We start from the raw sequence: 144,179 nt of genomic DNA, 5'->3' as shown, positions 1-144,179 counted from the left end.
CTTTGTTCTTGCAGGCTATCAAATGGTGAAATATTTATGACCATGGTGGTTCACGAGATTGAAATTAATTAAAAATTAAGAGAAGTAAAATGGTTTCTGAAGAGTATACCTCCACTATATAAAGAAAGAAATAAATAAAAAGAAAAACTTAATATAAAAGAGAAAGAGATAATTGATAAATTTAATTATTATAAAAATAAACTATTGTTTTTTTTATAAGTGCCAGAAACTAATTAGAAACAATAAACAACCTTAAACTTGATTTGAATTCAATTAGTTGTTCTCACCATGTTTTCAAGCACTCTAGCGACCAATTAGATCCAAGCAAAGTTGGAAACTTGGCATTTGGAAGAAGTTTAGTAAGCATATATATGTTGGATTCTCATATTGTGAATCTTTTTCACTACAATTTTACCAATAATAATAATATCTTGGATAAAGTACATAAATTTATTCGCTCGTCTTTATTAAATGAATAACACTTTGATTATCACAAAACATAACAAAATTATCTTGTGTAAGACAAAGTTCATTTGTGAAGTCAAATAGTCTCTTTCACATATTTTGTTGTCATAATATATTTTGCTTTAGTCATAGATAATATAACAATAAACTGAAGTGTTGCTTCCAACTAATAGCACCATTACAGAGAGCAAAGATATAACCAAAGAAAGATCTTCTCTATTCAAGATCACCAACATAGTCTAAATCAACAAAACCTACAACATTATTGGTTGCAACCTGATAAGTGTCTAATTTCAGTAATATTTCATATTCAAATTTAGGCACTTATGAGTATTAATTACTAAAATACATATAAAATAATCCCTAATTTTTGAATTTATACTTTTTTACATATTTTATAATCTTTATTTGAATAAGAACATTTTATTTTCAAATTTGTTGTTAATTTCAGGTTTCTAGGGAAAAATGGAGATGATTGGGCTAAAAAGGAATAATATAGGCTACAAGGAGAAAGTTGGAAGGCCCAGGAATGTACAAAAAGCCCAACTCAGCAGCGGAGCAACTCGCTCAAGCGAGAATGCTCCAATGGCCGTAAAAAAAATTGACGCCTTTCTCACTTGAGCGAGCTACATCTCGCTTAAGCGAGAAAACGCTAGAAATATTGGGTCATTTTATGTTTTAATCAACAAGTCCATCAGCGCAACACAGGAAGTCACTTAACCCTAACAAATTAAGTTAAATAGGGGGCTTGAGGATCGACCCTAGTATGTCAGATTAAGAGAAAAACACCATTGAGAGACTTCTAATCCAATTGGGAGAATAGGAGGTGTAGGAAACGTTAGAGGTCGTCAAGGAGAAACACTCTAGATCTTCTTTTCATGTCATCCTTGCGTGTAATAGTCATCATGAGTGGCTAATTCTACCCTTTGAGATTTGGAGTAATCTGCTCAAACTCTTATGTATTGAGATGATATTTAAATATAGTATAATATTTTGTTCTTGATTGATTATTGGTATTGTTGTTTTGTTTCTAATTCTTGATCTAGAATCTTAAATATGACTGGAAAGTATTTTTATGGCTCTGACCTAAACAACAATACTTAACATATTTGAGTGCTAGGAATAGACTTGAAATGTTAATTGTTATCAACGTCTGAGTTTGATTCTAAGTTGTTTTTATAAATATGCGAGGAATCGATATTTAAGAAGCATTCTTAATAATTTTATATGCGAGAAATCGATATAAATGAAGTTTATACGGGCATCAATTTCAATCAAAGAACATAATGTTACCATGCTAATCAAAATACATAAGAGTGAGAAAGATGAAACCTAATCCCTATTTTTCCAACTTGAAGCAACCAATGCTTTGCCTGTTTTCTTATTAATCTTTGCCAACACAACCACTTTCAACACATTTTTTATTGTTTTTTTTTTATATTTAGCGAATATTTTACTTGATTATTCAATTGTTCCCTGTCGGATCGATATTCGTCCTTAGGAACACATTACTACTTCTGACAACGCGATGCACTTGTCGTAAAAAGTCATCACAACCTTACATCTGTCAAATACCAATCCAATATCATAAGTACCTTAGATACCAAAAAATCCATTTCACAACATTCCAATGATCTTTGCTAGGATTATGTATCTGTGATATTTTTTGTTGCTCCCAATGGAATACCACTTGAACCTTTAAGGGGTCAACCTCAATGCCACTTTACGATATGACATGTCCTAAAAATGAACCTTTTCTAACCAGAACTCACATTTTTACCATTTTCCATACAATTGTCTTTCTTTAAGGATTTGTAACTTGATCCTCAAATTTCTCTTACGCTTCTCATGATTTTTGGAATAAATTAAAAGGTCATCAATTTATACTACCATAAATTTATCCAAAAATTGATACAAAAAAATAAGGTTCATATAATCCATGAAAACTGATAGAAGCAGTGTTCACACCAAAAGCATTACCAAGTACTCATAATGATCGTATATTGTCCTAAATGTTGTCGTTTGAATATCTTCTTCTTTAACCAGAATTTGATAATAACCTAACTTTAGTTAATTTTGGAATATACCATAGCACAACTCATTTTTTATCCATCAAATCATCAATCCTTGGAAGAGGGTATTTATTTTTAAAGGTGATTTTGTTAAGTTGACGATAATACACACACAACCTAACAGTTTCATCATTTTTCTTAACTAAAAACATTGGAGCTTCTTAAGGAGAAACACTAGGTCTGTGAATTATTTCTCCAATAGTTCCACTATTTATTTTTTCAACTCTATTAACTCTAGAGGTGACATCCCATAGGGGATTATAAAAATAAGTCCTTATCCTAGTACCAAGTCTATGGTAAATTTTATCTCTCATTCTAAAAGTAATTTAGGAACATCTTTGGGAAAAAAAGTTGGTATACTCACAAACAATGGGAAACTTACAAATGTTTGCAATTTCCATGACTTTTAAAGAAGTTAAAATCATGTATACTAGATATTTCCTCGAAACTTCATTGTGGTTGGTACCAGATTCTTTTAATTCTTTTGAGTAAAAAAATTTAGCAATGTTTGATTCAAAAATTAAGGTCTTATCATGACAGTTTAGGAGAACATGGTTGGAAAATAATATGTTCGTTCCTAGAGCAATATCTAAATGAGATGAGGGTAGATATAAGATTTACAAAATATATATAGGTAATATATATAGGTAATATATATATATATATATTACCTATACAAATATGACAATGTGTGCATGCAAGTGAAGTGATGACCAATAAGAGTAGACATAGTTAAATCATATGGTAATAAAGAGGTAGGAAACTTTAAATGTTTTACCTAGTCCTATGATATGAAAGAGTGAGTCGCACCTAAGTCATATAGTACATTAATGAGGTGAACATTTATAATGCATTTACTTTGGATTAGGTCTTCAAATTAAACAACTTCAATACCATTCTTAATGAAGACTCTTCCAGTTGTCTTTGATCTTCCAGTCTGATTATTTCCTCCAATAATACTTACTACATTACCTTTATCCTTCTTTAGCCTTTTGCCTCCACTAACTTTGTATTGTCTTATATCATCCTCGTAAATCTTACAACGACTTATAAAAGTAGAGAATAAGTTGATCTCTAAATAACCAATTGCATGTTTACTATCAGGTCTTAATCCATTCTCGAACTTTGAACAATGGGAACACTCATCAACTCTCTCGTAAGGACAAAATTTTGATAACTCGTCAAAATTTATTGCATATTCTCCTATAGACATGGTTCCTTGACGAGATTAAGGAATTTGACTTCCTTCCTCCTTCAAAGATCCTCTACAAAATATTTCTCAAAAAATTACATTTTAAATAATTCCTCGGCTTCTTCGACTAGCATAACAACAACATATATGAGTATTTACATAGACACATGTCATTGCGATGAAAATTTTATTGATCTCTATTCATTATTGAGCACCATCAGGGTTGATACCTCCTTTAAGTTTGTGTGGATCGTTCTTACAAAAGGCTTCCGAATCCTTGATTTTCTATTAGTTCAATATTTTGTTTTTTTTTCATATTTTCCATGATTGTTGTCATTCTTTCCAACAATTAATGGGTAATGTTTGGTCTGTAATCCATCTTTTTATGAAAGAATGAACAAATTACCTTAATTTTTTCTTGATTTAAATTTTTAAGTTTCAATCATTGCTCAAAATTTCTCCTAAAGTAATTTGTCTCTAAGTTACAACTTATTTTTACTAGTCTACTTATTTAAGAGAAAATGTAAAAACAAACAACTTGTATTTCTATGTATCAGTAGAAATTGCAACAACATGGAAAAGACCATACCCCAGGTCTTAATTGGATGAACTCTTCTGATACCACTAATTGTGACTTCCCAAACGTATACACTTATATATTAACATTGTCTCAACTCATTGCAACAAAACTTAAGACTTTTTCCCAACTAGCATACATTTATTTTCAAAGATCACATAACGTGATGATTATTAAGATATGTCATATTTGTCTTAACCAATAATTGATACACACCATACAAACAGATAAAAAAAATATAAAATAATAATAAAATATTTACTTTTTTTTTATTTTTACTGTTACTTTTTATATATTTTTTCAAATTATAAAACGATGATGTTTGAAATAATATGAAGTAAAATAAAATAAGAACCAAAGTGAGAACTTTAAGTTAGTAATTAGATAGGGATCAATATATTGCAGGAAAAATAAGATAATAAAGATATAAAGTAATAAAGAAAACTAGTGCATAATTAAACATAAATTAAATAACATAATTATAATTTTAATAAAGAGATCAATGCATAAATAGAAATAAATTAAATAACATAATTATAAATTTAGTAAAAAAGATTAGTGGATAAAAATAAGTTAAATGATATAAATATAAATTTAATAGAGAGAATAATGCATGACTAGAGATAAATTTAATGATATAGTTATAAGTCTATAAATGTTTCATGCATAACTAAAAATAAATTAAATGATATGAATATAAATAAATAAAAAATATGAGTAACTTAAAATAAACTAAATAAAGTAAATATTAAAAATAATAAAGAGAATTAATGAATAATTAGAAATAAATTAGATAATAAAGATATAAATAAAAAATAAAGAACTGATGAATGTTACAATATATAATAGAAGTATTAAAAAAAAGATATGTGATTCAAAATAAATAAAAGATTAATAAATAAAAAGTCTTTTAAGATTAATATAAGAATGTTTAATCTCACTCTCCTTAGCTTATTGATTAGAGTGACACATAGAATTAGACTTAGAAGTATTTTTAGAATGCTTAAATATCTTATAATTCACTGCTCCAAATTCTCTTCTTCTTTCTCTTAGCCTACCTTTTCTTTTTCTCTCTCACCTTCTCTTTCACCCATGTATTCAAAGGTGGCCAAATTTTCTAAGTTATCATTATATAAATTAAATGTAATTTTATTTCTTCTTATATTATTATTTTCTTATTATTTCTCTTTTTGTATTGCTTACGTTTAAGATAAAATTACAAGGTTTCTTTATATAATTTTTTTATAATAATTAATTAACATTTTTTTATTTTTTTTCTTTCTATTATTATTTTCATTGACTTGGTCACCTTACTTCTTAAAAACTACTTACTTTGTCTTCCAATGTTTAAATTTTATCTAGACATAATACAAAATATTTTATAAATTCAATGTTAAAATATAAGATTTTTTAGCTCTTATATTTAAAGTAGAAATAAAATAAATAATGAAATTATTTAAAAATTAGGATTTTACAAACAACATATTCAATGTTATAGTATTTCAATTTTCTTCACATACACATAGAGTGACCATCCAAGTGTTCAATTTATATTTTCTACAACATTTTCTCTAAAAAAAATCAAAATTTCAAACTATTCACTTAAAAACAATTTCCTTTACTTCTAAATTTTGTTTTTCTCAATATAAATCTTCTAAAAAGAGGGAATAGTTAGAGAAATATTAACTTCCCTTCTAAAAAACAAAATTTAAAAATTGGGCATATTACAATCTTGAGTTAATATATACACAAACTTTACATGCATCTAAAAAGAAACATAGAAAACTCAATATTTAGAGACAAAAAAAACTTTACTTAAATCAAAGCTTTTTATAAGTAGATTTACTATATTCTTAACTATTCTCTAAATGGGAATTTTAAAATAAAAAGGATAAGACGGTTGTTTCATATCTTAGAGAAAAGTTAGAGAATCGAAACTTATAAATGTTCAATGTTTTGAAGAATCCAAATCCTTTGAAGGATGTTGAAGCCTCTGCTTTGCTTGATGTTGTTGTGCTGGTTTAAGCTTTGTTCTGGGGTAGTTTATATGTTGTAATCCACCCTTGTATTAAATCTCAAGCAATTAGCATCTCAATCTTTATGAAAGTAAAATTTTTTTCAAACTAAGTTGAAACAACCGATTGTTTTGTCGAAACAACCGATTGTTTATAATTAGGTGTTTTGAGAAAGATTGAAAATTGTTTTTGAATGGTTGAAACTGTTAAGTACCAAAACAACCGATTGATTCGAGGAAACAACCGATTGTTTGTTTTGGAACCATAACAGAAAAACTGTTTTGTGTTTGACTGAGCTTTAAATGCTTTAACTGAATACGCTCCAGTCATTAAATGCTTTGACCAATCTTTTAAAGCAATTTAAGAGTTTGTTAAGATTTGATAACTAACTACATCTTTGAATATATTAAGAAAAACAGATTTGAGAATTAAGAATCTTTTGACAAAGTTTTTCTAAAGAGTTTTTCAAAGTGCTGAGATTGCTTAAAAGTTTGTGATTGATCAAGGTGCTGGAATAGGATTCTACTTGTATTGATTTCAGATATTCATTTGTAACAAGTGTAATCTTTGTAATCTGTTGAACAATTCGTTTTTGTGTTTGCTGAGATTGGTTGTGTGTTCTTGAGGTGTTCAAGATCAGCAATCTTAGTGTTGGCCAAGGAGAGTGTGTTTCTTGAGGTGTTCAAGGTCATTCTCTTGGTTGTGTGTAAGTGATCAAGGTGTGGTTGCTTAGTGGATATCCTCAGGGTTTCTGAGAAGACTGGATGTAGCTCTGGTTTGGAGTGAACCAGTATAAACAACTGTGTACAATCTCTCTATCTCTAACTCTTTAAATTCAGTTTATTTGTTGTTTGTTGGTATAAACAACCGATTGTTTCTACGAAACAACCGATTGTTTTTCTGGTATTACAGCTTTTGCTTGCTGTTTTGGCTAACTGAATTGCTGAATCAATTGGTTTCTAAGATAAATTCATTCTAGCTTTGAAAAGTTTGCGAAAACTCTTTTAAACAATTCAACCCCCCCCCCCCTCTAGTTTAAAGTCATCTTTTCTAACAATTGGTATCAGAGCTTGGTTCTTGAAAGTTATTCAAGTTGATCCTAAAATCTTTTTAAAAATGGTTGATAGACTACCGTTTGGGGAAGGTGCCTCAATTAACAGACCACCCCTGTTTTGTGGTTTGAATTACCAGTTTTGGAAAGTTAGAATGAAAATATTTATGGAATCTCTTGACAAAGGAATTTGGGATGCCATTGAAAATGGTCCTTTTATCCCAAAGTTTGAAAAAGATGGTTCTGTCATTGAGAAGCCATGGTCTCAATGGACTAATGCAGAAAGCGAAAAGGCCAAATTCAATTGCATTGCCAAAAATATTATAACCTCTGCTTTAAATTCTGATGAGTTTTTCAAGGTGTCACAATGCAAATCATCAAAAGAAATGTGGGACACTTTGGAAGTCACTCATGAAGGAACAAATGAGGTAAAAAAGAGCTAGAAAGCATGCTCTCATCCAAGAGTATGAGATGTTTAGAATGCTTAAAGGAGAAACAATAGCTGAGGTGCAGAAAAGGTTTACACACATCATCAATCACCTTATGAGCCTAGACAAGACGTTTGACAAAGAAGAGTTGAACATCAAGATCTTGAAATGTCTTGATAGAGCATGGCAACCAAAGGTAACTACTATTTCCGAATCTAAAGATCTAACATCATTAAGTGTTGCTTCTTTGTTTGGAAAGCTTAGGAAACATGAGCTAGAAATGAATAGACTCAATGTTCAAGAGAGTAAAGATAAGCACACAAGGAGCATAGCCTTGAAAGCATCCAAGCATAAGGGAAAGCAAGATTCAAGTGATGATAGTGATGAGGAAAATCTTAGTTTGCTGTCAAGAAAGTTCAGCAAATTCCTAAAGAGAAACCGCAACAAAGACAACAACAAGGATAGGTATGGAAACAAGAAACCCAATGAATTTAATTCAAATAACTATACTTGTTTTAGTTGTGGTGAGCAAGGTCACATAAAGGCATATTGTCCTAACAAGAGCAAAGAGAAAAAGACAAGCTACAAGGAGAAGAAAGGCAAGACAAAAAGAGCCTACATAGCTTGGGATGAAACTGAGGTGTCATCATCAAGTTCTTCATCAAGTGAAGATGAAAAGGCAAACATATGTTTGGTAGCTGAGAATAATGATGATTCTTGCAGTTCAAGTGAGGTAAGTTCATGTGCTTCCTTAAATGAACAAAATTATAGTGAATTGCTTGAAGCTTTTCAAGAAACACATGATGAAGCTAATAGATTGGTTCTTTCAAACAACCGATTGAAAGATCTTAACAGTGGGCTTGAAAAGAAAGTTAAATCACTTGAAGAGGATCTGAGAAAAGCAAAAAGTGATTTTGAAAAATTGGAAAATCATTTCAAAAATGCCTCTTGCAAGTGTGATACTCTCATTTGCACAAATTGTGAAAATCTTCAGAAAAAGGTTCACTATCTTGTTGAAACTGTGGACAAACTTTCAAAGGGGAAATCAAACTTTGAGAATGTCTTGGCATCTCAAAGCTGTGTTTTTGGAAATGCTGGTTTAGGCTTCAACCCACAGAACAAGCAAGATAGGTTTTCAAAAAGTTTTTTAAGAAAATCTGAAAAACAACCGATTGTTAAGACAAAACAACCGTTTGTTACATGCTTTTACTGCATGAAGAAAGGCCACTCTGTTAGATTCTGTAAAATTAGAAAATATTATGTTCCTAAAGGTTTTATGAAATGGATTCCTAAGGGATGTGATGTTTCTAACCGCAAAGAAAAGTCAAACGGACCCAAACTTGTAAGGGGACCAAATCTTGCTACTTGAAATTGTTTATGCAGAAAAAATAAAGAGAAAAAGAAGAACTGAGCCATCTGATCAAGCTGTTGAAGAAAAAGGCAGTCATTGAAGCTGAATCAATGTTATGCAAAAGATCTAAACAGTAAAAAGGAGTTTTCTTGATCAACAAGCAATTGGCTCATTGAAGAATCAACATAAGGATAAGACTTTCCTTTATTTGTTCTCAATTTCTGTTTCAAAGTTCTTTCTTGTGATAAATTTTCTTTTAATCAATGTCATCTGTTTTAAACTGCTTCTGCTTATGGTTAAAATTTCAAAATCAAGTTTTTAACTGCTACAGAAAAACAACCGATTGTTTCTTCGAAACAACCGATTGGCAGCACTATGAAGAAATTGATTTAATTGCTTTTTTGAATTTCTATCCGTTGCAGATCAATTTAAAAGAGAGAATCTTGGTCAAAAGATCTGTGTTGAAAGTTGATCATGTTCAGAAAGAAGTTACAACAGTCAAAAAGGAATATATTCCAAAATCTTGGAAATTCAAGAGCCTTAATGACTAGTCAAAGATCACATGTGAAGACCATGTGATTTTCAGCTTTTTCTGACATTTTCTGTGCAGAACAGAGTCAAGTCCTCTCTCTCTGAAAATCAGGTAACCATTGAATGAAATTAAATTCAAATTGATTCTCTTACTGCTATAAAATCAGGTGCAGATCTCTTCCACAAGAACAACCAATTGCAACATCTCTTGCAATATCTCTCGCACCATCTCTTGCAAAAATCTGTGAAGTGTGCTCTCCTCTGTTTTCGTCTCTGCTGTCATGGAATCAACCCCTCCCACCTCCAAGAGAGTCAAAACCAGGGCTGTAAGGTCTGGAGGAAGGCTGGAAGGCTGGTTTTCTGGAGACAATGATCTCATTGAGAAGTATAGATATGAGACAAGTATCAAGAAGATAAACAACCCCAAGGTTGTATGCTTTGATTGGCTGAAAAGTCAAAAGCTTGATAATGTGAGAAGGCTGCTCAAGGATCAATCTCTCAGAAAGTTCCTAGAGATGAAGGGAAACATTTATCCAGATTTGGTGAGGGTATTCTACACAAACTTGAAGTTTGAGGGAAACAATCTAGTTTCTCATGTGAAAGGTGTGGAAATGGAGATAACTCATGAAGTATGGGTTGCTGTTGCTGGGCTTAAGTTCTCTGGTCTGAGAATCAACAAGGGAAACCTTGGTGTGGTGGAGGATTTTAACAAAATCCAGTTCTACAAAAGTTGCTTGAAGAATAATCAATCTCAAGTTAGTACATGCTCGGTTGGAGGTTTGAAGCTAGATGAGAGGTTGCTTGCTCTCATTGTAACTTGGATTCTAACTCCAAGGGGGAGTAACCACTCTGCGCTAACTGAAGAAGATCTGGTTTATATCTTCTGCATCACCAAGAAAATCAAGATCAATTGGATTCATATAATCAAAGAACACATGCAAAAAGCCATGAGGTTAGGTGATTATCATTATCCCTATGTTGTTTTAATATCTAAGTTTCTACTTTATTTTGAAGTTAATCTTGAAGATGAAACTTCTGAGCTGGTCAAGTCAACTCAAGAGTTGAACAATGGATCACTCAGCAAGATGGGCTTTACAAAAGTAGGTGGAAAATGGATAAGTAAGGATGGTGATCATGGTGCCTCATCTAGTGGTGCTGCAAATCTTGAACAAGATGAACCTGCTGATATGGATGTTCAACATGAAGATCCAACTGAAAATTTTCAAGATGCAGGACCTAGTGCTGTTGATGGACATCAAGGAGAAAGAATGCCAACCATGTCGTCTTTTGAAAGACTCATGATGAATAGGCTTGATAGCTTTGCTGAAAATCAAAGTAGCCTCCATGATCTCTGTGTTAGTAATTTCCAAAGAATTGACACCAGTTTTGACAACATGGATGCCAGGTTTATGACTCTGGATGAACAAATTGAAGCTGTCCAAAATCAAATCTTTGATCTTCAGTTTGCTGATGAAGAAGAATGAAGGAAAAACAATCAATTGGTCATTGAAACAATCGATTGTTTTTGGCTGTTCTTTTCTGGTTTTAAAATTTCTTTCCTTCTGTTGTTGCTGTTTTATTCTGATGTAATGAAAACAATATCTTGTTTTATCTATTATCTTTGTCTATTTGTGAAGACAAATAGGGGGAGATATATGCTGTGTTTCGAGTTTGTTTTAAGTTTCTGTTTTAAAGTTGATAAAATTGTTTGGCATATGTAATATGTTTCTGATATTAGATATGTTTTTAGATTTAAACTGTTTATCTGTATGCTAACAGAATATCAGAAGTTCAATGTATTGCTCAAAGTTTTATTGCAGGAACTGCTTCAGATTTAATCAGGTACAACACAAGCATTAGGGATTTGTCTTCATCAAATAGGGGGAGATTGTTGAACCTTGTGATGTTCAATGTTTTGAAGAATCCAAATCCTTTAAAGGATGTTGAAGCCTCTGCTTTGCTTGATGTTGTTGTGCTGGTTTAAGCTTTGTTCTGGGGTAGTTTATATGTTGTAATCCACCCTTGTATTAAATCTCAAGCAATTAGCATCTCAATCTTTATGAAAGTAAAATGTTTTTCAAACTAAGTTGAAACAACCGATTGTTTTGTCGAAACAACCGATTGTTTATACTTAGGTGTTTTGAGAAAGATTGAAAATTGTTTTTGAATGGTTGAAACTGTTAAGTACCAAAACAACCGATTGATTCGAGGAAACAACCGATTGTTTGTTTTGGAACCATAACAGAAAAACTGTTTTGTGTTTGACTGAGCTTTAAATGCTTTAACTGAATACGCTCCAATCATTAAATGCTTTGACCAATCTTTTAAAGCAATTTAAGAGTTTGTTAAGATTTGATAACTAACTACATCTTTGAATATATTAAGAAAAACAGATTTGAGAATTAAGAATATTTTGACAAAGTTTTTCTAAAGAGTTTTTCAAAGTGCTGAGATTGCTTAAGAGTTTGTGATTGATCAAGGTGCTGGAATAGGATTCTACTTGTATTGATTTCAGATATTCATCTGTAATAAGTGTAATCTTTGTAATCTGTTGAACAATTCGTTTCTGTGTTTGCTGAGATTGATTGTGTGTTCTTGAGGTGTTCAAGATCAGCAATCTTAGTGTTGGCCAAGGAGAGTGTGTTTCTTGAGGTGTTCAAGGTCATTCTCTTGGTTGTTGTGTAAGTGATCAAGGTGTGGTTGCTTAGTGGATATCCTCAGGGTTTCTGAGAAGACTGGATGTAGCTCTGGTTTGGAGTGAACCAGTATAAACAATTGTGTACAATCTCTCTATCTCTAACTCTTTAAATTCAGTTTATTTGTTGTTTGCTGGGATAAACAACCGATTGTTTCTACGAAACAACCGATTGTTTTTCTGGTATTACAACTTTTGCTTGCTGTTTTGGCTAACTGAATTGCTGAATCAATTGGTTTCTAAGATAAATTCATTCTAGCTTTGAAAAGTTTGCGAAAACTCTTTTAAACAATTCACCCCCTCTAGTTTAAAGTCATCTTTTCTAACACATATAAAAAGAAACATAAAAAAACTCAATATTTAGAGAAAAAAAAACTTTACTTCAATCAAAGCTTTTTATCAAGTAGATTTACTCCTTTCTCAACTATTCTCTAAATGGGAATTTTAAAATAAGACGGTTGTTTCATATCTTAGAGAAAAGTTAGAGAATCGAAACTTATAAGAAGACAAAATTTTCAGATAAATAAAAAGTAATTGTATTTTATAATACTTATTAACAAATACTCATTATTTATCTAATTTAAATCCTATTATCTATATTTATTAAAAAATTGGTCGTTATATTTTACTTTATCGTTATAAATAAATAAAAACATGTAATCTGTGTGGAGGTAAATTGAGAAAAGTTAATATTCTATTGAAAACTGAAAGTATAAGTCAATTTAATTTTCTAAAGATCACGAAAATAATATAAAATAGTAAATAAATAGAATTCGAAGTGAAATAACAATTGTATTAAATGATGAAAAATAAATACGGCATAGTGATTGGTTACTCGTTAATTATCTAATTTTATATGTTCTTTAGAAAATTCATTACTTATCTATTAGATTTTGAATAAATTATTAAACACTTTTTTAACATAATTTGGTAATCTTATTTTCTTCTAAATAAACTTCTTTTATTTATTTTAAATTATTATCGAACAATAATACTAATATCTTAAGTAGAAAAACGGAGATTAGAACCGATGTGAACTAGTAAAACCAACCAAAACAGGTAAATAATTGGTGTAGAAAAATCTCTTTGAACCGGTATTTTTTATTTTTGCATTTTAAAATTTAAACTTTTCTTTTTTAATTTATCATAAAAATATTTGTAACTAAATAAAATAACATATTTAATAAAATATTACGAATGGGTATAAATTATTTTGTTAATTATTATTATTTTTCTTTTAAATATCAATTTATTTGTTTATATCTTCATTTTTTACAATTTATAAATAGTATTTTTTATTTTTTATTTATTTTAGATATAAAGTTATTATTATTAATTAACATTGTTATAATTTATTAAAATTAGATATCATCTGGTACGGTATTAAGAAAAAAAAATTAATTTAACTCAGTCTTACAAAGTCTATTATTTATAAAGTTATAAATCTATATATTATTGTTTGGTTAAATTTATAGTGAAATCTTCCACGCATTCATTTATATCAAGATCTAAACATTGTCCAATAGAATTAGGAGGAACTCGATATATATAGTGACTAAGTGATAATTTCACAAAATCATTTTCATAAAATAAATTTTTTATTTAGTTATACACTATAATTAGACCATATCTCTAGTGTAAAATTTCTAACTATTATAATATGTTTTATTTAAATCTGGTACATTTCATAAATATTAAATTTTTTAAAATAATATATTATTATAAATTGAAAAATTATTATATTATATATTTAATATTATTTGTCTTATGAATTATTAATATTATTTTATAACACTTATCAAGTATTAAGCCTTAAATTTGTAACACCCCGAAAAATAACATCTAACTATTACAATACAGGTTCTACATATTTCTATACAAGCATAAAGTTTTTCAAAACATTCCTAATACATGATTAGAACATATAGAAATACAAATATTTACAATATAAGTTTCAAAATCAACACCTAAAGCTCTTCAGATCCTCAGACACAGACACTTGTAAGATCATCTACTCGTGTACGTAGTACAGTCATCGTAGTTCAAACACAACAAGAAAAGCAAGGGTAAGCTACTGAAAATATAATTTTATAATATACACAATTAAATCAAAAGAGAAAACCAAGTTACATGATCAATTTCTCAAATTATTCAATCTTCTTCAAATCTCAACAATAAAACAATCACATAAATCTCACATGGATCTACACATTCAGAATATTCTACAAACAGCGTCTTTCGGAAGACCCGTATTAAGTAAGTCCTACTAGAGACTAACACCTGATCCAAAGATTACCAGCGAATCCAACAGAAAGGATCAGGGTAAGTTCAATGCAACTCAAGTCATGCATCTCATATGTCACGGTGTGCATGAACTCCCCTATCAGCTTCTCACCACCTGATATCTTAGTCTATGTGACTTAGATCATCAGTGAAGCTCGGAAATCTCTGTTACCACATAGGCATCAATACTTAATACACAACAAACATCAGTTCATACATTATCCCAAATGTATGAATTCAATTTCATATCATTCCGTCATACAATATCATTCAAAAAGTGATCCACAATATTCAAAAGTCAATTTGACATAAAAAAAAATAACACTTTAATACTAAATCATCAAAACCTAATATTTCCACAAATTTAAATAATATATAAACAAACAATCCAATATATATAAACACACAACATCTCTGCAAGAGAAATTGAATATTGGGACCACGTCCCTTCCACATCTAGATCTTCTAGAATTTTATTCCCCACAGTCTGGATAAGCTTCAAGATTTACGGGCCTAATGCAAGTTATCCAAACATAACAAAAATTCAGTATATAGTAGAATAAGTTGAGAGGATTAAACTTTTCAACTGACCCCACCAAAATTAATGACTAATTCCTAAGGAAAAATAGAGCAAAAATGAACTTAATTTATTTAAAAATCTGATCGGGTAGAAATGTTCTTTAACTCCTCAGCACGAGGGGCTTTGTAGCTTTTTAGAAAACAATGTTACAAAATTAGTGGCTTAATCACTTGGATAACCAATCCATTTAAGAGTATTGCTTTACACATATTTTTATTTGAATTAATATTTAATTTGTTTATTTGACGATACATATAATTTTCAAATCATGGTTAGAAAAGCTTTACAAACTAAAGTAAATTTTGACATTTTTAAAATTTAAAACTTTTAAATACCTATATTTTATCATCATTAAAATAAATTATAAAGTTAAATTAATTTTACACAATATATTTATTTTGAAAATATATGCTTTCATTGAATAAATGGCTTCAAATAATTAATTCTTTTTAAGAAAAAAAGTTGCATAAAACATCTCTGCACTCTTATATTTCCATTTTATTTACATAACTCACAATATTAATTATATTTATCTAACCTAATTTGTTAAAGAACTTTATGGAAAGTTAAGATATTAGAATATTTTTATTTTAATTTCCCAATAAGACGACGGCGTTTGTGGTGGTCAACGAGAGATTGGTCAGTATCTTTTACCTAAATATTTTAGTCGTTAAACTCGTGCTATTTATTAAGCATTAATTTAGCATTGTGTCCACGTTTTTTTGTTGAACATGAACAGTAACATCACTATTTTATCCTTTTTTACTTTCTTTTGAATGCCATTTTTAAATTGAATTGGACAAGTTATCCATCTATCTGTCTAGTTTCCATTCACACCAAAAAATAAATATGGAGGTTATGACTTTCATTACTTTTATATATTTTTCTATTTTAGTTGTAAAAAAATGGATAAACTTAAACACAAACAAATTTCAATTATTTTATATTTGATTAATTGAGATTCTATTTTCATTTTTTACATTAGGATTTAGTGAATTATGTTTTAAAACAATTTTTATTTTTGAATATGATTAATAAAATTAACTAACTTTTTTTATTTATGAAAATTTTAGTTTATTATACTTATATTTGGGTGTGAAGAAACATATGAATTTTAGTGGTTCAACTTTTAAGTCTGTGTGTATAAAAAATAAAATCTTGTATTCTAAACCATTTTATTATTTCTTCGTTATATAAACTCTCCTAAAAAAAATCACCACGCCATATAATTAGTTGGAAAGTTTAACAATTATTCATGTTCATCACCTTAATCTAATTAAATGTGTTACAAACTTCTAATCAATTAATAAAATACATATATGTAACGTCTGAAAAAAAAAGAAAAAAAATAAAATATATATATATCAAATATAATATAATATAAAATAAATTCTCTTTAAGGAAAATAGACTAAAACTCTATCGATATTTAGATATGAAAGAAACAATAGGAAGCTCGCAAGGGGAGGAAAAACTCTACTTGATTAGATTTGTAAACAGATAAGTTTAAGTTTATTTTTTTTAAGAGTTTCTTTGAAAAGAGTTTCTATTTTTTAAGAATATTTTTAATTAGATTTTACTAATGGAGTAATGCGACCCAAGATTCTAAGATAAAGGAGAGCTAAAATTTTGGTTACCACATCCTTGTTTGGGAAAAGAAGTCAATGTAATCCACATTATATAAAGTGAACATTTAAAGATAATGACTAGAATGTATGGCATGCAATTGTTGTAGTGATTATAATGTGCTATGTTTGTTTGAAACATTGTTTTTTACTATATTGGATGTTTAAATAACGATGTAGCTATTGGATGATGATATGAAGGGGAAATACTTGCTTGTGGAGGTGAAAATGGAGGTTTCTTCCTTGGGATGATTTGCCTCAGGTCTATGTTCGTTCAAGCAAAAGTATGACGATATTGAAATGCCTTAAGTTGTTCAATTTTCGCTTAAGAGAAACCTTTTTCGAACAAGCAAAAGTATGGTGGTGATGGTGTGACTCAAGATGGTACAATTTTCGTTCAAGCTGCTTAAGTGAAAATTGTTATAAAATAAATTTAGCTCAAACAAAAAAAATTAGCTCAAAGGAAATGTCATCTTTGCTTAAGCAAAAAGTCTTAACTCAAGCAAACATAGCCCAGTAGAAAGAGAATTAATTTGGGTCAATTTTACTCAAGCAAAAAATCAATTATAATTGAATGTTTTTGGACTTCTATCAAGTTAAAATTTAAATATTATTGGATAATTATGTGTTACTACTTTGATGTACGTGATGTGTGTGGCAACAAATTCTATTACATAATAGAAAATTATATATATATATATATATAATATAAAATTATTCTCTCTTCTAGTCTATCTTTAAAAATCAGAAGCATCTCTCTCACTTGTCAACATATCTCCCGTGTGCAACATAATAAAATCGTAACAAATCAAATTGACAAGACAAAAGGTAAGCTAACTAATTCATAAATAATAACCCAAAAGGAATGTAATTATGTAACTACACATAATCACATCATTTCAATACATATTCATCACATCATATATAATAAATAATATGAATCAAATATTTTCTTGAATACACGATTGTTATGCCTATAACCCTTGTGAGTTACATTTTAGTGGACCACTTTCTCAATATCCTGATCAATCCAACTACCCTACCCACATAATAGTATCACGATCTAGTCTACTCGACCTTATACACAATTAGTATATTATGGACACTAATCCTTGATTAACATAATTTATATATATATATATATATATATATATATATATATATATATATTATGTACATTCTTATTAGTTAATGTAAAGTACTATTATACAATTGGTATAATAATGATATACCGATTATAGGTGGTTGCTTTTAAGAAGTGAATTTTAAGCCTAATTCAACCTTACAAAACTGACATGTACTCACTTATATACTATGAATTGGTTTTATCTCTAGTTGATGTAAAATTTTCAACACACACTCATCACACCGAGATTGTCAACTCGTGCGTGAGACTAGATATTTATAGATGGTCTGATAGAGAATAACACGATAGATCATATTTAACTTGTACACCCTCTTTGCTTCTAGGTGTGACAACAGAGGAGGAAGGGGGCGAGCGGGAAGAACTTTTTTTTGGATCGGGGTATGCGAGGGCGTGGGTGCAGACGAGCGAGCAGGTTCAGTAGTTTTTTCACTTCTCGCAAAATTGAGAAGATTTGCGCGATTGTAGAGGCACAACTAGGCATTTACATTGCTACTCTTCCATCAATTCTAATATTAAAACAATGTGGGCATCAGTGAGTTTTCAATTTCCTTCTTCTTTATTACAGTGCATGTGCAACAGTTTCTTCTTCATTCCGAATTTTGGAAGTGCAGAATCGATTTTCGTCTCATTGTAAATTAGTGCATAATCGATTTTCGATTTTTCCAAATGGTGCAGAATCGATTTTTCGATTTTTTTCAAATGGCGCAGAATCGATTTTTCGATTTTTTTCAAATGGCGCATAATCGATTTTTATTTTTCCAAATGGTGCAAAATTGATTTTGTGGCTTTTAAAAGTAGGAGAGAATCGATTTTGTGACTTTTAAAGGTAGGAGGAGAATTGATTATGTGGTTTTTAAAGGTAAAACAATATTCGATTATATGCATTTTAAAGGTAAAACGAGAATCGATTTTATGCCTTTTAAAGGTAGAAGGAAAATCAATTCTCCCGGTATGAGAAAAGTGTTGGAATTGATTTTTTATTTTTATTTTTGTTCAGATTGCATCTTGGAGCAGTGGTTCTTTGGTTGGTTTTGTTCATCACAAACTTTCTTCTTCTTGTTCTCTACAATGTTGTTCTTCTTCTTCTTCTCCAATGCCTTCATCCTTCACGTAAGTTTTTAATATTTTTTTTTATTTAGAATTTTTTTTATTAAGTGTGGTTACTATTTTTTTTAATGTTTACTGTTTTTTATTTTTAATAAATGTAACTATATTCTTTTATATATGTTTATTATGTTTATTGTTTACAGTTTTTATTTTTCTAAATGTGTTTACTTTTCTTCATTATTTCATTATTATGTGTTGGTTTTACAGTTTTTATTATCATGTTTACTGTTTTGTTTTCATTTTATAACTTTATTATTTTTATTTGTTTTTATTTTTACATTATTATGTGTTTAATGTTTTTACATTTTTTATTAATACGTTTTATGTATTTTTTTAATGTATTTATTATTTTTAATTTTAGTAATACTATTTTAAATTGTTATAAATACATTTAAATTTGTTGATGTGTTTATTGTTATTAATTTTTATAAATTTATTTATATTTTCTTATTATATTTATATTTTCTTATTATATTTTTTTTACTGTTTTTATATTTTTTATTATTTTATGTTTGTTGTTTAGTTTTTCATTCTATGTTTTATTGTTTTTAATTTGTATAAATATATATATATATATATATATATTATTATGTTTTTATTTTTTTTATATTTTTTTTCATTTAGAAGATACTGTTTAATTTTTTTTTATATGTTTACTTTTTTAATCTTAATCATTGTATTTACATTTGTTTTGTTATATTTGTACTCTGTTGTTAATTTTTTTTATGTATTTATTGTTTTTAATTTTTATAAATATATTTATATTTATACTTTTAATATTTATAAATTTATTTGAATTTAATACAAAATTATTTTTTATTACAAAATAAAAGTAATTACGAATATTATATATTAGAAAAAAATCTCAAACATAAAAAAAAATATACCATAATTCATTATTAAAATATTTTTTATTGGCAAGAATAAATTTGTAAATTTACATTTTACATTTTTAAAATAATTTTTAAATTATCTTCTAACTATCACATTAGTCACAAATTTCAATAAACAATCCTCACAAATTCACTCTAAGATTCTTGTATATCCCCTCTAATCCACTCTCTTCCCTCTCCCCACAAATTTCCACTCCAATCCAAATAGTGCACTAGTGTGAGATTTGTATCCAATAATGGAATTTATCTATAATTATTATCTTATTATCTTTAATTAGTATCTTCAAGTGTTACATTACATTTGAGTTATTTGTTATAAAGGGTGCATCTAATATAATTTATAAATTACAACCTGTTAGACGTTCTTGGCCTACTTTAATTTCTTATAGTCATAAGTGATAAGTGGTACAATATATTTGTTAACTCCGCCTATTTAAATTTTGGAATTGAAGACTAATTTTTTAAATAGTTATTGCTTATATTTTGAGTAAGTTAGAAAATCTTCAATATAATTTTTTATTGGAGTTTTTTAAAATATTATTTTTAAGATTTGTAGTAATTTTATGATCCTTACAGTGCTATATATTTAAAAAATACATATTCAGTTTGCTCTAATAATAAAAAATTCTAACTTATATTTTTTTTAATTATATTTCACATAAATTTTACTTATAAATTTGTTTAGGTGTATTTAATAATTTTTGTTTTACTTTGCAAATTTGAAAAAACTGAGTATATCATGTAAGATTTCTCAAATAATAAATTTATCAAAAAATGTATTTTTTTTCAAATAATAAATTTTGTTAAGAAATAACCATTCGATATTAACTTCTGGAAGAATAAATTTATTTTTTCTTGTAATGTTAGGAATGAGTTTCCTGTTGGTGTTGGTTGGTAATAGGTCTATATTATCATTGAGTGGTCCATAGAACAATGAAAAATCTGAATTCTGAACCATAAACCAAAAGATGAATAGAAGGATATGAACAAAACAATGAAGATCACAAAGTATGGAATGATGTATTCTATCTCATGATTGAATATAATTAAATATTTTTATTTCTTATTTTATTAATATTATATATTTACAAATATAATATTTATTTTATTATATATTTTATTATTTTTCTAATATATTTTTTTATTTACTTAAAGTAAATAATAAATTTTTAATATTTAAATTTTTATTTTAATTATTATATTTATAAAAAAATTATGAGATACTCAAATTTAAAATTATAAAATTATAAAAAAATTGTTAAATTTTATAGTTTTATGTGGCCAGCTTGTAAACCTGCAATTTTGTGAATAAGAAAAACATGATAGATAGCCCCATATTATCACAATGTGAGACACATAAAATTATTGACATTAATGTATAACAGAAAAATTCATAATTCATGCTATTATTTGACTTCTTCCTCAAACCTAAGTTCAAAATTAAAAACTATGGTAGTGAAAAAGGTGACAAGTTTATTCAATATTAGTTTTAGAGTTATTGGAATGGATTGGAACAATTTTTTTATTAGTAAAACTGATTATTTTAATTAGATTCTAAGATGATAATGTTTAGTTGATACTTTTTCTTTTCTATAATGATTTTATCTAGTAAAAGATATCTATGGTTTGTAAAAAAAAATATTTTAATATGATAATATATAAATCAAAATTAATTGGATCAACTTAAAGTGTTGACATTACATATTAAATTTTATATCAAGATATACAAGGTAATAATATTAATATGATTTTATATTATATAAAACTTATCTATTAAATCAAATTCTTTACAATTCGTTGAGATAATCTATTTGATATAAGATTGTGCACATATTATTTATGTGAAAGATCTTTTAACCTAATAGTGAGATTTGACTAAAAAAATAATTTATTTGAAAATTATTGAATGATATAATAATTCTACTATGCTTTAAACTCTTTATTTATTAATAATATTTGTCCAACATGTCATCAAGTTATAAACTAGTAATTAATTAATTATTCTTAATCTATGTTATTTTTATATTAGTAATTAATTAATTATTCTTAATCTATGTTATTTTTATATTATTCGATTTGAGAATTTATCTAAAAATTATTAGGAAATCCAAGAAAATTGTATTAATCTAAAATCTAAGCTTTGCTCTAAATTAATCCATCTATATATGTAGAAGTATAAAGTTATTACTACTTTTTAGGGTCTCCACTTTTGTGACAATTGAAATTTCTATTATTGATTTCTTTCTCACGATTCCATAAATTTTAAAATTGATTAAAATTATCCCATTTATAACAATTTTGGAACGAGTTAACACAATACACGAATATGCAAAACCCCTTAATCAATTTTAAGATTCGTGATCAAATATACAAATTTCAATGTTCTATGCAAAGGAGTTTTAAATTTTTATAATTTTTAAATATTATGACAATTAACAATCACTATTTGTATTATTACAAAGAAATCGGATTGAACCAAATTTAAGAATAAAATAATGGAATTTAAAAAAAAAAAAACAAGGCATTCAAATAAATCTATAAAAACGAAAAGAGTATAGAGGAGTGAAATTAAGCCATAATTTAATCAGAATTTAATATATCACTTCAATCTATATCATATAATCAATTTATACAGAGAATTAAGTATTGAAAAAGGATAAACTACATATAACCTAAACATTCTATGATGCAGTTACAATGAAATTATATTATGATCCATCCATCCCTTTATTAATGAAGGATTCAACTCTAAGTGACTGCAGTAACTTAAAGAGAAACTCAAGACAATGTTTACAGCAATAAGAATTTGCATAAAAGTCTCTCTTTTGTCTGCATAGAAAAGAATTTAAACTTCACTCTGATTTGGATGAGCCATTAATCTCAGAGTCAGTTTGATAGTACACAACATCTCCTGTGTCACTAACAAAATGGTCAGTCTTGAAGCTCCTTATTAACTCCCCAATAAGGTGAAAAGGGAGAGGAGTTGATTTCTTTGGCTCTCTGTAATATTCTCCAAACACTGGCTTAGCAGCCTCAGTCTGCAACAAGACAACAAAAAACAACATTCAAACTCAACATCTTAGGTAAATCACTATCCATTCTTTGAACAAAGGTAGACACTCACAGCCTCCACTAAGTGATAGTGTGGAATTTGAGGAAATAGGTGATGAATGACATGAGTTCCAATGTCATGGTGAATGTTATTGATCCATCCATAGTCACGATCAAGAGTAGTTAGACCACCCCTAAGGTAGCTCCATTCCTGTTCAACATGAAGGAGGATAAAGATGTAAACTAAATTGTATTATGGAAAACATTAGCAGAGTGAATAGTGTATGCATTGATAATTTCATTTGATCACAAAGAGGCAAGCATTATACGTTTATCAACTTGTGTAATAATTATCTTATAAGGCATATCAATGATAATTTGTGATTGATTTGAAAACATAACTTTTTTACACTGCAATATGTAAGAATTAAGCTCATAAGTATAACAAAAATATGCCAATACTCAAGTAGACCAGTCCTTTTTCATAGGAAAGAAAGACTCAGAAGAATAAAGGTACCTTTCCGCGATACCAAGGTAATTTGTCTTCATGGCCATGATGGTGCAAATAAGTCACCAAATCCAACCACATAACGAATAACTACAGATCCAAGAAAAGTCAAATGAGAACTTCATTCATTCTTGACTCAAAAATGAAATACCATGGAAATGATGGAAAGGGGGAGAAATTCACCATATAGGGAACACCATAAAGCTTAAGCAGTTGAATTGGACCAATTACAAACCCCAATCCAACAAGCAATCCCAACATAGCAGCCCAACAAGCTGTGGAAGTAATAACATCTTTTTTTTCATTTGGAAGAAACAAATCACTGCTAGGGTCAAAGTGAGAACCAGTCTTCCCAGGACTCCTACTCCACTGGATTCAAACATTAACAGCCACCATGTCAATTCTTCTATCTAGACTTAAAGAATAATTAATGTTCAAATTATGGTCAAACCATGTAGGCACAACAACTTACAAGGTACACAGGATATGCAAGAAGGGGAAAAGGGGCAGTGAATCTTAACAAACGTGTTACAGTATCCAAGCTCCTGAACACTCTTTCAGGCAACTGCAAGAATATCAACAAACCTCCTCTGTCAGAAATTTTGATCACTTAGGGAAAAATAACTTGGAGCCAAATGGTATCTCTAAAAACAAGAACAGTGAGAATATCATCTCACCGGATGCCAAGATTCATCATTTTCAACATGGCCATGATTTTGGTGATGAGTCCTATGACTTATTCTCCTGTATAAAATATCAGTTTCAAACATAAATTTAAAGCTATAAGTAAATAAAAAATAGTATAAATATGTTTATATCCCTCAAAATTCAGTTTTTTTTCTCTACCAAAATTTAATGTTTTTAGTCTGCCTGTATATTTATCAAAAGTAACGTGCTTTAGCCCCTGGTAGACTAAAAACATACTAAACTTTCACAAGAACTAAACCAAATTTACAGATATTTGAAAGATATAAACTATTTAACTCTAAAATTTAAAAGGGCTATTCCATCAGAAGCATCAGCATACCATCCGTGATATGGTACTAGAATTGAAGAATGTAGCAGATGCCCAACAACACTGTTCAATTTGGGGTTGTTTGAAAAGCTTCCATGACCACTGAAACACCCAAATCAAGAAGTAAACTCATCAAGTCAAAATTATAGAACCCAATTTAGCACCACCAAAATAAAGCTTCATCCAAATTAGAAAAAAATGAAGAAAAGAAAAATAGTTATTACCAATCATGACCAAGAACAAACAGAGCCCAGAACATTGTGCCTTGAGCAGCCCAATAGAGAGGCCAAACCAACCAATTATTGAGATAAGCAGCAGCAGCAGCCAATCCCAAGACAACAATGACATCCCTCGCCACATAGCTCATGGACTTCCAAGGGTCCTTCACCCAGCAATGCTTTGGAATAGCAGCCCTAATATCAGCCAAGTTGAATGGTGGTGGAGCACCAGGGTCAAATTGTGGGAGCTTCTCATGATCAACCCCATTAGTCCCATTCATTACATCAACAACATTAGTTTGCTCCTCTTCAGTGGAAGGGACCCTCAAAGGGGCACTCACTTTCAACCCCCAATTTCTCTCCCTAAGATTACATCTCAAAGGTTGAAACTTAATCTCAGCCACACTCTTATTTGTGTCCAAAAATCCAACCCTGGAGGAGCTGGACAAAACAGCCCCAGTTCTAGGTCTAGGAAACGCTGGAGCAAGAGGCTTCATGCCACATTCTGATAATACCCAAGTCGCCATAGGACTCAAGATTGAAGCTTCAAAAAAAGGTTTATAGGGTCAGGTTCCTGGTCTCTACAGGAACTAAAATAGAAAAATCCCCGGACAGATTAGAGACAAAGAAGAACACAAAAGATGAGAACCAGAAGGAGAAGAGAAAAATTGCCAGCAGAAGCAAAATTTCTACTCCTAAAATACTAAAATATTTGGTCATACAATACTCCAAAAAAGCAACTTGCTTGCGAAATTCAAATATTGTTAACAAACACTTAGGTGGTAACTTGTGTTTCAACCTCCAACAACAACCACACAGAATTTCAGCCCTTTGTTTCTCTCAGGTCCTGAAGCTTTTGCTCTGAGGCTTTGAAGAATAAAGGGCCAAAAGGGTGTTGAAAGGAGGCTAAAAGACCGTATCTTTATTGCTCGGTGATGAATCTGAGAATGGGGGGTGGAACTTAAATATAAGACGGTGAACCAGAAAAAAGGGGTTTGTGGATTTTGCAAGGGCAATTTGGTCATTCAGAATTTTTTTTATGTGTTTTATGTGTAGAGACCAACCCAATCCGTGTTTACTTTTACCATAATCATTCTCATAAATGAGTGTTTTTCATTCGTGCCGTGTATTTGACCTATTATGATGGAGGGTCAACAGGGGAAATATACACTTTTAAAAAATAAAAAACAATGAAAGTTAAAAATAAATAATAGTATACAAGTATATTTTATTAGAGGACAATAAAGATATAAGAAAAATAATATAAATTTTTTCATGCAATTGGATAGGATAAGTAAGAAAAAAAATAAAAAGTATTGCATTATATTTATATTTCCGAGTTTGTTGCACCGTTATCTTATTATTTATCTTGTTGGTGTAATCTTTTTTTTAACGATTGAGAAATAAGAAAAAAATAGAATATATATATATAGATATGAAAAAATATGTATTCTATTTTTATTCTGCATATTATATTATATCTTTAACATATAATAATTTCGACAAGTAAAATTAAACTCTATTATTGATTGAAATATAAAATTAGATATTTTTTATTAAATAAGTTTTAAATTAAATATTTTTAATGACTGTAATATAATTTTGAAAGTATCGTCAATCTTAGAAAATTAACTACATAAATAAAATATATTTTTTTATAGTTTAGTTAAATTATATTTTTTAATTGGTAAAAGGATTTAAAAATTAAGTTATAGTCTGTTATTTTTATAATTACATCCTATTATTATTATTTGATTTATTATCTGATATACACAATATGTTCGTAGCTTATGTTATATTATATTTTTAATCATAAAGAATATATTAATGTAATTTATTTATTATTTATCAAACTAAAAAACTATATAACTAAAGAAAATTTTGTGAAAAAATGCTAATATATGAGGCATGAGATTAAATTTTTTATGAATGGAAGAAATAAACCAAGTATTTAATTTGATTATTGTAAAAAAATACAAATGAAGGTGATTAGTAATAATTTGAGATGAAAAAAAAGTGTTTGTGTTTTTGTGATTTGATGGCACAAAGCGAAAAGGTGAGTGAATATGGAATGAGAAGCAGTTTTCCTTGCTTCGTGGGTCGGTGGTGTATTATCATATTCGTGTATCAATGTGAAACTTAATTTTCATGAGACAAAACACCCACGTGCCACACGTGACATTATTGTAATTGTTTACACTTTTATTATTTTCATTTCATAAACATTGGTCGGAAATTAAACATATCTGTGATTTGTTTACACTATTCTTATTTTCATTTCATTAATATTGGTCGGAACCAAAACTATGCCTCAAATAGTGTTTGTGCTCAACAACACTTTTCTTGTTGTGTACCAAAACTATGCCTCAAATAGGGTTTGTGCTCAACAACACTTTTGTTGTTCTGTTTGGATTGAGATAAACAGTGTTTCGGTATGAATAGTGTTAATTATGTGTATTTGTATATATTTTGGGATTTGGGATTTGGAATTTAGGATTTAGAATTTAAAGAAGATAAGTAAATGAAAATTAGTCATCTTCCAATATGTCTGATGATTTACGAAAAAAACTTATGTATATGCATCTATAATCACTTTTTTACCTTTCTATTTTCAAAAGCTGAGTGAAAATACTATGCATGACAATTGATTATTTTTAGGTAAAATCGATTGTGAACTGTTTTGAAGACGAGAATCGATGTTAGAGATAGGAAAATTATTAAACAAATTTTATAGGAAAAATTATTATCTTCACACACTCACCCATAATTATAACTGATTATGCGTTAATTTTTTTGTGAAAATCGATTATCAAATGGGCATAATCGATGTTGCATTATTGTGGTGTTCATTCATATGCACACTACAGGGGTTGCTTTGTTACCTTAAATTGTTTTTGAAAGTTCAGATTAAAATAATAATAATAATAAATATGAATTAATAATAATTAAATTATTATTATTTTATTTTGGTTTAATTACCTTTTTCGTCTCTATATTTATAGTCAATTTGGTACTGTGGTTTTTAAAAAATTCAATTTGGTCCCTAAGTTTTTTGGTCCCTAAGTTTTTTAAAATGTATTCAAAATGGTCATTTCTGTTAAATATCACCAAACGGCGTTAAGTGGTGCTTATGTGACAGACACGTGTAAGTTACGTGGATGGTGATGGTGCTTACATTACTTTAGTGAATAATGAATTAGGGTTTAGGTTATTCAAATTGGGGATTTCGAATTTCTGATTTAGGGTTTCTAATACGAGGATTGCTCCCCTGGTTGGATTATGTGGTGCGCTTCCCTGCTTTGATTCCATTCGGAGGTGTGCTCCCCTCATTCGATTCTGTGGTGCGATCGTGAGTTACGGTGGTGAGAATATCACTGCTTATCTTTTCTATAAATATCTTCTAAACAGTCAACGTATTTGATGTACCCTCACATCACTTTTGTGAAATCTTCAATCAGGTTTCATTTACATATAATAAACTTGAGTTTACAATGCAGCCTTGCCCCTGGGAAAATATAAGCAGTGATATTTTCACCATCGTAACTCACGATTGCACCACAAAATCGAATGAGGGTAGCACACCTTCGAATGGAATCGAAGCAGGGAAGCGCACCACAAAATCCAACCAGGGGAGCTCGTATCAGAAACCCTAAATCAGAAATTCGAAATCCCCAATTTGAATAACCTAAACCCTAATTCAGTATTCACCAAAGTAATGTGAGCACAATCCACGTAACTTACACGTGTCTGCCACATAAGCACCATTTAACGCCATTTGGTGATATTTAACAGAAAGGACCATTTTGAATACATTTTAAAAAACTTAGGGACCAAATTGAATTTTTTAAAATCCACTGTACTAAATTGACTATTGGTTATAAATATAGGGACGAAAAAGGTAATTAAACCTTTTATTTTATATTTATTTGTATAAAATATTTAATAATATTATTAATAAAAATAAGTAATAATAATTAATAAAAATAAAAATAGTTATTTATATAAAAAATTATATAAAATAAAATTATTATTAATTATAAAAATAAATATATAATTAATTTTATTATTATTTTTTATTTAAATATTTTTAAGACAAGGTAAATTTGTAAAATTACATTTTATACTTTTTAAAAAAAATAAAAAAATTTCCCACAATCAGGACATAACTTACGAACTTCAATAAATTTTCTTCTTAAATTACTTCAAATTCACTTCCTCAAATACCCTCCCTAATACAAAAACATCTATATTAACATATCATTGCAAATTTCTTATCTGAAATAAGACATTTATGATTTTTCTTTCTAGCTTGTTTAAATAATAATGTTAAGATTAATTAGCATATATGAAATATTCTCCATTTTTTGAAATTTAAAATTTTATTATAGCTTTATTTTTAGAAAACACTTTTTATTTATGGAACCTTATTCCAAAATCATCTAAAATTGTGAAAGGTAATTTTATTATTTCAAAGAATGTAGAAGTACAAGAAGAAACATATCTGGTACTAACTCGAATTTGGGTTGAATTTAGGTCTAAGTAAACATATCATAATTCTTACACTCATATTTTTCACTTGTACGTCCTATCTTTTAAAAATATTGATTTTACCCTTTCTGATTTATCACTCTTTCAATCTTCAAAAGCTGAATTGTTATGCTGCTCTTCATTGGTTCTCCCTATGAGTTATTCATTAGACATTGGTGTTGGAAGAAGTAATAGTATTAGTGGAGATTAAGGTTTTATAGAGGTTGACTTAAGGTTTTATAGAGGTTGAAGTTAGTTAACTCCTTTAAATATTTTTTTCAAGTATTTAAATAATAGTGGAAATGGTGTTGATTTTTAAGTTATTTTTAGATTGTAGAATTGGAAAGTGATTCGGATTATGCAATTCAAAATAATAATAAAAAATTGTATTTAATGTAGTTATTAATTTTTTGAAAAGTCAATTGTTGCATTTTAAAATTGTGTAATATGTAGTTAAAATTAATGAAGTTTCAAATTTTACAATCCAATTCACATAAATCCAAATTATACTCACATAAATCCAAAATATAATTTGTAACATATTTTTATATTGAACAATTTAAAAATATGTATTTAACTTTTGGATTATGTAATCGAGAAGTTGTTTTCTAATTTTTTTTTTAATTTTGTATTATAGAAAATAGTAAATTTTATTGCTTGAAAAAGATTTTATGTTTTGGAAAGTTGTGATGAAAATTATATTCGATAAAAATGGATAATCAAATTTTGAGTAAAATATTGAACAAAGTTGATATATTGACCGATATTAATGACTTTCTTAATATGATGAAATGTCATAATTTTTTTTTAAAAGAGATTGTAATGAATCACTCAAATAGAAGTAAATCTTTCATTATTTATACTCAAACTTTGACAAGTGACATATCTTAATATTATAATATTTTTGTTTGTACGCGTTTGATACATAGAATGACCTAGTTAAATGAGTCTTTAAGAGTCTTTAAAGTTAGTACTCAAGTTTGAAATTGTCATTGTCATATCAAGTTTAAATACAACAGATGACTAAAAAATAACGAAAACATAAATAATAAAGACATGTATTGTTTGGTTGTGAAAAATGTGACAAATACAAATATTATAAAAAGAATTACAACTAGCTATAATTATAATAAGAAAATATGATTATTTGTTTAGATTGTATTGTAAATCAGTTTAAATTATGTGGTAAATCAATAAGTAAAGATAAATGAATTATGAAGTTATTGTAAAAATTATAATGTAAGTTGAAAAATACATTAGTATCTCATTTATATGTTAACATATTAAAAACTAATGAATAATTCATGGATATAAGTCTCTTAGATTATGTGAGGATGTGTTTTTTATTATTATATTTTCTTTTATGTTTTATTGTTTTGAATTTGGTTTTAAAACAAGGTTTTGATTTTTTTTTCCATATTTTAGGGTTTAGGCTTTTAATAGTAATATTTTGTGTTGTTAATAGTAAAATTATTTGGGAAAATTATTTAAATAAAATACACATAAATCAAATTTCTTCCAGAGGTTAGATTAACTTTGCTGAAGAAAGTCAAATATAAAGAAAAATCATGTCTAGGGATTCATCACGGGAATAAAACGTTATTAAATTTTGTTATGAACTTTAAAAAATAAACTAAAACTAGAATTTCCTAAATCATCTTTTGTATATAAATAAAGAATTTGCATAAATATTTCTTTTTATGTTATTTTAAAGTTACCAACTAAATTATTACTAATCTCACTAAAAATTTCTACTTAATAACGAAATACAACCTTCAACAAAAATTACCATCTTTTTAGTTTTTAATTATTTTTTCAGTTACTCTCTCAAAGCACTCCTGATCATGTAATCATTCTAATTTGTCAAAAATTAAGATGAATAAGAGTATGATGCTGCAGTTAATGTTTGAATCAAAATCCAGTTATTTTAATTTCAATAATTTTCTAAATCAATTAATAATTTTTATGAATGGTTGTCACCAATGACACTAAAACGGTTAAAAAAATATTTGGTCAAACTTTTTTTTAGGAGAAAAATAAAATACTAATTATTTATAAACTAAAATTAATTTATATATAAATTAAAGATAACAAAATTAAGAAATTATATAAACAAACCTACGAATTAATTTAGGTATAAACTAATTTTAGCTTGTAAACAAATTTATTTATTATTTTTTTCAGAAATATTTATGAAATAAATTATTCGTATATGTTTTTGATAAAAAAAAGTTGGCATCAAGTCTTTCTTATGAAAAAGGACAGGGAATATAGTGTTATAAGTGTTGAGAATTATGTGTAAAATATTTTGAACAAAACTGTTTCAGAACTGAATCAACCTGATAAAAGAAAATCCAAAAACAATCAAACTGATTTAAAAACAATCTTAATCAAACAATTTTATGAACACAGTTCAATTGACTGAACAGATTTTATAAAATAGTTCATTCAATCTGGCTAAATTCTTTGAAAAAATTAAATCTAGTTAAATTTCTTGAAAAAACTAAATCTTAACAGACCATTTTTTATAAAATGATTCAGTTCAATTATTTGAAAGAAAAGAAACATTACTGATTCATTATGCAATATCACAAGTGCATTCTGAATAGACTTTCCATTTGGAAGAGATAATCATAACAAATTTGTTTTAGAACAAAAAGGAACATTACTCTTTTAATACTAACTAATCTTACACAACTTTTTTTCATAAGATTTGCTACATGTAACATCATGCTCTACCATATGATCCCAATCTTTGTTCAAAGTGTTTTCCGAAATCCATACTTCACTCATTTACATTTTCTAACAAAGATGACTAATTAAAAAATCTAAGCATAGCATTCACATATTTGAAAAAAACTGCAACTTTTTTCTCTCATTATATTCTTTATATCTATCACTATTACAATATGAAACTGATATGATTCAAATATCTCAAATTGTGAAAACAAATAATGGCACAATTGTAGTAGCTGTAAAGAATAACCACTAACTCTGCAGATGTTATGTGTTTTCCTTTTGCTAATTCTATTCCACAGATGAAACAAAAACAACGCTAACAGCCACAAATATATACAAGAAAATAAATACATACAATTTTTTTTTTCTATATTTGCCACCATTTCCTCCTTTCCATGGTCTTGACAAGCTCATTTGCTAATGATGCAAAGTCTTCAGCTCCACTTTGCAATTCGGCAGTGCGTTGGCTGATTCTCTGAATCAAATTGAACAGTAAAACTTCATTTTGGCAGCGTTTATGAATCATGATAAAGATGCTTCAAGCATAAGAAATTAGTGACCCCTTCGTACTAAAAGACTAGAGAGTGAAGAGATGTTTTATATTTAACAATAGAAAAATAGACAAACAGCAACTTCAATGTAAAAGATGAAAAAAAAAGGTTGGCTTAAATAAGTTTAGTCTTTGAAAATGACATTTTTTTGCATTGGTCTCTACAAGTATTAGTCTAAAAATTACGAAAGTTCTGTTGTTAATCCTACTAAGGGATTAAAACCATATAGTTTTCCCTACAAAAAAATCGTTTTTTGTTAAATATAGTGCTAAAAACGAATTTTTTTTACATAAGGACTAAACAAAAGGTGTTTCCCTGTTTATTTTAAAGAATTGCCCAGCAACAGAATTTGATTGTAAGTTATGTAAGTTGGCATGATGAGATGAGATAATTTTCTACCTCTAATTTTTCCTGCCTCTCCATAAGCTTGTTTCTTGCTTGTGCAGCAGCTGAAGAAGCATCCTGAAATCAGATGTTGATTAATAATTTAACTCATTGATACCAACAGTGTTAAAAGACAAAGAGGATGGACAGCTTAGCACTACCCCAGTTTTTCTATAAGCAGCCATAATTTCTTCAGGTGTTCTAAGCCTTGGCTTTACATCATCCTTATTGGTACCACCTTCAAACAATTTCTCCCTATCTCGTAACTTATCTGCAGGCAAAAGGAAGAAACTGTCACTAATCTTTGTAGTTAAAATATGATACATGTTTTGAGAAAGTGATTTACCTTTTTGCTTGTTTTTAACATCAGGAGATGAAGTAGAAGTCTTAGATATTGGCGGGTTGGGCTCATCTATTTCAATGTCATCTGTGCCCAAAAAAAGAATATTTTGAGGTTTTGTTTTTGACAATTCAAACTTCAAAGTGTGGAAGTGTTCTAGTTATGAAATCCAATAAACACCAAGTTTAAACAAAAATGTAAACCTATATCAAGCTCCACTTTATTATCTGCGACATCCACTGTTGGAAGGGGATCAGGCAACAGGGGCTTAAAGAAAATGTCTTCCAAATTACCAAAATCGGAGGCTGGACTTTTAGTCACATCTGTTTGAGAGGGTTTTCCTCCTTTAAGTCCTTTGACAATACCACCTAGAATCCCTGGTACCATGGTCTGCACCAAAATGGTTAAGCTAATTAAACAACTTTTTAATGGTGTGAACATTAGGATCCAAACTAAGGTAAATCAAAGAACCTCAAACCTGTTTTTTCTTCTGATTTGTAGAGAATCTAAAGGCAGCATCAGCTGCGGCTGCAAGAACTTTGTCATGAAGACAAGGCAAATGCTCCAGATTACTAAAGCAGGATAGCAATGTTAGTCATCTTTTTCTTCCTTATTACTACAGTTTAACCAAAAGTCCACAATGTTATTGCATCATTACAGGATAACAAAGATACCTGAATTCATTTTCGCCAGCCAGTAATGAGATTAATGCCAATTCAGAACCGTTTGCCTGTAAGTTATGAATATAAGAAGGGTGCTTTGAAGACCAAAAGTTGCAGACTTTGAATTTGACTTGAATGCTTTCACCTCAATACTCAAATATGTTTTACAGTATCCAGTAAAAAAACAGGGCGTAAAAACAGAGATGAAATTCTTGACAATTTGAAAGTTATAGAGAGAATTGTACCAGCACTATCTGTCCATAATCATCAGAACACATGGTTTTATCCATATTCACTTTATAATTCCATCTTAAAATTGACAATAAAGAGCTTTCTGCAACCAATTGCAAATCTGGCAAAGACCTGTCCAAGGACGAGCAAAATAATCCAATAATTTATCATTTCAAAGAAAATTTGATTTGCTAGAATCCACATTGTCTTATTCAAAATACTCCCCCAACCCAACCCTTTAGAAACAGAAGAAAGAACAAAAACACTAGCACTTTCACCTGATTTCAAAGGCTCCGGTCTGAAGCAATGATAGAAGCCCATAAACTTTATCATCTTTCTTAAGAATCGAAGTCCAATAAGAAGATTTAGAATGTTTCACTTTACGAATTGGTTTCTTATGTCCCTGTAAAGAATTATCATATAAGTCAAATTCATTCGCATACAGACTTAATGTAAATGTAAATGTGAAGTGATAATGAATTAATGAACCTCTATCAAAGATTTTGACGAGAACAAGCGCAATGAATTCTCGCAGCATAGCACAACAAGTGGATCCAACATTAAATCTCCAGAATGTGAGGCTTCTGAACAGGAAAGATCCGCCTCTGATGAATTTACCCTAGCTGATAAGGGTTCTTCCTGCTCATCAGCTCTAGCATCAGCAGTATTCTTCAAGAGTTCATCCTGCAGCTTGTCATTTGATGCTTCAGAGGTTGAGATGCTACCCTCTGAGGTACAAAAATCTGTCAGAATTTTCAATGATATTTCGAGAGCAAAAAAACTGAAAACATGCTTTGTGTTCTTCATGAAATTTGTACTTGCCTATAACATACATTGAAATTGAAGTTGATTCCTTCACATGTAATAGTCGACTAGAGATCATTTTACCACTATTACCATCAACTATGTTAAGTTTTGAATCTTGGGATAACACAAATAGTATTTCTTCAAGAGAGTTTCCTGAAACTGTATCTGATTGCTTTAAGTTCACATAACTTTGAAAACATGCTTCTTGTTTCCAAACCAATGAAGTAATGGGAGAGGTTGAGCAAGGTGCACCATCAATCAAGAACAAAACTGACAATGAAGTCATATTACAGACTGCAACCTGGAAAGAAGATATTTACCAAGATGTATCAATTGAGAGACCTCCCACTACCCCTTACGATCAAATAAAAAGGCAACGAGAATTAACAAGTAGTCAGATAATACCCACACGACCACTTGAAAATCCAATAGCAAGTTTGGTTCCAGAATTTGCAAATGATAATGCTTGTACTGAAGAATCCAGAAGAGAAAAGACAGCACTACAATGAGTTTTTTTTCCTTGTGGAACATCATGAACTGCAAAACACATTTCACAAATCACGATACAATGAGTCAAGGCATAACAATTTCATTTTTCAGCATAGATATCTTTGGAAACACAAGAAACATGAGAAAGGGGCCGGGTAAAAACTCAAACAAAGAAGATAGACTTCCATTATGGTGACAGAAATCTAAGAATCACCTTCACATTTTGATTGTGTGACAAAATGGAAATTTTTTCTATTGGAGGGGACTTTGAGGTCATAAATGCGAACCTATTAAAGTCATCACAGCAAAGGAAATAAGCACAGAAAAAATATTGTGTTATGTAAGATAGATTGATAGATTGACATATTAAGAAGATATCTGACAAGACCACATTCATTGCCCACGGCCAACAGTAAGGAAACAGAGCAGAAGTCCAATTTTGTCACTGGAGCATCTGAACCAGCCACTTTTGTACCATTCACCTACCAAAAAACGAGATAATTGTGTGACAAAAAACAAATTATATGTGGAAATGTAAGGACATTGTCTTTGAGTTGATTTGGGGACAAAGTAGTTGTAGAATGCTTACCTCTCCCTCTATGTAGCAAATATAAGATAAGACTGCATGTGTAGCATCACACACAAGGACAGATCCATTAGAATAACCCACAAAATAAACACTCTCAACCTCAGCACCTTTTGTTGCAGACAACTGACTGGGAACACCCCCAGTCAAGGGCCAATCTGAAGGGGCAGATCCAGGCCTCAAGCCAGTTCTCAAAGCTGAAGCAACCTAAGATAAATGAAATAAGTAGATGAAAAAAATATAACAAACAAAGATTAACTGAAAGTGTGACAAATTACACGCAGGCAAAAAAGTTACCTCAGTGAGAAGTTTTGATGAATTTGACTTACTGGGCAACCTGATAAGTTTTGCAACAGTCAAAGATGGATCAGTCATAGGTACTAGCACCGGAAATTCTACAGCAGGAACAGATGGCGTCCGTTTCTGCTGGGATGTCAATGTGGACAGGCTATCACTATTATACAAATGTAGTTGTCCAGGGTTTGTAAGTACAAAAACTTCATCTTTACTGTTCAGCCCGTTTGTTCCAGGACTAGGCAGTAAAGTCAAGTCTGCAAAAGAACCACTAAGTGTAAGGTCTGCACGATTAGTGCATCTTACAGACTCCGTTCCAGATGACCATTCAAGAGTTAAAACCTGTAATGAAAAGAGGCATTCTAAAGTTTAGGGGGACATAACATACATGCTTAGAAAACATTTTAATAAGAAAAAATACTGGCCATCAAGCAATGGTAACAAGTGACTAGAAATCCTACAACAACCTCAACATCATATTTGTTCAACCTTACCATTTAAACTAACAGAAGATATGGGAAGAAAATAATGAAAAAATATCAGGGGAAATCCTCAATTTAGTAATCAGATGATAAACCTACATTAAATATCTATATTTTTAAAGTTTATCCAACCAGGATGGTGCTCAATCAGGTTTACAACATCATAAGGAGTATTCCATTATTTTTTATATCCTGCAAAGTCCAAGTAAAATACTTCTTCAATACATTTCAGATTTTAGGAATGATGAAACATATAAGAATGTTTCAATCACAACCTTGAACCAATTTTGAATGTATTAGATGTTTTATAACCAGTATAGTTTATTATAATTCAGAAGCAATTGCCATAAAACCAATAGAAATCAATTTAAAATAAAATGATAAACAGACAAACAAATAACTTACTGTCAGAACTTCTTCAGATCCAATATCATCACCACCATAGACAAACAACTGTCCAGAATTATCACTTTGGGATTTATAGCTGTCGGACCATTTTAAGACAATGACGGGGAGTCTTCTTTCTGCAGTCGAAAGTTGCAGCTTAATAACATTTTTAGAAGTTTCTTGACCTTTAGAAGGTGCTGCTGATGACAAGTTCCATAGAAGGATATCTCCGTCTAAGTATCCCACCGCAAGAATAGACCCAGTAGAAGATGCCCAGGAAAGAGCAGTTATCTCTTTGTCTCCCAGATTTTGTTCAATAATATTAGCTGGAGGATTAGCCCCCGTTTCAGTAGAAGGGTTACCATCCTCATCCTTCAATTGGAGATCTTTTCCACCACCAAGGAACGCAATTCGAGCTTCAGAAACATCCCAAAGAATGAGCAACCCATCCTCAAATGCAATCAAGAGTCTACAAAATATAAAATAATTTATTCTTCATTGAATTGAAAATATAACTTCTTTTACACAACTATGGAATATTAGATTAAAAGTTAGCTATTAAAGGGGTAAATCAAATACTTAAATACTTCACCAAACATCCTATAGTACTTTATTGTGGGACTTAGACACTTCATAATACCCAATCATATAATTGCCCTAAGAGTTTATCACCTCACTGAACTTCTCTACTGGTTTAAAATCCTCCACACCTCAAAACTCTCAGTAGGAAGCTCCTTTCCAAGACATCAACAACTAGTTTGATACTAACTGATAAGAATCCAAACACTTGGAGAACCCACACTTAAACTATTAAGGAGGGAGAACCAAACACTTATATACTCCACTGAGCATCTCATACTATTAAATGTGGGACTTAGGCATCCCACAATATTTAAGTCCCTATGAAATAGTCAAGAATTCTTCACAAGCAAACAACCCCAATTCCTACAGATCAGAACATGAGTCACACAACTGTATCAAACTACTGATCGAAATATTTGCTGTCTGAAATATGGTCACCCATCATATCATTCAGGGGTTCAAAAATTTAGATACATATACGATATAGAATACATACTCATGAAATCAAGCAGTGTTGTCTCTGTCTCTGAGAATATATACTATGAAAAATTACACAAACTGTTTTGGAGGATGGCTCTGCATTTTTCATCAAATGTTTGTAGTACTTTTGAAAATCTGAGAAATTATATTGATAGTGAGAATTAAAAATATGAATGTTAAAATAAAAAGTTATACTCTAATTTTACAAAATCCTATTTTTCAATTGGCATTGTTAGTTAGGCTAAATCAATAAGTAGCTGTCAAGTAAAAATTCCAATTTATAAATTTGCCAGAAAGAGATGTAAGGCTAAAATGCTGTATACTATTTATTATCTTGCCTGTTCCCAGATGAAGAAGGTTGTAAAAGAATTCCAATGATTGGTTGTACACTGGGATCTGAAAAGCCTGCAGCTTCTGTCAAAGAGAATAAAACAATGATAACAAGCAGTTCTTAAATCAAAGAAAATAAATAAAAAAATTAAATACTGGAAGACAGAGCCATGAATCAACTCAAGATATTTGATTATAGTGGTTATGTAAGATTAATATTGCAATGCGACACAGCATTGTTTATCTTAGTGCTACCCTCATCCAATATGAGCCAAACATAATTTCTGTGTGGAAAATAAGATTGTTAGGCACTGAAACAAGTCTACACCAGGAGAAGGGGGATGACGGGGATCCATACTCCATAGTGAGAGAGGTGAAAGAAATGAAAGAATAATTACTTGTGAGCCAAACTGTAGATGGACTCTAAGCATAAAGGACCGACATCATATAGCATGAGATGAGAAGATCCTGGCATGATTAGAGGGAGAGATGAACATTTAAAAGGAAAGTGAGGGTCAAGAGGAGAAAAACAGAACTTTGAGAGAAGGTTGGTGCCTATTGGCCTGCGGTTAGATTATTTTGCAGCCTCTGGCTTTTTTCATCAATTTTGCTACTGTTTTCTGTGCTTTCATGAGGACTTTACACAGTTGTAAGGAGCTAAGCTAAGCTCCCTTTCTGTTGTATTATATAAATAATACCCAGTGATTTTAGCTTCTATTCTATGCAATATGACTTCAGAAAATGCAATGTATGCATTTGATTCATCCAATGATTAAAAGTGTGTGCGTAGGGAATTAATAAGGCAAGAGAGGGAACAAAATGAATTTGTAACTATGCACTAAAAATATAAAGGTAGTAGTCGTTTGACAGTTACAGAGTGAGAATTAAGTTAGGAAGGTTTGGGTGCTCTCAAACACACCCTGTTTACGGGAAATTCTTGAGGCTTGCATAGTCAACTTCTGAATAACAACAATCTTGGGTCAATGTTCATTTTCCTTCAATTCTTTCATCGTATTTCCATTTTTTATCAAATAAGTCTATCAGTATTATATATCAATCATCAAAACAAAAGACCAAAAAACTAAAAAAAAATACCCCTTAGAAATTTTGCTGACAAATTATATGATGCCTTCAAAAGTTGTCCTTTCTCAGCTTCAAACTTTATCACAGAAAATAAGCCATGCTGATCCCCAACATAACTGAACATTATAACAAGTAATGTTACTAATAAAGGGCCGCATAAATGTAATCACAACCATTCGCAGCTATCTACTACTAGGAACAAGAGCAAAAGTATAGAGATTTACTGCTTATAAATTTTCCATAAACATACATGAAATGTGAACCGCTGACCACAGAAAAAGCAGTAATATCGGATTCCCATTTTAAAGAACAAACAAGGCTCCGGCTCTCAAGATTCCAAACCTGCCAAAATCATAAGAAAAATACAAAAAGACATTCTAAGCCTTAACTTTTATAAGAAAGGAACTCTTAGTCAATCACTTTACTGATATAGACCATAACTTGACATGCTAAAATGCTGGATGATGAAAAATCACACACGTTACTTTCCATTCTACAATTAATGATGAATGGTAAGAAAAGAAACTAGAAAAGGAAAGCAACCACATAACTCAGAGATATCAATGATAAGTGTAAAGGACTGATGAAAACCACAATATTTAGCCTATTTAGGGGGAAAGCTGTTAGAAAAAAATGTATCAACACAAGCCGATAGTTAAATGTAGGAAAGAAATTACCTGGATATCATTGTCATTTAAGACCCCAACTAAATGCCCCTGGTTTTGCAGGAACTGCGAGTGCCAAAAGAATCAAAGGATCAATATGCTACTTACATGAGCTTAGATGGAAAAAAAATTGACAATTTTGCAGCATAGAAAATCCAACAAGATCTAACCGCATGTCAATTTGAGAAGTTCAATGACACTTACTTCCAAGTATTTGTAAGGCAATTGCTTAGGAGAAACCAAAAGTCCTTCTATATTATCACCACCTATCACCTTAAGTCTTCCATCCCTGCCATTGAACTACCCAATATAAGCAATCAAACACTCACCTCCTATAATGAAATCCATTTGCCAGCTATGATTAAATCATGCTATATGCCTGGTGTCAAGTCATCATAACATTTGAAGAATTATGCATTAACCATTATGATAAGAATCATGTCATCCCACATTTTCTGGCTAAACATGTACAAGAATTCAGTTAGACTTTCTCTTCACAGAATGACCGTTTCTTATTATTATCATTATGCACATTTTTAACTGAAAGACCCAAAAAAAGTGTCAATATAAACAGCGAACTAGGCATCACATCACCCTTCATCCCGTGGACCCTAACAATGAACTGAACTTCATTTCAAGGTTAGTAAGGATAACCCACCGAGATTTTTTCATCCTAAATTTCAGAATTCACTTTGACCAAATAAAATTTGTCTCATGCATGGAAGCAGTTCTAACTGCAATTACTAAACCACCGTATAATAATTGAAAAAGACAAAAGAGCAACTTCAAATTTCTTATCACGGATAATTAGAATAACCCGAGATCAAATTATACTGAAATGTTGAATCCAAAAACCCTTTTAACCCCACCCCCCATTACTAAACAACCAAGTACCATAAATATTAAATTGTTTTTTTATATAAACCACGTCGTATCCTCTATCAGAGATAATCCTACTATTTGAGCAAGGTAGGACCATTGTTAGACGATAAATAGAAAATTATTTAACATTACCGTAAGTCCAAGGTACAGTACCATACCCAATGAATAAAAACAATAACTATCAAAAACAAATTCAGAGAGATAGAGAACTGACAAAGTCCCAATAGCCAAAAGTCGTTGAATGGGATCAAAGGCGAGAACTGAAGCAGTGGATGGAATGCCGTAGTGAAACACAATTCTGGGATCCAACTCACTTCCCTGCAAACCACCATGCTGCAACTTATGCTGAACCAAAACCAACCCAACCCCAGAAAAAAAAAATCACAACATGAAAGAGTAAAGGAAACCCAGAAGAAGAAAAGAAAAGTTAGATGAGAAAGATAGGATTTTTATATTCGAGTTTTTAATTTACGTTGGAATGGTGCAGCAGAGCCTTGTCAAACAACCTCTTGGCAAACATGGTTGCCGATGATGTAGTTGTTGTTGTTGTTGCCGAGTCTTAGGTGTCTTCCTCAGTTTTTTGATGAACTGATGATCATTCCAATGCTTAGTATTTTTTCTTTGCTTCAAAAATCAAAACTTTCTTTTTAATAAAATGGAAAAGAAAAATTCTTCAGCTCATCTGCTGGTCATTGGTCAATGAAAGAGTTGTTTCACACCTTTTCTAAATTTTGTTAGTCATAATAGTTCAAACGATATTATAAATGATTAAAGTGTTGAATTTCAAATGGGGATGTAGCTCAGATGGTAGAGCGCTCGCTTAGCATATGAGAGGTACGGGGATCAATACCCCGCATCTCCAATTTTTGGGAAAGGCTGGCTGGATATTTCTAATTTTTTTATTAATTTTAAACTCTTGTAAAAAAATATTATCTTGGGCAATTGTTTTAATTATTAAGAATAAAGTAAAAATACTATAAATATATGATGTCACAATTTTATTATATATATATATATAATAAATTTCATTCAAATCAATTTTTATGGTGTAAAATGTTAGTAATTTGGTCTATACTATCATTATTACTAGTGTTATTATATTTTACTCAGGTTAATTAGATTCGTTCATCTAATATGTTTGAATATGTTATTTCATTCGTCGATTTAATCTAATCAGATTCGTTTATTTAATATGTTTGAATATTTTATTCAATTTGCTGATATTAAATTTGATATCATTCATATAATCTGTAGAGATATCTCACTCAATTATTTAAGTAATTGGACATTTAAAACATACAAGTTCAATTTAGTTTTAGTAGAACAGGTGAGTAGACAATTTTATGATTAAACAAGTTACTTATTTTATGTGATGATACAATTTAAAGATATGAAATGTTGTAACATTAAGAGAATAAATCTCCACACAAAAATGTTTTATACAAAATGATATAACTAAAGGATATTATTCATAGTTAAAATTACTTCAACTAAAAGGACAATATTATATAAATAATTTGAGTATATTTCAATTATGATAAATATTGGACACTGACGAGAGATTTATGAAGGTAAAAACTCATTAAAATAATGTAAATAAGAGAATATTTCAATATATTATTGTTGTTCATTTACTATGAAAAATTACTTTATGTACATCTCAATTGACTTTATCGTAAATAATGTCTTTCACATGTACATTTTCACGAACTAACTTATATTCTAATAAAGAGAACATCTTGATCTTAAAATAAATGAGACATCATGTTCATCTAAGGAGGGAACATCCTAAATTGGGAATAGATGTCATCCAAGTCTAGAAAGTAAGAATTTTGCAAGAACATTAGACACTCACATAAGACTTAAAGAATTACAATGTTTCATGATCACTTGTCTTCGTCCTTCATACATTTTTAATATGGAATACAAAAAATAAACTAATGAAAACAGTGTCTTAGTGAGATATAAGTATTTAATGGTATACGTATGTATTTCTTGGAAGCACCATTGTTATAAGATTTTACTTAAACACTTACATAACAAAACACAAACATATACATTATCTTTTGAATGTTTAATATTATTTTTTTATGATAAAGTATTAAATGAAAAGATTTCAAGGAGAGTCCTTTTTGTTTTTCTTCAATGACCTTGTACTTGTATCTCCTAGCCTGGCGTCTTTACCACTTCTATAGGAATAGGGAGTATAGGAATGGGGAGTGATGAAACCTTATCAATCATCCAAAAATTGTGTCTTTAGCCTTGCATGCATTTCTTTTTTTATTAAAAATGTTTGACCTTCCATTTACATAAAAAAAAGTGTTACTTAATTAAGTTGGATTGTTAATCTCGTTCTTGATTCTATTTATTTTTCCTTTTATATTTTCTTTTATTCTTGAAGAATATGTAAATGTCTAATGAGGAGGATATGACTCATGTGGACTCTAAATCCTATTGACTTTCATGTACTTAGACAAAAGAGCCTAAACCTAACTAAAAATCACAAGGAAAACCAAATGATATAGAATCGTCTAACACACTAAGAAAACAAAGTTTTTAATAATATAAAAAAAAACTCTAGAAGAAGATTGGTAGGAAACTCCAAATTGAGCTCTGACACCAAACTGTAAAACAAGAAAAACATAAGATAATTGAATTGTGTTTTTTTAAATATTTTCACAAGTACTATAAGATTTCTTATGACTTATTGGCAAGCGTACTAGTTTGTTTACAAGTATTAAATGAACAAAACTCCAAATATTAAATCCACACGGGTATGATAAATTTATCAATAAAAGGCTTAGTTGCTCATGGCTTAAAACCATATTGGTCATTAAAAGAAATTACTCTCTAAATCCAGTGTCTAGTGTGGAGTATTTATTGTTGCATATGGTATTAATTGTCCTGTGGTAGAGGACAAGTGCACCAAAACACAATTGAATCATGGGGCTTGGGATGTTAGGCTCTTAAGTAGAAAGAGTTGTGCCCTGACTATCAACTATAACTTTTGGTCCAATGGTAAATGTTAGTCCAACAATTGGTAAGGTGACGAGTTCAATTTCCAGTGGGGCAATTGTTTAGAGGGAGATTGTTGTAGGTAGCACAATTGTCATGTGTCATAGTTCAGGTGAACCAAGTCACAATCAAAGAGTTCAATTCATAGTGAGACAATTGCTAAGGGAGAGATTATTGCAGGTGGTATCAATTGTCTCATGGTAGAAGGCTAGATGGGCCACGTTACAATCAAATCGTGGCATTTGGGTTGTTACACTCTTCAATAGAAAGAGTTGTACCCTCACTATTAGCTATAACTTTTAGCCAATTGGTAAGTGCTCGATCCAACATCCACTAGTGTGTTTCATTTTTGATGTGGTTGCACCTCTAACCCTTTATTTATAACAATTTTATAATATATTATTTTTGGTATTGAAACCCACTTAGATTGTGTCTTTAGGTTAAGTGCGCAACAATTTTAGTGTCCACATCATAATTTTGACTTGTTATTTTAAAGACATATGACTCTTGAGCAAAAACTCTTCTTCATGAACTTGTTTATCGAAATAAAACTAAGAAAAAAGTAAAATTATAATAATTTTTTTTGTGTAAAGTTAAATCAAAAGTTACTAAAAGATAACATAAAAGAATGATAAGTTAAATAATTGTCACATTTAGGATCAAAATATAAATATATTTGGCCCTTATCAATCTCATTTGTTGGCTTTTTAAAATATAAAAATAAAATCAAATTCAAGGTTTGATATCTACAGATGATGGAAACAACAAATGATGGCCTTTTAAAATAGATATTTTCACAAACATAAAAACCACAATCCAATGTTAGTTTCTTAAGATCAAAATGGATAAGGAGAAGATAAATAAGAAAGATACTTTTTATATTAATTCATTTTATTGTGAGATTACTTTAAGTTCTTGACTAACTAGTTAAGTTTCACTAAACATGAGTATTAGTAATGTGACTCTTTATTTACATCACAAATATTTCTTTTGCTAATTTTGCCATGCTGACCACATAAGTATTGTCTGTAAAGTTATTCCATATTCTTACAACATAAGTATTTTTTTTTCAACAATAAGTCACTCCTGACTTACAACAATAAATTGTTTATAAAAGATGACATTGATTTTTCTTCATCTAAACTTAGATCTAATGCCACAGAGGATGAAAACAAATATTTGTTCACTTATTTTAGGTGCTCTCACTCTAGAATTAAAGAGTTATTTATTGAGAATAAAGATTGTTAAAGAAGATTATAGATTAAATTTACTCTCTTTTATATTATTGTTTTATGTTCACTTCCTTTTATATCTTGAGCCACTTTAAAGTAATCAGTATCTATGTGGTTTATTTTTTTATTTTACTAAATTTGTGAATGTTGGAGTATTTTGATGACATGCATCTATTGCTTTTCATGAGATTTGAAGAAAAGTATTTATTTATCACCTATTGGTCTCCTTTTTTTTTTATCGTCCATTTTACTTATCTTCTTTAAGTAACACACTTGCCTTATTTTTTTCAACAAATGTCCTTTCATTACATTCTATAAAAGAGGTAGTATAGAGTTACATGTTGTTCCATTACAAGGAAATAATAATTTAGTCACCGAAAATTAGTGATTGCAATTTGCAACCGAAATAGCCACCAAATATCCGTAGTGTCAGATTTGCAACCGAAATAGCGACCGACTGCATTATTTATCATGTTAGTTAGATTTGCGACCGAATCCGCGACCGAACATGAGAGTGACAAAACCATTGGTCGCTAAAGTGGTGGCTGTTTCGAATAAATTGGGAAAAATATATCTGCAACCGAATTAGCGACCGAATATGTTTATTTTTTAGCCACCGATTTTATTTCGGTCGCTAAATTTTATTGCTTTTTTCTGCCACCGAATTAGCCACCAATTATGTTTACTTTTTAGCCACCGATTTTCTTTTAGTCGCTAAATATAAATGTTTATTTTTTCCACCGAATCAGCTACCAAATTTATTTATGTTTTAGCCACCGATTTTGTTTCGATCGTTAGATATAATTGTTTATTTTTACCACTGAATCAGCCACCAAATACGTTTATTTTTTAGCCACCGAATTTCTTTTGGTTGCTAAATATAATTGTTTATTTTACTACTACTATTAATAATAATAATAATTCATTTTTATTTTAAAAAACTATACAAAGATCACACATACTTTTGAATATTATTGAGTACTCATCCGTTTAAAAACTAATTAGTTGTATTACTGGTTTCTTTTTCTATTTAAAAAATATATGTCAAATATATTTGTAATTTCTTAAATTTAAATAAAATTTATTAAATATTGTTTTTAAAATATCAGTTCAAATAAAAATTCTAAATAAAATTACATAACAAAATATTATTATTAATAAAATTAATCCTTTAAAAAAATTAAGTTATGCTATGTAATTAAATTTAAATAAAATGATCTCTTTAAAATAACTTTAATTTTATAAAAATAAATAAATTTTTAGAATTAAATTGTAAATAGTTTTTTAATTATTAATTTTTTTTGATTAATAACACTTTTTTTACTTGTTTCTATTTTTTTTAATTAAAAATTATTAACAGAGGTAAGTATATGCCAGTTAGAAATTATAAAATGTATTATTATGAAAAATAATTAATTGATTAAAATATCCATATTTACTATCATGGATATTTAAATACTTATTTAATATTTATTTTTTAATTTTACATGAATGCTATATTTTTTAATATTATTTATAATGAGGTGCCTTCAGTAAAAAAAAAACGTGACAATTAGATAAAATTTGGAATTTGTTTTTTTTAAGCTTCAGAGTTAAGTTGCAGGTGCTGTTAGGGCACCAAATACCCAAAATTGCTGATAGGAATGAAGAAAGGTGCGGAGGAAGCTGCAAGCGGTGGTCGGAAGAGGAGGAAGTTGTGGGTGGTGGTCGTGGTGCGAACGGAGGTGTGAGCGGAGCCGAGCGGAGGCGAACGGTGAGAACGGAGGTGCGAACAAAGGTGTGAACGAAGGTATTTGATTGCTTGCATCAATTTGTTGTTGGCTTTAGACATAGGAGTCTCATTTATAATTTGTTTTGTAGAACTTGACTCTGTAAAATTCATTGCAGGTCATTACCCAATTCTTGAAACTGGAGACTCTACTTGATGACAGTGTGAGAAGAATATTGAATTACAAATTGAAAGGGGTGGCACATCAAAGACGTTAACTTTGTTGGTGAGATTTTTCATTTTTGGATATTTACTCTTGTCTATAGACAATTTAGTTGAATATGACTTGACTTACGGTTTCAGAGGGTGGAGGTAGTGGTTGTTTGAATGAAGAAATATGTCTGGAATGTTTATCATGTTTCTTATATTTATGATGTTATATTTTTCCTTCATTCTATTGATCCATGTGTCTCTGTATGCCTGTCTACATTAAAACAACAACCAGTTTCGGAAAATATTTCTAAATTGATTAATAGTCTGTATATAGGAATTTCAAACATCTTGCCTTCACTTTCGGAAAAAACCTTATAAACACAAACAAAAAACAACAACGATCAAAACTATATACTATATGATTGATTGAAAATAGCTACCCCTAGAGTCGTATTCTTTTGGCTTTTTTCTTTTCTTAAAGCTTCATCGTCATTGTTGTTATTTCGTTTATTTATTAAGTATATATAACTTCTTTTCACCTTGCACAAAGACAAATGCACCAATCAATATTGGTTCCCCTGTTGCTCTAGAAAGGCTGACCAAATAATGAGCCCCAACACCAAGAGCACCAGCTGCCAATGTTGCAATGGTCCTATTCAAACCTTTTCCTAGAGTGGCTCCTAAAAACGTGCCATAAATTACAAATACAATGGTTAGTTTAACTGTGGAATAAATAAAAAGAAAACAAAACCAAAAACATGGTTTTGTGTATCATGATCATTGATTAAAATATGAACAAACTAGCTTACCGACTGTGTACTCAAAAACCACCACTACAGTCATCACAACCCACATTACTGATAGACCAAAGTTCTCATAGAGTGGTTGATAGTAATAGAAAAGAGAAACCAGTGAGATTGCAAGCCCCACTTTTAGTGAATGAATAACTTTTCTAGGATCATCTTAGGCTATCTCTTTGTGTGTGGATTGTGTTACATGTTGCCCACAAGCTTAGAATTGCAACAAAACTGATGGCGGAGACACTTGGCAACAATCATCTATTAATCCCTATATACAGGCTTGCAACCAGTTTGAAATCCCTAAAATATCTAACCTACCATGACATTTATATGAATTTAAATTAATAGACAGAAACAGAATATAAAAGATAAATCTGTCATAATAATAAAAGAAATATCTAAAACTACTCAAAATTTGAGTAAGTCAATTGGAGCAAGTGTAACAATCAAGATTGTTTCCTTAGTTGTATTTGTTCTTCTTGGTTTTCCTCTTACGGTGAGCATGAGTTGTTTGACTTTTACATTTAAACTATTTGTTGCACCACCAGATTTTGTTTCCTTATAGATCTTCTCAAGCAATCATTCTATTAGCTTTATTAAATACCTAAGGGAGTGCATAGCATAATAAATTTCCCATATCTGTGGCAGATTACCTATAGTGTTCCCTTTGCTGTCACAGCAGAGTTGATGGTTGATTCAGGAGGTGGCCAAGGTTGGTATTAGTTGTAGATAGTTTTGATATCCTGAATATTTGGTCTTTTAATGTTTCTGATCTCAAGATGCCTGTTGGTTATGCAGGATTGGCCATAGGAGTTCTAAATCTAGCAATTGTTGTTCCTCAGGTATTTTTCTTTTTCTCAAGTATTGTTGTGTTTTACTCCACCTTTCTTAGAGTGAACCTTTCGGAGTTACAAAATTATCTTGTTTTATCATTGTTACATGTGTCTGTTTATACTACTACATTAATATTGTGCAATGTGGTGTTTTATCTTTCATATGCAATTAACTCTCCAAAATTCTTCCTTATTTACTAATTTTGGACACCATTCCAATTGACGTCACTTTAGAACAGAGTGCATAAAATTTATTTTTTACTGAAAAATCACAATCAATATTAAAAAGAGGTTTAATTACTCGTTATGTCCTTCTAGCTATACAAATTTTGTCTTTTAGACCGTGTAATTATAATTTGGCCATTATCTCACTCATTATTTCGATTACTTTTAGTTTTTATGCATACCATTTTTAATCTGTTAGTTTAAATTCATAGAAATTAAAAGAGATTACAATAGTATGTATAAGACTAAAAATATGATCTTTACATGAGACTAAAATGTAAAGTTTGTTCAACTATAGGGACCAAATTAATGGTTGAACTTTAAAAAATAAAAGGTGAAATATTTTTCCCTCTATTCTAAACTTGCCTCTGCATTCATTTCCTTAGTTTGTAGTTTCTTCTTTCTTATTCTTTTGTATGATATTGGGATGAAATTGTTGGCAATATGGCTAATCAATGGTTGATTATATCTCAATTTTTATTAGTTTTCCATGATGGTGACTAAACTTTTATTATTAGGCTGAAGCTAGTTTTACTTATTTTAATGATCTTTTGATTCAATATGACATTCTTCATCTCTCTTGTCTATAGGAAAAATATATATATAGCATAGCAAACAAAATGAGCAGATGCGTAAACATAATGAGCAGATGTGCAAACAAAATGAGCAGATGCAACAAATCATGCAACACATTCAAATGAATAATCCCATATCAGGTTCTTCAAATCCTACTACCAGTGGACATCATAAAGGAGACAACATTAGAGATGATAGTTCAGAAGAAGATTAGTTGAATGCTGAATTATATAATAGATCTGACTCTTTTAACTAGTTTTTAATACTTTTCGTTGTGTAATACGATTTACTTTTAATTTGAGTACAACTCCTTCTTAAACTTTGTATTTGAAGTTCATTAGTATTTAGCTTGATTGAATTTTGAGTATTTATAAGCAGGTTTGAATTTCTTTATAAAATGGTTAAAATACCATTTTAAATAGGTATGAACAATACATATAAAAATAGCCACCAAAATCGATTTGGTGGCTATTTTTACAAAAAAAAAATTAGCGACCGAAATAGAATCGGTCGCTGTAATTAAGAAAAATATTTAGCCACCGAAACAAATTAGTCCCTAAAGCGGTCTTCATTTAGCCACCGAATTAGCCACCAATTTTTTTTAATTAATTAATTTAATCCATTAACGACCGAAAATGGTGGTCGTTATCACCTCTATTTCAGCCACCGATTTAGGCACCAATATTTTATAAAATTTTGGTCGCTAATTTGGTTTATGAATTTTGGTGACCAAATTTTCTGCGACTGATTTAGCCACTGCAATTTCGGTTGCTAATTTGGTTTCTAAATTTTGGTGACCAAATATTCTGCTACCGATTTCGCCACCAAAATATCGGTTGCAAATTAACGACTACTTTATAATTCGGTCGTTAAAGGCTTTGCGACTATGGTTTTCGCTTCCATCTTTATTTGGTGACTGTTCGGTCGCAGATACGTTTAGCGACCGATTATTGTACTGTTAGCAACCGAATTTGGTGATCGCTAAAAGTGATTTTTTTTGTAGTGTTCAGAGAATAAGTAGCAATCTTTTATTATTGCAATTTTTCTTTACAGATTTCTAGACTTTAAAACTTGGGTGAAAATTTTTGTGTGGATATATTTTCCTTTATCATATTCTTTGAAAAAAATAATAAAAAAATATAGTGAATTAATTATTCTTTAAAATATGTACTTCTTAAAGTTATAATAGACCATGCAATAAATGCTAGTTGTGATAAGATGGAACAATAATAAGATGTAACACATTATTAAGAAGACAAATGTAAAGTTTATATTCGAAAAAGAAAATTCAAACACATTGATAAATTTCTGGATTGGGTAATACTTTATCATATTTAAATAAACATTTGTGTATTGGAATTTACATTGACGGTAATTAGGATGCCATGAAAAGATACCTTCAAACTTACATTAATAACTAAGTTAATTCCCATAATGAAATAACTCGTATGATCTTTAATTATGTCAACACCTCAACTTTTGAATACATAAATTAGAAGAGTCATCCAAGTTGACTTCATCCACCCTTGTGGAGGAGGTTTTTAAAAGATAGGGTTATGCACATGGTGATGAGTAGTTGAATAATAAATTATTATATAGTATAACATACTTCGAATTTAAAATTTAGAAATTTAGAAATTTAAAATTTTATTTTATTTATATAAATAGGTGCATTTAATAATTTGTATTTGTATTAATCCCAACAAAGCTAAGAGGTGTGAAAATTGAAGGGCCAAGAAGGAAGGGACATTTTGAACTAATCCAAGCCTAAAGTCCAATACAATTCTCGACTAAGAAGTAAAGAAGAACCAATGAGAAGTCCAAACATGATAAATGTGAATTAAACTTGGAAAGTGTAACTCAAGCATGAACAAATAAAATCGATTGATATAAATTTAGATTTGAATTCTAAAATTTAATTTATTCCCACCTTTGTCTTTTAATTTATTGGCCAACATTAGGAGGCCTTAGGTTTTAGAGTTTCATTTATTTAGGATGCATATAGCATTGAATTTTCATATTTAGTCATTTATTCTCTTGTAAAGAACTTTTGATATATTGAATTTTGAGAGAAAATTATAGGCACTTTGTGAGTGTGAAGGAAGTTCTTTTACTTTTATATCACTAGGCTAAAAGTTATAACTGATAGCCAGGACACAACTTTTGCTACTTGAGAGTGTAACAACCCTAGTGCCACAATTCAATTGTGGTTTGACCCACCTAACCTTTGTCACAAAACAATTTATGCCACCTGGAACAATCTACCCCCAACAATTGTCCCACTGGAAATCAAACTCATGAACTTGGTTCTGATATCAATCGTTGCATTGAGCATTTACCACTAGGTCAAAAGTTATAACTAATAGTCATTGCACAAATTTTTCCTACTTAAGAGCGTCACAATCCAACTATCACAATTCGATTGTAACTTAGCCTATCTGACCTCCACAACAGAACGATTGATGTCACCTACAAGATTCTTCTACTCATAGATGCAAGCTTTCATACTTATACAATCATATGTATATAATTTGTGTCTAGTAATGAGCATCTTTGAGTTTCTTTGTCTTCTAAATTTCTTATAAAGACAAAACAAACCAAGTTCTTAAACTACTTCAAGTTAGTTCATAAGTTAACTCTTATCACAATGGAAAGAACCTAGAAAGACAATAACTTGGAAGAGCTAGTTAAAGGTGTGTCAAAGCAAGCAAAATGTTTTGTTTTTAGGTTTAATCCTCCAACATTAAGTGCATGAAGTTAGAACTTTATTTTGGAAGTCAAACTCATTTATTTATTACATCCACTATAATTCCAAAAGTGAACACCCAATCTTTTTCGATCGATCTTGATATTATTAGTTATGCATTCCTCCACAATAAGCGTAGATAGAAAATGGTTTTGGGGGAGGACTGAATCACAAACAAACATCTAAGTATCTTTAGCCACTTGGTAAGAACATACATGCTAGTTTCAATTTGAGCCATGCAAAGAAGACACCAATCATGAGGAGAAATTTTCCACTAAAAAAGAAATTGATTCATCCCTAAGCTAGTATATAAATGAATAATTTAAGTCTATAAGGATATTCTCATTTCCACACTAAATCAAACATAAAAATTTTATGTTGAATATACCATTGTTGGTATTTTTACAAGCAACACCAACATAATTATGAGGGTTAAATGAGAAAGCATAATATTCATTTATTTCATTTTATTTAAACAATTGTTAAGATTATTTTTTGTGTTTTCTATTTAACTTGTATAATTATAGAAAAATAGAGATTTACTATACTTTTTATTGATACATATAATATTTTGAAACTCTTTTGAAAGGATTTGGGGAAAAAGAAAAGTTAGAAGAATAAAGGACATGGAAGTAGAAAAGTAATATCTTTTAACCATTAGGTCTTGCCAGTGAGAGCTAATTTTTGCCCAAAGAACATAAAATAATTACTTACAATTCTTGTCTCAAGCCCAAGTTTAAACTCAACAAGCCACTTATCCCATTAAATCAAAATCTCAAATATGAAGAGGATTTTGGGGTTTAGAGGAAGGTAGTGAAGCATGAAGAAAAGAAGGTTAGGACACCCATATATTAAAGAATTCCCTTTTATGACTTTCATTTCCATTTCTTCTTCAACTTTTTGTTTAGGTCCCATGTTGTTCAACACTATGAGTAACCAATTTCTCATTTGTTAGGATAAGATGTAACCACTAAATTTTCTTATATATTTTGATTATATTCATATATAGTTTTATGTTTCTCTTCTCCAATGATGTTTAGTCTTCATGCTTATTGATTGTTATGGATTTATCAACTATAAACTAGTTGAAGTAGAAAGAGATTGAAAAATCCTTACAAATTATTAACTTAAGATAAGACAATTAATAAATTATTTATTTGGAACAAATAATGACATATTGATCTTTTTAAATATTTGAAATTAATGTAAATTTATTCTATTGAGATTTGTAATTTGATAAGATATACTTAGGATTGTTTTAAGAGATTGAAGTATAACTTTTTATGATAACAATTAATGAAAAGGAAGAAGAGGGACAAATTTAATTAAGAAGCTTAATGGAACAAGAGAATGAGGTGGTGAAGACTAACCCCAAAATATTCATATTATACATTTCTATCAAATTTTTCTTTTTTATTTTAAAAATACCAAAAACTATTGTAATGTTTAGTTTTCACTTTTCTTTTAGGTTCTTGTTATTTAATCTCACTTCATTTATTATCATTTATTTTAAGTATAGTAGTATAAAATTGGTGTAGTTTTTAATATTACACAAAATCCTTTTGGATTCGACACTTTTACTTATTTTAAAACTATTGACACAATAATTGTGCGTTGAATATATTTTCTATTACCTCATAAGGAATTAAATGAGCAAACTTATTTGTGTCCAAATCATTCTTAAGTATACTATATTTCCTTAAAAGACATTAGTCAAAGAATAATATTAATCAAAAGGTGACATTGAAAATGTCCCACACTTGTAACCCAGTGATCCTCGATGCCTCTAACCCAATGATCAATCCATATTATACTTTTATCACCTTTATTAGAAATCCTTGACTAAAAAGATGTGCTTAAGGTTTCCTTAGATGACATATCATCTTTTCATTTCTATTTTCCAAACCGGTCTTTAAACTTAACAATATTATCTTGTGTAACATTTTATTGATCAAATTTGCTTCTCTAATGTTAGATCCAAGTTGAAAAAACTCCATGTTTACGGTTTTAACTAGAACAATTCTACTTATTTTCAATATTTCATTTGACACAAAATCTATACATTATATATATATATATATATATATATATATATACATTGCCTATCTTTTTCAAGACTTTGCATCTATAAAACATTTTATTGATCAAATTTGCTTGTCTAATGTTAGATCTAAGTTGAAAAAACTCTATGCTTACGTTTTTAACTGGAACAATATTTCATTTGACAAAAATTCTATACATTATATATATATATATATATATAATTGTAAGCAGTTACATTGCCTATCTTTTTCAAGACTTTGCATTTACTTCCTACTGACATGTTATGTTTGACAAGTGTTAGAACAATCATTTACATTTCCTAATACGTTGCATTTATTTATAAATGAATAGTTAATGCATTACTTGTGTTTGCTCACTTGTTGGGAATGTCTCTTAAGAAGGATTAACAATTTTCATGTCCAAGCTTAAAGTTTAAAAATCTATCAAGGCAAAACAAATAAAAAGACATGACCATTATAAGAATTTGCCATTATTATTTTCTCTATTTCATTATTACAAATACGTGATAACATGTGAAAAAAAAAATCAAACCATGTGTTATTTAAGGAAGATAAGTCATATGAGCTATAAAAATAGCCTTGTAGATTAACAAAATTTAATACATCATTAAATGCTTCATACAAGCATTTAATGCATTGGTAAGTGATCCACATATTTAATGATCACTAAATGATCTACGTAAAGTATTTAATGCACTCCTTCAACATTCATCTTATAAAAAAAAAAAGTCAAAATGAAGAAGAAGAAAATGAAAATGAACTTTAAGTTATAAAGACAATGACTAGATTTAAGCCTTTTAGTATTTAGGAAATAAGAATCAAACCTAAAAGTGAAAACTATACAATTTTGAAAAAACTTTTTTCTTCCTTAAATTTTTGTAAAGCTCTGAAACTTTTATTTGTCTAGAGATAAAATCTAGTTTTTGTTGGTTATATATTTATATCCATCTTTAAGATATTGAGTTAAAATCTAGTTTTTGTTGGTTATATATTTATATCCATCTTTAAGATATTGAGTTGTGTTGTTCCAAATCTTTATTCCTAAACATATGTATTCTGTTTGTAAAATTTTGGAGAAATTTGAGAAAGAGTACTCCTCTAATAGCTACTAAAAAAACAACACTCATGTTATAATTAGAAGTGAAAGTAAAATAATATATTATCTTATTAGCCGATAATTCAACTCAAGTTTTCAAGAATGAGATGTTGTTCTTCTTCTCAATATGTTTTATTCTTATTAACTTATCTAAAATTGTGATTTTTGAGTTTGCAAAATCAACAACTTTTTGAGTCATCTCATCTATACTTAATGAGTGGTTACTTGTGATTAATTTAGTAAGCATAATATTCATTTATTTTATTTTCTCTAATGTCTTAACTTAATTTTCATAGTTTTCTATTTAGTTTTTATAATTATATGAAAGAAAGATATATTGTACTTTTGTATTGTATATATATTTTAAAACTCTTTTGGTAGCATTTAGTTAGGAAGAAATGTTAGGAGAAAAAAAAAACAATTCAAGGAACTTGGAAGTAAAAAAATTAAGGATATTAATGTATCAAATTTCACTAACTAAGCTTTTATACCTTGGTAAGTCAAAACAGAGTTTTTGCTAACTAACTTTAGACCAAAGAGCAACATCCTTTTGTTTAAATAGACTTTGCCCATTGAAAACTAAGTCTCACCCATACTTAGCAAGCCAAAACTTTGGCTCCGTGAGTCATTCATGTGATAATCTCTCATTGACTTGAAATTCAAAACACTAAAGAGACTTATGAAGGTGAAAAAGATGCAATGAAGCACAAGAAAAGAAGATTAAGATGCTTATCTATTGAAAAACTTTCTTCGTGACTTGCATCATTTCTTCATCATCATTTTGTTTAGATTCCATACTATTGAACACCATGAATAGTTAAATCATCATTTTTTCGATGTTAGATATAATCACCAAGTTCTCTCTTATATCTTTTGTTATATTTATATATAGTTCTATATTTTTCTTTTCCATTAATGTTTAATATTGTTGGACTTTAATCTACCATAAACTAATTGAAGTTGTAAGAGATTGAAAAAATCTTACTAAGTTCTAAACTTGATATAACACAATCAATAAATCCTTTGTCTAAGAACAAAGAGTGACTTATTAATCATCTTAAATCATTGAACTTAATGCAAATTTATTATATTGGGTTGACAATGAAAGAATTGTGTTCAATAGGATACATTTTTCATTTGCTACAGATTGAAGTATAACTTTTCATGATAAAAATTGATGACAAATTGAAGTATAAGTTTTTATGATAAGAATTGATGACGAAAAGTACAATTCTTAATCCTCTAAGTTAATGTAAATTTAATATTAATAAGATAAATTAAATTTTTTTAAAAGAATTTCATTAGTAGTTCTATATAAAACTATTACCAATAAAAAATCATTAAATGTTACAAACATATCAATTTCTTAATTAGGTTTCCATTTTTGAGTGAGTCAAAGACAGACAAACACTCACATTTTTTAAATATTTTTAAAATTCAAATAAGTGGTAAATAATTTTTTACATCAAATGATATATTTTTTAGGAAATACCTAAAAGCTATAAAAGTTGAAAGACAATAATAGTAAATGAATGAATTTTATGTTTTCTGTGCAAATATGCTCATACATATAAATGTAGTAAATAATTATTTTGTAAAACTTTATTTTTTTCTTTTTACATAAGATAAATATTAACTATCTTATAGAAGAAAAGATAATATTTTAATAACTAAAGAGTCATTGGACAGCTATATTATGATAATAAAATAAAATAATATTATAGATAATACTTAATAGCCACTTAAGATACCTTTAACCCACAAATAAAAAAATATTATATATATATTATGACAAAGTGTTGGGTAACCCTGACCACTTTCATAAGTAGTGAAAAATCTTAATATAATAGACAGATAACAAAGACATATATACCAATTACCCATAATAAATAATAAATAATAAATAATAACTTAATCTTCAAAGTAACTTAAAAAATATTTTAATTTTGTTTTCACAGTTAACAAACAACCTAAGCACATAGAACACATAATAAGATGAGTTAAAAGAGAGAAGTTATATCTTATAATTGTACCTCAATGTTATATTAACTTATAAAATTCTAGTTTTGATATATATCATCATTAAAATGCCAACAAGTTATTTCTCACTTAATCATATAAAAATTGATCAGTCAAAGTTTTTCACTAGTTCAATTTTAATATCTCCCCATAATAGTGATCAGTATAATTTATTTTCAATTTTATAAAATTTATTTGAATAATATGTATAAGTTTAATTTCTATATCTTTAACTATACAAAAAACATAATTTCTTTCCATAAACGTTTTACTTTTCAATATATTCTTTAATTTATGTAAAATAATTTTATTTATCTTTTTCTTCTTTAGTTCCTTGTTAAAATTGATCCTATCTAACTTACTGTAATTTGTTTCCTTTATAACTTTCAAAGTTTTCTCCCATTTTATTTCTTCTGTACCTTAAATTCCTTTGATTTTAAATTTAAATTTCTTAAATAATATCTAAATTTACCCAAAACAGTGTAAAAGTAAATAAATTATATACATTAATATATGTAAAGATATACAATTTAAAATTAATATACACATTAATATATAAAATCATAAAAACTAGTATAAGTTTTAACTCAATAAAAAATAAAAAAATAGTATGAAAAATAAAATAACATATTTATATCCACATTAATCACCATGTTTTCATTAATATTATATAAATTTTTCATATATTATTAACCAGATAGAAGTCATCATCTGTATAACTTCTAAAATAATTATTGATGAAGTAAATAATATTATCATTAATCATACTCTGTAGTTATTTAAATTATTCAGGTGTTCAAAATTAAATTCTATGCAGGTAGTAAAAGAAATAAACTAACTAATTCAGTTAAATGTTAAAGCATTCAACAATTGCGAATGAATGATAGATCTCAGACGAAGTTGCGAACTACTTCTCGGTCTTCCGCGTCAGTTTCCTTCTAATTTTTTTTTTCTACAGAAAAACCTTTTTCGCCCAAAGGTCTTCATTTCAATTTGTGCAGTTTCGCTTTCATCATCACTCGCAACAATCAAGGTTTTTTTCTATCCCAATTTTTCTATTTTTATTTTGATTTGATTTTATGATCCACATAACAATGCATAATAAATTGTATAATTGATTTTAAAATGTTGTCGCTTATTTTCACTTGTGCTTCTCATAAATTTTTGCATGCTGATTTTTTTATTTTTATTTTGTTACTTATTACTCTATTATTGAGTTGTTATTGTGATATATTTTCCATTAGAGTTGCTCTTTGGTTTAGAGATGTTTTTCTGTTTGCTGGAATGATGAAGACATATACAAAAATGACTTAAATGAAGCAAATTATTATCTGTAGAATGGAAAAATGAAGTTGTTATTTGTGAAAATATACAATTTTTTGTTTTTGTTTTTGTTCACAGAAACCAGATTCTAGAAAATGGTGTGAGGTAACCGGATAAGGAGACACACAATGAGAGGAGAGGATAGGGTAAATACGGATCCATCGGGAAGGCAAGATTCAACTTGGGTATAGATATAATGTATAAAAAGAATCATACTATATGTTGTAGATGTACATTGCATTTACATAGAAATGGGCCTAGGCCCTACATCCTTCTATCTCATCATCTAAAGATCATGGAGATCAAAACATCAATGAAATTTCAAGGATTGTCTTAAACTCTTAGCCTGACACCCCAAAGAAAAGATAAAAGAGGGTACCATCTCATCATCTAAAGGCAGTGGAGAGCCAAACAACAATGAAATTTCATGTATTTTTTTAAACTCTTAGCTTGGCATCCTGAAAGAAAACATAAAAGTGGGTACCAATGCAAATATTAACATCACTAGCACCATACCGAAGAGAAGAATATAGGTTAAGAAAACTTTACATTGAGACATTTAGGGTTCTAGATTATTTTTCAAATACATCTTATCTCATGCTTTATATTTTCTTGCTGCTCTTGTCCACCAGTTTTACAAGTACTCTTTTGTTACATCTTTTTTGGTACCCGTTATTTCAGATATATGCGCCAGGTTTAACCGTGACAAAAGTGGAGAATTTTGGACTTAGGATTGTACAAAATGGAGACATAGTTTTGAGGAAAGTCTTTGTCCCTCCCTCCCTGAAGATGACAGAATACAAGGAGTAAATTCTTTTCAGGACACAAACAAGGTAAAATTGTCATGATATACTTGTCTCTGCTGTTATTTCAAGAGCATGATTTCATCATTTAATGCATAACTAAAGAATGGTATATGTTTTGCTGTTTACATAACTTCTATGAGCCGAGGAAGTAGTAGAGCATTAGTCAATCTTGGTTCCTATATCTCCGTTATAATCTTGTATTTTGTCTATTACTTTCTGTGTTGCTTATTTGTTTTAGTTGTCTCAAACCTGTTTCACTTGTCATGGTTGTTTGGCAACTTATTGGTTTATCAATGGAAATCTATGATATGTGTCTTAGGTATTCTTAGATAGCATGCTAGTATACTTCAACAAAACTTTCAAAGCTTTCACTACAAAAGTGCAACAAATCATTCTAAAGTTCATTGTGTGTGCCATAAAATCTTTTCTAGGTACCTGAAGGAGAGGAATCAGTTTGGAGTACCATTAGCAGCTTTCCAAATCAGCCAACAGAAACTAAATGCTAGGGAGCATTCAAGCAATGATTCTTGTTGGTTGGTGTCTGTGCAAGTTGTATGATGGTGGTAAAATGATTCCAGGTCATGCTAACCTGGGGAAGGTAATTCCTAACCACCTCTACTCACAAAATAGAAGAAAATATCACCAAGTAAGTTGTTCTTAGTTGGGATATAGATAACTGATAATAAATTGTCAATCATCTTTCAGTTTTGAATTACCTGAGGGCAAGAAAAACAGCTACCTTGGGTCGAGGATTGATTGGCGGCAATGGAATTTTGGCTGATTTTCTAGTGGCAAAGGTTCTCATGCTTAATTTCTTGTTTGAATTTTTGTTTTGAACCTCCTATAGGATTTAGATTAAAATGGCTAAAGAGTGAACTTCTCTTACAAACTAAAATTATGTTGTACACTTATTTTTTGTGAATATTCTAACATCGAACTAAATCAAAAGCTAAGCTTTATAAGTTAATTTAATTTATAACAAAATTTCCATGAATGCACAATAAGTGGGGTTTTTTGAATGGAGACGGAAATGGAAGGTCAATTATACATGATGCTGATCTGTTTCGGTTTATATTTTGTTCCACACAAATACCAAGGTCTAAATCATACCTCATTCTGATGGCCGCCCTTGTCCACAATGTCAGACTTCATTCGTGCAAAACTTCATCTCCATATCATGACATTCTTACACAGAGTATTCAAGTTCCTCATCACACCATAAAGAACTCTCTGATAGTCGTTGTTGTTTTAGTTGATTTGTTAGTGTAAGCTTTAGTAGCTGGTAGTAGTCCATTATTAAACATAAACTCGAGCTTGCAAAATACAATTACCACTAGACATCCTATTAGTACTTTTTAATGGGGCTAATAAAAAAAGAAAGAAAAAAAAGTACTTTTTAATGGGACTGAGACATTAATTAAGCCTTGTTCGGGTCATTTTGTTCTCAGACATGTTTTCTGTTTTTCTTCTCTAATTTTGTAGGCATTCTGTCACTTAGAACCTATATACACAGTTCGAACGCACGTATGACATAAACACTTTGGTCACAAGCAGGGAAGTTACTGGTTTTGCCACTTTAAGCCGGCTGCTAAAAAAAGTAGGCGGTGAAAGTGTAAAATCTTTTCCTTTATGGATTATTATACTTAATTGGTTTATATATTTATAATTAACTAACAATGTAAAAGCATTCAATAATTAATTGTAAAAAGGTTTGTGTAGATAACAAAACAGTGAAATGAAAAATAGTTATTTTAGAATATTATTCCAGTCCTCATCCACTCTTTTTCTTTTGATTGGGATCGCTATGAATAACAGGCTACATGATTACCTGTTCTCGACTTTGGATCTGAATGTTTGAAACTTCTGCTTTAGCATCTCCAGTTTCTTAATGTTTGAAACTGCTACTTAAGCGTTAGGCATTGTCATGCTCTTGCTGTGTAAATGAACCCCGTTTGCTGGGGAAAGAACCAGAAAGGGCCCCGTAGGGAGAAACCTACTTTCATGCATTGTCAAAGTGCGTGGGATATTGAAAAAGTAATTTTCAGGGTTTCGCATTTTATTCAACCAAGTTCTTAACTAAAAAGCAGGACTTACACAAAAGGAAAATAAACAACCCTTAGGTTTCTACTATATACTTATTAGGTAAATATAGTAGCAACCAATTGAAATCTAAAGTGCTTACCTCTATGCCAGAGGTACTGATGAACATAAACTGATGCTCATAAGCTGATGCTTTAGCATCTACATAAAGCATGCATTGCATGCCTTATTTTGTTCATCATTATTCGACGCTTACAAAAGAAACTCCGGGTAGAGAGGAATAGAATTACAGGCTCACATCCATCATCATAGATGCTACAATGCTAATGCCTGTGCATCTATCCCTTAACTCAAAACAGTTCCCAGAAACAGACTTAAAACGAAACCCCTTACATAAAAAGCCTTCAAGTCGCCACGGTTGATGTCAATTTTGGTCTGCATTCTGGGCATCCTTGTCCAAACCCCAAGACCTGATCTTGATCTGAAGCTCAGCCGCAGAAACCATGAATGAGACAATCTGAGCAGGTCTCAGTATCTTCATAATCTTCAGAGCTGTGTCTGTCCTCAAAGCATCTGCATCTGCCACCAGATTCTCCAATTTCTCTTTGAAAGCGCTTGGGACCAAACCTTGGTCTACCATGAAGGACCTGCTGAAGCACAATCTGCCCTGGCTTCTGGCCATGTCCACCAGCGGAGGATCTGCCACACTCTCTTGAAGCTTGGCCAAGTCATCGTTGAGGGTTCTCTCCTTCACCTTGGACTCCTTTTTCAGCTTACTCATCTTCACCTTTTGGTCCTCTGTCAAGTCCCTCAAAGCTGTGTTCACAACCTGAAAAGCCACTCCAGGCTTGAACCCCCCAACCCAAAGAAAGGATTTTTCTAATGAACTGAACCATGGTGGTGAGAAAACAAGAAAAATATTGTGGTGTGCAAGCTTTGATTTCTCTTCAAAGTATTGGCCATAATGACAGATGACTCTGTCAATCAATGGCCTTACATCAGCTCTCCGCCCCTCCTGATACTGTTGCTGAGCTGAGAGAAGCTCACCAAGGAATTCTTTTTGGCGCACCATCCAGCCTTGGAGAAAGGCCTCAAATGAAGCGGCATTTACATCAGCCATTTGTGTATTCAAGGGTGAGAGTGATACAGAAAGAGGAAGGATGATGGAGAATATATATAGGTGGTCTTAGTGGTAGTGGGGCTGTTTAAAACATGTGCTTCAACGTGATTCTTTTGAAAATGGGGTTCTTGCAATTGGTTATGGGAAGTTATTGCCTTGCTTAGGGCGGAAGCATTGCTGTGATGGTACTTAGAAGGGCAGACTAAGGGCAAAAAACAGAGTCATTTGGAGCTAAACAGAGTGAGGGATATTAAGTTAAGGAAACAGACAGTAGAAAGACTAGTATTGGGACTGGTTTCGGTGATATTTGTCGCCACATGCTTGGTTTGGAGGCAGGTGTTAATGCTAAAGAGGTGTGGTGAAACATGGTGGGAGATTTTGGTAAGATGTGGGGTTGGTTGTTCATGTGAAGGTGCTCAATTATGGTGAGTGTGTTGGTATTTGGGATTTGGGTTTTGGATTCATACTTGGTGTGGGATTAATCAATTGACATGGTGACTCAGCAAGACCTTAAGGTGCCGTTTTAGTTTACACTATTGATTTCATGCCAAGTAAGATAGAGAAGTGCAGCAATGAAGCCAAGTAAGATAGTGAAGTGACACAGATTTTTGATCTGGCATGCTGTGAGGTGAATAGGCATCTTTTGCAACAACTGCTCTACCCAAGTCAGGAATTTTCACTTTATGAAAATATGCAAAATAGAGACTATTAAAAGCAATAGAAAGGTATGGTTACTTCTTCAAAAGTGAACCACGGTTTCAAGATAAAGCTAATTGTTAATACATTAGCAAAAGGTTTACCAATATAGCTTTTTTATTTCAAATTCACCTTTTTTTTCTGCATATTATTATTAAAATACAATTTAATCATAACGGACTAAATTGCATTTAATCATAACATACATGTCTTAAACAAAAAGATAGAAACTACTTTTATAGACTTGTTTTTTTTTTTAAGTTTATTAACATTTAGGGCCTAACTTGAAACTGTCATTCACTTTTAGTAACCAAACAAACCATTTTACCATTAGATGGTGACAAGATGAATGATGAATTTAATCTTTAAATATGTAAACAAGTGATAATTTAATTTTTGAAAGAAATAGAATACAATTCAGGGTCACACATAGATCCAATAAATCTCCTTAAAATAGACTCTAACATCATCTTAGAAATAAAAAAACTAGTTTCACATTTAGGGACCTAGTTGGCTATTTTCCTCTAGATGGTCGTAAAGAGTAAATTGTCATTTTTTCCCCTTGAATATGATTAGATAATTAAGATCCAGAACGGAAATTCTAATTTAATCTATAATCCATAAATATATAAAGAAGCAACAATTACGTCCTGTCATGAAGTTTTCTTGGTCCATTTTGTCATTAACTTGTAAGGTTTAAGGACCAATTTAAAGTTGTAAAATGTAGAGACTAATTTGTTATCATGTTCTACAGTAAAATTTAATTATAGTACTTTTCACACATTCGAGAAAGAAGTAAAATTTTTTATCAAATCATCACCGAAATAGTCATTTTTCATGTTCTAAAATATAACTTTACATCATTATGACCCCAAAAGTTGTCATGCATGTTAGTTCTGTATTTTGTTGATCCACGAAGTGTGTTGACATATATGTTAGTGCACATCATTAACCTGCCCTAAAGTATAATTTCACATCATTATGACTCGTACAGTTGTCATGCATGTTAGTTCTGCATTTTGTTAATTCAGATCAGTGTCTTTTGACATGTATGTTAATGCACATCAGTAGAATCACTTGTACTGTTTTTGATATATAACGGTTTGTTATCACAGTTTCATACTAATATCACATGACTTTTATTCAAACTTTCATTCAGATAACTTCACTTTACTAGCTACTTTATTTCAGTGGCGGTGACACATGAAATAGCTAATGGACTTTGTTTGTTACTAGAGCGTTTTAAAACTAAGTTTAATAATGGTAAAAACTCTGCACATTGCCAACACTAACACTACGCCCCTTTATTACAAGGACCGTCTAATCAAATGAGATTCTCTGCAGAAAGTCTGGTCTATACTTGTCTTTAGGGCTAGGCATTGGTATAAGCGGTTGTCCCCTTCTTATCTCTTACCCTGTGCAGTTAATACTGGTTTTAACCTTTACAAAAATCCAACTTTCTCATGGATACATTGTTTTGCAGCAGAGCAGTAAAAAATTAACACTATCTCATCCAACAGATTGTGTAAACCATGGCAACTTGGTGCTCTGCACTTTAGGTGAGTGGTTTCATTGTTTTGAAATTTAAAATTTTAAAGTCTATTTGTGTATTTCAGTATTAGTCTTTCAGAAATTTATTTTGTATATTCTGAGATTAAACTTCTCAAAAGATATTTGTTACATATTTCGATAGTGCATAAGATATACACCGAATTCAAGCCAATGAGAAGACCTATGAAAGTTTAATTTCAGAATGTGTAACAAGTAGTCTTTTAGGAAGTTTGATTTCGGAATGTGTAGCAAAGAAAATTCTGAAAGCTTAATTTTGAAATATACAGATAGACTTTCAAAAGTTTAATACTGAAAGATATAAGATAAACTTCCAGTAGTTTAATTGCAAAATTGCAAATAGACTCTGAAACCAATTTTTACTAAGTTTTGGAACTTACATAGTTTTAGAGAAAATAATGAAAAGATCAAGGATGGTTTAAACATAATTGGCAAGCTTCCATCATAACAAGTAAAAAAATTGGATTTTTTTTTCTTTTACATGGGTGAGTTTTTTCAAAGATAATATTTTTTGTAGTTTAGTTCCAGTTAAGGCTGCTCACCTCTCCCCCTCATTGGTGTAGATTCAACCCATTCTGAATCTGTTGTTTACAGTCTTATCCTGCATTTCTAATAAATTGATTCCACTGCTTTCAAACAGCAACAATTCTAACCATTGGACCTTATCCTTCCTTCCTATTTTCAATGTGCATAGATATGCTGAATTCAATCGCCAATACGGGGAGGACACACGAATGCAATAATTTCCCCAGTTATCTTTCAAAGCAAAGACGATTATGTGCCAGATGCAATTAAACACTAAATGCAGATATCTTTTCTATTGAAATTTAAACCTTAATTCTTGACACTTAGAGAGTAAAAGACTAAGCATTTTCTGTAAAGATCCATCTTCATATGGACATTTGACAATAATTGCATATGGAGAGATTGTTAAAGACAGTTAAATAAAAGAAAGACTAGATCATTACATGTAAAAACTGCAAAGACACATGTTGTCAAACTCTCAAGTTAACTTGTAAACAGTTACAAGTTTACGTTTTATTAGATTCATATAAACTTTGAAGTTAGAAAAGGAATTAACGAAAGTTAAAAAAATGAGTTAACAAATTTGAAATATTGGTTATTCATTGACTCTATATTTTATTAGTACTTCAAATCATTTGAAGAATTAGATCCTTTTTTAATTGTTTGCACTTTTAAAACTTATATTTTTGTGATATTATATATGATTTGACCATTTTATATTTTAATTTTATTTAACACAAATGTACTGTGATTTGTTACTTATTATGAAATTGAAATGTTAGACTATTGTTGTATTTTTTTCTATGAAGAGAGTATTGTAGTATTAAAAGTATAATGTTAAGCATATATTACATTAATATTTGTTTTTAAACTTTTGTAATCTCTTATAGTTTAATTTGACAATCTTCGGCAAGACCCACAGTTATAAGAAGATGGTTTTAGGTTTATTTCTCCACTTTGGTGTTTCTGTTCTCTGTGGGCATAATGTGCTTGCAAACTGTGGGCTATTCATGGTGAATATTAGCCGGAGAATAAACCAAATGACTTTTTTTTTATCAGTTAGCAATGATCAGATCACGACACAAGGATGGACAGTTTTTTTCCTCTTTTTTCCCTTCAAGTTGTTTTATAGGAAAATGGGTATAGTTATTTGAGATTAAATTCAAAATAAGATTTATTTTAGACTAGTATGAAGTAATAGGTTGGTTTTGAAAGGACGGATTCAATAGAACTTAAACATTCCTTTTTGCAAGTGATAGATTGTTTAGCGTGTAAGCAAGAATAATGTCTAGTTCATCCATAACTCTTATGATAAGTTCAATTTTTATCTGACAAACTTTTGAAAGAGTTTCACTAATAAAAATCTTTTATTACAAAGGTGAGAGTGCACAAACTATTTTTTGATTATCTCTTTTAATTTTCTTTTGAGACTAAAAACTCGAGTATTCTTTTAAGTGTCATTTCTGATTACAAACACATGATATATTTTGACAAGTTAAACTTTTTGAGAGAAGATATAACTTAAAATCTCATGGGTTGTTTCATAGAGTGAAAAATACAGAGGTTAACATTTTTCAACAAAATAACAAATTGTTTTTATATTTAGAACACCATATATCTTTGTAAGCTTGGATGATGGACACCTCAAAGCTTTTGCCAATATATAGCTTATCAAGGATTTAGTGGGAAGAATTATTTTGATAGCTAAGTATAGAAGGTTGCACTTCCTTACTTGTTGATACAAACCATATCGACAAACAAATAACTAAGGACACAATAGACACTTCACAATTAAGTTAGTCATCTCAGCATCCAAGACAAGGCCTCGCCAAACTCCAGAAGGACCTCAATTGAAGAAGAATTGGATATAGGCCAAAGAATAAAATGTTCTTTCTTCTGGTCTTTTTAAAAGACAAGTTTATATAAATATTGGGGCTCACTTTAGGGTTCGAAATAGAAGAATAAACTAGAGTAGGGTGTGCTTAGTAATTTGAGTAGGGTGTGCTTAGTAAATTGGGTTTGTGTTAAACCCACATTTCATGACATATGCACCTAGGTTTAGGGTTTCTTTGACCTACATTCTAGAAGGTTTCTCACAAAATGACACCACTACCCTCTCACTCTTGCTCCCCAAGTCACTCTCTCCTATATAAAGGGTGTCTTGCCTCATGTATTTTTACAATTGAATTTTTTAAATAGTAAAGAAACTCTGCAGGAGTGTTTAGTGAGACTTGGGTGCTCTCCTTTGTGGGTCTTATCTTGAAAGTGTGTACACTTCAAGTGGCGACTCTTCACCACCCATCTTGGAGTAGCCCATCCTCCAAGTGGCGTGATTCATTGCCCCTTTCTTCATCCTTTCATCTGTTCTCTTTTGTATTCTTCTTTTGCGCCACCTTTCATTCCTCTTTTATGTTCTCATGTCCTTTAATTTCGATCTTTACCTTGTTATCTTCATCATTGTGTTCATTCCGCAAGCTATCTTCATCATATTCACCATATTTGTATTTTTCTCTTTGCCCTCTATAAGTGAACCTTCACACTTAACCACTTGGTTAAGTTCGTGTCCAATGAGAATTTTCTTTGGATTTTTCACCACAATTGTTAATCTCAAAAAGCTTAAACAAAAGTGAAACCTCTAAAATGTGCCAATCTAAAATCAGCTCACATCACTTATGTTACAAGATGTAAACAATGAAACAATCCAATATATGATAGATAATGTGCAATAATATTGTACGAAAAGAATTGATCCGTGTAAGTTTAGAATCAATTAATTCTATATATGCATGTTTCAAATGTTAAAATCACAATTTTTCTTATTGGTAAAATGACGTTTTGGATGTTGATTGCACATATCAATAACTCATTCTTTAACAAATTTCATGCCTAATAAACTTCGTAAATGATTTAGTCTTTCTTCAACTAGGAGTTTAAGAAAATATTTATCTTTAGCTAGAACAACAACAAAGATAAGTGGTTCAAGCAAAGATTTATCTTTTAACAACTTAGTAAAATAGTTATTTCTTGTCATTTATGACAAAAAGAGATGCTGTCAAAATGCAACTTTGAGGTCATTTCATGTTCATGATTATTAGACGTTTGTGATATGCACGTGATGCACCTAAATTGTCTAATGAATATGAAACATATAAACTATTTATGCATGATACTTGTTGGAAATTGTGTTTTTTAACTGCATATAAATGCACATAAGTGCACGTGATATTTTATTATTCTGTTTTAATTATGTTTTAATTGCTGATTTAATATTTCTAGGTAATTGCTCATAAAATCATTTAAGGGTCAGTTAGTGCAAGTACTATAAATGTAATTGTTGGCAAAGATAATAAAATATCTTCCTTTGATTTATTCAAGAAAACCAACAATTGGTATCAGAGCTATCTTCTTGAGGGATCTGTGAGGTTAGTAGAGTGCACCAATGGAAGGAGGATCAAATTTTTCAACATTGGCACCACCTGTCTTTGATGGAGACAATTATCAAATGTGGTTGTTTATATGGAGACCTACCTAGAAGCATTGGATTTATGGGAAGCTGTAAAAGAGGACTATGAAATCCAGAAAACCCTACAGTGGCACAAATAAAATCTCAGAAAGAAAAGAAGATGAAAAGATAAAAGGCAAAAGCATGTGTATTTGTAGTTGTATCTCCTATGGTATTCACAAGGATAATGTCCTTGAAGTCAGCAAAAGAAATCTGGGATTACCTCAAGGCTGAATATGAAGGTGATGAGAGGATTCGTGGAATACAAGTGTTGAATCTAATCAGGGAGTTTGAACTGCAGAGAATGAAGGAGTCAGAATCCGTAAAAGAGTACTCTGACAGACTTCTAAGCATTGCCAACAAAGTGAGATTGCTTGGATTTGTATTAAAAGATTCAAGAATTGTGGAAAAGCTGCTTGTAACGGTTCCAGAGAGGTTTGAAGCCACCATAACAACCCTAGAGAACACAAAGGACCTATAAAAAATTTCTCTTGTAGAGCTCTTAAATGCTTTACAAGCACAAGAACAAAGAAGAGCCACGAGAAAAGATGGAGCAATAGAAGGAGCCTTAACAGCCAATCATGAAGGTGGCTGGAGAAACAAAGGTAGCAAGATCGAGCAGAACTAGCAAGAAAATGGAGAAGTTGCTGCACACAATAGCAACAAAAGGAGAAATTACCCTCCTTGTAAGCATTGCAACAAGTTAGGTCATCCACCGTTTAAGTGCTGGAAAAGACCTGATGCTAAGTGCAACAAGTGCAATCAACTGGGGCATGAAGCAGTCATTTGTAGAAACCAAAGTGAGCAACAAGATGTAAACCAAAGTGAGCAACAAGACGTAAATGCTCAATTTGCAAATGAGGAGGAGGATGTACTTTTCGTTGCAACTGGTTTCTCCAACAATATTTCAAGTGCGTCGTGGCTAATTGATAGTGGATGCACGAATCACATGACTTATGACAAAAAACTTTTCAAGGAGTTGAAACCTTCAAAAATTTCAAAGGTCAAGATAGGCCATGGGGTCACATTTCAGTAAAAGGAATAGGAACCATTGTTGTAGCAACACATTCAGGTACTAAAACTATTACTGATGTGTTATATGTACCTAACATAAACCAAAATTTATTGAGTGTTGGTCAGTTGCTACAAAAAGGCTTCAAGGTGTTTTTTGAAGATAACCACTGTTTGATCAAGGATGCTACAGGACAAGATTTGTTCAAGGTACAAATGAAAGGCAAAAGTTTCTCATTAGATCTATTTCAGGAGAAGTTGACTGGTCAAGGGCTTCTCAAGATGCAAAAATCTGAAATGGAAGATGATCCACCATCTCTGACATATATCATAGATGTAACGTTGCAGTATGTGAACCTGCTGATCACAAAGAAGTTATCAATGACCCAAAGTTGAAAAAGGCAATGGAGGAAGAGGTGTATATGATTGAGAAGAACAAAACTCGGGAGCTTGTTGACATACCTCGAGATAGAAAGGTACATCAAATGGATGTCAAGTCAACATTCCTAAATGGATTTCTTGAAGAAGAAATTTTTGTTGAGCAACCTAAAGGTTTCATTGTGGAAGGAAAAGAAGACAGAGTTTATAAGTTGTCTAAAGCTATTTATGGCTTAAAAGATGTTCCCAGAACATGGTATAACTGAATTGATGATTATCTTATCAGCTTAGGCTTTGACAAAAGTCTTTTAGAATCTGCACCTTATGTCAAATCAAAAGGTGTTGAATGGAGATTAAGCAAAGCGAGGATGAAAAAAAATGCAAATTTGTTTACCAAGTCACTTCCCGCCAACAAGTTTGAGTTCCCAAGACAGAAGATTGGAATTTCCAGTTCAAAAAATCAAGAAGGAGAGTTGAAAATTGTGTTTTCTAACTGCATATAAATGCACATAAGTGCACGTGATATTTTATTCTTTTGTTTCAATTATGTTTTAATTGCTGATTTAATATTTCTAGGTAACTACTCATAAAATCATTTAAGGGTCCATCAGTGCAAGTACTACAAATGTAATTGTTGGCAAAGATAATAAAATATCTTCCTCTGATTTATTCAAAAAAACCAACAATACTATAACAATGATGTATCTCAATAATTCATTCTTAAACAAATCCATGCGTAATAAACTTTGTAAATGATTTAGTTTTTCTTCAATTATGGATTTTGTGAAATATTAGTTAAATGATCCTTTCTGGATACAAACTATAAATCCATAATCCCCATTTGGACAAGGTCTATGATGAAATAATGTTTGATTTTGATATGTTTTGCTCTAGAGTGAAAGATAATATTCTTAAAAAGACTAATTGTGACACTATTGTTGTAAAAGATTGGAATGTTCCCCTAAAAGATGTTGTAATCTTCTAGTTAGTTCTTTGTCCATGGAAGTTATGAGCAACAACTTGCAGCTGAAATGTATTTTGCCTCTATTTTAGAAAGCGCTTTGGTTCCTTACCTTTTGCTCCTCCAAGATCTAAGTTCCCACCAAGAAAATGTCATCCTCCACTTGTGTTTTTTCTTTCTACTTTGTATCCAACGTAGTCTACATCATAATATCCCAAAATTTTAAGGTGTATGATTCTTTAAAGCATAAACCAAGATTAAGAGTATATATTAAATAATGAAAGATGCATTTAACTATAATAAAATGTACTTCTTTTGGGTCAGATTGAAAACAAGCACATAAATACACACTAAATAGGATGTTTGGTCTATACATTTTTAAATAGAGAAGTGAACCAATAATTTGACGATAGATGATGTTATCGACTTCACTTGATTCACTTTCTATACCAAGAGTTGAGGTTGGATGCATTGGTGTTTTTCATTTTCTTGGTGTCATCTAGCTTGAACTCTTTTAGAAGCTTCTTGCATACTTCATTTGATGCATGTATATGACACTTTCTACTTGTTTTATTAGTAGACCCAAGAAGAACCTTAGTTCTCCCATCATGCTCATTTCCAACTCATTATTCTTGTGAGTATCCCTTAGATGCTAGCACAAATTTGTTTCTCACAACCTTACCTCGTCTAACTTGTTTATAATACCCATTTGGGATGAACTATTGACTAGTCCCTTGATGGACTTACCAATTGCAATATGTCGTTTTTTTTAAATGATCAAGCTCTTATCGGATAGTTTGTACTTAGTTTTCATCATCTAATGTTTCATTGAATCCTTTTTTTTATTTTAGATATCAAGGAAGATTTATCTTTGCAGGGAGATCTACTTCTTACGCCTTCTTTTGGATTTCCTAGGATAGCAACATCAACCATTTTTTGCAAGTTATAAATCATGTCCAATTGAATACTTTTCCTCAAATGGACCATCCATTTGTTTTCAAAGCTTCTATGTTCGTATTTGTCCTTCGTGGTTGTTCTTGCAAATTAAGATCCACAAAAGAATTGTCTAACTTTGATAATTCCTTACTAGGTGTGTGGTTATTGAATTGAATATGAATGACTTCTTCAATTATGGACATTCTAAAGTTTTATTCTCTATAAGTCTTAAACGTCTCATAATATCCAAACAAAATTCCTCCATCACTTATAGAATAAAACTTTCTCAAACTCTCCTTGGTATTGAGTATAAAACATTGAATTTCAAAATGATGGAAATACAATATGTTGGATTTCTTATCTTTTCACAATTCCCAGGGAGTTTGTTTTTTTTAATGGTTTAATGTAAATTTTGTTTCATAAATAGTAAGTTGTGTAAACTGCTTCTTCCGAAAAAATAAAAATAAATTAGGAGTAGAGTTTGCACTCAACATCATTCGAGTCATTTCTTGTAAATATCCATTTTTCCTCTCCACACAACCATTCTATCAAGGTGTTCTCGGAGTTGAAAAATTATGGTTAGTTTTCACAAAATGCTTGAAAGTTTTCATTTTCAATTTTTTCTCCTTGATCACTTCTAGTAGAAACAATTGACAAACCGTTTTCATTTTGAATATGTTTACAAAATTTACAAAGACTTTGAAAGCCTCATTCTTGCGGTTCAAAAATTTCACACATGTTTATCTAGAGTAATAGTCTACCTTGATTAGATTGTATCATTTACCATTGATAGTTCTGCTAGGACCAAACAAGTTCAAGTGTATCAACTTAAGAGGTCTTTCAGTAGAAGCTTCATTGATGCTTTTAAAAGATGTTTTAACTTGTTTTCTTTTCATATATGTTTCGCAAATAATATTGTCTTTGAATGACATTACTGGCAAACCCGTTATGAGGTTGTGTTTTTTTTAGAGTAACCTCAAACTAACATGATTACACTTTTTATGGTAAATCCAATAATCTTCCTTGATCGTCATAAGTCATGAGACTTTTTGAGTTGACAACTTGTTCATGTCAATCTTATACAAATTACCTTATTTATTAGTAGTAAATAATTTAGTCTCATTATAATATTTAATTACTCATTGATCTTTGTTGAAAACATCACACCCATATCACAAAATTGACTTGTGCTAAGTTATGTTTTACATTGTCTACTAAAAACATTTTTAATAAAAGATAAATATTTCATACTTATTCGACCGATTCATATTATTCATTCTTGTTGAATATTATTCATTCTTGTTGAGTGTCTCTGAATATGACTTTGCCTCCTTTCTCGTTATTTATCGTAAGCATCCACTGCCTATGTACTATGATTGAGGTTATTTTTTGTTATTGAGCTAGTTTGCAAGATGAGTTATTATACTTTTAGACTTAACATGACATATACTATTCATTATGATTTTTTTTTCTTATATCCAATCTCATGGGGTATTTTTATTTTCTTATAAGAAGATTAAGAGACTTCTCACCTATAAGATTTGGGTAGAACTTTCTTTAATGAACTGTTTTAGTTAGTGCTTTGAGTCTTAAGTCCTTGTTTCATATTCGTGATCTCTTTACGTAGTTTTTCATTTTTTTTTCTAAGAGGTTAAGGTTTTCATTGAGAGGATTGTCTATTGTTTCAAGTTTAGTTTTTAAAAGCTCAAGATATTTAAATACATTTTTTTAAATCCCTTTGAAGATATTTCAAAGCATTAGTCTTTTTGAAGTATTGAAAATAACTTCATAATATGCTTGAGTAATGGAATGAATACCATTAAAGTTTACCTTATCATCAAAGTCCCTAGAATGTTGATAAGATATTGTGGTTTCCATGAAACAAACCATGAACTTCTTCCTTTCTCTCATCCTCAAATTCAGAGAAGTCATGATCTTCTTCTATCGACATAAAGCTCCTTTTATTGAAGATCTTTCACTTTTTTTCCATCTTGATCTAGACATTATGATTTGAAATGTCCTATTCTCTTGCAATCATAGTAGATGGCTTTCTCCTTTTTCTCCTTAGATTCCTTTGGGTGTATCTTCACCCTTTTCTAAATCTACCATGCTTTTTTAGCATCTTTTTGACATTATGCGTAAGGAAAGAAAAATTGTCATTGTCATCTAAGGAATCGTCTAAAACTTCTAGATTCTTAGATGATGTTCTTTTCATATGATTTACTGTGGACTAGATATTTAGCTTTGTTTCTCTGCGCATCTTGTTGAAGCACTTTCAAGACTTTTGAGTTCTTCCAAGGAAAACTTGTCAAGATTCTTGGAACATTAGTGCAAAAAAGGTCAAAGACAACAATTCTTTTAGCAATTAGACAACGATTTCGAAATCCTTGTCTATCAATCTCAAGGTGATGGAAGCGGCGGTGATAGAGGGCAGCGACAACAACGGTAGGGGGCAAACAGAGCAATGATGGAACAATGAACATGAACCTTAAAAACTGAACCAATGGAAGAATGAGCAATGAACCAATGGAAGAATGGAGGAAAAATAAGATGAGAATAGAATTGGAAAAATAAGCAATGAAGGTAGGAAGAACTTTCAAAGGCAACGACGACAGCGGTGAAGGGAAAGCAGAGCATGGTGGTGGAGCAATGAACAAGAACCTTAAACAATGAACCAATAGGAAGAATGGAAGAATAATAAGCAATGGGTTAGGAAGAACTTACAAAGGCAATGAGTGAAGAGAACATTCAAAAGAGTTACTGAGAGAGCACAAACAAGAAGAAAGAAAACATAGAGAACAAAAGCGTAAGTGGCGCGGGGCTTCGAATTAGGGTAATAACGAGGGTATATATAGCGGTTGTAAGAGGAACTACTGTCTATTTAAATTTGTGATTTAAATAAACAACAGTTGTTGGATTAGAATCGTTGTTTATCTACCCGTTTTAATTTAAAAAATGCCACCACATTTTGATAGACATCATTTGATAGTGAAACGATATATATTAGCTGTCATAAATAAGCGTTTTTGCACTAGTGGAAGCTCGTAGGCTGTTTGTTAAGATCTTCATTGCGGAAAAGAGTTCTTAGGATTTTTTCGAGAACATTATAGTTATTGTTAGAATAATTTTTCTTGGTTATATAACTTAACTTGTTTAAATTGGTTAAGTAGTCTTCCCTAAAATGTTGTTTTGCTTATTAGAATTAATTACCAAGATATAACCTTTTCTTGTACCTCTTTGTATTCTTGATATAATTTTCTTCTATAAATAACAAAGATTAGCAAAGAGATAATCAACCTCTCATGTTTTTTTTTTATCATATTTTCAATGTATCAGAGTGTGAGTCGATCCGCTATGCTAATTTTGCAGTTTCCACTACCACACCATCATCCTTCGTTGCCACTATTTCTCCTTAGTCATTGTTTTGATTCGAGGAACACTTAGTTCTTTTCATTGAGATATAGTGAATACAATGCGTTTTGTCACCATTAGTCATCGTTCGTTATCGTCGTTTTCATCCTTTTTCTCTGACTACCACCGAATGTAGTGCATCTTGTTGTGCAACGTCCAACCCACCTGATCACGTCCCTTACTTCTTCGCCATGCCACATGCGACATCTCCATTCGTTGCAGTGAAGGTCATGTTGATTAGTGTGCTAACTTGTTGATTTGGGTGTTGATCTAGACCTTATTTTTTTGCTATAATTATGATTATTGGTGGATTCTTCTTTCAATATGTCTTCCCTTTCTCAATGCTTCTTTTGTAGGATAATTGAACAAACTCAAAATAAATGTTTCTCCTTACATGATTTTCATAACAAGACAACAACCACATTTCAATCTAATAAGGTGAAACCACATTTTTTGATAGAGTATCAAGAATATCCCAGTTTGAAGTCTGTTAGCCAAGTACAGTCTTTCACTGGTTTTTCGGAAGCTTGCATCTCTCAAACCTTGAAATGTCAAAGTCCATGAATAATTGACTTAGTTGCTAGAAATTATATTTTTTGTTAATGCTTCCTTATTTTTTTTTCCATTTCTAATGCTAAAATTATCCATGTTATTATTACTTTAGCTAATGGATCCAAAGTCACTTCTCATGGAATTGGTCAAATATCTCTTTCTCCATCTTTGAACTTAAAACATGTTCTTTTTCCCTTATTGTACTTTTAACCTAATTTCCTCAAGTCAATTAATAAATATTTAAATTGTTTTGTTATACTATGTAGAACATGTCGACTAATTGATGAAAGATATAAATCTTAGGGACTCAGCTATCTAGGCACTAGACCGTCAATGTCTTGTTTAGCATCCTCTTCTCCCAAGCTTCTACATGTGGGTCATCCACATTTATCAAAATTAAAAAGGATGGTTTCCAAACTTAGCAAACTCCAAGTGTTAGAATGTGAGTCATGTCAGTTAGAAAAACATATTAGGTTTTCTTTTTTGAGAAAACTAAAACAAGAAGCAACCTTATTTTTTTTATAATTTATTTTGACATTTGGGGTCCATGCCGAGTCTCTTGGGTTTTTTTATTTTATCACTTTTATTGATGAATGTTCTCATTGTACTTAGGTTTACTTGATGAAAGATTGTTTTGAAGTTTTGAATATCTTTGTGTTTAATTAAATTAAAAACAAATTTCGTCAAGCGATCAAGAATTTAAGGAGTGATAATGCCTAGGTATACTTTTCTTTTGGTCTTTTTACTCTTTCACATAGAATTTTACGTCAGATCATATGTCCTTATACACATTAACAAAATGATGTAACAATGAGAAAAATAAATACTTAGTTGAAACTACTCGTACATTGTTGTTTGGTGCCAGTGTACCTTACCATCACTGGGGTGTTGCTATTCTTATTTCCTATTATCTTATTAGTAGAATGTCCTCTTCTTATTTGGACAAAAAGTTTCATATTCCATAGTGTTTCCGAATGAACCTATGTTTCATATTTCTCATCTAGTCTTTGGTTGTGTGTGTTGAACATGATGTGTTTATAGGCTTGGATAAACTCTTAGCCTGAACTATCATATGTGTCTTTTTAGGATATTCTGGTCTTCAAAAGGGTATCATTGTTATTCACCTGACACTAAAAACTATTACATATATGCAAGTGTTACCTTTTTTTTGAAGAAACTACTTTCTTCTCTTCCTCTGCATAAGATGTTAACTTTGTCTAACAGATCTTGCTTATGACTTTAGTTAATCCCTTTGTGTATCCTACTCCTAACATTGTTCCAACATCTCCCAATAATTCAAATTTCTCTCACTAGTTTAGTTCACCTCTACCATCACTTCCTCTTATCACCTCCCAACAACAGACTCAAATGGTTGGTCCAATACCATATGTTGAGTCCTCACCATCGTGTTTCCATACTACATAATACAAACCACCTCGATAGGCAGATGACGAAGGACACAACAAACACTTCAAAATTAGGTCAGTCATTTGAGCATACAAGACCAGGCCCCACCAACATCAGAAGGACCTCAACAAAAGAAGAAATGACATAGGCCAGAACATCAAATATTCTTTCTTCTAGTCTTTTTACAAGACAAGTTTATGTAAATAATTTTGGCTCTTTTTGGAGGTTCCAAATAGAAGAATAAACAAGAGTAGGGTGTGCTTAGTAAATTAGGCTTGTGCCAAGCCCATAGTTGAAAGGAATAGAAAGAAATAGATGAAATGTATTTCTGATGTGTATTAAAAATGTGATTACAGTCTCTATTTATAGACTGTTTTACAACCTAATTAAGGAAAGAAATAATAGGTAATGAAAGACAATTATAATGGTTGTTTAAAGCTATACAAATCAAATAAAATAAAATCACTAACAAATTTGTCCTAATAAATATAAAATGGAATCTGCATTTAATTACAACATAATTCTCTTGATTATGCAACACTCCCCCTCAAGTTGGTGAATGTATATCTATCATTCCCAGCTTGCAAGTAAGATCTTCGAATTGTTTTGTGGGAAGTCCTTTAGTAAACATATATGCCAATTGTAGTCTTGACGGGATGTACTCAGTGGTTATAAGACCATCATCCAACTTCTCCTTAATAAAGTGTCGGTCTATCTCTACGTGCTTCGTTCGATCATGTTGAATCGGATTGTGTGCAATACTGATAGCGGACTTATTATCACACGCCAAGCCCATAGGAGCTTCATATTTTATTTTAAGGTCATCAAGTATGATCTTCACCCATAATAGTTCACACACCCCTTAAGCCATGACTCTAAATTCTGCCTCTGCACTTGATCTTGCAACTACATTTTGCTTCTTGCTCCTCCATGTCACCAGATTTCCACCCAAGAACATGCAGTAGCCTGTGGTGGATCTCCTATCAACAATCGATCCAGCATAGTCAACATCAGTATATACTTTCATGGATAAGTTTTCCCCCTTTTTGAATAACAATCCTTTTCCTGGAGAGGCCTTTATAAGTACTGAAGAATTCTATCTACTTCCTGTGAGTGTCTTTCCCTTGGATCATGCATAAATTGGCTAACCACACTAACTGCATAGGCTATGTCTGGCCTAGTGTGTGATAGATAAATGAGTTTTCCCACAAGTCTTTGATATTGTGTCTTCTCCACTTTTGGATTTTCCTCATCATTCCCAATCCTATGATTTTGCTCTATTGGCACTCCAGTGGGCTTACAACCCAACTTACCAGTCTCTTTGAGAAGATCAAGGATGTATTTCCTTTGAGAAATAAAGATGCCCTGTCTTGAGTAAGCAACCTCTATCCCAAGAAAGTACTTCAGCTTCCCAAGATCCTTCATCTCAAATTGAGCAGATAGTCTCTCCTTCAAATTTTGTTTTTCAATCTCATTATCACCTGTAATAATCATATCATCTACATAGACCAAAAGTAGAGTGAGTTTACCATTCTGAGAATGTTTTATAAACAGAGTATGGTCACCTTGGCTTTGTTGGTACCCCAAAGATACCATAGCTTGAGTAAACCTTCCAAACCAAGCACGAGGTGATTGTTTAAGACCATACAAGGCCTTCTTAAGTCTGCACACCTTATTTTCTTCATTAACATTACCATAACCCAGTGGAATCTCCATGTATACTTCTTCCTCCAAGCTTCCATGCAAGAAGGCTTTCTTAACATCAAACTGATGCATCTCCAAATTAAAGTGCGATGCCAAGGAGAGAATAATTCTGACTGTATTCATTTTTGCTACTGGAGCAAAAGTTTCCTCATAATCGATCCCACAGGTTTGAGTGTACCCTTTTGCAACCATCCTTGTTTTATATCGATCCAACGTGCCATTAGACTGATACTTCACTGTGTATATCCACCGACAACCCACTGCCTTCTTATCCTTTGGTCTCTCTACAATCTCCCAAGTCTCATTGTTTTCTAATGCCTTCATTTCTTCATTCATGGCTCGAACCCAATTCTCATCCTTTAAGGCTTCTTGTACTGATGTAGGGATTCTAATAGAATCAATAGCTGAAAGAAAACTCTGGTGCTGCAGAGAAAGTTTTTCTGTAGACACAAATTGAGATATAGGATATTTGGCACAAGATCTTTTTTCTTTTCTCAAGGCAATAGGTAAATCATCTAGGTTAGTTTCATTTAAAGTGTCCTCAAAAGTCTCATAGGTATGAGTTCTTACCTTCGGTTTAGACAATTGAAGTTGTTGTTCGATCAGGACGGGTTCTTGTTGCCTTCGTTGGTATTGTTTCCCAAAATATCTATCCTCATTATTCTTCTCTGGTAATGATGTTGGCATAGGGTCTTTGTCATTCTCCCTAAGAACGAAATCCTGCAACAAAGGAAAAGGTGGCAACTCAAGGTCCTCAGTTTCTTGAATACTCTCCCCCTGAAGCTGAGAACTAGGAAAGAAAGACTCTGTTTCATGGAAGGTGACATCTTTGGAAATATAAACTTTACGACTTTGAGGATGATAACATTTGTACCCCTTTTTGTTGGGGGCATAACCAATGAAGACACATTTGATGGCACGAGGATCTAACTTACCTCGATACGGACTATGAACATGGACAAAAGCTGGACAACCAAAGACACGACTCTGAAGACTAGTTAACATGGGAATAAAAGGATAGAATGTGGTCATAAGTTGAATAGGAGTAACACCCTCTAGAACCCGAGAGGGTAATCTATTAATCAAATAAGTGGCAGTCAGGACGGCTTCCCCCAATAAGATTTTGGAACAGACATTTGGAAAAGTAAATCTCTAGTTACCTCAAGGAGATGGCGATTTTTTCTTTCATAAACCCCATTTTGTTGAGGAGTCTCCACACAGGTTAATTCATGAACAACTCCATTTTCCTGAAGAAACTTTGAAAGGTTTTGGTTCACATATTCTCTTCCATTATCAGAACGTAATCTCTTAATTGGACTTTCAAATTGTGTTTGAACCATTTTGTAAAAATTTACAAACAAGTGAAAAACTTCAGACTTATCTTTCATGAGGAATATCCAGGTAACGCGAGTACAATCATCAATAAATGAAACAAACCATTTTGCACCCGAGATATTAGGAATAGATGAAGGTCCTCATACATCAGAATGAATAAGATCAAAAGGTTTTGAACTTCTATTATTATTCGAAGGAAAAGTTGTTCTATGGTGTTTAGCAAACTGACAAACATCACAATGAAAAGACTCAACCGATAATTTTGTAAATAAAACAGGAAATAAGGATTTTAGGGTACTAAAAGGAGGATGTCCAAGATGTCTGTGTTGAAGCCATATTTGAGAAGATGACCAAGATTTAGTGCCTTGCTGAAGACTAGAAGTGTGTGCCTATAGTTTAGCACATTTTTTAGTTTCTTCCTATTGTAAGTAATATAACCCGCCCTGCTCTTTAGCAAGTCCAATTGTCTTCCCCGTGGCAAGATCCTGAAAAACACAATGGGAAGGAAAAAAATGTCACTGCACAATTTAAATCTTGGGTAATCTTATGAATAGACAAGAGGTTATTAGATAGGTTGGGAACATGAAACACATTTTTTAAAGGGAAGGAATGTTGAAGGTGGATATTACCACGACTAGTAATGGGGGTATTGGAACCATTAGCTACAGTAATATGTTGGTTATAAGATAAGGCATTGTAGGATGAAAAATAAGAGGAATAAGGTGTCACATGATCAGTAGCACCAGAGTTTATAATCCAGATATTCTCAGTACCAGAAGCATTAAAGGATAAGAAATTAGAACTCTTACCACTCATGGTTAAAGAACAAGAGCTAGTCTTACTAAGAGAGTTCATGAGAGCTCGTAAACATTCCAACTCTTCTTTGCTGAGTGAGGGGACCTCCTCTGCTATTTAAGGAAAAGGTAAGGTCGTACTTTCAGAGTCAGATGATGCTTGATTAGCATGCCTTTGTATGGTACCTTTGAATCCTCCAGTACGTTCCAAGACCTTCTCCTTTCCATGAAGTTTGAAGCACCTTTCCTTAGTATGACCTGTCTTTTTACAATAACTGCACCAACGATCTTCACGATTAGCCTTTGTGGGAGGCTTTCCAAATGAAGGAAATGAACCTTTTATAGGGCCCTTGCCAGTCGCCATAGCTAAACTATCAACAGAGTAGTTAGTACTTAGAGCTGAACTATCAACGGAGTTGCCCCCATCCAACATTACTAACCTCCGAGTTTCTTCCCCTCGTACAATGTGAAAAACCTCTGAGAGAGAAGGGAAATTTTCCTTTCCCAAAATCTGAATCCTAATTGGATCAAATTCAAGATTTAATCCAGAAAGAAATTTAAATATGCGTACCCTTTCAAGAAATTGTGCTAGTGCAATAGAGTCATCTGTGCACTTCATCTTCAAATTTTGATATTGATCTAATTCGATCCATAAACCATTCAACATACCATAGTAGTTTGTTACTGAAAGGCTCCCTTGGCTGGTATGAAAGATCTTGTTTTCTATCTCGTACCATGCTGCAATATCCTTTTTTCATAGAGTATGTTTGACAAAGGTTTTCCCAAATCTCCTTAGCAGTGGAGAAGAACATACAATTTCGGCTAATCTCTGGCGTCATAGAATTCCATAACTAGGTCATGATAAGAGAGTCTTCATCGTCTCAGTCTTCATATTTCGAATCAATTTTGGCCGGAGGGTTCCCTTCTAGGTGACTCAATTTCTTCTTTCCTTTGAGAGTAGCACGAACCAACTGGGCCCATTGCAGGTAGTTGTTTCCATCGAGACGATAACTGCTTTGCAACATCAGCAAATCAGTGGAGCTAAGAGAGGTTGTGTTGTTAGTCGACATTGGTAAGAGTTGACCGAAATACTACAAAACTGGTGGTGATTCTGTTTGGAAAAAAATGTTGGAAAAAAAAATTCTGGCAGCAGCGGTCAACGTCGGCGGAGGTCAACAACGAAGGTCGGCGTCAGCAACGGTCAACGTCAGTCGGCAGCGAAGGTCGGCATCAGAGGTCGGCATGTCTATCAACGTCGGTCGGTAGCGAAGGTCGGCGTCGAGGTCGACTACGTCGGTTGGCAGCGGAGGTAGAGGTCGGCATCGGAGGTCTGCAACGTCGGTCAACAACAAAGGTCGTCGTCAAGGTCGACTACGGAGGTCGGCGTCAGAGGTTGAGGTCGGCGTCGGAGGTCGGTGGTAGTCGACGGTCGGCAATGGTAGTATTTGCAGCAAGCAATGAAGGTTGCCTAGAAAAGTAATTGCAGCAATGAAGGTTGCCCAGAGAAGTAATTGCAGCAATGAAGGTTGCCCAGAAAAGTAATTGCATCAACGAAGGCTGCCAAAAAATTGCAGAAACAGCGTCTCCCATATCAAGAGCTCTGATATCAAGTTGAAAGGAATAGAAAAAAATAGATGAAATGTATTTCTGATGTGTATTACAAATGTGATTAGAATCTCTATTTATAGACTGTTTTACAACCTAATTAAGGAAAGAAATAATAGGTAATGAAAGACTAACAAATCAAATCACTAACAAATCTGTCCTAATAAATATAAAATGGAATCTGTACTTAATTACAGCATAATTCTCTTGATTATGCAACACCCACCTTTCATGAGATCTGCACCTTCTAGAAGGTTTCTCACAAATGACACCCCTACCCCTCTCACTCTTGCTCCCCAAGTTACTCTTTCCTATATAAAGCGTGTCTTGCCTCATGTATTTTTACACTTGAATTTGAATTAAGAAGAGGAACTCTGTTAGAGTGTTTAGTGAGATGAATCTCCTAGAATTTGGGTCTTATCTTGAGTGATTTACACTTCAAATGACGACTTTTCACCACTCATCTTGGAGTCTCCTCCCCTTCTAAGTGGCGTGACCACACCTTCATCATCCTAAGCTTCATCTTTTTATTTTTCCATTCCTTTATGTTCTTGTGTTCATCTTTTTCTATTAAGTTTCCATCTTATTTCTTTCCCTTATATGCCCTTTAATTCTGCACCTATTCATCATCAACACCATATAATTGTGTTTTCTCTTTGTCCTCTAGAAGTGAACTTTCACAATTAACCACTTGGTTAAGTTCGTGTCTAGTAAGAATCTTCTTTAGGTTTTTCACCATATTCTACTTAAAATAAAAATGAAAAAACCATAAAGAAAGTGCAACCCATAAAAATGTGCAATTCTAAAATCAACTCACATCACTACATCTCTTGGTACTCAGTCTACACGCAATCTTCTTCCTATTTACATTTTTCTAAGCTATGATTGTTTGTCCCTTTCCTATTGTTCTTTATCTCCATTGCATCTTTCATTACTACTTGATCATCCTGGATGGTGGCAAGCCATGATTGTTGAAATGCAGGCTCTTGAACATAATGGTACTCAAGACATAGTTCATCTTCCACCTAGACAGAAGGTTATTGGTTTTCATTAGGTTTATGCCATTTAAGTTGGGCCAAACAGTGAAGTTGATCACCTCAAAGCTAGACTGGTGGACAAATGATATGCTCAAATCTATGGCCTTGATTATGGTGAGATATGTTTTCTCCCATAGAAAAAATGACTACTATGCATATCTTCTTTGTCATGTCAGTTATACGTCATTGGCTTTTCCATTAATTAGATATAAAAAATGTTTGCTTCATGGTGATCTAGAAAGGAGATATAAAATAGGAGATTTACATGGAGTAATTTCTTGGTTCTATTGCTTAGAGAGAGTATGATTTAGTTTATAAGTTACATCGATCTTTTTATGGCCCAAACAATCTCCTCATGCTTGGTTTGGAAAATTCAGTCACATTGTTCAAACTTTTAGATTTAAATGCAATGAGGCAGATCATTCAGTTTTTTCTATCATTATACCTCTCTTGGATAATGTGTGTACTTCATTGTGTATGTTGATGACATAGTTACTACAAAAATCGATGCTACTAGAATTTCACAACTAAAGGAACACTTATACAATAACTCTCAGATCTAAGACCTTGGAAGTCTTACATACTTTCTAGGCATTGAAGTAGCTTGACCAAAGGAAGACATTGTAGTTTCTTAAGGGTAATATGATTTAGATATCTTGGATGAAACAATCATGATTGAGTGTAGACCAATGGATAATCTTATGGACCCAAATAAAAAAATTAATGGCAGATCAAGGTCTTTCTAACTCGGAGAAATATAGAAGACTTATTGGGAACCTTTTTTGTTTCACCATTACTAGACCTAATTTATCTTTTGCAGTTGGTGTTGTTAGTCAGTTTATGCAAAATCTTTGCATTTATCATTGGAATGTTATGATCCACATTTTAAGATAGCTCAAAAAGGCTCTAGGGCAAAGTTTGTTGTATGAAAATAAAGGAAATACCCAAAATTTTGGGTATTGTGACGTTAAGGGTCTCCAATGGATAAACGTTCCACTACAAGGTATTGTATTCTCATTGGAGACAACATTATTTCTTGAAAAAGCAAGAAACAAAATGTGGTTTCCCAATCTAGTGTTAAAGTTGAATATAGGACAAATGATAGAACTTGACTTTCATTTCATTTGAGAGAACATGTTGTCCAAAGAACCTTGTGTTGAGTTTGTTGGATCCAATGATCAACTAGTGCATGTATTAACAAAATCTATAAGAGATTTTTAGATTCTATTTATATGTTTCAAGCTTGGCATGTACAATTTTTATGCTACAACTTAAGAGGGTGTTAAAATAATTTATATTGGTTATATAACTTATCTTGTTTATATAGGTTAAGTAGTCTCCTAAAAGGTTGTTTAGCTTATTAACATTAATTACCTAGATATAGCTTTTTCTTTTACCTCTTGGTATTTCTTATTGTAGCTCTTGGTATTCCTGACATAATTCTCTTCTATAAATAGAAAAGATCAACTAAGAGATAATCAATCTCTTAAGCTCTTTTTATCATATTTTCAGTTTTAAGTGTTATCAATATTTCTTTCAACTATCAGAGTCCATTGATGACTATATGGAATATGTGAAACATATCTTGTATACTTTTGTTTTTTTCCATACTAAATAACTCATACTAGTGTATATGCAAGACCAATGTAGCAAGCAATTTATATTAGTTTACCCACAATTATTAGGTTACAACCAATTCTCCTTTACGAAATTTTTCAAAGGAATCACTCGGTCATATTTCTCAATCTCCTGCTAAGACTGAAAACTCGAGTATTCATTAGTTGTCACCTCTTACAATAAACATTTGATGGATAACAAGAGTAACTCTTAAAGGAGAATATGGCTAGTAATCTCATGGGTGAGTTACTTCACAAAGTGAAGAATACATATTTTAACACTTTTCCACAAAAGAATAGATCGTTTTTGTTAGAATTAGAGGCCTTAAACAAGAGGGGGGTGAATTGTTTATGAAATATTTTCGTAAATATTGAAGGTGGATTGAAAGCCTTTGAGAAACAATCAATTAGAAATTTGTTCAGCTGATTTAAAAAATAGTTTTTCACTTAACAGCAGAAAATCAACCGGTTGTTTTTGTGAAACAACCGGTTATTTATATCAACAGTTATAAAATTTAAGCAAAAACAGATTTAAAGAGATAAGAGATAGAAAGATTCACACATGAAATTTATACTGGTTCACTCTTATCCAAGAGTTACATCCAGTCCCTAGAAAATCTCTGAGTATTCCACTAAGCAATCAAACATATTGATTACACAACACACACCAAAGTGGTGATCTTGAACCCTTCAAGAACACACATCACCTTTAGAAAACAACACCAAAATTCACAGAACAGTCTCTGGATCTGCACAACAACAGTTCTTACAGAAATACAATAGTCAAGAGAGAAAAGTAATGATAACACCTGGTACAATCACATATTGAATAGTAGAAGTATAATGCAATCCTATTCCACTCTTAGAAAGAATCCAAAGCTTTAAGCAATTTTGGAAAAACTTGATTTAAAGTATTCTCATGAATTAGTAACAACCAGGAGCGTAAAACAGATTATATATACTCCAATTAGTTGTTAAAAACATTTAATAGAAAAACCAAATCAATTTTAAAACAAACATAATAGATAAAATTAGTCTAACTGAATTTTGTTAAGGATTTTCAAAATCAACTGATTGAAAACACGAAACAGTTAGTTGAATTGGCTTGACAGCAAGGTCAACCAATTTTCAAGCTTTTTCAAATTCTTTTCAAAAATACTGAGTGTAAAACAACCGGTTGAAACGACAATTCAACAGGTTGATTTTTCACTTCCTTTAGAAAACATATCTTTTTTCAAAAGAACTTGAATCAAGCAACATTGGATCATATCTATGAGTGGATTTATAAATTCAAACTACACAAAACTCACACAAACAAACAACAACAAAGTCTTCAAGCAATCTTCTTGAATTTGAAGACATCAAAGTCCATGTTCAACAAAACTTTGAGCTTTGGATTTGAGCTTTGGATTGTCGTTTCAACAACTTTGAGCTTTACATCAAAGCCCGTGTAAACTTGGTTGATGAATACTTAAAAGTTTTGACCTATATGTAAATCATCAAGAATTTAACTATTGGTTGGTATAATCTTTATTGATAAAATCTCTTTATCATTGACAACATAATCATTAATCTTTGTATCGATGTTGATTAATATAGCCTCTTATTTTATGTCCACCATTAAGTATAAGAGGTTGCACTTCCTTACTTGTTCTCCAAGATTTAAACAAAGAAACAATGGTCAAATATATAACAAATAATGTGTAATAATATTATACATGCTCTACATTATTTTAGATTGAATTAATTCTATACGTGGATTTTCAAACATTAGTGAAATCACAAGTTTCCTTTTTGATAAAATAACACATTGGAAGTTGATTACACAAACCAAGTTTATTTGAACCAATTTGAAATTAATATAATTAACTTTTATGTACATACTTTGTGTGATTACTACTTTAATGCATACTAGATTTATCAGTTAATGATTAAGGAGTACAAAGTATTAGAAGATTTGGCACAATTTTAGTTTCATAGAATACAGATTAGGAAACTCAAACAATATAAGATATTGTGTAATACATCACATTTATATTAGTTATCATTAAAATTTATTCACAGAAAGATAATCTATTAAATTTTATACTAGTAGCCAAACTCATTCACGGCTCATCCATACCATTTGATAATTAGTATGGACTACTTGGTTTTGAAAGTAGATACTAATGTTCATCACACCCTTTTGAATCTTACAACTTTTGAGAAACAATAATTTTGTTTTTCGTTTTTGCCAACCTAAGACTTGTCTAACCCTTTATTTTCACAAACATGTCTGAAAACGAAATATTGAACAACATAAGCATTATATGTACAATCTCTGGAACGAGACTACACAAATATTTACTTTTGAATTATATCACAGGAGACCACACAAACGTGGTCTTGAGCAGAGATGTCTTCCATTAGCTTTGACAATTGCCATAACACCAGCAGTTATTCCAGCACAGAGTACAGAAGAAACATAGTGGTTTGGATTTCGGCCAGCTATAAAATAAACATAAAAAATAGGAAAATGAGAAAAAAAGAAGAAAAGGAAACTAAAACATCTCTTTATTCAGATGCAAGAAACACAATTGTATACCTTGCTGTAAAGTGAAGGTTGTTGCTGTCAAACCTCCAATTATCAAAGCTGATGCAACAGGGAGATACTGCATGTATACAGTTTTCCATAAAACATGTCAATGAAGTGTGATGCAATTATCTGTCCATAAAACGAATTTAAATTTACATGTGCTGAAATGGCTTGACAAGAATTTAGCAGTGTGTATTCTTTCCAAAATTAATTAGTACACAAGAATGTATAATGAAACAATCTGTTTTGTCATCAAATCATAACATAACTGCGCCAAGGGAAGATGATCATCTCATTTATGCCAATCGTACAAAAGCACCACACATGCCTTGTCATCTAGGCAGAAACAGCTACATGGATCAATCTCTATCACAATCCATATAAGCCAAAACATGATCTCCAAAAACTGAAACAACTTCTACATTATTCCATCCTTCTACCATTTGGGTGCTAGGCGAGATCATTGACATCCTAGATGACAAGGTCTCAACTGAAGCCAAATAGGATTATTTGATGAATAAGGGCAACTATGTTTCTTTTCAACCAGGTCAAGGTTGTCTTGTTTGCTTTGCAGGACGGGGAGTTGGTAGAAATAGAAAGATGAGGACCTGAAACTACTCACCGTTAGAGGTTCAAAGTTATTTGACTGGAAAGGAGAAGGAACGTTTCTGCTGACACTATAGTGACCGCTTATCAGATCCAAGGCATCCTGCAAAAGATATGGAACTTACTAAAGACTTTCTAAGATTGAATGCCCTCTAAGAATAATGCACAAAAATGAAGATTGCCTGCCGAATTCCATCATGGAAGTTATTCAAGTAATATCGGGAAAGCGCGCTCAGTCCATCTTTAATCATTCCAGTTATTGTTTGTTTCCCATATCTGCACATTATTTGCAGAATGTATCAGTACCACAGAAGGGAAACATAGCAACACAGGACTTTCAGAACCAAAAGTTCCATACCTAACTAAGTCGCCTTTTAGGGCATGAGTCCCAGCATACTCAAGGCTTATCTCATCACCTTGCTCTGCCCACACTAAAGTATATAGAGGTCAAATAAGTAGGGCAATGATATACAGAGAATGCAAGAACTATTCTGGAAACTCCTTACATATTCTAAATTTTCCATATTCCTCTTCGAACATTGAAATGCACTCAGAGGAAGTCAGCACTCCAATCCTCTGCAACTGAAGATTTAATGATTTCTGGGCCAGATAACACTACAAATAACATAAGGATAATCATATCAGAAATGGATTAAGAAAAGAACAAGTCTTAGCATTCACTAATTCCTATCAACAAACCTGAGTAACATTTGTTCGATCAAGGGAATCAATACAGTTTGCTCTGAAAAGTCCTCTTTGCTCCTCTAATACATTTCCTTGTCTATCTATCAAGAAGTATCTGCTCAGCTGAAATAGCAATAATTAAAAACCTGAATTATAGATTTGCCAGTATACCTGGATTGTGGCAACTAGCTATTGAATATATAAAACTTTATTTTTTTTTCCATTACCTTTGTTTTTCAAAATCCTCTGAGATTTCATCAAAGAGGATTTTCAGATTATCAAAGTTTGAGCTCCCACAATAGTGATGAAAATCAAAAGCAACATATCTGCATTAATTCATTACGTAAAAATATAACCTTAAAAGAGAAAGGAAACTAGGACAGAGAACACTCAAGAACAATGAAACAGTTTTAATACAGTCAAAGCAAACTTCATAATTTCATGGATATAAAACAAGTATATGCAGAAAAAAATTATGTTTAAATTATCACCCCGCGTGTTGCTGCTTTTGCATTTCAGCAGCATATGCTGCACTTAGTTGACCTTCTTCACCATGCTACAACAGGAAAATTAAAATGAATTTACTCAACATAATACACAAAAAGTAACAAGCACTTAAAAAGGGAATATTGGATATGATAACTGGCTGATGATTATTAATATCCGTAAGGACATAACCAAACTCAGCCAAACTTAAAAATTTGGAGCAGAGCAGAGAAAAGGGTTACTGGAAAGAGAGAAAAAAATCTTTCGACTGGCAACAAATCTTAAAAATCAATTTATTGGTTTAAGTAGAAAGAGAGAAGAATGAAGCCATACTTTATCAGTAAGATCAAGTGCTACAATCTCTCCGTATCTTTGCATAAGATCATGGAAATGACGCTCCACAATCTTGGGCTGGAGTAGGAGTGGAAGGGGAAAAACAAAAAGAAACATTTATTAATTTAAGTCTCATGATAAAACTGTTAAATAGCAAGCAGAATTGAGAGGGTAAAAGTATACTGTTTCCTCATGACTAATAACCCTAAGGTGTGGTTTATAGCTTAGATCAACGATCTGCTCCCAAAGAATAGGAATTGAACCTCGAGCCTGTGAAACAATCAATTGGAGTACAAATCACAAATTGGGAGACTAAAAATATTGATATTTGTTTGTGTGTGTGAGAAAAGTGGAGCATCCCTGGGATGGAGAGGTTTTCAGTAGCCATTGCAGCCAAAAATAGCAAATTTTCACGTCCTACTGCAGTGCTAACATGATAGGGTTCAAAAACTCATTGTGCCCCCGAAACAACATTGTTTAGAAATATTTGGGCAAATTGTTAATCTCCCATTTTCTATGTTACCTGTATTTTAACCTCAGTTCCAAGACCATCTTTTTTCCTGTGTTTCTGTCTTCCTTCATCCTTTAGACTTCCTAGTTCACTTTATGCTAATTTTTATCTATTTTGTTATGTTCTTTTTCTACCAATTTCATCATCATTCATTTTTTAATTCATTATGTTCTTGTTGCTCCAAGATTAATGGCGATTGTGTGTAAACTGTGGCTTATTATTTATCATGATTTTTTCAGAGTATTTATATGTGCAGTATAAATTATTTAGTTTGTATTTTAATAATTATAATAGCATTCATTCTGCTTTCCACTATAACAGCTTCAGAACTGGTTGCTATATGTAAATACACATACTTCTATTGGTATGAATACAAAAGCACTGTTAAATTACAGTTATTGGTTGATATTTAATTCCATTGGCTAACGATACCTAGAGGAAGTATGAAATCATTATCCCTACTCGAAACTAAGAAAATTTTAAAATCTCCAAATACACAAAACTATATTTGTAAAGCAAATAAAATAGTGAATCTATACATTCTGCACATTATATTACTTATTATCTATATTCAAAAATTTGAAACTTCATGAAAATACAGCATTCAAAGTCCTTCAGCATGTTTGACAATAGTACAAATTTTCAGAAACACTCACAACATGCTAGTTAAAGCAACATGTATAATAATACCTGCAAAAATGAGAACTTGAATTCTTCAGTTTCAAGCAACTGTTCGGTTTCAATAAAATTAGCAGTGTCACCTTCAAAGTTAGCTCCTCTTCTCCACATTCTTGTTCCTACATCAACATTATAATGAGTTTTTTCTAAAAACATAATAATCTCATTATAATAAGCTTTTTTGGACATTGTACCTAGACGCCGTGTACATCTCCTTGAAAATAATGTTACGATAGCATTTGAATCTTTTAGCTTTAGCTGTGCTCTTTGGAAGCTTAAGCCCAGTTAAGGGGGAACATAGCTGGCTTCTTAAACCAAACAAATGCCTACATTTTATCATATTATTGGCAATGACAGAATGCGGACACACACACACATAAAGAGAAATGGGGGAGGGAGAGGAATGGAAGCAGAGGCAATTTAAACTTCAGGATATTCCCTTGCACTATGGGCACGATGAATCTGTCAAGCTGCCATAAAAAAGATAGTTGTTAAGGAGACTACCTAATGATCATGCTAAGAATGAAAAAAGGGAAGTTCATTAAAACTTCAAACCCTTTTTCTTCATAAACAAAATATTTCCTTTTACTAGTGAAACTAAAAGTACTTTTACTTCATCATATATAGGAAGAACTGCCAAATAATCTAACCTTATGCTCAATAAGCTCTTCGAAAAGATGTTTGTTCCAGACAAATCGAGGATCAGCCTGAAATACGAGTAGAAAATCAGAACCTAAAACTTTCATCAAGTTTCTACTAATAATTTTTGTTGTAAATAGCAGATGATCAGGATAAAAAATATTCTCAATATCTCCATAGTATTTAGGAAAAAAATATCTTCAGAATCTTCCTATTTATTTCAGCATATTTTTATTTCCTTTTTTTAAAGGTTTTTGTTATTGCAAATAGAGATAATGAGAATGTAATTAGTGTAATTGATATCAATAAAATAATTCTTTATTTTCTTACATAGTTCAAGTATTGCATTAAACAGTACCAATGAGATCAAGATGCCTTTATTTGATCTTTCCTATTCTACAATTAAATGCATCGGAGAAATGGTCCAACAAAAGCATGATATAACATGTCGACTCCCCAAGGGTCAAGAAGCGTGGAAGAGTACTACAAAGAAATGGAGCTCATCCTAATGAAAGCCAAAATTGAGGAATCAATGAAAGCCAAATTGAGGAGTCAATGATGGAGGCAGCCACGACAAGGTTCATCCATGGCCTGAATAGGGATATTCAAGATGTGGTGGAACTTTATGACTACCACCACACCTTCGAAACCTAGTTCACCAAGCCACAAAGGTGGAGCTCCAACTTCAAAGAAGGGGGGAACACAAGAAGTCCTCTCATCTAAGAACTTTCCAACCTTGGAAATAAAGAGGTATGAAGGTAATCACTCTCCTTCTAAACCTTCTTCCCCATCATGTCCTTTAAATCATAAAAAGAAAGTCAACCCAGGCAAACCCAACTCCTCCTTCCATCAACATCATTATTCTTCTCAACCTTTTTGTAAGACTTATTCAACAAACCACCCTACTATTACTAGCTCTATTAAATGCATAAAAAACTATTCGATTATGAATTATCAGAATGTTGGAGAGGAAAGCCTCACTTTATGGAGATATCATATGAAGAAGTAAATTTCAAACCACTTAACAATGGATTTGATTACAATTATTCCCAGAAGATCAAGAAATATGTCAACTAACCTGCTTCCAGATTGGCTTACTTGTCCACCCATCTACTAACTTGCTTCTTCTCTGCAAGCTGGTGGACATGATAAATTACATTTTATGAAAATTTCAGCCTTGGTATGATATGAATAAGATATGACTTAGGGTCACAAACTTCTCCAAAAACCCTTATAGGAAAGAGAAATAAGAGAAAAAACTAAATAAGTTTCCCATAAACTAATTTGTAGAAGTTCTCATATAACTTATCTAAAATATAATTTTTAACTTGTGCAAAAACCTTATTTTAGCTTACGAAGAAACTTATTGTATTTTTTCTAGAAGCACTTCTATACATATTTGCCCAAATAATCCCTACGATGATAATAAACCAGCAATAAGTTAGTGATTCTTACTTTAATGTAATATCTGTTTCGTATGAATAGTACAAGCCTGGCATTGACTCCACTACTTTTAATAGGTTCACGAAGTAAGTCTCATCCTTTTTCTACAGAAAGGTAGTATACGAAAGATGTATCATGTATGTGGATCACATTTACAGAATTTTAATAATGCATGAATGATTTCTGACTTTATAAATCCTTACTTCTTGGGCAGTTGAATACCTCAAAGCATCATTACATGCAAGTACTCTCATGGACATCAAGCGATATACTGGAAAACCAAGGAAACTTCCAACTTCCTTCCGAGAGGTTATTACAACAGCATAAGTTCCTATGTCCATGCACAAAACATTGAGCCTAATTGAGTATAAAGGAAGTTATGTTGTCAGACTGAGTGTTTACTGAAAAAAATAATTGAGAGTTCATCTCAATTCTTTTTGCTTGCTCAACTTTTTTACTCCAAAGCAGATCAATGAACATGATTTACTCATGAAGAAGGTAACATATTAGACATGCATGCTTAAAAAGAAAGGTGAAAGAATAACAATTGTATGAACGAACGGCCTCTTTTACCAAAAAAGCATTCCTATGTACAAATATTGATGTGCAAACAGGATTAGATTTATTTCTTCCCTGGCCAACAAACATCTCAACCAAACAAAGATCATCAGAAGGAACAGGACTAGGTTTAGATGTTAATACCATCCAATCTAGAGGATCTTCACATGCAAAGGACAAATGAATCAATGTGACAACAAATGCAAATGCAAGTATACATAAAAATTCAACACGGTAAAGGACAAAAAATGTTCTCCAATTCAAAATAACCATGTTTTGCAAGACATATACAGTAGTGCCATTGCACGGTAAAATTTGTGGCCAAGAACATTGGGTCGCAGGCTTCTGGAACAGTTTCATTATATACGAACTCAAGATAAAAGTGTACAAGCATATCTACCTACAACCAATCTTATGGTTCCCACCACACCATAAATTGTAGATTTCCTCAATGGACTTCCAGAAAGTGTGTCACCTGCAAAAAAAATTAAAAAATCAGAACAGAAATAATTGCAACAAAATGATCAATTTCAAATACTCTTTTCATAATTTGCAATCTAGCATACATGGAGCTGAAACTAAATAAACAACAAAGATCCAACCAAACCAGAGAAGGTAGAAACAGTAACATTTGACAATAACTGATTCATAAATGTGCAAATGTTTATACTCAACATATAACACTACACATGGCACGATCTTCCCCCTTTTCCACAATGACAACCAACCAAACTAACATCCACCAACACACTAAATAAACACCATATCCACAATTAAACAATATATTCATAAAATTCCAAGCACCCTCAAAAAGGTTTCCACTTTCAAAATAACTGAACTTTCAAACTTATTTTCTCTGATCAACAAGCTGTAAACTTCATAGACATTTCCTGCATTTTTCTAAGCAACCAACCACTAAGTGAAGAAACTGAAGCTCAGAAAAGAAGATTACCATCATCAAGTAAATTGATGTTGCCATCGATACGGTTAATCAGGAAGCCCTGGTTGGGGGATAGACGTGATTTGATCACGAACTTGTCCTGAAACTCGAGCAGTTCCAGCTCATCGTAAAGCTTGAATCTTTCGAGTGAACCCGAAGAGGGTTCATTGTCCATTATCACAGAATTGCAGAAACAAGACAACCCCAGAAGGAATTTGGCTGGACAACGTTATTAAGACAATATTTTGCAATATGATGAGAAAGACACAGGGACCAAAATGAGCATTTCCTCTTCAACAACCAAGAACAATTTGGTGACTTTTTATAGTAAATTACTATCATACCCTCTCAATATTCGTAACCCAATATCTTATTCGTAAACCAGATGAACAAGTGACGTGTTGGATTTAGTTTATTACAAGATCTAATCATGCATTACCAATTAAGATAAAACAACCGATTAACAACTAATTATATTAATATTTTAAATATATTTATTCTATTTTTAGAATTGACTGTTAACATTCACTACTATATTAAAACAAAGTTGTCAAATGATTTTGTTTTATGAATTGTCAAAAGTATTGTTGGTTTGTCAAATGTTTTTAAAGAAAACCTAATTCTTAACAAATAAATGTTTTCTAAAAAAACTGAACTTAACAAATAAAACAGAAAAAGAAGAATTAGCATACCTGAAAAGTTCTTAGGAAATAAGTTATTAATCCTAAAATTAATAAGCTATAATCTAATAATAATAAGAGGTATTATAAATTTACTGTTTTGCAGAATGGAAAATTATTAATAATACATACATTGTCTATGTAAAAAAATTTTATTGTTAAAAATCACACTGTGACTTTTATGTTAGTTATTTGAAAGGTTTTTTTTAATAAATTGATCATTCAAAATACCAATGGATATAAATAAATAAAAAATTATTGCTCTCAATAGATTAAGATTTTTTTTTTAATTATGTTCCATGTCACCTTGATTAAATTTTTAACAGTGTTTGGTGATTTTTTATTAGACCCTCATATTTGACACTATAAACAGTAAAAACATATATTTAACAAACAGATAAATTAATATTTTAATCTAAAATGTTATAATATTATTATGATGGATTGTTGAATAGTGTTAATCACTATGTACAGTGTGAATAAAACTTTTTTCTTTTTTATATATAAATTTCAAGTGCACAAGTAAGCAAATTGTGTAAACTTTAGAAAAGTAAACTAAATATCATATTGCATAGAAGTTCTATCAAAATTTACTTCTAAAGTATTAGTATTCATAACAATAAAACAGTCCTCTGATTTCCAACGAAATTCTTCTACAATTATTATCGACAATTATTCTTGTGAAGGATAATTTAATTTAATAGCATTTAGAATTTTCCTATAAAAAATATTGCTAACATGGATAGCATTTTTTTTATAACATTTATGTTTTTGGATTATTTTAAAAACATATAATTATAACATAAAATGTAGTTTTCTATATTGATTATAGTTATAACTTAGAAAATCAACTTTCCAGATCAATTATAAATACAACTAATTTCTACATTGATTGTAGTGTGATTAAAATGTCTTGTTTCTTTATAGCACCTGCAATTAAATTGGTCCTAGTTGGATGTAAAAAAAAGTAAAAAATTAAGCCATTTTAAAGTTTTTATGAACTACTATAATTTTTCTTGGTAATATACATATTTTTTAATATAATTAAGATAAATTAGTCTGATATTTTTTTTAAACATTCAAGAATGTTCATATAAGAATAAAAAAACTATGACATGTATGACAAATCACTTACACTAAAAGAAAATTATGAAATATAAAATTAATTTTAAAGACAAAAAAATATTATATTGATTAAATTATATATTATTTTAGAGACTAACAAAAATATTTGTATCTAATTTAGTTTTTATTATTGATAAATAGTTTTCAAATTGATATCTAATTAACTATCAAAGTTTTAGCTAGATATTATCAATGTTATGGTTATCAACTTCAGAATCTAAGTAACTGATAACTAAAACCTTGATTAGCTAATCAGATACAAATTTATAAACTATTTATCAATAATATAAACTTAGATAGCAGTAATTTTTTAGTCTTTAAAATAGTTTCTAATTTAATCAATATAGTATAATTTTTTTGTCTCCAAAATTTATTTCTATTTAGTGATTTTCTAGTACAGTAATATATCTCACTTAGTAAATTAATTGCATACATGACCATAACAGATGCTTTAATAAACTTTTTTAAACCTTTTGTTTGATATTTTATTTCATCTTAGAGTTATTTTAAATGCATAAAACGTGTTCTTGTAAAAAATAGAGAAAAGAAAGAGATAAAATTGTATTGTATTCAAGTATGCATATGTGAGTGTATAAAGGAAGAATATAAAGGCACCCAAAACAATAAAATATGTAACTGATAAAAAAAATAGATATATCAATTACCTAGCATTTCCTTATGAACTTATGTTGAAATTAGGAATCACCATAAATTTAAGAAACATAGATGAAGATAGAGGTTTGGTTAATATGTCAATTAGCTGAAATCTTCTAGGAATATGAACAAGATGAGCTAGGCGTTGTTGCATCCAATTATGCACAAAAAGAGATCTAATTCAAAGTGTTGGAACTTGGATTGCATGACAGGATTAACAACCAGATGAACTGAATCAAGATTGTCAGAGTAAATGGTTGAAACAACTGAAACAATGCATAACTCTTGTAGGAGAGACGAAATCCAAACAATGTTACAACCAAGGTAAATGTAAAAACTTGTGGTAGACTTGCAATCATCCAAGTTTGAATCCCAATCAGCCTTACTGAAACCAATGCTGGATGAAGAGCTCAACTGTTTAATAAGTAGACCATGAGTAACCGTCCTTATAAGATAAGATTCACTTGATTGTTTTCTAATGATGCTCTTAAAGGTTATGCATGTACTGAGAAACTTTGTTGACATAGTAAATGTGTAAGGCACCAACGATAGATCTCTAAAGAGTGAGACCTTCAAAGGTTGTTGATCCACCTTAAATGAGATGTAGAAAGGTGACCATAGGTGATGGAGATCAAGCTCAAGAGAACATGGAGGCCAATCAACAAGATTAAGAAGAGGTAGAGGCACAAATGGAGGACGCCCATGGAGGTCAAAGCCCACCTCAAAGGCTTACAAGAAGCATGTTCAAAGCTTTAGGAGCTAGGGGACATTTATTTTCTCTTTTTGTAATTTCTTTAGTTGAAGGTGCTTAGAGGGAAACATTAGAAACCTCTATTGTTATAGCATCTTTTAGTCTTTAGTTAGGAGCTTTAGGGGGGGGGTGTTAGTAGATAGGTGTAGAAGTAGAATAGGAGGTGCCAAAGTGAAGGAAGGAGTCACACCTTCCTCATGCTTGGGTTTTGGCGCCGATTCTAGATGATTCTTAGGAGGGAATTTTTAAATTTGTGTTGCTTACATTTCAGCACCTTAGGCTATAAATAGAGGTGCTCTCTTTGTAAAATTCAGATTTGAATTTATCTAAAGAAACTATACTCAAAATTGGAGTGAGCATTGGAGAGCTTTTGAGCCTTCTTCTCTAGTCTTATCTTGAAGGATCCATGGTGTCCTCAAGTGGCGGCAGCACTCTCATCTAGGAGCAACCACACTTCTAGTGGCGAGATCATTCATCATTCATCCATCTTCATGAGCAATTCTCTTCTCCTTCCTTTCTTCTTTGTTAATTCCATGTCTTAGCTTGTTCCTTGTTGTTTTTGGTTCGGCAATTTCAGCTTAATTTTGTGTTGCTTCGGTTCTTTCATCATGCTTTGTTGTTCTTCATCTTTCTTCTTCATTTTCCAGCTTTTTGTTCGGTTCAATTTAATTTCCAGCATTCAAATTCAGTTTGCTTAACTTTTGTGCCTTTTTGTTCGGTTATTTTGACAATAATTGGATCTTCTATATGAGTTTGTGTTTTGGCACTAGTTTTGGTGAGTTCTTGTTCATAGAACCTTGATCCATTTCTATGAGAAAGTGCCTAGCTCTTAACCAACTCAAGATGATTCCTAAGAATGTCAAGAATCATTCTAATTGTGCTAGTGGAATCACATCAATAGGAGTGGGTTAAGAATTTACATTTAACAAATGTGCTCTATAAAGAAGTTCTTCAATGTACTTTGTTTTGGAAAGATGGAAACTTATACCTCAATGCCAAAAAACTAGTATAAAGAACCAAGGTATTTCAAAATGAAAAGTTAGTTTAACAAAGAAATAAGAGTATGGATATCAAAGGAGGAATTCTCAGCTATTATAATATCATCAACGTATATTAAGAAAAAGATAGTAGAAGCATTAATAAAATGTGTAAACAAGAAATGATCGCTCTTGGTTGGAGAAAAATTGAAAGACATAAGAGCTTGACTGAGCTTATGGAACCATGAACGAAAGACTTTTTTGAGGCCATAAATAACTTTGTTAAGCTTGTGTACCTGATTAGGATTGGAAGAAATGAAAACAAGTGATTGTTGCATGTACCTAGTTTCTTCTAGGTCCTCTGGAAGAAACACATTGTTAATGTCAATTTGGTTTATTTTTTAGTTTGATGAAAAAGCACATGAAAGAATGATAGGAACAGTGGTAGGCTTAATCATTGGAATTAAAGTTTCATTATAACCAATCCCAACTTGCTGATGAAAATCCTTGGCAGTCTAGCTCTATACCTTTGAAAAGTGTCATCAACACTATATTTATTTTTGAACACCCATTACAGCCAATAACAGTGACACAAGAAGACAAATTGGTTAGATTCCAAAGTCTGGTTTTGAAAGAGAATTGTTTACAACTTATGTCTTACTTTTGTTATATAAATGTAGTAGGGAACCAACCACCTATCGTGGGGGTGAGGGTGATGATGTAGAAAAATAATAGTTACAATGTATTGAGATAATATCAAGCGCATAACAGAAAACTTAATTTGCTGCAAAATGCAATGTAGTCCTCAGTAGCTAGAACACGTAGGAATCAAACCAATATCGCACATAATATTGACTGATAAAATCTGAAGTGCATAACATAAAAACTAGCATGATGAAAAGACAAAGTTAGATCTCAATATCTATAACACACAACAATCAAACTAATTCACTCAGAGAACCACTTGGAATGATTATTGTTCCTACAAGATCTAAACCCTGCAGAACACTTCCTCTTGTGATGATCTTCTCATCTTTTCGGCCTTTCGGTTAGTCTTCTTTCAGCTGGATCTCCTTTGGTTTGGACACGATGGGGGCAGTACCTGCGAAGACACTCCGACGATCAAGTCAGACCGAGAGCTAAGTACCAGAAGAGTGGAGAGTGAATGGTTACCTTGGGTGTTGTGTCTCTTCTGCTATTTATACTGCTCTAGATGGGCTATGGCTGCTATGCGCCTGCTTTAGGGTCCAAACGAAGACCCAATTGTGCCTTAACCGTGCTTATCACCTAAGTTGGCTTGTTTATACCTAATTACGTGTTTAGTTTTGCATCTTGTCGTCTAGTCGGCTTTGTCGTCTGGTCGGCCTTTCGGCCATCCAGTAGTACATATGCCCCCCAGGCTCGAGTGAGTTGGTATAAACGTAATGTAGAGTCGAATTGTCGTGAGTGTTCGCAGGCCGAGTGTGTTCGTGATTGCTCTGTTGTTGGATGTCGAGTGTGGTGAAAGACGTACGATAGATGTAATCTTTGGCCGAGAGGTTTTCTTTCGAACTCTCTTGGCCGAGAGGCCGAGAGACTTTTCTTTCGTACTCTCGGCAGGGATTCACTTGGGTGAATTCTTCCTTGGCCGAGAGGTTTTCTGCGAACTCTCTTGGCCGAGAGGTTTTTCTTTCGTACTCTCGGCGGGGATTCACTTAGGTGAATTCTTCCTTGGCCGAGAGGTTTTCTTTCAACTCTCTTGGCCGAGAGGTTTTTCTTTCGTACTCTCGGCAGAGATTCACTTGGGGTGGATTCTTCCTTGGCCGAGAGGTTTCCTGTGAACTCTCTTGGCCGAGAGGCCGAGAGGCTTTTCTTTCATACTCTCGGCAGGGATTCACTTGGGTGAATTCTTCCTTGACCGAGAGGTTTTCTTTCAACTCTCTTGGCCGAGAGGTTTTTCTGATGAGAATCAAAAAGATGTTGTTAATAGGAAGAATGGACAAGGGCCAAATCATTTAAAGTTCTTCTTATTAGTCTTTTTAAAAGATGAGGCCCAAGCCCAAAGCTCAAGCCCAAGAAGGAAAAAGCCCAAAGAAGCCCAAGGCCACGCATTAAATGAAAGAGCATCATTTGAATTAATTTTGTATAGTTGTAGGAGGTGTGAATATTAAATAAAAAGTGTGAATAGTTGGAGGGGGTGCAGACACATTTTAGGAGGTGCTGAAAATAGGAAGCGGGTCACACTTACTTCATGACTAGGTGGCACCAATTTGCATTTGAATTTGGAGGGAACTTTGAGTTTCATTTCAGCCCTCTTCTATTATAAATAGAGAGGTTAGGCTCTTGTAAATTCAGAATTGGATAATTGATATAAAGAAACTCTACTCATTTGGAGAGAGATTTGTGTGAGATTTGGATCTCCTTGCTTAGTCTCATCTTGTGAGCTTTTGGAGAGCTTCAAGTGGCGGCTTCCTTCACTCATCTTGGGACTCCATCACCAAGTGGCGTGAGCAACTCCAATTCCCATTCCAGCCGATCTTCAATCACCTAAGTCTCATTCCTTTCATCTCCATTTCTGTTTTCAATCGGTAGCCTAGAGTTCTTAAGTGTTCTTCATCTTTTCACCGTTTAATTTTGTGTTCATATGCTATTTCTTAAGTTTCTGTTCGGTGCTTTGTATTCTTGGTTCAATTTTGATTTGTAATCTTGTTCCATGGATTTTCACAAGGAGATAACACTCTTATTTGAGTCTGGAACATCATTTGCACGGCTATGTCTCCATTGATGATTCCTTAAGCTTCTTTGAGTCCAATTCTGTTTTCAGCATTCTGTTTTGTTCTTGTTTTCCTTTCAATTCTGCCAAGTGTTTGTGATAAGGACATGGTACTCATTGTAAAATGAGTTTGGCTTCTCTCTTGGATGGCATTATCCTCCATTGAGATGACCTTAAGTCTCCTTAATGTTGTGTGTCTTGTTAAAGTGTCAATCCAACTCATATCATTTTCTTTCGTACTCTATGCAGGGATTCACTTGGGGTGAATTCTTCCTTGGTCAAGAGGTTTCTTGCGAACTCTCTTGGCCGAGAGCCTTTTCTTTCATACTCTCGGCAGGGATTCACTTGGGTGAATTCTTCCTTGGCCGAGAGGTTTTTCTTTCCTACTTTCGGCAGGGATTCACTTGGGGTGAATTCTTCCTTGGCCAAGAGGTTTCTTGCGAACTCTCTTGGCCGAGAGGCTAAGAGGCTTTTCTTTCGTACTCTTGGCAGGGATTCACTTGGGTAAATTCTTCCTTGGTCGAGAGGTTTTCTTTCAACTCTCTTGACCGAGAGGCTGGGAGGCTTTCTTTCCTACTCTCGGCGGGATTCACTTAGGTGAATTCTTCCTTGGCCGAGAGATTATCTTTCAAACTCTCTTGGCCCAGAGGTTTTTCTTTCGTACTCTCGACAGGGATTCACTTGTGTGAATTCTTCCTTGTCCGAGAGGTTTTCTTTCAATTCTCTTGGTCGAGAGATTTTTCTTTCGTACTCTCGGCAGGGATTCACTTGGGTGAATTCTTCCTTGGCCGAGAGGTTTTCTTTCCTACTCTTTTGGCTGAGAGGGTTTTCTTTCGTACTCTCGGGAGGGATTCACTTGGGTGAATTCTACCTTGGCCGAGAGGTTTTCTTTCGAACTCTCTTGGCCTAGAGGCCGAGAGGTTTTCTTTCCTACTCTCGGCGGGGATTCACTTAGGTGAATTCTTCCTTGGCCAAGAGGTTTTCTTTCAACTCTCTTGGCCGAGAGGTTTTTCTTTCGTACTCTCGGCAGGGATTCACTTGGGTGAATTCTTCCTTGACCGAGAGGTTTTCTTTCAACTCTCTTGGCCGAGAGGTTTTCCTTTCGTACTCTCGGCAGGGATTCACTTGGGTGAATTCTTCCTTGGTCGAGAGGTTTCTTGCGAACTCTCTTGGCCGATAGGCATTTCTTTCTTACTCTCGGCAAGGATTCACTTGGGTGAATTCTTCCTTGGTCGAGAGGTTTTCTTTTGAACTCTTGGCCGAGAGGTTTTTCTTTCGTAATCTCGGCAGGGATTCACTTGGGTGAATTCTTCCTTGGTCGAGAGGTTTTCTTGCGAACTCTCTTGGCCAAGAGGTTTTTCTTTTGTACTCTCGACAGGGATTCACTTGGGTGAATTCTTCCTTGGCCGAGAGGTTTTCCTTCGGAGGAATTGATACGTAGCTGGTAAGTCTGATTTCATGAAATGTGGTGCCTCGTTAAAACCTTCTTCAATAAAAAATCCTTGGGAAAAAGGATTGAAGGTAGGAAAGAGTACACCCTTAATACATATTAGCTAAAATACATTTTCAAATGACTGGCTTCAACTGTTCTAGGCGGTATGCGCCGTTTTGAAGATTTTCTCTGACCTTGAAGGGTCCTTCCCAACTTGCATTGAACTTTCCTTCTGCTGGGACTTTGCGAGCTTCTCCTTTCATCCTCCACACCAGGTCTCCCTCTCGGCATTAAGGGCTTCTTTCATGACTCTCGACCTTTCGACCGTGAGGGGGTGTAACGGGTGAAACGCGATCCTTGGGAAAATCTCTAGGCTTCCCGAATTGTGTTTGTCTGCTCCTGTCACCCCTCCTCTCGGGTTCATCAGGTGCCTGAGCCTTGTTTCGAAATTCTTTCAATTCCTTCAGCTGCATGTATTTGGTGGCTTTTTGGCGCAACTCATCCAATGTCGTGGCCGGCTGCATGCATAAACTATCTGAAAATGGTCTCGGCTTTAGTGCAGTTACCATGTGGTGCGTCGCCACTTCGGGACTTAGGATCCGTATGTCCAAAGCCATCTTGCTAAATATGTCCATAAAGGCTCTCAACGACTCTGACTTCTCTTGTCGGATATTCACCAAGGCGATCGAAGTGAGGTGGTGTGGTCGGCTGGTAGTGAACTGAGCTCCGAACATAGTTGCAAGTGTGTCAAAACAATCTATGGACTGAGCCAGTAGTCGGGTGAACCAGCTTAAGGCTTCCCCCTTAAGAGAGGTGGGAAATATTCGGCATCATAGCGCGTCTTCTGTTGTGTGCAAGCCAACCTGGGTTAGGTGCACGTTCACATGTTCGTTTGGGTCTGTGGTTCCATCATATTTATCCAACGTGGGATTGTTCCAAGTTCCCGGCAAAGGAACTTCAAGGATGGTTTCGGTAAAGGGGCTTCTTCGGGGAGTCATGCCTAACGCGTTAGTTGAGGCCAGTCTGATATTTTCTTGATATGAACTCCTGACCTCATGTATATTCGTATTCGCGTTGTCCCCCGGGGGGATATCATCCACGACCTCCAGGATATCCGGCTTCTCAGCGAGCTTTTGTTTCATCCGGGCATTCTCCTTTCTCAAAGTTTCCATCTCCTCCTCACTCCTTCGCTTTACTCCTCTAATCTCTTCTTCGCTTTTTCTTTTTTAGCAACTCCATCTCCTTTTGTATCTTCAAGATCAATGCCATAGGGTCTGAGTAACTGGTTTCCTCTTGCGCATTCCTATCGTTGCCCGTCATGTTCCTCGTAGTTACCATGTGGGTATTTCGTGGGGTTTCCTTCTCGGTCCCACGGTGGGCGCCAAAATGTTCCTACAAGATCTAAACCATGTAGAACACTTTCTCTTGTGATTATCTTCTCGTCTTTTCGGCCTTTCGGTTAGTCTTCTTTCAGCTGGATCTCCTTTGGTTTGGACATGATGGGGGGAGTACCTGCGAAGACACTCCGACGATCAAGTCAGACCGAGAGCTAAGTACCAGAAGAGTGGGGAGTGAATGGTTACCTTGGGTGTTGTGTCTCTTCTGCTATTTATACTGCTCTAGATGGACTATGGCTGCTATGGGCCTGCTTTAGGGTCCAAACGAAGGCCCAATTGTGCCTTAACCGTGCTTATCACCTAAGTTGGCTTGTTTATACCTAATTACGTGTTTAGCTTTGCATCTTGTCGTCTAGTCGGCTTTGTCATCTGGTCGGCCTTTCGGCCATCCGAAATGTTCCTACAAGATCTAAACCCTGTAGAAAACTTTCTCTTGTGATTATCTTCTCATCTTTTCAGTCTTTCGGTTAGTCTTCTTTCAGCTGGATCTCCTTTGGTTTGGACACGATGGGGGGAGTACCTGCGAAGACACTCCGACGATCAAGTCAGACCGAGAGCTAAGTACCAGAAAAGTTGGGAGTGAATGGTTACCTTGGGTGTTGTGTCTCTTCTACTATTTATACTGCTCTAGATGGGCTATGGCTGCTATGAGCCTGCTTTAGGGTCCAAACGAAGGCCCAATTGTGCCTTAACCGTGCTTATCACCTAAGTTGGCTTGTTTTTACCTAATTACGTGTTTATGTTTGCATCTTGTCGTCTAGTCGGCTTTATCGTCTGGTCAGCCTTTCGACCGTCCGGTATTACAATTACAATTGATTTTGAAGCAATACACAACAAAGACATATCATGATTATCCATCTTACCTCGAAGATCTGGATGATTTGTAACTGCAAAATAATTTTCTTTAAAAATTTAAACAATCATGAAAATGCATCAATTATGTCATCCAAATGCAAGAGCAAGCAAAGACTGGATATACCTAGTAAATATTTTTGTTGAACAAAAGAAAAAAAAAGGCATGAATGTATTTTGAAAGTTAAGTTCTTTTTGGAGAGTGTATTTTTTTAATACAAAATTGAAGGTGGGTTAGCTTTTGCATGATGTGGAAGCTCTTTTGAACATGTATATTTTTTTATAAATGGATTTGACTACTCTAAATACTTTATTGTTAATATTTTTTTCAATTAAAAGAATTTCATATATTAACTTAAAACAATTATCGTCCATCACTCAATATAAAAACATTTTGGTTGTTACACTTTAACTCACATCTTAGATCTAATTTATGCAATAAACTTAATAGTGTTAGACAAGTGGAAAACGCATTAAAAAAAATATTTTGACAAAAATAAATAAATAACATCTAATTGACAACTTATTATAATAATATAATAATATTTTAAATTAAAAAATAAATTAGAATATTAATTATTAAGATATTTAGAGAATGTTTTTTTAGTGTGAACCTATCACCATCCTAAAAAATTAAATTAAAATTAAATTTTACATTAAGTAGATGTATTTGTTAACATTAGTGATACCGGACGATAGCGTTGTGCCCCTAGACGATAGGTTTCTCTGTTTCGTCTGACGGTTGTTTCCTCTTTTAGTATACGATAGCCTTTTGTGTTAGATAGACGTTTCGTTTTGTTTTGTGTTGTTGTAGGTGCTTGACACGTGTGCTACGTGTTTCTCTATTTCGTGTGACGCCTGTTTTGGCTCATGCAGCCTCGGCTATATGTCTCTGCGCTGCATCTGTCTTCAATCAAATCAATTTCTCTGTTTTCTATCACTGTTCTCTGCTTTCGCTGCGCTCCTATCTAACTTACATGGTTAAAATAGAGTTTTTAAGATCACCAACTTTATTTTATAGTGAAAATTTACATCACTAGTAGAAGAAATTTGAGAATCAAATCCACGTGAAAAATGGGCGGAATTCGGGACTTATGAAATGTGCCAACTTTATATTATTTATTCCATCTTAAATTGGTGGCAAATATGTTAAATTCAAGCCTTAATTCAGAAGTACTTTCAAAATACTCGACAACCTCTACTTTTTATAGTTGGACAATAACTTACATTGATCAAAATATAATTTAACATCATAAACCCATAAACCATGTTTTATTCATTCAAGTAGCACAAATTGCAAAGTATGAACTCCAAAAGAGAAAGATCTTGCATGGTTATTTTATGTGGCATTATGCAGTTGAGTATCGTGTGACAAGACATTCTTCTCAATTTCTTTGATCTTTGAGTCCATAGGCTTCCCTTTAAGAAAATTTGAGTACCATTCAGCAGAGAGCTTAGGTTGCCTCCTTAAGTTTGGATCATTCATATCAATGTAATATAGGCCATAACTTATCTCAAATCCACCCACTAACTCGAATGCATCCATGAAGGACCATACAAAGTAACCTTTTATATTTAATCCACTCCTTTAGATGTGTCAAGAATGAAACAATAATAAACAAAAATCAGCTTTCACGAAACAACCATGCACCCGTTTAACTTGGCTTCAAAATGAAAATCAAAGTAAAAGTACCTTAGAGCATGAACCAAACTTCCAATGTATCCTTGCAAGAACTTCACCCTCGACCAGTCCTTTAATGATGAATTATGAGGTGTTTGTTGGCCTGAAAAAATAAAAAGACTTACCATACAACTATATAGTAGGATGCTGAATATGACAATGACAATAAAAAAGAAACATGGAAGTTTTGAATGATGATTTCAAGAGAAAGATAATGGACATGTTTGTCCACGGGTAATGTAGACAATCCACATTTTTTATAAAACCACATTATAATTCAAAATACTATTATTTTAATATTTTTCATATCATTTAATTTCAAATTTATCATTTATTATATATATTTATTTCTAAATCCATCACATCAAAAATTGTTTCCAACTCATGGTTGTCAAAGTATATTTTTTCTTTGTACACAACTTTTCACACAGGCCATCATAAGATGTGATCGTAGCCACAACTTACAACCTTCAATACAATACTATGTCATGAATAGAAAAATCAACGTACCATTTTCATGTATGTATATTGGTATATTTCCATAAGCTTTCTTTATTGAGTGTAGCACCCCTAGGAAAATATCAGGAGTAATTGGTACCTATAACAACCAGCTGGGTTAGTGGAAAATTTTTCATATTCTTAAAAAAAATAGAAATACATAAAGGAAGCCCCGTGTTCATTCTATGTTACCTCATCTGGAGCTGTGTCCTCTCCACGAACTCCTACAATCAGACAAATAACAATTAGCTATTTCAGTTCCACAAACATTGGAAGGTTTGCTAAACAATTCTCAAGCAATGGCAATTTAAAATATTAAAATTTAAACAGGATTTGTTTGATGACATGAACTATGCTATGGATTCATGATGAGATTTATATGTTAATATTTGTGTTTGTAGAGACACAAGATTGCATACAGAAGAAATTCCATCAGGGTGAGTGACCGAAGGTCTACAAAAAGTATTAGCAAAGTCAGGAAGGACAAGACATATTGATTGTTAATCAAATTTTCTGTCCCAAAATATAAATATTTAACTTATAAATTCAATTATCCAAAGGAAAAAGAAAAATCACAACTATTGACAGACGAACCCTTTAGAACCACAGTTGCTGAAAATCAAATAGCAAGTAATGAAGTAAACTTCCTTGCATGAGAATTTGTTAAGGATGAGAAGCCACAGAATAAATAAATATTTATACATGAGTAACTGGTTGAACCTCGATATAGAATTTGTTATGCAATTAAATTTGGTCAGGGAAAAGGCTTATATCATACTTTCAGTTTCCATTGCTATATCTGCTATGAAATCTCTATCCTCCTTTTCCAGGTTGCCAGGATTGTTTTTAACATAAAATGAGAAGTAAAAGTTTACTCCTAAGAAGTCAATTGAGTTCCTGATCAAATTTGATTCCTTCTTGGTGAAGGAAGGAAGCCTTGAGCCAGCATTCTTTCTCATTGTATCAGGGTAATCTCCGAATGCAATAGGATCCATAAACCTGCAATAAGATCATAGACAAAAAGTCCACTGTAGAAATTAATGTATAAATTAAAAGCTATGCCACTTTTTTGATTGGGAAAAATGTCGGATTTTTATAAAAATCCTTTACTGCCACCTTGTATGAAATGTAAAATTATTCACGACATTTAGAAATGACCCAAGAGTTTAATCATTGTCAACACATTCTTTATAGCTTAACTTACATGCAAGGCAAAGTGGTGTGTGTGCCATCATGATATAAGTTTTAGGGACTGTTACACAAAGGAAAACATTTGAGCATATAGAAATCTTGTTTCCTCATTTAGTAGTTTATTTGTTTATTTTGAAGATCTAGACTTGGTTCTTTGCAATCCCAACATGCAAATTTGTTGATGTCAACAGGTATTAGAAAGAAGTATCGTGACTATATTGTTACTTACCACCCAATATTGAAGTCTCGGGCCCTCTGAGCAGCCCTTATATCATCCGTAGAGTTAGTTTTTGGAAGATAACCAAAAGAAATTATATTTAACCCAATAATGCCATGCTGCATGGCCTGCATCCAAAAGAGATTGTTGACTGAATAAATAAAATGATGATTAACCATTTCAAAATGACATGATGATCATCATCATCATCTTTAATGATATCCTTCCTGATTATGGTTCAAAATGCCATATAGTAGAGTGGTACATTTGTTAGACAATTTTTACCTGGTATTTCTTCCTATACAGCCTAGCAGCTGAAGCATGTGCCAACAGTATATGATGGGCTGCCAAATATGGTTCAGTTGAGGAATTTCCTTTGGAGCAGTTAAATAAAGAAGAGGGAGAACACCGCTGAGGTGGTGAGATTCCTACATCATAGCCAAAAATTGCATATGCATTGGCCTCATTCACTGTAGTCCAATGCTTAACTCTGTCACCAAATTCTCTAAAGCACACATCCGCGTATGCTGTGAAGTCTTCCCTATAAGCATACACATATAAATATGTTAATCACAACAAAAACCATAGCTCAATTTTATAACTGATGTATTTGTGATGATCTCTATCTAGGACAATTAGAGATTTGAAGTTTGGGAACCATACACAACTCTTCGACTAAGCCATCCTTCATATTCATCCTCCAATGTTTGCGGTAAGTCAAAATGGAGCAGCGTAACATGTGGCTGGATTCCTACAAGATGAGGAATTCAACGAAAATAAATATATATAACTTGGAAGAACCTTTCTAAGGCGTTAATCAAAATTTATTCTAGTCTTCACAACCATGGCTTATCAGTTCATTGATGAGGTTGTTATAATACTGTAGACCCTTGGGATTCACTCGTCCTCTTCCATCTGGTAATACATGAAAACAACAGCATGGAAATAACAGTTTGATCAATTGGAGTCAAAAGTCTATTGCGCCTAAACAAAATCAATTCCGTATGTTTGATACACACGTATATAAAACTTTTATTATTTTAGAAAGTGATTTAAGAATGTTCCTAACAATATTTTGAGTGATAACCTGGAATAAGCCTTGACCATGATATGGAAAATCTGTAGGCTTCTAAGCCCATGTCGGCCATGAGCTGAACATCTTCCTGTAGAAAAATCAATGTATGATATTAGCTCAGAACAGAGAACAAAGTTTTTCAGGTGAATTTAAAGCCAGTGGTATATATACATATAAGATGCATCCTGTGTGCATGCCTGCATATATACCAAAATTTCTTTTGGTTCTCTTGAGAGTGACAGACCTTATATTTGTGATAATGATCACACGCAACATCTCCATCACCTACATTCTCATTCACTGAAAATATATTTTGATAATCAATTATTTGAACAAAAGAATAGCATTAAACACTGGAAAGAAAAATTGATGTCAGGAAATGTGAATAGAAGATACTAACCATTTGTAGCATGAGCGAAGGTGTCCCATATGCTTGGCTTCCTGCCATCTTCATTCGCTGCACCTTCAACCTTTCATATATATGTATACATGGTTTAAGACATAATCAGAAGCAGAAAGAAAAGTGTAGGTAGGACAATGAAGTGTGTAGTAGTGAATGGCGATAGATGAAAAGGAATAATGAGAGAGAGTGAAAGATGAACCTGGTAAGCTGAGGTTGATGCACCAAACACAAATTCTGGAGGGAATTCATCTCTGCGCAAGGCATGAACAGCAGGGAAAAGCGCTACGAATAATATTTGTAGAAGAGCAAACACCTTCACCATCAACTGCATAGTGTGTGCTTTTGCTTTTCGTTGTGTATGCTTTGGAAGAGACAAATTCAGCAACATTTATCCTTCTTTTTTCTCTGCGCTACCTCATTTATAAGTAAATTAGCCCTTGGAGAAAGTTGATAGTGGTCAGACACAACTTGATTGAAAGTAAAGAAAATTTCCTATAACTATATATCAAATTAGTATAAAATTTAAAATGAAAAGTAACTTAAATAATAATAATAAAAATGATAAGGTTTAATAGTATTTTCTATTAATACTTTTTTAATTTGGTTTCACTACTTTTAATATTATCAATTTAATTTCATTTTTTTTAAATCAAATTAATATAATATTTTTATGAAATTGATAAATAATATGTTATCAGTCAAAATTGCAAAAATTAACACATGAAACAAATAAAAATTGTTACATATTATAGCAAAATCTGTCAAACTTAAATTTGATAGAAGAAATTAAAAACATTTAAATTACAATGAAATTAATTTTTTTTATCTAAATAGTGAAAGCGAAAAAGCTATTAAACCTAATAATAATAATAAATAGTTAAGTTTATAAGCATTTACAACATAATAATAAATGTCACAAATAATTTTCTAAGACAAGTTTAGAACTAACATGAAGGAAATTATACTTTCAACAAAATAATGTTATTTATTTTATGACCCTTAAATCATAATGTAACGTGATCCTGTAGCAGGGATCCCAGATTCTGGGGAAAGAAAACAATTTATGGTTAATTGAATATAGACGTTGGAACTGTGTTGTACCACTGTTATTATTATTTTTTAAATTGGCGCAAGCACGTTATAATTTGCTTGCCCTTAATAAATTGAGAAACCTATATGATAAGTTTTGTATAATAGAATAAGGCAATAAGCAACAAAAGAAATTGGCAAACATGTATAATCATTAGAGTACGAGTAATAGAACAAGGCACGATGGTGGAAGACCTCTAACATAACTTTGGTCAAATTAGTGGAACATGTTCGTGCGATACACGTTATAAACAATTATAATCATATTATAATTTACAGATTTAAAAGCGTTATAATATTATGTAAAAAAAATAATCGTAAAAGTTTTTTGAATACGCCTACACAGAGAGAAATGGTCAAACAAAAACTGTCTCTGAATGAGTTGAAAAGAAAATTTGCAGAAGAAAAATGTTTAGGGTGAAGATAGATGCATAAGAAACAAATTCCCAAAATACTTGTGCGTACTTACAGTGTGATTGATTCTGGTGTTGTGTGAGGATTCGAAGGCGCCGATCTGCGAGAGAGAAATGAAATGGAATCCTTGGAAGTTGCGAAGAAAGGTGGAGAAGTTGAAGTCGCAAAGAGAAACCTACCTTTTTCTTTCAGCTTTAGACGTACCTACTACTGTCGCCACCTGCGCAGAAGCTTTTGACTTGTGGCCATGGTTGGACTTTATACAGCCACCTTCGACGACAAGGAGATACTCATCACTGCAACACCAACAAAGAGCAGTAGAAGAAAAGTCTTCCCTGATATCAATAACCTTTCTCGCGACAAGAGCAACCATCACCGTCACCACGATGAGAAGACGAAGGAAAAAAACATAGTAGGAATATGCGTAGCGTAGGCGTAGAAGAGATTGATGGCAAGACTACTAGAATCTTCGATTAGGTTTTTTCAAAATCAAAATGCTAAGATGGAGGCAAATAAACCTTCAATAGAGAACATTTTATGTATTTTGTGCATAAAACTACTCATAGAGAGCACAGGAAAAAGTTTTGTTAAGACTGCACTAGTAAATAATACTATTCAACAACCCTTTGTAATAATTTATTTGTTTGCTAGTGTATTATTAGTGTACCATTCAACAACCCTTTATAATAATTTATTTGTTTGTTATGAGTATATTCTTACTGTGTGCGCAGTGTGAAGGTATCAGGGTCATAAAAACCAACGTAAAATGCATTAATAATAATTCATTATAAATACACATTTATTTTGTACTGTACTCCACCAGACAGATTTTGGATTCAAAGATATGCCAACATGGAATTTTACTATACTCACTAGCCCATCAAATGAAGGCAGAATTTCTCAACACCTTGAAAATTTGGTTTTAACATCTTTATAAATTTTAAATCACTCAAGGCATAACATACTTTTTAAATAATATTAGTTGCACCCGTACTTTAGAACCTTTTTTCTAACGCCAACATTTTCATTCTTATTCAATTTTCATTCTTATTCAATTTTCATTCTTCTTCAACTTGCAAGCGTATGACAAAGAAGTTACATCATTTGATATATTTTAGTTTACATATGATAAATTCACACTTATTTCAGGGTTCGAGTCTTTTGTAATTAAATTTTTTTTTACAACATTGCAGAAATTCTCTCAAGAAAATAATTATTGTTGCACTTGCAATAGTTTCATGCAATGAACTATTATTGCAACCTAATTTATTTTGAACCATGGGAACCAAAAGTTTCTTCTAGAGTCAGAAGATATATTCCTTTTTTTACTCCATTTTTACACCTTATTGATTTTTTTTTTTTCTGGATTTTGTAGCTTCTGGATTGTACAATAAACGAACAAAAACACGGAGTCAAAAGACATGTACAATAAGTTATTAATGAAAATACTACAAAACTTATTTTAACCATCATTTGAAAATGAAAATGAACGTGTCACACTCTCCATTATACTCATAAGGATATTGTTGGAATTTAAAAAAATATGAAGGTGGAGAGAAAGAGAAGCCTTACAAAAAAAATTGAATAATTTTTTTATTGGAGTGCGGATATATTAAGAACTCTCTATCATATTAGAAAAATAAGTAATTTTTTATTAAAATCGAACAATTTTAAAATTACATTGAACAAATATCTTTTTTTAATTTTTATTTATTTATTTTTTAATTTTTTTTTTTTTACATTGAACAAATATCTCCATTTGTAATATTTTCCTTTCTTACTATTCAACATATTAATGGAAGAAGTTCAAAAGAGCAATGATAATTTGACACTCTTTGTTCCAAATTACACCTCTTTAATTGACAAAAATACCCTTTTACATTTCATAACCTCTATAATGTGGAAGATGTAATTTGGAGCAATGCAAAAAGTGGGTGTCAAATAATATTTGTCCAGTTCAAAAAGCCTATAAATGGACACCCAGGAATACTTAAACAAGGACTGTTTCTTCCTACACCTCCATATCTTCTTCTTCCACCTCCATACACAACATGAAAATACATTTTTATCATTTTCTTGCCACCCCCATAGAGTAACTTTCGGATTATGTAATCCGGAAACGCATTTGAAAAAAGACTTCCGGATTACATAATCCGGAACCTAAAAAGACTTCCGGATTATGTAATCGGAAAGTAATCATGCATCTGAAAAAATTCATCCAGATTATATAATCCAGAAGCTAATTACAATTTTGAAAAATGACTTCCGGATTATGTAATCCAGAATATTACAGAGGGGCATTTTTAAAATACGAAAATCTGTGGAGGTGAGAGAAGAAGGTATGGAGGTGCAGGAAGAAGCGGTCTTAAACAAGTCTCTTACTCCCATACTATTATTATTCTCAAGTTACAAGTGACTTGTATATGTAGACCTTAACTCAATAATCAGACACTACAATCAAAACTCCTTAAATAGTTCATCAATTCAACATAAACTTTACTCCTTTCACAACTCATCTAATAACTCTCCACCATTCAATAGGAACACCCTGATTATTACTTTTTAATTTGATTTAGAAAAATAATTTTTATTGTTAGTCTCAAATTTTTAAGCATGGGTTATATATTTGGCAAACACCTACGCTAAATACCAATTGGTTTTAGATTATATCTCAGAGCCTCTAGCTCATCTTAGTAATAACATATTCCGGCAAGCTCACTTAATTCGATAGACATCATCAACTTATATATTATATGCTTAATATCAATTAGACAAGAATAAAACCTCATTAAATTCTACGAAGTTCAAGTTACTAGCATCCATTATTCAATGATAATCTTCCCAAGTATGGGACCACTGCTCGTGTATGCCATATTTCTGCATGAGAACAGGAAGTTGTTACATTCAACAAAATCTAAAACTTTCATATGATTTTGACATCATAAACCTTATTCGCTCTGAATTTCAAACGTGTTCTGATTGCTTTGTGTGGCACTATGCAGTGAGGGGTTGTGTGAAAGCACACTGGCATTCTTCTCAGTTTCCTTGGTGATCTTTGTGTCCATAAGCTTCCCTTTCAGAAAATTTGAGTACCATTCTGCAGAAAGCTTAGGTTGCCTCCTTAAGTTTGGATCATTCCTATCAATGTAGTATAGACCATAACTTGATTCATATCCAACCAATAACTCGAATGCATCTAAGAAAGACCACACAAAATAACCTTTCACATTTAATCCACTCCTGTCATTGTGTCATAAACAAAGGAATAATATACAAAAGTTAGCTTTCCTGACACAATTGGCCATTATTTTTAAACAATGTGCACACCCTTTTTACTTTCCCACTTGAAAATGAAAATAAAAGGAAAAGTACCTGAGTGCAACAACCAAGCTTCTTATGTATGCATCCAAGTAATTCACCCTCGGCCAGTCGTCTAATGGTGAATTATGAGGTGTTTGTTGGCCTGCAAATCTAAAAATGCTTACCATACAACTACATAATGGGACAGCTGAATATGTTGATAAAAAAAACATGGAACTTTTTAATTCCAAAGGAGATATGCAAAGAGCATGTCATGAATTGGAAAATTTCATACCATTTTCGTGTATGTAAATGGGAACATTGCCATATGCATCCCTTAGTGAGTCTAAGATCCCTTGGAGAACTCCTGGAGTAATTGGAACCTAAACCAATCGGCAGGTTAGTGGAAAGTATTGAAGCTACATCCTTAAAAGAATACACAAATACATAGACAAGAATAGCACAATGTTGTTGCTATGTTACCACATTGGTAGATGAATCATTCGTATACATTCCTACAACCAGAAAGAGCATTAATTAGTGGTTTAACTTCCAAAAATTTGGAGGAACATGGATGACATCACAGACTGATTTCATCTACTAACTAAACATGCAATAACAGGAAGTAGTATTACATTTTACAAAGGATTTATTAACCTTTGATGGTGTAAATTATAGTAGTTTAGGGGAAGACTTGAACAGAGAGGTAAGAAATGAAAATGAAATTGTGAATCTGATCTATATGTTAAAATTAATGTTTGAGAAAAAAAAATTGCATACAGAAGAAATTCCATCAGGATGTGTCAAAGTAGCACAGGAAGGTCTTTAAAATATATTAGCAAATATTCAAGATCCAAAAAACCACAAAAATTCTAAGATGAATGGCCAAGCATGACATACTTTCAATTTCCGCTGATATGTCTGCTATGTAGTCTCTATTGTGCACCGGCAGGCTGCTAGGACTGTTCGTGACATAAAATGTGTAGTAAAAGTTTATTCCTAAGAAGTCGATTGAGCCCCTAACCAGATTTGATTCCTTTTGAGTGAAGGAAGGAAGCCTTGAACCAGCATTCTTCTTCATTATATCAGGATAATCTCCAAACGTAAAGGGATTCATAAACCTGCACTTACAAAACGAAGACAAAAGCCCATTGTATCAACTAATGTATAATTGAAAGCTATGCATTTATTTGCATGAGAAAATTATATCGGATTTTCACAAAATTTCATTACTAAATGTGATGTATGGGCTTTAAATCATGATCATTTAAGGAAGAGTAGAAAAGATCATCTACTAGAGAGCATCTAGTAGTATTAAGTTTAGTTAGATCATTTACCATCTACTACCTGTATCAAATGGTGTTTTCTCTTAGCCGTCGTTTTTTATTGTTTCCTTAATTTATATGTAGAGAACATGTAAAAAATGTTTATGCAATATACATAGTGTCGATACGTACTCTATGTATAGAACATTTCACTATAATTAAGTTGTTTTCTTTCATCCTTGTTATTGTGATTGTTGCGAACTAAACAATTGGCACCGCGTGTGAGGAACAAGAGGAAGAAAGAAAAAAAACAAGGTTGGAAGATATGACTACCAAGTTTGACATTGAGAGAGAATGACTTCGAATTATGTAGAATCAAAATTGAAGTTATCTTAATACAAATTGGATGTATTGATGCGACAAGGGACGAGATGAACATGTTAATGTCTTTGTTTCAAAAGGAAAATTCTGACATGATCAACAAAGCCAGAAGCACCATAACTTTGTGTCTAGGAGATACGACACTTAGGGAAGTTGTGAAGCAGAAAACTGTTCAATGTAGATGAAACTTGAGTAATTGTATATAAATTGATAGAAATGCAAAGGAAGCGATTCACTTTTCACCAGAGTAGTGTTGCATATAAAGAAAATCTTTGACACATAGACTCTATTTGAAGCAACAATTGTACTTGTTCAAGATGACAAAAAATCAAGAATGATGATAAAGCAGTTAGCAAATTTTAACAACATACTAAACGATTTGGAGCACATTCAAGTGAAGCTCGAAGATGAAATTAAGACTTTACTTCTTATTTAACGCCTTGCACAAGACATTTGGCATTTTTAAAATGCTTTGTTTCTTCACTTTACAGTTAATTTATTTGAAAGAAATACCATGCACAGATGGTTACTTACCACCCAATGAAGAAGTCTTGGAACCTTTGAGTGGCACTTACATCTTCAGTAGAATTTGTTCGTGGAAGAAGACCAAATGCAAGGAGATTAAACCCAATTAAGCCACGCTGCAAGCCCTGCAATCAAAAGAGATTGTTTTCCGAACTAACTATATGATGATTATCACCTCTAACTCTGTCCAGCTAGACTATGGTTCAAAATGCAAATAGAAGGCCCTTTGAGTGACAATGGAGTGGAACAGTTGTTACATTATTTTTACCTGATATTTCTTCCTATATATCCTAACAGCTGAAGCATGTGCTAACAACATATGATGGGCAGCCAAATATGGCTCAGTTGAGGAATTTCCTCTGGAACAGTTAGCTATAGGGAAAGAGCACCTCTGAGGTGGTATGAGTCCTACATCATAGCCAAATGCTGCTTGCACATTGGCCTCATTTAATGTAGTCCAATACCTAACTCTGTCTCCAAATTCTCTAAAGCACACATCTGCATATGCTGTGAAGTCTTTCCTACAAACATATATATAAATGTGTTAATCACAATAAATACCATTTTTCAATTTCATGCCAGATGTATTTTGCACAATCTCTATCTTGGACAACAATGGAACACAGCTAGAGACTTGAAGTTGGGGAACCATACACAACTCTTCGACTAACCCATCCTCCATATTCATCCTCAAGTGCTTGTGGTAGGTCCAAATGGTTTAATGTAACATGTGCTTCGATTCCTACATTATGAGAAATAAAAAAAAAAAGTAAATGTTCATCAGATAACCTGGAAGAACCCCTCTTAGGTGTTTAATCAAACTTTAAGAGAAAAATCTTGTTTTCCTACTAACCATGGCTTATCAATTCATTAATAAGGTTGTTGTAATACTGTAGTCCCTTAGGATTCACTAGTCCTCTTCCATCTGGTAATAAATGGTAATAAGATGGTCAGAACAGTTTGATCTTGGCAAGTATATTCAACTGGAGTCAGAAATTCATTTCCCCTAATTTAAGTAAGTGTATCTACACCAATTGCTTTTGACGTTTTATTTTAGAAATTGATTGAAGAATATCCCTGACAAAAGTTTGACGATCTCACCTGGAAAAAGCCTTGACCATGATATGGAAAATCTGTAGGCTTCTAAACCCATGTTGGCCATGAGCTGAACATCTTCCTGCAGAAACTCAAGGTATGCTATTCACTCAGAACAAACTAAGTCTTTTCAGGTGAACAACATGAATATAGAGCAGTGGTGAATATAATTCATGTTGTACATATATGTATGTATTCAACAGTTTCTTTTGGTTCTCTCTAGATATACTCCAGGATCACTGACCTTATATTTATGATATTGGTCACATGCAACATCTCCATCACCAGCATACATATCCCCTGAAAAACATAATTTGTTCGTTAAATTTCTCTGATCAAATAGTAACATTAAACCTTAAAAAAAGACATGATTTCAAAAGAAATGAAGCATTTTATACATGTGAGTGAGAGTAGGGTAATACCATTTCCAGAATGGGAGAAGGTGTCCCATATGCTTGGCTTCCTTCCATCTTCATTTGCTGCACCTTCAACCTATCAAACCACCCCAATTACAAATTCATAACATATGAATACAAAATGAGCAACAGAATGAGAAGACAAGAACAATGAAGTATTATAGTACTATAAGAGGAGAATAGAAGAACCTGATAAGCTGAAGCTGATGCATCAAAGACAAAGTCAGGAGGGAACTCATCTCTGCTCAAGGCATGAGCAGTAGGGTGGACTATGAACAATACTAATTCTATAACTGCAAAAACCTTCAAAATCAAGTCCATACTCTCTATGCTCTTCTTCTTTATGCCCTTTGCAATGTGTTAGTTTGTTGACAACCAAACACACTTCTTATGTTGCTGCTTTCTTCTTTGGATACAGTTAAAATAAGTAGTTAAGGGAAGACTGGTGAGTTAAAATATTTTTGAGAGGGAAGAGATAGAATGAATAATGACAAATGATGAAATGAAAGAATGTCTCTTGTGATAATTTTAAAATTTAGAAGATAAAATAATAAAATAAAATATATTAATAAGGATAAAATTTAAAAAATTGTGTAAAAAAAATAAAATTGTTATGAGTAGAATTCTCATTATATATATATATATATATATATATTTATAAACTACTCATTTATGATTGTGTGTTCGATTTTATTAGAAATTAAAAAATTATTTATAATGTTAAATGATAATTTGGTGAATTCTCAAAATTGAATTACGGATGTTTGTTCCTTTATTTTTATTTAAAAATTATAACTGAGTATTGTATAATTTTTATTACTGACTATTTTCTTTTTAAAAAATATTTTAATTATAATAACATAAAAAAAGAAATGAGAAATCTCATACACTGTTGCTACTTGCTACTGTATTAAAAAAACCTCTAGATACAAAATGTAACCTTCATATATAATTATTTATTATTTCTAATATAATATTTATATTTCTTCAAATAAATGTTTTGTTCAATCTATTTTAAACACAGGTAAATAGTCTCTATTTGCAGATTTTAAAATTTATATTGTATTTCTAAATGAATCCATGCGTTGCACGGGTCGTAGTAATTCTTATACATAAAATAAGAATATATTTTAGAGTGTCGATTGGCAACTTTTTAAATAAAATATTAATTTGTGTCTCTATTGATTTGATCTTTCAGTATATGATTACTTCAGTTGATTTGTCAAAAAGCAAAGCTAGTTTGACGAATAGACAAATATACTCCGTGTTTTGTTTGTATTGCATGGTGCTATGAAATTATTATTTTCCTTAAAATTTTAAAATATTCAAACGCATTAAAAAAAAGTCACATTTTATGAAGAAAAAAAAGTTGTATTTGTATTGATAGAGGGTGTGATGACTTATTCTTTATTTTTATTAGTATTTTAATTTTATTGATATGTAGAATTTGATATTGTTATTAACAAAATATTTAAACAAAATATTGTTATTAACTAAAGATGTGACCCTTTAGTAGATTGATATTTTTGTAAATGTTTACTATTCGTTGATTATAAATTCTATCATGTATACATTAAAATCATCACTATATATTTATTAATTATTTTCCTAGTAATTGAATAGAAAATTATTAGCATTTTTGTGTTTGATTGAAATGTTTATTAGTAACAAAAATAAATGAGATAAATGAGATAAAAATGTTTAATTCATTATTCATTGTTGATAAAAAAAAACAAAAATAAATGAGATAAATAAATAATAAAATTAATAAAGCAAGTTATTTAAAAAAAAAGTGAAAGTCTTGAACCAAAAATCTTACTTAATTCACATATTTTATGATTAAAAAAATAAAAGGAAGTTGACAAAAATAAAGAAAATTATACTTCCCTATTTTAAATAACACTCACACAATCTAGTTTAAAAATAAAGTATATCTTCTTCATATATTTAATAAAATGATAACCACATTTCGTTCTAATTTTTAAATGAACATTTATCTTCCCTATATGTTTTCGAATAAATATTTCTAATGTTTTTAATAAAGTGACGTTCTTTGCCTTATTTTATTTAAAAATAACATATATTTACTAGAACTTATATATAAAAACTAAAAGCTAAAGTAATAAACATAAAAGAATTAAATGAATTAATAATAGAAAAATTCTTTTAATTTTCTCAAATGATATTCATACATTGTTGGAAAATTCATTTAAATGAAAGTTTGTATTCAATGAGTAAATAAAACATTACTTATTATATATAAAGATTTTTTTTTTCTGTGTCATATTTATTGAAAGAACTTTTTAATGGGTCTCTCCTCTTTCGAAGTTTTTATCATCTCTTTTCTAAGCTTGATCTCTATATATATGGTCTCATTAATAGAACATTTGTTTTTTTTTTTATCTCACTAAATAGGCTAAAAGTTACATTAGATGTTTGGTTTATTATGTCATAGTAATATATTGATAAGATATATACTAGTATACAGCGGCATAAGTAAAGAATCAAAATCTCACTTATGTAAGATTGATTAGAAATGGTTTGGGTAAATAATATTGTGTGAGAAACAATTTCTTCCTAGATTAATGAGAGTGTTTAATGTGGTATGATTTTTAGTCCAGAAAAAATTATTCCCTCCTTCTTATGTTGTTGCTTTTATAGATGATTTTGTCTTGAATAAAATTTGGAATTGTCCAAAATTTCCAAGTAACAGTAAAAACAAATTAAATTTCAGATATAAGTTGTGAATCTTGATTTCACTTAACTCACCACTTGGTCGTCTAGGGATCGATTCTCTTAATTCGCTCATCTTTTGGATATAATGCTCACAAAGTGATGATGACGTCTCAAATTATGTGTAATAATTGATCGCTAGAAACTTAGATGTCACACAATCTTCAACTTCGAATTGAGTAGGCGAAGATGCTTATCTAACAAAGTTTATGAAAAACAAATCATATACATTAAAAATAGTAATTACAACTTTACTTATTTAAATTTCAAGCTCAACTATACCATGTTAAAGGTTGAGAAATTATAGTTTTCTAAGAGTAATCTATGTGGTTAACATAAAATTATTTAGAAAGTATGATAATTTGTAAAATATTTTTATTTATTTGTCAATATTAAAAACTTTGAGTGAATGTATTTTATAGTTATTTTTTATGAAGAAAAAAAGTTGTATTTTTTATGAAATATTTTTTCTTTGTTCAAATCTTGTAAAGACATTAGTAAAAAATTCAATCAAAAAATAATTTTATTAAAAAAAAACACATTAATGATAACTAATGAGAAAATAATGAATATGATTAATGATTTTAAGAAAACCAATTAAATTTGTATATTTTCACAGATTTGTATAATTTTATTTAAAGAAACAAATATTAGAAAATATAAAGAATAATGTTCTTCCTTTAAATAGAATAACTGGATTTAAGAAGACATAATCTATCCTCTATATCAAAACATTATATTATTGTAGTTTGGCAGATAAAAGGATGTAATCTAAGAAAATGTTCTGCCTCTAATTTGCAAGTCCCACATTGAGCAAAATATAAATAAGTCAAATCTTTATAAGCATCTGACAAGAATGTCAGCTCGCCGAGTTGGGTAACGCCAACTTGTGACTCATGTGAGGGCAATATGGTGGTGGGATAGAACTATGGTTTCATTTGGTTGGGCTTTGATTGCAAAATGCAGGCCTGCCCACTCCAAGTTGAGAGTTGAACCATGGGACCTGAGCGAAGGCTTGGGTTTCTTGGTTCCTAAAATGGAGGGCACAGCGTGAGGCTGGATTCACAGAGCAGCGAAAACTTCCCTCTCCCGACAGTGGAGGGATAACAGGCTGCTGCAATCTCTGCCCTGTATGCCTAATGAGCCTGGTTTCCTTAGACCATCACATTTTTTTTAATTTTTTTATGAACTCATCACAGTAGTGGTCTTCAATTCATAAGGTTAGTTGCGTGTATGCATTCTTTATTGATCTTCCATTTATACTTTTGTGCCTTGTTCTGTGTATGTGGTAATTTCTGAGTAAGAAATTTTCAATTCCAAATCCCTTTTCCTGACAGTGCATGCAGGGAAATTTAGTTTTGGGACACCCCCTCATAGCTTGTTGTTGCCATATAATGAAAGGGAAGTAGCATTTTTTAATATTCCGTTCTTCAGTATTTCACCTTCAAAATTATTATATGAAAGATTTAGATGCTTGAGCTCAGTGAACTCCCCAAGAAACTCAGGAATCTTACCAGACAAGTTATTTCGTGAAAGATCTATGTCAACTGAACCTCTCAAATTCTTTAAAGTTTGGGGGATGTTTCCATCAAAAGAATTTCCCTCCAAATGCAACTTTTCCAAGCTAATGCAACTGCCAAGAGAAGATGGAATGACTCCAGAAAAGTTGTTCTCAGACACTGAGTTTGTTGCTATAAAGGCTGAGTACCAATAAATTTTGGCAGTTTCCAAGACTATAAGGGTTCTTCCCTCAAAGTTGTTCTCCTCTAGAAAGAGTTTTATTAATACAGACAAATTTCCAAAGGAGGATGGGATTCTACCTGAAAATTTGTTGACATTCAGATACAATTCTCTCAGATTTTTCAGCCTACCCAATGCGAAGACTACCAGTTAGACGGTTTCCTTCCAAAGCTATGAGGGCCAGGTTATCAAGATTGCCAATTCCAACAGGTATGTTTCCATGTATTCCATTGGAATTAAGGGCAAATGTGTTCATTTGGCTTGAGAAATTAGCAATTGCCTTAGGCAATACTCCACCAAAATTATTTACTCCTAGACGTAAAACTTGTAGAACAGTGAGCTAACATCATCTGTTTTCCCAGTTCCCAGTCTGCTGTGTTCAAAGCTAAGTCTAGTTAACCTGTTCAAGACCCCTAAGTTCGTTGGCAGTGCTCCAGTGAGACCATTCAAGGAGAAATCAAGAATCTCTAGTTTTGAAGCATTTAACAATGATGCAGGGACAAATCCTGTGAGATTGTTGGCCGCACCAACAAATACTTGAATGTAGGAAGAGTAATTCCAACATCATCTGGTAAGTTCCCATGAAGATGGTTTTGAGTAAAAGTGAAATAGTATAATGAAGATTTGTTGTAGATTGAAGAAGGAACTGAGCCAGACAAGTAATTCCCATATAGCACCAGATATGTCAAGCTTGATAAAAGGTCTATCTCGTGTGGTATGCTTCCAATGAAGTTGTTTAACCCAAAGCTAATTTGAGACAAAGAAGAAAGGTTTCTAATCCAAGTTGGGATTGTTCTTGTAAGATTGTTAGCTCCTGCAGCTAGTACTTTCAGTTTTATGCAGTGACTGAGATTACTTGGAATACTCCCACCAAAGTTATTATAGCTGAAGTTTGGATGTTGCAGGTAGAGTAAATGATGGAGATCAAGCCCAAGAGAACATGGAGGCCACTCATCAAGCTCAAGAAGAGGTGGAGGCACAAATGGAGGATGCCCATGGAGGTCAAAGTCCACCTCAAAGGATTACAAGAAGCATGTTCAAAGCCTTGGGAGCAAGAGGACATTTATTTTCTCTTTTTGTAGTGTCTTTAGTTGAAGGTGCTTAGAGGGAAACCTTAGAAACCTCTTTTGTTATAGCATCTTTTAGGTTTTAAATAGGACCTTTAGGGGGGTGTATTAGTAGATAGGTGTAGGTGTAGTTTTTGGGAGGTGTCATAGTAGAAAAAGGTCACACCTCCCATGTGACTTGTTTTTGGTGGGAATTTCAAATGAGTTTATTTGAAATTTCCCACCTATTTTTCAGCACCTTAGGCTATAAATAGAGGTGCTTCCTTTGTAAAATTCAGATTTGATTTTATCTAAAGAAACTATACTCAAAATTGGAGTGAGCATTTGGAGAGCTTTTGAGCTTCTACTCTAGTCTTATCTTGAAGGACCATGGTTTCCTCAAGTGGCGGCTTGCACACTCATCTAGGAGCATCCATTCTTCTAGTGGCGTGATCATTCAACCATTCCTCCATCTTCATGAGCATTCTCTTCTCCTTCCTTTCTTCTTCTTCAATTTGTTCATGTAGCCTTGAGTTTTGAGTTGTTTTTGTTTTGGTTCCTTTAATTTTCCAGCACCTATTTTCTGTTTGCTTCTTAATTCTGTTCGGTACTTTTGTTTTTAATTCAATTCTGTTCGGTCTCTTCTTTTCATTCTCCTTTGTTGATTCAATTTGACAATATTTGGTTCATCCAAATGAGTTTGGGATTTGGTACTTGTTATTGGTGAGTTCTTGATTTTAGAACCATGATCCAACTTCTAAGAAAGTGCCTCTACATTTTCCAGCTCAAGGTGATTCCTCAAAGTGTCAAGAATCTTGTTCTATGTGGCTATTGGAATCACATCATGTGGTATCATGAGTCTTAGGTTCATTCTTGTTTAATTGTTGAGTTGTGTGCACTTTATTTCAAGAGCTCTTTAATTTTTCTTGCAATTTAAGTTTCTGTTTTAGAATTTTAATTGAGTATTCTTGCTGTTTTTCTTTTGCTCCAAGTGTTTGTGGAAAGGTTTATGGCACTCATAATTCTTATGAGTATGGTTGCTCTTTTGGAATGGCATTATCCTTCCTAGAGTTTACCTTAAGCTTCCTTCCACTTGTTACAATTTGTGTTGTGTCTTTTAATTTTTGAATCTTGTTAAGTTTTGTCTTAGTCATGTTATTCCATATATGTCATTACTTCTAGTAGTACTTTTATTGTTTTGATTGTTTCTTGCTTTGGTGTCATATATTTTTTTCTGAATTGATGTTGATCCTTTGAGCATTTTCTTTTTAGCATTGAGTTCATACTTGTATTCTAGACCTATACAAGTTCCAATACATCATTTTCTATTATGTTTTTGCTAGTTCATCATCCTGTTTTTTTATTCCTATTAGGATTCCTCTGTTTCTGAAAAAAGTGCTTACTGTTTTTCCTTATTGCAATTGATTTACGTACTGTAAAATTCTGAAATTCTGGATTTGAGATATTGAAAGTGTTAGAAAAGAATAGAAAAAAGAATCATTCAAAAATATGAAGTACACAAAAAATGATAAATAAAATAAAAAAAGTGTACATTCCTGCCGAAAAAAATACGGTAATCTGGTAGTGATTTTAAAAAATTTATTTCTCTCAATTGGCTTACTGTTTTTAATTGATTCCAGTGCCATTTTTGAGTTAACATCTTGAAGTTTCTGTGGTATAAATTTCATAATCCAGTTCGCTCTACAACGTTCCAGTTAAATCAGTGAATATCAAACACAGTTTGCATTAAAAAAAAATTTCCAGTAGCTAAATTTTTTTTGTTTTCTTCATCTACTCTAGTGCTTTTCCTTAGGTATTCTTTTGTGTGCCTACTTTTCTCATTGAGTTCTTTATTTTCTTGATTGTCTTTCATTCTTACTCTTTGAGTTTGTCTTACACATAGTTTTCCTTTTGCAATTACCTTTCCTTGCTTATACCTTTTCTTGTTTGTCTTTATTGTTTCATTGGTTTTGTGGTGGTTTGCTCTTAAGATTGGTGTGCTTGCTTTGACATATTTCATTTGAGGATTCCAAGGCCTCAAGATCAGATTGGTGCAAGAACATTATTTCTTTGAGAGTGATATCTTTTCAGCCTTAAATTCACTTCGGCAGTTTCAATTGGAAAGCTCACTGTTTTTGCTAATTTTTAACTTGTTTGCTGTTTTGTGTGTTTGCTGTTTTTTAATTACAAATGGCTGGATCTTCAAGTGATGCATCCTCTAAGCAGAATTCTCCTTCCAAAGCTTCAATTCTTGGTGAATTACATGAAGCTCAAAGAACAATTAGAAGGTTGGAAGAGAAATTGCAAAAGATGGAGGTCAAACAAACTAGACCATCTCCTTCTATCCATGATGGACATCATTCTCATAGACCATCTTCAAGAGCTTCTTCAAATGATGTTGGCCGTGAAGATGAGCATAGGAGAAGGAGACCTCCACCCCAAGTCCATGGACAAAGACATCATCACCAAGGGGAAAGAATTCACTACGGCAATGGCTTCTACCATGATGCAAAGTCCAAGCTTCCTTCGGTCAAACTACCTTGTTTTAATGGTTCTAGTGATCCAAATGTGTATTTAGATTGGGAGGCTAAGTGTGAACAAATTTTTGAGATCCATGAGATCCAAGATGAGCATAAGCTCAAGCTAGCCACCCTAGAGTTTAGTGATTATGCCATGAAATGGTGGCATGGGATTGTAAAGGACATTATCTATCACAAGGGTCCTCCCGTGGACTCTTGGAACTCTTTAAAGGATCATATGCGCGCTAGGTTTGTGCCCCCACATTTTAGGAAAGACCTCATGTTGAGACTCCAACGGTTTCAACAAGGCACGCTAAATGTGGATGAATATTATAAGGAGCTTGAGACGCTTGTGCTTAAAATTGAATTAGAAGAAAGTGAAGAAGCCATGGTTGCTAGGTTTGTGAGTGGTCTTAGGAAGGATATCCAAGACATTGTTGAGTTACAAGAGTATTCATCATTGGGCTCTTTAGTTCATCTTGCAATGAAGGTGGAAGCCCAACTTGCTAAGAAAAACTCTTTTAAAAATGCTTCCAATAATGGATACTACTCCAAGTCTTGGAGAAACAAAACTTCTTTTTCAAAACATCCTTCCAAAGATTCTTCTTTCAAACCCAAGGAATCTAAGCCATCAACATCTAGACCTAAGTCTCCCACTAGAACATCTAACACTAAATGCTTTAAATGTATGGGTTATGGTCATATTGCTGCAAATTGTCCTTCAAAACGAAGTATGTACATGCATGAGGGCATTGTAGTTAGTGAGCATGATTCGGATTCTTCAAAACATTCATTGCATTCTCATGCATCTAGTGAGGAAGAGAGTGAATGTCCACTTGAAGGGGACTTGTTAGTTGTGAGAAGACTTCTTGGACAAGTTTCACAACCTTTTGATGAAAGTCAAAGGGAAAATATTTTCCATACAAGATGTCTTATTCAAAACAACATTTGTTCCTTGATAGTGGATGGGGGTAGTTGTGCAAATGTGGCTAGTACAAGAGTAGTAGATAAGCTTGGATTGCCTACTATCTCTCATACAAAGCCCTACAAATTACAATGGCTTAGTGAAGTAGGAGAAATAATTGTTAATAAACAAGTCCTCATCCATTTCTCCATTGGAAAATACAAAGATGAGGTATTATGTGATGTTGTGCCCATGGAAGCCACTCATGTTCTTTTGGGAAGGCCTTGGCAATTTGATAGAAAAGTTTTACATGATGGCTTTACCAACAAATTATCTTTTGAATTCCATGGTCACAAGGTTACTTTAAAATCTCTCTCTCCAAGAGAAGTCCATGAGGACCAAGTTATCATGAAGAAAAAGAGGGAGAGTGAAAAAGATAAAAAAGATAAGAGTTCTAAGCCTACACTCCTTGTGTCTAGGCGTGACATTGAAAGGGAAATAGTGGCTCATCATCCTCTTTTTTTAGCCATCCCTAGAACTCTTAGCATAGAAACACTTGTTGATAGTCCTCATTGCTTGGAAAATTTGGTAGAAGAGTTCAAAGATGTGTTTCAAGATCCTCCAAATGGCCTTCCACCTTTGAGAGGGATTGAGCACCAAATTGATTTGATACCGGGCTCTTCTTTACCAAATCGTCCCGCATATAGGACCAATCCAAGTGAAACCAAGGAAATTCGCCAACAAGTTGAGGCTTTGATTGAAAAAGGGTGGGTGCAAGATAGCATGAGTCCTTGTGCTATGCCTATCATCTTAGTGCCAAAAAAGGATGGCACATGGCGAATGTGTTCGGATTGTAGGGCCATAAATAACATAACCATTAAGTATAGGCATCCCATACCTAGATTAGATGATTTGTTGGATGAATTACATGGTTCAAAAATCTTTTCAAAGATTGATCTTAAAAGCGGCTACAATCAAATCCGTATCAAACCGGGTGATGAATGGAAGACGGCTTTTAAGACCAACTTTGGTTTATATGAGTGGTTAGTTATGCCTTTTGGTTTAACTAATGCACCAAGTACCTTCATGCGCCTCATGCATCATGTTCTTAGACCTTTCATTGGTAAGTTTGTTGTGGTTTACTTTGATGACATTCTCATTTATAGCTTATCTTTGAATGACCATAGGTTGCATGTTAGGCAAGTTTTGGAAACCCTTAGGAAGGAACATTTGTATGCTAACCTTGCTAAATGTATGTTTGCTCTTGATCATATAGAATTCCTAGGGTTTGTTGTGAGTTGTAAAGGGGTCCATGTGGACAAAACCAAGGTGGTGGCCATTCAAAAGTGGCCTACACCGAAATCTTTGAATGAGGTCCGAAGTTTTCATGGGCTTGCTTCTTTCTATAGAAGATTTGTCCCAAACTTTGGTACCATTGCCGCACCACTCAATGACATAGTGAAAAAGGATGTGGTCTTTCATTGGGGAGAAGCACAACAAAATGCTTTTGATACTTTGAAAGAAAAATTGACTAATGCTCCCATCTTGGCCCTTCCTAATTTCACTAAGACATTTGAGATTGAGTGTGATGCTTCAAGCATAGGTATTGGGGCTGTTCTCCTTCAAGAGGGCCACCCCATAGCCTATTTTAGTGAGAAATTGAAGGGAAGTCATCTCAACTATTCCACCTATGATAAGGAATTATATGCACTTGTTAGGGCTTTGTTTACTTGGCAACACTATCTTTTTCCCAAAGAGTTTGTGATACATAGTGATCATGAATCTCTTAAATATTTGAAAAGCCAAAACAAACTTAACAAGAGGCATGCTAAGTGGGTGGAATTCATTGAGCAATTTCCTTATGTGATCAAACACAAGCAAGGCAAAATAAATATTGTGGCGGATGCTCTTTCTAGAAGATACACCTTGCTAAATCTTTTAACCTCTCAATATCTTGGTTTTGATCACATTAAGGAACTTTATCATGATGACCTTGATTTTTCTCTCCTCTATCAAGAGTGTCTTAAGGGAGGACACAAAGATTTTTTTATTCAAGATGGCTTTCTTTTTAAAGGAAAACGTCTTTGTGTTCCCCAATGCTCTATTAGATTATCTCTTGTTAGAGAAGCTCATGAGGGGGGCTTAATGGGACATTTTGGGGTTGCTAAAACTTTGGATGTGTTGCATGAACATTTCTTTTGGCCTCATATGCATAAACATGTTCATAGTTTGTGTGATAAATGCATAGCTTGCCGCAAAGCTAAATCTAAAATGCATCCTCATGGTCTTTATACTCCTCTTCCTATCCCTTCAATGCCTTGGGTAGATATATCTATGGATTTCATCTTAGGCTTACCCAAGACATCAAAGGGAAAGGACTCCATTTTTGTGGTAGTGGATCGTTTTTCAAAAATGGCTCACTTTATTCCTTGCCACAAAGTGGATGATGCATGCCACATTGCAAACCTCTTCTTCCAAGAAGTGGTTCGCTTGCATGGGATTCCTAGGTCTATAGTGTCCGATAGAGATCCTAAGTTCTTGAGTCACTTTTGGAAGACCTTGTGGGGCAAGCTTGGAACTAAGCTTTTATTTTCTACCACTTGCCACCCACAAACCGATGGTCAAACCGAGGTGGTAAATAGAACTTTGGGACAACTATTGAGATGCTTTATTTCGGGGAATCCTAGAGTGTGGGAGAATTTACTACCCCATGTTGAGTTTGCATATAACCGAGTAGTAAATTCTACCACCTCCCATTCTCCTTTTGAGGTGGTCTATGGGTTTAATCCCCTAACACCTCTTGATCTTCTTCCTATTCCCCTTCTTGACGATGTCTTGTGCAAAGATGGGGATGAAAAGGCTTCTTTTGTGAAAACTTTGCATAAAGACATCAAGAAGAGAATTGAGAAGAAGGTTGGCAAGTATGCTGAACTTGCCAATAAGAGGAGAAAAGCATTGTTGTTTGATGAGGGCGATTGGGTTTGGCTTCACTTGAGGAAGGATCGTTTTTCTACTCAAAGGAAGTCCAAACTAATGCCTCGAGGGGATGGACCTTTCCAAGTCCTCAAGAGGATTAATGACAATGCTTATGAGTTAGATATGCCTGATACATTCTTAGGTAGTCATACTTTTAATGTCAGCGATCTAACTCCTTTTTCTGTAGGTCTCCAGAATTCGTGGTCGAATTCTCTCCAACTCGGGGAGTATGATGGAGATCAAGCCCAAGAGAACATGGAGGCCACTCATCAAGCTCAAGAAGAGGTGGAGGCACAAATGGAGGATGCCCATGGAGGTCAAAGTCCACCTCAAAGGATTACAAGAAGCATGTTCAAAGCCTTGGGAGCAAGAGGACATTTATTTTCTCTTTTTGTAGTGTCTTTAGTTGAAGGTGCTTAGAGGGAAACCTTAGAAACCTCTTTTGTTATAGCATCTTTTAGGTTTTAAATAGGACCTTTAGGGGGGTGTATTAGTAGATAGGTGTAGGTGTAGTTTTTGGGAGGTGTCATAGTAGAAAAAGGTCACACCTCCCATGTGACTTGTTTTTGGTGGGAATTTCAAATGAGTTTATTTGAAATTTCCCACCTATTTTTCAGCACCTTAGGCTATAAATAGAGGTGCTTCCTTTGTAAAATTCAGATTTGATTTTATCTAAAGAAACTATACTCAAAATTGGAGTGAGCATTTGGAGAGCTTTTGAGCTTCTACTCTAGTCTTATCTTGAAGGACCATGGTTTCCTCAAGTGGCGGCTTGCACACTCATCTAGGAGCATCCATTCTTCTAGTGGCGTGATCATTCAACCATTCCTCCATCTTCATGAGCATTCTCTTCTCCTTCCTTTCTTCTTCTTCAATTTGTTCATGTAGCCTTGAGTTTTGAGTTGTTTTTGTTTTGGTTCCTTTAATTTTCCAGCACCTATTTTCTGTTTGCTTCTTAATTCTGTTCGGTACTTTTGTTTTTAATTCAATTCTGTTCGGTCTCTTCTTTTCATTCTCCTTTGTTGATTCAATTTGACAATATTTGGTTCATCCAAATGAGTTTGGGATTTGGTACTTGTTATTGGTGAGTTCTTGATTTTAGAACCATGATCCAACTTCTAAGAAAGTGCCTCTACATTTTCCAGCTCAAGGTGATTCCTCAAAGTGTCAAGAATCTTGTTCTATGTGGCTATTGGAATCACATCAGTAAACGACCCACCTCATGAGGAAATTCACCATGGAAGCTATTGTTTAACAAGCTTAGTCTGTTGAGGAATGTGAGGTTTTCTATGAATGGTGTAAGAGTGCCTCCTAGTCTCAGTTGCTCAAGGCTAAGGTCCATGATCCTTCCATTGGAGATGTTGCATGTGATTCCTTTCCAACTGCATTGACGGACGGAGTCATTCCAACTTCCAAGAGCTCAAAATTTTGAATGGATCTTCTACTATCCTACTCTTGAAGTCAAGTAAGGCTTGCAAATCAGTTTCATTTCCTGCAGGAGTTGCTGCAAATCAGTTTCATTTCCTGCAGGAATTGTTTCAAGAAAATATTATATATTAATTATGGAATTATTTGCTACAACTTTTTTTTATAACATGATATTTTTTTCTTGAAATGTAATAAATACAAATTATAGTTAGTAAAACTTAAGTATTCCAATCTATTACTGTAAAAACTTACGAAATTTATTTTAATTTTCTATATTTATAATTAATTATTTTGAATATATTTATTATAAAAATAAAAAATAAATAAATAATATTTATGTAATTTTTTAGAACCATATATAATATATAAATTAAATCAATTTATAATATATAATTTATAATATATAAGTGAAGATAATTCTCTTTAAATTTGTGAGAAAGTTAGACTTTAATAATTTTAACTATAAAATCAAATTATTTAATTTTAATATGAGTTGAATTGAATTTCATATGTTAGTGTAATTCAATTTTAACATTATATTATTATTGATTTGTTCTCTAAATTTTAATTTTTATGTATATTTTTTTAATGTTTGTAGTGTTTGAAGAATAGCTAGTATTGTTGTGGAACCTTGATGGACCATGGACTCTCTGCAGATCAAATTTAGTTTCAACAATCTGTGAAAACTCATTTTATGAAGCTGTCTTCTGCTATCATTTCTAGCCATAGATCTTTTCTTCTTTTCACAACAAAATTTAATTAAACTAGTTTAATAAATATATAATTAACTTATTCATAATTTAGTCACATTTACTTTGTATATTTACTTAGATTATATATATATATATAAATACTTTATTGTTATAACTTTTAGACGTATAAAATGATTATTTAAATAACTTAATTTATAATAATAACTAAATAAGAAATTTAAAACTATACATTTAACTAAAAATATAATATAATTTTAAATAATATTTTTTTATCTATTATTATAATTAAAATATAATATACCACTTACTATATACTTTATTTAAAACATGGATGGTAGTTAACCATTTTGAATTATTTTGCAATGTCATATTAACGTAAGTAAATTTAAAGAAAAAAAAAAATTTACGAAATTTCTTAATAATTAGGAAGATTTTTTTTTATATTTGTGATTAGCTTTCAATTGTATAGTTCAAAAGTCTTTTCTGGATATGAGATTAACTTTCAAATTATGTAATCTTGAATATATCTAATCATAAGCAACTCTCAAATTTAGAAAAGATTTCTCAATTATGTCATCCAAAATACCATTTTCTATAATATCTTTCGAATTACATAATTCGGAAACTATTTCTGGATCTGAGATTAGCTTCTCAATTATGTAATCTGAAATATATATATATTTTTTTAAATTGCTTCTAGATTTTATAAAATTGGAGAACATTTTCATATCCAAAGATATCTTATGGATTCGAAAATGTCTTCTAGATAATGTAATTTGGAATGTTTTTAAAAAATGAAAAAAAATGAAAGACATTCAAATCAGTGACAAACCAATGTAAGAAAAGAATGAAGGTTCTTGGGGTGAGATAAAATGGAAGAAGAAAGAAGGTGTGTGAGATTTTAAAAGTTAATTTATTTTTTTATTGAAGAACAAAAAAGTGTTTTTACATTTAGTATGCCGCAAAAATGTATGGAGGTGCACGAAGAAGCAGCCGAAATATCGGTTAAATAATGAAAGTGTTGGGAGTGGGAATATTAACATGAGGAGTTCAGGTAGGGTCCAACGTGAATATAATTAGTACATGTGTACTGGACAGAGTGCTCGGGTGCTCGGACCTCGATGCACGGACGTGGGTAGGTCAACTCGGTTTTTGGGTCCAAAGGGTAGGTGATGAAGACCAAGTAGAGGAGGTGCCTGAGGCCCAAGCCCAAGAAGCCCAAGCCCAAGAAGCCCAAGCTCAAGTGAGGGCCCAAGCCCAAAGAGCTCAACATCCTTCATGCCTCAAAGGATTACTAGAAGCAAAGTCAAGGCTTTGGGAGATGAGCATCAATGGATGTCTCTTTTTGTAATTTCTTTTGAGTAGTTTTTAGAAGAACATAAAAGGAAGGTGTAGATATAGATATAAGGGGTGTCAATGTACAAAGATAAGTCACACCTTCCATGTGACATAAAAAGAAGGTGTAGGTGTAGATTTAGGAGGTACCAAAGAAAGAAACCAAGTCACACTTTCCTTGTGACTAGGAAAAGGTGCCGAATTCAAACACTTAGTATTTTGAATTTTCCCTCTTCAAATTCATCCCTCTCACACTATAAATAGAGGTGTCATGCTCATGTAAAATTACATTGAATTTTAAGTAAAGTTACTATACACAAATTGTGTGTGAGTTGTGAGAATTGTTTCTCTAATCTTGTCTCATCTTGTGAGTGTTTGGGAAGCTCTCAAGTGGCGGCACTCTTGCACTTATGTTGGATCAATCACCTTCCAAGTGGCGTGTTCTTCCCTCCCATGGCTTCAACCACATAAGTCCTTCTTGCTTCATCTTCCATTTCCATTTTCGCACCTTAATCTTCAATTCTATTCGGTTAATTGTGTTTGTTCTTCATTTCTTTTCGGTAGTTTGTGTTCTTTGTTCAATTCAATCGGTTCATTTGTTTTGTGTTGAGTTTTTAATCGGTTCATTATCTTGTTCTTATCTTCTTTAAGTTTTTGCACCATTACCTTGTTCTTGTCTTCTTTAAGTTTTCGCACCATTACCATGTTCTTTTGTTGTTCTTGTGTTTTTACTTTTCAATTGTTGTGTAAGGAGATGACACTCATGTTCATGACTTTGGTTCATCATTTGGAAGACATTGAACTCCATTGATGTTTCCTTAAGCCTCCTTGTTGTGCCGCATCTTGTCTTAAGCATTCACCATCTATAATTGTGTTTTTACCTTTGGTCTTTGGAAATGAACCTTCACATCTACTTAACACTTGTTAAGTTAATGTCCAGTGGGAATTTTTCTTAGACTCTCCACCTAAATTGCTTAAAGAATTTGATCCTAATTCTAAGAAAGTGTCACCAAATTAATGAATCTAAAATCAACACACATCAGTAGGTCATGAGTTTGGCCCAGTTATATTGGTAAACCTGTTAGAGAATAACTAAAATAATATTCTTGTTATATATTAATATAAGGATATTAGTAGAATATTTCGTAACCTAAAAGATAAGTGTGAGTGGTTGTTAAGTTACGTAAATACATGCATACAGTTGTTGGTTGAAAAGATATAGTTGTTAAATAAGAGAAGCACTGCGTAAACAAAATATTTTCCTACTGTTAGCACATGAAGATAAGTGGTGCCCCGTTAGCAGGTGGTTTTTCTGTTATTATTTTATGCTTTCAGTAGAGATAAGATTCTCATGAGAGAAAGCTGTTACAAAAGTAGTTATAAAAGGGGCATGAGACCCTAGGTAAAGGTACATTGTTTCTTAATACTAGATTGAAACTGAATACTTCTCTTGTTTTGTATGCTCTCACTGACTTGATCATCAGAGTGTGATCAATAGGTAAAGCCCCCTCTATTTCAACGGAGCCACGTTCCAGTGCAACGAGAAGACGTAGAATAGATTCTAGAGGAGACAAATCAGAAATGGAGCTTCTCACCAGAGTAAACCGGTGAGAAAGTCAACCAACAAGAACATTTGGCGCCCATCGTGGGGCCCGATAAAACCTGATCCCACCCACATTCGTGTTTAAAGCTTTCAAACGTGATGAGGAACACTAGATAGTGACCTTTTGGATCCGAAGGAAGTGAAGCCCCCACTTTACAGCAACTCATGGAGACCATGAGGTCTCTCCAGGAAGTCAATGAACAGTACAGGCAGGAGAAGGAATGGATTCAACAAGAAGCTAAAGCCGAGCAGGAGAAACTGCAGGCAGAGACCCGAGCTGAGCAAATGCTTCTGCAGGATCAATTGATGGCAGAGATAGAGGCTTCCCGAACAGCCAATGAAGAATTGTGCAAAACCAAAGAGGACTTACGCAAGACTCTACAACAGCGTGATTGACGAGGGTTGAATTTTCCCTTGAGGGATCGTCCCAAGTCATTTTTGCAAGCGATCATGAATGAGCCTATGCCACGACTCTACATTATGCCTAAGATTGTTTTTATAGGGGTGGAAGACCGTGAAAATCATCTCGCGAAATTCAATGCCCAGATGATTGTTTCTGGAGGAACGGACGTTGTTCAGTGCAATATGTTTATGAGCACGTTCACAAGTACAACCTTGCAGTGGTTCAATGTGTTGAACATGGGAGCTTTGATGTTTCAAATCCACATGAAACTTGAAGTTGTGCTGCTTTCTGAGTTTGGGTTTAGATTAGGATGTTTAGAATCTTTGTTTAAGATAAGTTCTTAAGCCTATGCAAAGCTTGATCAAAACTGTTTTAAGAAACCAAGTGTTCTTCTAAGCAAAGGGAAAACAACTGGTTGCATTGTCGAAATAATCGGTTATTGGTCACTTAGCTGACTGGATGTTTTGAAACTGCTTTTTGAATCAGTTGTGCAACTGCTTGACTCATTCAACTGGTTAAATTGTGGTTTCAACCAGTTAAATGTGTGTTTTCATAACAGTTTTTTGAAAACTTGTTTTAACTGATTTGGCTGTTCAAAACTGCCTACAACGGCTGCTTTTCAAAGGCTATAAATAAAGCTTTCGTTCAAATCAATTTACATACAACAAATACAACAAGTATTAATTCAGATTTGAGAAAGAGATTTGGTTTTGAAAGTGTTTTCAAAAAGAGCAAGATTGCTTTTAAGCTTTGCTGTGGTGACAAGTGTTGATCATAGGATCTCTGGTTCTGTAAATCCAGGTGTTTTCTATCCTTGCTTAGTGTCTTGTAATTGTACTTTGTTTACATACTGTTTGTTGTTGAAATCTTGTAAAGACAAAGGTTGTTCTGTCTTGAGGTGTTAAGTGTTACAAAGGGGGTGAGTAGGCTTTGTGGGATTCCAAGTCACCTCTTTGTGGTGTGTGTTGTAATCTGTGGTAATTGTTAGTGGAAACTCAGAGGATTGTCTGAGAACTAGATGTAGCTCAGGGATTGAGTGAACCAGTGTAAAACCATTGTGTAAATCTTTCTTTCTTTCAAACTTTCTAATTGTTTGATCATTATGCTGCTATAAACAACCGTAAAATTCTGACATCTGATTCTTTTGGATTGTTTGATTGCCTTCCTTAAGTGCTTATTGAGTTGTTTGTTAAAGATTCATTTTAAACCAAGTATTTGTGAAACTCTTTTATAAAAAATTCACCCCCTCTTGTTTAAGCCATAATTTCTTACATAGTGGGTTTCCCGATGGCGACATCACCTCTTTTGAACATTTCACCAGACTGTTTAGAGAACAGTTCTCTGTTAACCAGGTCAAGCCTCCAGTATTGTATGACCTTTTCAATGTGAGGCAGAAGGAGGGGGAGTCATTGAAGGATTACCTAAGTCGATTTTGGGCACTTATGGTAAGACTCCAGACCCAGGATGAAGTTGTAATGGTCACCGCTTTCAAACAAGGGATCGCGACAGGACCATTCAATGATTCGTTGATCAGGAATCCGGCTAAGACATTCTCTGAGGTGCGAAAACAGGATGTTGCCCACATCAATACGAAGGAGGTTGTGGCCACAAAGTGTGACAGCTCGTTTTCAAGGCAGCCAAAGCCAAAGGGGAGTAGCCAAGCTCGACCTTTGAGGGTTAACGAGACCTCAGCGGGGAAGAGAACGAAGTCGAGGTACGTACCATACCCAGCCAGGAGAAAAGTGCCCAAGGCGATGGCCAGAGGGGATTATCATTTAAACCCAAGTTTCGAGTATCCTGTAAGGAATTGCTAGGCGTGCCAAGAGTTGTGGAAAAGCTGAAGTTTCCTCAGAAGACTGATAAGAATCTGGGACCACGAAAGGAGGTCTGGTGAGAATTCCACAAAGGATTTGGGCACGACGTGAAGTAGTGTATAAGTCTGGGTCACCAAGTGGCGAATTTGTTGAAGGAAGGATTCTTGAAGGAATACCTTGAGGCCGATCAAGAAGAGTCGAAGGGAGAGGTTGCTCTCAAGGACCAAGCACACAAGATATCGGTTCATGGAGAGTTGAACACCATATCGGGAGAATTTTCTAGAGGAGGGAGCTCTTCTTCTAAGCGTAGGCAGTACGCGCGAGCAATAATGTCCTTGGAGGCGAGGAGGCCCGACCACCCACTAGAGTCGGCTCTCTGCTTCACGAGCTTTACTTGGAGGACGTGGTTCCTCACAAGGATGATCCAGTGATGATTTTTGTTGACACTGTGGGAAGGAAGGTACACAGAGTTCTCATTGACCAGGGGAGCTCAGTTGACGTGATGTTCTGGTCAACATTCAACAGTTTACAGTTATCTCCCGACCAACTAAGGTCGTACAATGGGTGCTTGATTGTCTTTGCGGGAGATCAGGTGGAGGTACGGGGGTACATCGAGTTGATAACGACTTTTTCTGATGGCACCTCATCTCAGACGATTTTTGTAATGTACATTGTTGTTAATGCTTATTCAGTCTATAACTTGCTTTTGGAGAGACCTTCTTTGAATAGGTTGGGTGCGGTAGCCTCCACGAAGCACATGAAAATGAAGTTGCCTTCTTTTGAAGGAGGAGTAATTACCATCAGGTCTGATCAGAAGATGGCGCAAAAATGCTAAAAGAGTAGCCTGAAGAGCAAAAGGGTGTTGGTTGGCAAATGTGGTGTTGGTGCAGAAGGCCAACGGAAAGTGGAGGACGTGTGTCGACTTTACTGATCTGAACAAGTCCTTTCCCAAGGTTTCTTGAATTTTTGCTAACTGAGAGGGGTATAGAGGCGAACCCCGACAAATGCGTTGAGATTATAGGGATGAGAATTCTTGTCAATGTGAAAGAGGTTCAGCAGTTAACTGGACGTATTGTTGCCTTGTTAATAAGTGCCTAATTTCAGTAATATTTCATATTAAAATATAGGCGCTTATGAGGATTTATTGCTAATTTACATATAAAATAATCTTTAATTTATGAATTTATACCTTTTTACATTTTTTATGAGCTTTATTTGAATAAGAGCATTTTATTCCCAAATTTTGTGTTAATTGCAAATTTCTAGGGAGGATTGAAGATTTGAAGTAAAGTGGAATAATTTGAGCTAAAAAGAGAAAGCTGGAAGGTCCCAAAATGGAAAAAGATGCAAAGAAAGATTGGGCCCTTTTTATGTTTTATCGTTTAGCCCATTAGTGCGACACATGAAGCAACCTAACCCTAGAAAACTAGGATAAATAGAGGGTTAGAGGCTCAATCCTAGTGTGCCAGATTGAGAGGAAGACACCATAGAGTGAATTGTAACCCAATTGGGAGAATGGAAGGTGCTAGAAGTATGCGTGACTAATTCTACCCTTTGGGATTGGGAGTAATATGTTCAAACTCTTATGTATTGAGGTGATATTTTATATATTAATATTCAGTTCTTGATTGATTATTGGTATTGTTGTTTTACTTTTAACTTTCCGTGACAAATTGAGAATCTTAAATCTGACTGAGAGGTATTTTTAGGGTTCATACCTAAACATCAATACTTAGCATATTTGAGTGTTAGAGATAGACTTGAAATGTTAATTGCCATTAACGTCTGATTGAGATTTCTAAGTTGTTTTTATAAGTATGCGAGAGATCGATATTTAGGAAACATTCTTAAGAATTTTATATGCGAGAGATCGATATAAATGAATTTTCTACGGGCATCAATTTCAATCAAAGAACTTAATATTAACATGTTAATCAAAATATGTGAGAGTGAGAGAGATGAAACCTAAACCCTAGTTTTCCAATTGAAGCAACTAATTCTTTGTTTGTTTTCTTATTGATCAGTGTCAACATAATCACTTCAAACTCTTTTTATTGTTATATTTAGCGAATATTGTACTCGATAATTCACTGTTTCTTGTGGGATCGATATTCGTCCTTAGGGACAATTATTACTTTTGACAAACGCGGTGCACTTGCCGTAAAAAGTCATCACCTGTCTCGATTCTTATCCTCTAGTGGAGATAAAGGGTATCCATATTTTTAGTGCCTCAAGAAGAACAACTATTTTGCATGGACTGGTGAGTGTGAAGAAGCCTTCATCAAGTTAAAAGAGTACTTGGCCAGTTCCCCTGTTCTTTGTAAGTCGCTTCCAGGTACACCCATTCTCCTTTATTTTGCAGTCATAGATTGATCAATCAGCTCAGTCATTGTGCAAGATCAAGATAAGGTCCAGAAATTGGTCTACTTTGTAAGTAAGGTACTGCAGGGACCAGAAATGCGATACCAAGCCATTGAGAAGGCTGCTTTGGCGGTATTCACAGTTTGGCATATCTGCCACTATTTCCAAAGCTTCACTGTGATTGTGATGACTGATCTGCCCATTCGCAAGGTCCTCCAGAAGCCCGACATAGCAGGTCGAATGGTCCGATGGGTAGTTGAGTTGTTTGAGTTTGATGTGCAGTATGAACCCCGGGGACTGATTAAGGGCCAGGTGTATGCTGATTTCATGGTAAAGTTGTCACCTGAAGGTCCCCAGCCCGATCTTAATGATTTCCAGTGGGTCCTTTCGGTGGATGTATCCTCTAATCAACATGGGAGTGGATCTGGGGTCATCCTAGAAGGGCCAAATGGGTTGTTAATCAAGCAACCTTTGAGGTTCGCTTTCAAAGCTAGCAACAACAAAGTTGAGTATGATGCCTTGATAGTCAAGATGTTGCTAGCCAAAGAGTTGGGTGCTCAGAGTTTGTTGGTGAAGAGTGACTCATTACTTGTTACTGGGCAAGTCATGGGTGAAAACAACTTTCTCTACGTTCGAGTTAGTCGATGTCCCTAGAGAAAAAAACTCCCGAGTAGACTTGTTGTCCAAACTAGCAAGCTCGGGGAAGGGAGATCGACAGAGGTTAGTCATTCAGGAGACCTTGAAGTCGCTTAGGATTGCAGAAGGGGAGCCAGCCAAGGTCAACCGCGTGGAGGTATTGGGGTAAGCTCGGAACAAGGAAGAGGGCACTGATTGTTGACTCAGGAGACCTTGAAAGTTCCCAGGGTGACCACCTATAGGTGGTTGGGAGGTGAGTCTCTAGAGGTGTTGCAGGTCGGCACCTTAGAGGCTTTGATAACTCCCCAACAGTTTTACTTAGCTGATGGTTTTCTTCATGCAGAACCTACGAAGGCTAAGACGGTTAAGAGGAATGTGAAGAAGTATACCCTCATAGATGGCAAGTTGTTTTGTCATGGTTATACCCATGCAATCCTCACAGGTGTAAGTAGGGATCAGTGTACTCGCATCATGGAGGAGCTCCATGAAGGCATTTGTAGAAGCCATGACGGAGGAAGAGCTCTCTCGTTGAAGGTCATCCGAGTTGGGTACTATTGGCCGACTATGAAGGAGGATTGCATGAAATATGCACAACGATGTGAGCACTGTCGGAAGCATGTTGATTGGCATCACGCACCAGTCGAGGAGTTGCGGTCAATTTATAACCCATGGCCTTTCCATATCTGGGGAATAAAGATCTTAGGTCCTTTCCCTTTGGCAATACATCAGATGAAGTATCTCACAGTGGCCATTGAATACTTCACGAAGTGGATCGAAGTCGAGCCAGTCGCACAAATAACTGCTCACAAGGTGCAACATTTTGTGTGGAAAAACATTGTATGCCGTTTTGGGATCCCTAGACACTTGGTGTCCGACAACAGAACCCAGTTTGCAAGTAAAAAGTTGCACAAGCTATGTTCAGAGCTCGACATAAAATAGATATTTAGCTCTGTAGAACACCCTCACACGAATGACCAGGTTGAGTATGCCTATAGAGTCTTGCTTAGAGGGTTGAAGAGGAGACTAGAAAAGGCTAAAGCAACTTGGTTAGAAGAAGTTCCCCGAATTTTGTGGACTTATCACACCACTCCTCAGTCAATAACTAAGGAGACGCCCTCCAGTTTGGTATATGGGTCAGACGTCGTGATATCGATAGAGATCTAAGAGAGCTCTCCTCGGTTCCAGAACTTCGTTATTGAATAGTCTAATGAAGGAAGGAATGTGAACCTAGATCTGCTAGATGAAGTGCGCAAACAAGCTCACATTAGTTCTGAGGCTTTAAAGAGAAGGGTGGGATTGAGGCAAAAAAAAAAAACAGGGTTTTTTAACGAGGTCACCTAATGAAAAAATTGTTCTTGAAAGGGGGTGCATTAGTTTTGTTTATCTGTTGTCAGGTAAGACGACCTGTCTCGGTAAGACTATCAGAGTAGGCTCCTTAAGTGTAAATTGATTATCTTTTGTCAGTTAATACAACCTTTCTCGGTAAGATGATCCAAGTAGGCGCCCTGCATGTAAATTGATTATCTGTTGCACATAGCATGGGACCCTAGGTAAATGTATGTTGTTTCTGAATACTAAATTGAAACTGAATACTTCTCTTGTTTTGTATGCTCTCTCTGACTTGATTGTTAGAGAGTGAACAACAGGTAGAGCCCCATCTATTTCAACGGAGCCACGTCCAGTGCAACGAGAAGATATAGAATAAATTCCAAAAGAGACAAATCAAAAGTGGAGTTTCTCACCAAAATCAACTAGCGAGAACAACATATATGAACAAAACAAACAGAAGAAGTCGTAATGTCTATTTTTAGGCAAATTCTTCCAGCACCTTCATCCCTTCTTCCTGTACATTCATATATTTTTTTAAAATTTTCAACCCTATTCTTCTCGATATATGTTAAGACTTTTTTTTATTGATAGAGAGTGTGATGACTTTTTTTTTTATGTAGAATTTAATATTCTTATTAACAAAATATTTAATCAAATCTCTTAATTTTAAAAATGTAAGGATGTGACCCTTTAGTAGATTGATATTTTTGTAAATGTTTACTATTCGTTGATTATAAATTCTATCATGTATACATTAAAATCATCACTATATATTTATTAATTATTTTCCTAGTAATTGAATAGAAAATGATTAACATTATTGTGTTTGATTGAAATGTTTAATAGTAATAATAATAA

General features: G+C 32.5%; 7 protein-coding genes, 2 long non-coding RNA genes, 1 other non-coding gene and 1 pseudogene across 37 annotated transcripts; 5 read left to right on the top strand and 6 right to left on the bottom strand.

Annotated features, from left to right (window-relative positions):
* Window positions 1–22,590: 22,590 nt before the first annotated feature.
* LOC137823485 (omega-3 fatty acid desaturase, chloroplastic) lies at window positions 22,591–25,903 on the bottom strand. The gene is made up of 8 exons (XM_068628649.1): window positions 24,810–25,903; window positions 24,598–24,687; window positions 24,248–24,314; window positions 24,043–24,135; window positions 23,754–23,939; window positions 23,580–23,660; window positions 23,136–23,273; window positions 22,591–23,049 (listed from the first exon to the last, which is right to left on the bottom strand). Exons 1-8 carry the CDS (start codon window positions 25,328–25,330, stop codon window positions 22,864–22,866), a joined length of 1,362 nt encoding a protein of 453 aa, XP_068484750.1. The 5' UTR covers window positions 25,331–25,903; the 3' UTR covers window positions 22,591–22,863.
* Window positions 25,904–32,178: 6,275 nt separating this feature from the next.
* On the bottom strand, window positions 32,179–42,005 carry LOC137824309 (uncharacterized). Of its 12 annotated transcripts, none has more exons than XR_016514877.1 (24): window positions 41,777–42,005; window positions 41,519–41,649; window positions 40,627–40,711; window positions 40,435–40,488; window positions 40,008–40,099; window positions 39,770–39,873; window positions 38,683–38,758; window positions 37,301–37,751; window positions 36,417–36,755; window positions 36,123–36,326; window positions 35,917–36,015; window positions 35,748–35,820; window positions 35,450–35,581; window positions 35,060–35,345; window positions 34,727–34,965; window positions 34,516–34,640; window positions 34,252–34,369; window positions 34,019–34,074; window positions 33,823–33,916; window positions 33,548–33,734; window positions 33,351–33,431; window positions 33,166–33,275; window positions 33,020–33,082; window positions 32,179–32,544 (listed from the first exon to the last, which is right to left on the bottom strand). XR_016514877.1 is itself a non-coding variant. In XM_090293958.1 (24 exons), the coding sequence occupies exons 1-24, from the start codon at window positions 41,822–41,824 to the stop codon at window positions 32,437–32,439; spliced, it is 3,354 nt and encodes a 1,117-aa protein (XP_090150084.1). In that variant the 5' UTR covers window positions 41,825–42,005; the 3' UTR covers window positions 32,179–32,436. The 12 variants fall into 12 exon arrangements, 7 of the variants coding, with proteins under 7 accessions (XP_090150084.1, XP_068485989.1, XP_090150086.1 ...); XR_016514878.1 differs by having other exon boundaries at window positions 35,071–35,345; XR_016514876.1 differs by having other exon boundaries at window positions 35,071–35,345; window positions 35,454–35,581.
* Window positions 42,006–58,675: 16,670 nt separating this feature from the next.
* LOC137823416 (uncharacterized) lies at window positions 58,676–72,899 on the top strand. Of its 11 annotated transcripts, none has more exons than XR_016514644.1 (7): window positions 58,676–58,863; window positions 59,232–59,299; window positions 59,835–59,986; window positions 60,391–60,557; window positions 60,665–60,756; window positions 65,299–65,374; window positions 66,079–66,732. It is a non-coding gene; the product is annotated as an uncharacterized LOC137823416 (long non-coding RNA). The 11 variants fall into 11 exon arrangements; XR_011083125.2 differs by having other exon boundaries at window positions 59,232–59,322; XR_011083126.2 differs by having other exon boundaries at window positions 59,232–59,338.
* Window positions 61,986–63,774, bottom strand: LOC137823415 (protein RESPONSE TO ABA AND SALT 1). Its single transcript, XM_068628534.2, has one exon. It carries the CDS (start codon window positions 63,117–63,119, stop codon window positions 62,424–62,426), a length of 696 nt encoding a protein of 231 aa, XP_068484635.2. The 5' UTR covers window positions 63,120–63,774; the 3' UTR covers window positions 61,986–62,423.
* Window positions 69,599–71,531, top strand: LOC150025405 (uncharacterized; annotated as a pseudogene).
* A 15,312-nt stretch (window positions 72,900–88,211) lies between the features above and the next one.
* SAC8 (SAC domain-containing protein 8) lies at window positions 88,212–95,957 on the bottom strand. Its single transcript, XM_068628533.2, has 20 exons — window positions 95,624–95,957; window positions 95,072–95,146; window positions 94,317–94,444; window positions 94,126–94,217; window positions 93,749–93,806; window positions 92,682–92,738; window positions 92,458–92,501; window positions 92,226–92,296; window positions 92,044–92,150; window positions 91,026–91,112; window positions 90,843–90,920; window positions 90,515–90,579; window positions 90,251–90,349; window positions 90,039–90,138; window positions 89,846–89,954; window positions 89,698–89,770; window positions 89,522–89,615; window positions 89,356–89,442; window positions 88,743–88,809; window positions 88,212–88,645 (listed from the first exon to the last, which is right to left on the bottom strand). The coding sequence occupies exons 1-20, from the start codon at window positions 95,784–95,786 to the stop codon at window positions 88,518–88,520; spliced, it is 1,782 nt and encodes a 593-aa protein (XP_068484634.1). The 5' UTR covers window positions 95,787–95,957; the 3' UTR covers window positions 88,212–88,517.
* Window positions 95,958–107,433: 11,476 nt separating this feature from the next.
* On the bottom strand, window positions 107,434–113,455 carry LOC137825500 (beta-glucosidase 11). Of its 7 annotated transcripts, none has more exons than XM_090293900.1 (15): window positions 112,979–113,455; window positions 112,855–112,899; window positions 111,496–111,732; window positions 111,294–111,363; window positions 111,138–111,193; window positions 110,906–110,981; window positions 110,662–110,733; window positions 110,482–110,569; window positions 110,104–110,359; window positions 109,831–109,946; window positions 109,189–109,409; window positions 108,603–108,634; window positions 108,423–108,510; window positions 107,925–108,015; window positions 107,434–107,817 (listed from the first exon to the last, which is right to left on the bottom strand). In XM_090293900.1, exons 3-15 carry the CDS (start codon window positions 111,682–111,684, stop codon window positions 107,571–107,573), a joined length of 1,602 nt encoding a protein of 533 aa, XP_090150026.1. In that variant the 5' UTR covers window positions 111,685–111,732; window positions 112,855–112,899; window positions 112,979–113,455; the 3' UTR covers window positions 107,434–107,570. The 7 variants fall into 7 exon arrangements, with proteins under 7 accessions (XP_090150026.1, XP_068487275.2, XP_068487276.2 ...); XM_068631174.2 differs by having other exon boundaries at window positions 111,496–111,706; XM_068631175.2 differs by having other exon boundaries at window positions 111,496–111,701.
* A 2,111-nt stretch (window positions 113,456–115,566) lies between these two features.
* On the bottom strand, window positions 115,567–120,280 carry LOC137825502 (beta-glucosidase 11). Its single transcript, XM_068631183.2, has 13 exons — window positions 119,971–120,280; window positions 119,788–119,857; window positions 119,610–119,665; window positions 119,372–119,447; window positions 119,124–119,195; window positions 118,925–119,012; window positions 118,539–118,791; window positions 118,280–118,395; window positions 117,000–117,220; window positions 116,583–116,614; window positions 116,395–116,482; window positions 116,172–116,262; window positions 115,567–116,039 (listed from the first exon to the last, which is right to left on the bottom strand). Exons 1-13 carry the CDS (start codon window positions 120,100–120,102, stop codon window positions 115,748–115,750), a joined length of 1,587 nt encoding a protein of 528 aa, XP_068487284.2. The 5' UTR covers window positions 120,103–120,280; the 3' UTR covers window positions 115,567–115,747.
* A 3,100-nt stretch (window positions 120,281–123,380) lies between these two features.
* On the top strand, window positions 123,381–123,684 carry LOC150025404 (signal recognition particle RNA). The gene has a single exon (XR_016515259.1).
* Window positions 123,386–125,452, top strand: LOC150025403 (uncharacterized). The gene is made up of 4 exons (XR_016514529.1): window positions 123,386–123,734; window positions 123,852–124,464; window positions 124,617–125,052; window positions 125,160–125,452. It is a non-coding gene; the product is annotated as an uncharacterized LOC150025403 (long non-coding RNA).
* Window positions 125,453–141,452: 16,000 nt separating this feature from the next.
* LOC137824543 (uncharacterized) lies at window positions 141,453–142,931 on the top strand. The gene is made up of 2 exons (XM_068630207.2): window positions 141,453–141,966; window positions 142,336–142,931. Exons 1-2 carry the CDS (start codon window positions 141,453–141,455, stop codon window positions 142,929–142,931), a joined length of 1,110 nt encoding a protein of 369 aa, XP_068486308.2.
* The last annotated feature ends 1,248 nt before the right edge of the window (window positions 142,932–144,179 follow it).

Source organism: Phaseolus vulgaris, chromosome 8, assembly GCF_051622355.1.
Source record: "Phaseolus vulgaris cultivar YP4 chromosome 8, ASM5162235v1, whole genome shotgun sequence".
Taxonomy (NCBI): domain Eukaryota; kingdom Viridiplantae; phylum Streptophyta; class Magnoliopsida; order Fabales; family Fabaceae; genus Phaseolus; species Phaseolus vulgaris.
This window is presented reverse-complemented; position numbering and strand designations above follow the sequence as displayed.

Excerpts from the sequence above, each read along its gene's own strand:
- SAC8 (XM_068628533.2), bottom strand. The coding sequence starts at position 95,786 with ATGGACAATGAACCCTCTTCGGGTTCACTCGAAAGATTCAAGCTTTAC. Across the intron at positions 90,350-90,514 it reads CAAAAGCAGCAACACGCGGG|ATATGTTGCTTTTGATTTTC; the intron begins GTGATAATTTAA and ends GAATTAATGCAG. Across the intron at positions 90,139-90,250 it reads GAGGATTTTGAAAAACAAAG|ATACTTCTTGATAGATAGAC; the intron begins GTAATGGAAAAA and ends TCAGCTGAGCAG.
- LOC137823415 (XM_068628534.2), bottom strand. The coding sequence starts at position 63,119 with ATGGCTGATGTAAATGCCGCTTCATTTGAGGCCTTTCTCCAAGGCTGG.
- LOC137825500 (XM_090293900.1), bottom strand. The coding sequence starts at position 111,684 with ATGTTGCTGAATTTGTCTCTTCCAAAGCATACACAACGAAAAGCAAAA. Across the intron at positions 110,570-110,661 it reads CAATGAACTGATAAGCCATG|GAATCCAGCCACATGTTACG; the intron begins GTTGTGAAGACT and ends CTCATCTTGTAG. Across the intron at positions 109,947-110,103 it reads TGTATAGGAAGAAATACCAG|GCCATGCAGCATGGCATTAT; the intron begins GTAAAAATTGTC and ends TTTTGGATGCAG.
- LOC137824543 (XM_068630207.2), top strand. The coding sequence starts at position 141,453 with ATGCGATACCAAGCCATTGAGAAGGCTGCTTTGGCGGTATTCACAGTT. Across the intron at positions 141,967-142,335 it reads TGTTACTGGGCAAGTCATGG|AACCTACGAAGGCTAAGACG; the intron begins GTGAAAACAACT and ends TTCTTCATGCAG.
- LOC137825502 (XM_068631183.2), bottom strand. The coding sequence starts at position 120,102 with ATGGACTTGATTTTGAAGGTTTTTGCAGTTATAGAATTAGTATTGTTC. Across the intron at positions 119,666-119,787 it reads CTTCTCCCATTCTGGAAATG|GGGATATGTATGCTGGTGAT; the intron begins GTATTACCCTAC and ends TATGTTTTTCAG. Across the intron at positions 119,013-119,123 it reads TAATGAATTGATAAGCCATG|GAATCGAAGCACATGTTACA; the intron begins GTTAGTAGGAAA and ends CTCATAATGTAG.
- LOC137823485 (XM_068628649.1), bottom strand. The coding sequence starts at position 25,330 with ATGGCGACTTGGGTATTATCAGAATGTGGCATGAAGCCTCTTGCTCCA. Across the intron at positions 23,940-24,042 it reads TTGCATATCCTGTGTACCTT|TGGAGTAGGAGTCCTGGGAA; the intron begins GTAAGTTGTTGT and ends GTTTGAATCCAG. Across the intron at positions 23,274-23,579 it reads TACCTTGGTATCGCGGAAAG|GAATGGAGCTACCTTAGGGG; the intron begins GTACCTTTATTC and ends CATGTTGAACAG.
- LOC137824309 (XM_090293958.1), bottom strand. The coding sequence starts at position 41,824 with ATGTTTGCCAAGAGGTTGTTTGACAAGGCTCTGCTGCACCATTCCAAC. Across the intron at positions 36,327-36,416 it reads CATCAAAACTTCTCACTGAG|GTTGCTTCAGCTTTGAGAAC; the intron begins GTAACTTTTTTG and ends CATTTATCTTAG. Across the intron at positions 34,641-34,726 it reads CGTCAAAATCTTTGATAGAG|GGACATAAGAAACCAATTCG; the intron begins GTTCATTAATTC and ends AATTCTTTACAG.